Genomic DNA, 144,179 nt, shown 5'->3' with positions numbered 1-144,179 from the left:
CTACTTCTTTGATCCTTACAAACTGTGTGGTCCGCTGTTCGAATCCCCGTCCGGCAAAAGGTAAAATTAAAATAAAAAAAATCATAAAATCGAATAATTTCTTCTACAATGTTTGTATTACAGAAAAAGGTGCTAAGAACTAAAAAATCTCGTGGAAGTGAGAAAGATGTGGGAAAATATACAATTAGACAGAAACAAAATGTTGAGCATTCAGGTCGAAAACCTATGTTGTTAGCACCTATATTACCTGTTTATTTTCGTAATTCATTATGATTGTAAATATATAAATAAATAAATAAAATTTTGAGCACAATATTGTTTGAGAGAATTTTTTTAAGCATATAATATTTTTGGGTGCAAAATGCTTCCAAACATATTATATGTTCACATAATAACATATTGTTTTTTGGAAGACAACATTATTGAATTTGGATGCAAAAATACAAAATGTTTGGAACTTAGACTACCCAAACATATATTGTTTAGACCAATATGCTTTCAAACATATTATATATTGGAAGAGATCAAACATATAAATGTTTGGGCAATACCCAAAAATGTATATGCTTGAAGCAAAATATGTTTGGGAGTATATGTTACAGAAGCGATTTTTTGTGAGGGTGCAGCTGTAGGTTTACCCCAATTTTATAATCGACGCAAGGTCAAACGCCTCCATCTGATTTTGGTATGATGACCAAAGGCGACCCCCAATCGCTCCTTTCAACCTTAAATATTATGCCTGCTGATTCTAACTCATTGAGTTCTTTTTCTACCCGCTGGCGAAAGCTACTTCTCTTTCCTTTAAAAACTTTGGAACAGCGTTTTCCCGTAATTGTAATTTTACTTCGAAATTGGGAATACATCCTACCTTCTCAACGAAAAGTTCTTGAAATTCATTAATTATGCTGTTAATCGAATATGATTGATTTGTTCGAAGTGTTTTAATTGAAAAATAGTTTGGATGATCAATATCTTGAAGGTTTATTTGAAGGTTGCGTATCCAAATGCGTCCCAGTAAAGGTTCATAGTCGTCAGGTACTATATATATTTCCTCTTTCGACTTAATTTTTCTATACTCGACATCTACACCTATCTTTCCGTAAGGAATTAAAATATTCCGAGTGTAGGAACGAAATGCTATCGACGAACGCTGTAATTGTGTTTTGATGTTGAGCCGATCATATGCACTCTTGTCAATCAATGTATATTTTACTCCGAAATCAACCTCAAAATTCTGACGGAATCCAATTATGTTAACAGCTACTATGTTCTTATCATAATCATATTGTTGTGCTGATTGTGATGAATGTCAACAATCTTGTTGATATTGTATAATTTGTGAATTGATTCCTCATAATCATCATTTTGGTGCTCGTTACCTTGTGTTGCAATTAAAGTTTTAATGCATATCTGTTGCACATGACCTACTTTGCCACAAGCTCTGCATTTCAAATTCTTTGGATTTGCACGGCATTCCTTTACCTTGTGATTGTTCCTACCGCAACGTATGCATAAATGGTCCATGCCCAATTGTGTAAAGTTGATGTTTGATTTTGAGCGATGTGCTTTTCTTGAAGATGACTTGTTCCGAGTACGACTTCTACGGCGGCTTGAATGTGTTGAATGAATCTTATTCAAATCATTTGCATTTATAGGCTGTTTTAAATTTAATTTTTGACAGTCGATCTTTGAGGCTTCCAACGATAGCGCTTTCTCCATAATTTTTTTCAAAATTTGCTTCATCTGTCTGTAAAAGTTGTTCGCGAATATGTAAGTCTTTCAGTCCTCTTATAAATTGCGCTCGAAGAAACATATTTGAAATGTCTGCCTTGCAGTCACACGAGGAAATAAATTGACAATAAACCAGGTCCCGGCGTAGTGTCGCTACATACTCTGCCAATGCTTGATCTTCACTTTGATATGTGCAAAGGAACCGATTTTGTAGAACCAATATATTTTTTCTTGGACAGAGATGTGCCTCTAATTTTTGTACTAATTTATCGTAGCTTACTTCTGGAAGTTTCTTTGGGGCGACCAATGATACCATTAATTTGAAATGTATTGATCCTATTGAATTAATCAGTATTTGGTGACACATTGCTTTGTTTGTCAGGACATTTCGCAATAATATTTAATTTTCGAATCTATGAATATATAGCTTGAAATTTTCTTTTTGCGAATCGAAGTTTTCGAAGGGTGGAATAATTACTTGTAATGGTAACACATTTTGCTGTTGTGTATGTGTTTGTGCACTTCTCAAATTTTCTCCAATTTTGTTTAGCAGCTCCTGCTGGTTTTTGTTGAATATTTCTAACAATTGCTAAAATTGTCCTGGATCCATACCTATTATTTTCTCGTCGCCAATTTGTTGTGTTGTGTTGTGTAATTGAACTCATGCACGCTTACTCTTAATCTTGCTTTATTATTCAGAAGCGAAAACTACGGTAACAAAAAAAGGATAATTCAGTGTTGCCACAGTTTACAAATATAAATATATTTATGTATTCTAATAACAAGAGATTATAAAATAGGGATATAACAGTTTTCTAACTTTAAAGGTTAAAGCGGTAGATGATCCTTTCTTCCAAGGACGTATCGCATCCTGCTTAATTCTGATTCCACGATACAATTTTGATGGACTGTTACCACCTGCTAATGGAGTTGACCTAGGTTAGGTTAGGTTAAAGTGGCAGCCCGATTAAGATTCAGGCTCACTTAGACTATTCAGTCCATTGTGATACCACATTAACTAAAAGTACCTATTACATATAGGCACTTCTAGCTTTAACCGCTGAACCTTCTTGATTATTTTTCTTTGTTGAACCAACCAGATTGTTCTAAAAACATTAGCAGACTGCTTAAGTTAACGTATTCCAGATCCGCCAGTAATCTGAAGCTATATGCTCCTAAAAGTTGCTTGCGCTATACACAAAATGCATGACACTCACACAAGAGGTGTTTAATTGATTCGTTTTCCTCCGCATCACGACAGCTCATACAATAGTCATTATAATTCGCGCCAATAATCTTTGCAAAATCGCCTATCAGGCAGCGACCCGTTATAGCAGGTATCAGGAGTGATATCTGACGTCTCGAGAACACTAGCATATATAGTGTGCGGTTTAAGTTTAAATGGGGCCATATTTGCTTGGTTTCGTTACAGCACACAAAAAAATAACTGCAAATAAATATTAACAACTTTATTTGTATGTAAAATCTGCTGATGCTCAACAAATTTGTCTATTGAATATGAGGCATTTGTTGTTGAAATGTGTTTGCAGATGCTTGACAGAGGAAATAATAGAAATATTCTGAATTTTCAACAAATTGTTTTGTTGCGAAAATAGTTGACTGCTATCGATATGAAAACAAAAACAAAAATTCAAGACTGGTTACGCGCACATCGCTGAGAACATGTACGAAAGCTAAAAGAAGTATGCGAAGAATACCGTTAGAACAAAATGAGTATGAGCACATGCACGTGTATGATAGCAAGCAAAGAGCTGATTCATCAGATAATACAGAAAAGCATTTATAAATGTCTGTGAAAAATGTATATTTTTCAATTTGGTAGTTTCTTAAATGTGTTTGTTTTATGAGATAATTAATAAAACCATATTAATATCGGGATTAGAATTATTGCAATTCTAATTAACTAGAATATATATCACTGGGCAAAAAGTTGTCAAAATGCTTGCTAGACCCTGGACTACTCAAATTTAAAATCGTCATACATTTACAAAACTGAGTATAGGATTTTCGACACAAAAATGTTACATGTTCCCCGTCCAAAAATAGCATTTTGGTCATATTCCTCCTCTGTGTGTACTTAACAAAATATCTCCAAAATTGTTCCGGCAATTTTGCAATTTTGGTGCAATAATACTGTCAATTTCAATTTAATTTTTTGTCAATACACCAATAAATTTGTTACAGGTCATTGATAGACTCCAACAAACCACATACAATTTTTTTCGTTCAAATTCAAAAATATTTGTTGAGGATTAAACGTAACGTTCAACAACAAATATTTTGTACTGTTGGAAGCTCAACAAATTATGTTATTGAGAACACAAATTATTTGTTGCCTTCTGATGGTAACGATTGCTAACAACTTTTTTGTAATAATGGTTATTAAAAGTACAAATTAGTTTGTTGCAGGAAAATTAACAAATTTTGTTATTGGTTTTCCAACAAAAGTTATTGGTTCTCAAACTTATTTTTATCTGTGAGCCCTTGCAATTCTCCCATCGAACATTTGCCATCATAACAGCCTTCTCACGCAGCATGAGCTTGCAGGTAGCCAGGGGCATACCAACAGATTCTAGTCCCCCTGGAATATGTAAGGTAGTCCCTAGCCTTGTCAACTCATCCGCTTCGCAGTTCCCCGGTATGTTCCTATGGCCAGGCACCCATATTAGGTGAATATTGTACTGCTCAGCCATCTCATTGAGAGATTTGCGGCAGTCGATGGCCGTTTTCGAGTTGATGAACACAGAGTCCAAGGATTTTATTGCAGGTTGACTGTCTGAGTATATATTAATGCCCACATTTTTTGGAACATTACTTCTCAGCCAATTTGCCACTTCTCTTATTGCTAATATTTCAGCCTGAAAAACACTACAGTGATTAGGTAATCTCCTCGCTATTCGAAGTTCCAGATGATTAGAATATATTCCGAAACCCAATTGTCCATCCAATTTGGAGCCATCAGTGTAGAAATCTATATATTATTTATTCCCCGGGGTCTGTGTGCACCACGCCTCACTGTTGGGGATTAGAGTCTCAAACTTTTTGTCGAAAAGTGGACTCGCCAAAGTGTAATCCACTACGTTAGGCACATCTGGCATTATTTTGAGGACCGAACTGTGACCGTAAATTTTTTCCGACCACAGCGATAGCTCGTGCAACCGCACAGCCATTGTTGCAGCTGATTGTTTGGCCAAAATGTCTAAAGGCAATAGATGCAGCATGACATTAAGGGAATTTGTTCCTGTCTTGCTGAATGCGCCTGAGATACACAAACACGCCATACGCTGAACTTTGTCTAAACTTGTTGGCTGGTGAAGTGCCGGCCACCAGACTACAACACCATATAGCATTATAGGTTTAATCACTGCCGTGTATAGCCAATGCATAATTTTTGGTTTTAGTCCCCACTTTTTTCCTATTGCCTTTTTGCACGAGTATAAAGCTACCGTTGCTTTTCTCGCCCTTTCTTCAACTTAAGCTTAAAGTTCAGCTTCCTGTCCAAAATAACGCCAAGGTATTTTGCACACTCACCAAAGGGAATTTCAATACCCCCAAAGGAAATGGGCCTAACCGTGGGAGTTTTGCGATCTTTGCAGTACATGACTAGTTCTGTCTTTGCAGGATTTACCCCAAGACCATTGTCTGTGGATGAGAATTTTCCCCTGACTGCTAGAGCCACATCATCTGCGTATGCCACCACTTTTATCCTTTCTTTTTGTAGGGTAACCAGAAGGTTATTTGTAGCAACATTCCAAAGAAGAGGTGATAGAACTCCTCCTTGGGGAGTGCCTCTGTTCACATACCTTTGTATGTTTGCTTGTCCTAGTGTGGCTGAAATACGTCTTCTCATTAGAAGTTCGTCTAATAGCCTAAGTATACATGGATCAACATTCAGAGTTGTCAGTCTATTTAATATCGAGCTCGGATGGACATTATTGAACGCCCCTTCAATGTCTAGAAACGCCACGATTGTGTATTGTTTGACAGATAGTGAGCTTTCAATAAAGCTGACTAGTTCATGTAATGCGGTCTCAGTATACCTGCCCTTCGAGTATGCATGCTGTCGTTTCGAGAACAAACTTGAATCGATGCTAGTTCTAAGATAAATATCTATCATCCTCTCCAGAGTCTTAAGTAGGAATGAGGATAAGCTGATTGGTCGGAAATCCTTCGCCCTCGAGTGAGAGGCTTTTCCCGCTGTAGGTATGAAAACGACTTTTGTTTCCCTCCACTTTCCTGGGATATATGATAAGTTGATACATCCTTTATACATCGCCGACAACCAGGGGATAATTTTGTCAGTCACTGCTTGTAACTCCGCCGGAGTAATTCCATCAGGTCCGGGGGATTTGAATAGTCCAAAGCTATTTAACGCCCATCTAATTCTAGATTCCGATACAATTTCCTCGATAGCAAACGTCCGCTGAGCCACTGTGGCACCGCCAGAACCTGGTTCAACCGTCTGATTTCCACGAAAATGTGTGTCCAATAGTACCTCCAGCGTCTCCTCATTGGACGTTGTCCAATTGCCCTCCGATGTTTTAATAAAACCTGGAGCGGAGTTGGTGGATGCTAGAACCTTCCGTAGTCTGGAAGCCTCGGACGTATTCTCAATATTGCTGCAGTAATCATTCCAAGAGTTATGCTGAGTATTTCTCAGTTCTCGATTGTATCCTCTCAGATTCTTCTTGTAAGCGTCCCAATCCTCGGGGGCTCTAGTGGACTTTGCCTTGTTAAAGAGCTTCCTGCAAGACTTCCTCATATTACTTAATTCCGTAGACCACCATGGTGGTCGATTTTTCCCCCTTGGCTTCCCTCTAGGGCATGCAGCTTTCAGTGAGATGTTGAAGGCCTTAGTGATCCGCTCCACTGCGTGTTCGATATCTTGCACATTTCTCATATTTGTCTCTGTTATTTCCGGTATCATCATATTGAACGATTCCCTATACCTATTCAAGTCAGCTTTCCTAACATTTGGTGGAAATATGGTCTTGGTGGTATGAACATCAAATTTGAAACTGATGTAACGATGATCTGAGAAGCTGTGTTCACTTAAAACCTGCCACTCAGATATCATTTCATTCAGTTCTTGCGAGGTCACGGTGATGTCCAAAACCTCTTACCTGTTTTTAGTGACAAAGGTTGGGGCATCTCCCTTGTTGCAGACTACCAGATTAGTACGCAAAATAAACTCTATTAGCGACTCTCCTCTTACATTAGTATCACCACTTCCCCATATACCATGATCCGCATTCGCATCACATTCCATAATGAGTTTCGTCTTTATTTTCAGTGACTCCTCAACTAAGGTCTTAACGGCGCATGGAGGCATCTCCCTGTCATGTCCCATGTAGACCGAAGATACCCAATATTTGCATTTGGCTATTTCTAAATTGGCAACGACAGTGTCTGCATTGCACATTGCAGGAAGCAGAAACAAGTTAAGTTCGTTTTTAGCAATTATACAGGCTCGATTTACATCATTACCAGTATACTGCAATAGTTTGAACCCCGGAGTACTTAATTCACATATTTTGTTTCTATAAACGTATGGTTCTTGAATAAGAACTATGTCCATGTCCCCTTTCATCAGGAGAACTTTTAAGGCAGCACATTCAGCCTTACAATGATGAAGATTTATCTGGAGGATCCGTAGGACCATCGAGATTTTCAACAACCGTCACAACAGCCGCTTCAATCGAGTCATCAAGAATGTCGTCTTCAAAGATCTCGGTGACTCTCGCAATAACCATAGGTTATCACAATGGACGGAATAGTCTAAGTGAGCCTGAATCTTAATCGGGCTGCCACTTTAACATATAGGTTCAACTTTGGTGAGTTCTGAGGCAGTAGAAACCTCCTCACGCATACGGTATCTATCCATGTCTTCAACTTTGGTATCTCCCTCGACTTCGCAAGAGGATCCGCTTACTTCTGATTCAGAGGCTTGTCCATTTCTGAATCCTTTAGCTGATCGTTTTAATACACCTTCATTTGGATATAATAAAAGCCATAACATACACGGCCCTGAGACTTTGCTAGATGTGGCAAAGACTGAGTGTTCAATGTAAACACTGCATGCCGTCTTGGTCCATTCACTTCATCCAAACGGCCAACCTTCCAATCAGCTGTTGGGAGATCTGGATTGCATCGTTTCAGCCTATTTAAAATAGATTCAGGGTCAGAAGGGTTTGCAGGTATCCACGCATGTGCTCTAGGCCTAGCCGGTATGTCTTTCTTCTCGACTAACTCTAGAGCAGCTCCTTCCCAAACTTCACCAATTAGTATCAGAGCAGCTTTAAAACATTCTATAGACCTCTGGTCCTCAAATGCGACTAGCTTAAATCCTCCTTGATACCAACCAGCCTCTTGGTGTCGAGGATCTGGGCCGGGAAACTTTTCCAGCAACTGTGAGTAGACGACAGACAGAGCATTCTCAATTTCCCCCCATTTTTGCTTTGGAACCATTTCCTTTATTAATGATAGCCATCACAAGGCTGTCTTTAGCAACTGAGGCAACCGACCTTTGATCCCTTTTTTATATTATATTATTCAACCGTCGAACTGAACGGACGTGTTTTCTAATAGCGGAGTATTTCATCGTAATAAGTACTTATTACGAATTTCACGTGTGGTGGAAATAATAAACCACCATGCAGCGAAATTAAAAGTCATCCACTGGGTTGCTAACTTCAGGGCCCAGTGGGCGGGTAACGACTGAAGTTATAAATTTGGGCAGCCACCAAGAGTCAGGCCCAATTAGTCGACCTGTAGACGGGTCCACTAACGGTGACACTTTGGCAAGTCGAACCTTTTCTAAGGTGACGACATCAAAAGGAGGCAATCCCTCTCGAAAGAGATTCAAGGAACGAAGAAATGCTTTGTTTATCCTAAAGAAATTAGGATCAGTCGACCCAAGCACGTTGTCGGCTAAGCAAAGCGATTCCTTAAAATGGGCTCAAGGAATTCTTGAAGCTGGAAAAAGGGAACGATCACCGGATGAGCTGCCATCCTCTAAACGGGATCAACGATCGTTTGCCTCAGTTGCAAAAGACAGCCTTGTGATGGCTATTATTAATGAAGGAGCATTGGACGGTATAATTCCGAGGCAAAAATGGGGGGAAATTGAGAACGCGATGTCTGGTGTCTACTCAGAGGTGCGAAAAAAGTTTCCCGGACCAAGTCCTCGACGGCAAGATGCTGGATTGTATCAAGGACGATATAAGTTAATAGCTTTTGCGGACCAGAGGTCTATGGATTGCTTTAAAGCTGCATTGATGCTAATTGGTGAAGTTTGGGAAGGAGCCGCTTTGGAGTTAGTCGATAAAAAAGACATACCGGCTAAACCTAGAGCACATGCATGGATACCGGCAAACCCTCCTGATCCTGAGTCAATACTAGAGAGACTAAAAGAATGTAACCCAAATGTTCCCACCGCCGATTGGATGGTTGGTCGTTTGGATGAGGTGGATGGACCAAGACGACATGCGGTGTTTATATTAAACATAGAGTCGCTGCCACATCTAGCGCAGACCCAAGGACGTGTAAGTTATGGCTTTCATGATATTCATATGAAGGTATACAAAAGCGATCAGCCAAACGGACAAGCCTCCGGTAGAGTCAGCAGTGGAAAAATCTCCTAGCGAAGCCGAAGGAGACATAAAACCTGCAGGCTATGGCGAAAATCATATGCGGGAAGTTTCTACAGGCTCAAGCCTCACCAAAGCTGAACCGCGGATTGTTGCGAGAGTCACCGAGATCTGTGAAGAGGAAGCTCTTGATGACTCAATTGAAGCGGCTGATGTGACGGTGGTTGAAAATTTGGATGGTTCTACGGTTCCTCCAGATAAATCTTCACCATTGTAAGGCCGCTTGTGCTGCCTTAAACGTTCTCCTGATGAAAGGAGACACAGATATAGTTCTTATTCAAGAACCATACATATATAAGAACAAGATCTATGAATGAAGCACTCCGGGTTTCAAACTTTTGCATAATACCGGTAACGATATAAATCGAGCATGTATAATTGCTAAAACGAACTAAACTTGTTTCTGCTTCCTTCATTGAGCAATGCAGACACTGTCGTAGCCAGTCTAGAGATATCCACATGCAAATATTGGGTATCTTCGGTCTACATGGGACATGATAGGGAGATGCCACCCTGTGCCGTTAAGACCTTAGTTGAGAAGTCACTAAAAACAAAGACAAAACTCATTATGGGATGCGATGCAAATGCACATCATAGTATTTGGGAAGTAGTGATACTAATGCAAGGGGAGAGTCGCTAATAGAGTTTATTTTGCGTACTAACGTGGTAGTTTGCAATAAGGGAGATGCACCAAACTTCGTCACCAGGAACAGACAAGAGGTTTTGGACGTCACGTTGACCTCTCCGAAACTGAATGATAAGATATCTGAGTGGCAAGTTTTGAGGGAACATAGCTTCTCAAATCATCGCTACATCAGTTTCAGATTGGCTGTTCGTACTTCAAAGACCCTATTTCCGCCAAATGTTAGGAAAGCTGATTGGAATAGGTATAGGGAATCGTTCAATTTGATGATACCGGAAATGCCGGAGACAAATATGAGCACTGTGCAAGAGATCGAACACGCAGTGGAGCGGATTACTAAGGCCTTCAACATTTCACGGAAAGCTGCTTGCCCTAGAGAAAAGCCAAGGGGAAAAAATCGGCCGCGTGGTGGTGGACTACGGAGTTAAGTAATATGAGGAAATCCTGCAGGAAGCTCTTTAACAAAGCAAAGTCCACAAGAGCTCCGGAGGATTGGGACACTTACAAGATGAATCTGAGAGCATATAAACGAGAACTGAGAAGCTCTCAATAAAACTCTTGGGATGATTACTGTAGCAGTATTGAGAATACGTCAGAGGCTTCCAGACTACGGAAGGTACTTGCATCCACCAACACCGCTCCAGGTTTCATTAAAACATCGGAGGGAAATTGGACAACGTCCAGTGAGGAGACGTTGGAGGTACTCTTGGATACACACTTCCCTGGAAATCAGACGGTTGAACCATGTTCTGGCGGTGTAACAGAGGCTCAGCGATCATTTCCTATCGAAGAAATTGTGTCGGAATCTAGAATAAAATGGGCTTTAAATAGCTTTGGACCATTCAAATCCCCCGGACCTGATGGAACTACTCCGGCGGAGTTACAGGCAGTGGCTGAAAGAATTATCCCCTGGTTGACGGTGATATATAAACGATGTGTAAACTTTGCATATATTCCAGAAAAGTGGAGGGAAACAAAAGTCGTCTTCGTACCTAAAGCAGGAAAAGTCTCTCACTCGAGTGCGAAGGATTTCCGACCAATCAGCTTATCATCATTCCTACTTAAGACCCTGGAGAGGATGATAGACACGTATCTTAGAACTATCGTGGATTCAAGTTTGCTCTCGAAACGACAGCATGCATACTCGAAGGGCAGGTCTACTGAGACCGCATTACATGAACTAGTCAGCTTTATTGAAAGCTCACTATCTGTCCAAGAATACACAATCGTGGCGTTTCTAGACATCGAAGGGGCGTTCATAATATCCATCCGACCTCGATATTAAATGGACTGACAACTCTGAATGTTGATCCAGGTATATTTAGGCTGTTAGACGAACTTCTAATAGAGACGTATTGCAGCCACACTAGCGCAAGCAAACATACAAAGGTATGTAAACAGAGGCACTCCCCAAGGAGGAGTTCTATCACCTCTTCTTTGGAATGTTGCTATAAACAACCTTCTGATTTCCCTAGAAAAAGAAAGGATAAAAGTGGTGGCATACGCAGATGATGTGGCGCTAGCAGTCAGGGGAAAATTCCCATCCACAATCAGAGATATTATACAGAGAGCTCTCCGGATGACTGAGAAATGGGCGAAAGATAATGGTCTTGGTGTAAATCCAGCAAAGACAGAAATAGTCATGTACTGCAAAGATCGCAAAACTCCCACGGTTAGGCCCATTTCATTAGGGGGCACTGAAATTCCCTTTGGTGAGTGTGCAAAATACCTTGGGGTTATTTTGGACAGGAAGCTGAATTTTAGGCTTAATATTGAAGAGAGGGCGAGAAAAGCCACGGTAACTTTGTACTCGTGCAAAAAGGCAATAGGGGAAAAGTGGGGACTAAGACCAAAAATTGTGCATTGGCTATACACGGCAGTGGTTAGACCTATAATGCTATATGGTGTTGTAGTCTGGTGGCCGGCACTTCAGAAACCGACTTGTTTAGATAAAGTTCAGCGTATGGCGAGCTTATGTATCTCAGGCGCTTTTAGTAAGACAGGAACAGACTCCCTTAATGTCATGCTACATCTATTGCCTTTAGACATTTTGGCCAAACAGTCAGCTGCAACAACGGCTGTGCGGTTGCGCGAGCTATCGCTGTGGTCGGTCACAGTTCGGTCCTCAAAGTAATGCCAGATGTGCCTAGGTTAGGTTAGGTTAGGTTAGGTTATGTGGCAGCCCGATGTATCAGGCTCACTTAGACTATTCAGTCCATTGTGATACCACAGTGGTGAACTTCTCTCTTATCACTGAGTGCTGCCCGATTCTATGTTAAGCTCAATGACAAGGGACCTCCTTTTTATAGCCGAGTCCGAACGGCGTTCCACATTCCAGTGAAACCACTTAGAGAAGCTTTGAAACCCTCAGAAATGTCACCAGCATTGCTGAGGTGGGATAATCCACCGCTGAAAAACTTTTTGGTGTTCGGTCGTAGCAGGAATCGAACCCACGACCTTGTGTATGCAAGGCGGGCATGCTAACCATTGCACCACGGTGGCTCCTAACGTAGTGGATTACACCCTGGCAAAACCACTTTTCGACTCTAATTCCCAACAGTGAGGCGTAGTGTACACAGACCCCGGGGAATAAAAGATATATAGATTTCTATAATGATGGCTCCAAATTCAATAGACAAGTGGGGTTCGGAGTATATTCTAAATATCTGGAAATTCGAATAGCGAAAAGATTACCTAATCACTGTAGTGTTTTTCAGGCTGAAATATTGGCAATAAGAGAGGTGGTGAATTGGCTGAGAAGTAATGTTCCAACAAATATTGGCATTAATATATACTCAGACAGTCAACCTGCAATAAAATCCATGGACTCTGTGTTCCTTAACTCGAAAACGGACATAGACTGCCGCAAATCTCTCAACGAGATGGCTGAGCAGTACAATATTCTCCTAATATGAGTGCCTCGCCATAGGAACATACCGGGGAACTGCGAAGCAGATGTGTTAGCAAGGCTAGGAACTACCTTACATATTCCAGGGGAACTAGAATCTGTTGGTATGTCTCTGGCCACCTGCAAGCTCTTACTGCGTGAGAAGGCTGTTATGATGGCCAATATTCGATGGGAGAGTTGCAAGGGTTGTAACGACACCAAGCAAATATGGCCCCATTTAAACTTAAACCGCACACTAGATATGCTAGTGTTCTCAAGGCGTCAGATAGCACTCCTGATATCTGCTATAACGGGTCGCTGCCTGATAGGCGAATTTGCAAAAACTATAGGTGCGAAGTATAATGACTATTGTATAAGCTGTCATGATGTGGAGGAAAAGGAATCAATTAAACACCTCTTGTGTGAGTGTCCTGCTTTTTGTGTAAGGCGTAAGCGAATTTTAGGAGCATATAGCTTTAGATCTGGCTTAGATATAGCTTTAGAATCTGGTTGGTTCCACAAAAGTAAATAATAGAGAAGGTTCAGTGGTTAAGACTAGAAGTGCCCATATGTAATAGGAACTTTTAGTTAAATGTGGTATCACAATGGACTGAATAGTCTAAGTGAGCCTGAAATTTTATCGGGCTGCCACTTTAACCTAACCTAACCTAACCTTGATCCCTTTTGGAGGATGGCAGCTCATCCGGCGATCGTTCCCTTTTTCCAGTCTCAAGAATTCCTTGAGCCCATTTTAAGGAATCGCTTTGTTTAGCCGACAGCGTGCTTGTGTCGACTGATCCTAACTTCTTTAGGATAAACAAAGCATTTCTGCGTTCCTTGAATCTCTTTCGTGAGGGATTACCTCCTTTTGATGTCATTACCTTAGAAAAAGTTCGACTTGTCAGAGTGTCGCCACCTGTCGACCCGTCTACAGGTCGACTAATTGGGCCTAACTCTTGGTCATTGCCCAGATTTATAACTCCAGTCGATACCCGTCCACTGGGCCCTGAAGTTATCAACCCAGTGGATGACTTGCAATTTCGCTGTATGGTGGCTTAATATCCCACCACACTTGAAATTCTTAGTAGGTACCTATTACGATGAGTTTATCCGCTATTGAAAAACACGTCCGTTCCGTTCGACGGTTGAATAGAGAATGACCTATATCGAAAAACAATTTCTTGAAGTTTTTCATTAATAGATATTTTATCGTTTTCCATGGCTAAGCCATGGTTTTCCGGCTAAGCCATTTGTAGCCGGATGTCTTGGCGCAATAAAATTTTGAATAATGCCTGTTCGGGGATGAACTAGTGAAAATGCTGGAAAGTGGAATTAGTTTGCCTTTCGAAATTATAACACGGGAAGAAATTTTAGGTTTTAAATTTTAACTTCAGGAATATTCATTTATAATTATTCTAGGGTGTTATGTTAATTTTAATTCATTTTTTATTTGAAGATTTATGTTTTAAATAGCAAGGAGGTTTTAGATTTAGGTTTAAAACATATTTACAAAGAAAATTAGATATTAAGTGGATTCAAGGAAACGGTGTAAATAAGGGTTGTTTCAATTTACATTCAATTGACAATAGGGAATAGTGCAATATAGTTTTAAGTACAAATACTGAGTGCAATTTACATGGAATTTTTGTGCAATATAGTATTAAGGCAAATGTATGCATTTTGTGTTGTGATTTTGTTCTGATGATTTTTGTTGATTATGTTTGTTGTTAGTGGCCGGCACTTTTCTTTTTGGGTTTATGATTGGGGAATGGGTTGATTTGATATTGATATGTCTTTATGTGTCACTGTTCACTGATTGTCTTCACTAATTGTTTACCTGTAAATGTTCTTTGTAAATTTAAGTGTTCACAAACAATTTTATTTTATTTATTATATTTTGGTTCAAATATCGTTCAAATATTGTTCAAAAATATCGTTCACTACACTCGTAACTTATCGCGGGGGGAGATCGATTATGCGTGCGCGAATTGATGGTCGGTTCAAGACTGGTTCGTTGCCCTCTTGAGTGATGCTTAGTAGCCGATGCAAAGCTTAGCGACAAAACTACAAGCATCGATCAAAGGGCAGATTTCCAGGTAAACAAGTAGAAAAACAAAAGAACACGACGATTAAAAATTATTTGTGCCACTACGCACAGTGTTTCAAAACAGGTTCAAAGAAACTTTGAACATTCTGCACCTCCGACACTACCACTCGAATATTTTTGTCAGCGCCTTCGTCGGTTTTGACAACCCTCCCTAGTTTCCATTCATTTGAAGGTAAGTTATCATCCTTTATAATAACTAAATCATCGACTGCAAGGTTTTGTTGTGGGTATTTCCATTTGTATCTACGAAGTAATTCATTCAAATATTCCGATTTCCATCTTTGACAACAATTCTGAGAAATAACTTTTAATCGTGTCCACCGATTGCTTAATGTCAGCAGAACCCGATATTTCCCTTCAGAAATATCGGGTTCTGCTGGGGTCAATAATGGAGAACCTATCAAAAAATGTACTGGGGTCAAAGGCTCTAAGTCTGAAGGGTCATCACTGGTTGGACTAATCGTACGTGAATTAAGACAAGCCTCTATGCGAGCTAAAATAGTTGATAATTCTTCAAACGTAAAATTCATTTTGGCATTGCTTTCCTAAGGTGAGTCTTGAACGATTTAACTCCCGCCTCCCACAGACCTCCCATATGGGGAGCCCCTGGAGGAATAAACTTTCATTCTAAAGTTCCGCGGCATCTATAAAGTTTTCCCATTATCCGAGATATTTTTTCCGGACACCCTCTTCTGCCTATAAAACGATCTAAAGCGGCTATGAAGGATTGGGTCGACAAATCACTAGTAGCTTCTAAGTGGATTGTGCGAGTCGAAAAACAAACAAATATACAGACATAACCCTTTGTAATAAGACAAGCTCGAGCAGTCAAACTTTTTATCCCGAAGGGTCCAGCAAAATCTACCCCCGTATGTTGAAGGGGTCTAGATAACATAGTGTGTTCTGGTGGCAGGGATGCCATAATTTGAGTTTGGGTCCGGTGTCGATGAATAGAACATACCCGACAATTGTGAATAACCTTTTTTACTAATTGTTTCACACGAAAAATCCAAAATTCCGATCGAATGACACGAACCATTAGTTGATTGCCACCGTGCATTGTTACCTTATGAACAAATTCTACAAATAAAAGAGCAAACCGAGAGTCGTATGGAATTAAGATAGGATGGCGTTCGTTATATGTAAGAGCCGATGATTGAACTAAACGACCGTTTGATCTAAGAACACCTTTTGAGTCGATAAATGGATTAAACGATAAAATACTACTGCTTGTCGAGAGTCGCTTCTTTTGAGTCAAAGCTAAATATTCTTCAGCAAAATAATATTTTTGAGTAACGATGATTAGGCGAGCTTTTATATCATTGAGTTCAGAGGAGGATATATCCTCCGACGCAATCCGAGACCGATTTGAACCTTTATTCCGCCAAAAACGCATTACATACGATAGCACTCGATAAGCGCGTGATAAAACGAGAAACGGGTCAAAGGGTCTTTGAAAACAGTTGTCGCGAAAACTTTAACTTGTTTAGCTTCAAGATTCGTATCTGCGTTGAATTGAGTTTTGGGCCACCGATCTCTGGGCAATTTCAACCATTGCGGCCCCGTCCACCACAAATGATGTTCTTTTAACTCATCTGGTGAACAACCACGACTCGCGATATCGGCTGGGTTCGATTCAGAGTCCACATGATTCCAGTTTTCATTACCGACGCTTTCTAAAATTTCGGAAACCCGATTTCCAACAAAAGTGCTCCAAGAACACGGTGGTTTACTTAGCCACGCTAAAACTATGGTGGAGTCAGTCCAGAAATGTGTCGTAAATTGCGTTATTTGTAGATTTGGAATAATTGCGTTAGCTGACTTTGATAAAATAACCGCTCCGCATAACTCTAATCTCGGTAAATAAATTTTCTTTATTGGAGCCACACGAGTTTTGGATGCTAAAAGAAAAGTGTCTACTTGGTTTCCGATTTAGTATTATGCAGTATTAATAAACGGTCTATTTTTCACAAAATTCTCCAATTCATTGTAGTTACGGGTCTTAATGTGTCATTCCACCCTGTATTATCTAACCAGACTTGCTGCATCACTAATTTGGCAACTATAATGATCGGAGCAAGCCAGTCGCAAGGGTCGAAAAATTTAGCAATTGTCGATAAAACTTCGCGTTTAGTGAAAAGTTCTCTTTCTTCAACAGTTGGCACTTTAAATGAGAAAGTATCGGTCGCTACATTCCATCGAATGCCTAGGGTCTTAGTTGACGATCCTTCAGAAAGATCTAACCAATTGACAGGCAATAATAAATCAGGATGTAGATCATTTAATAGACGTGAGTCGTTAGAGGTCCATTTCCTCAACTCGAAACCAGCAGAGTCTAAAACAGATGTTAATTGTTTTCTAGCGGCGATGGTGTCTTCAATCGTGTGTCCACCCGCTAATACATCATCAACGTATAAATTTTCTTTGATTATTTTTGAGCCCAAAGGGTATGAGTCTTGTACATCTTCAGCTAATTGAAGCAGGGTTCTTATTGCAAAAAACGGTGCGCAATTTACGCCAAAAGTTACGGTTAACAATTCAAAATCTTCCACTGGGCCATTTTCGGATAATCGGAAAAGTATTCTTTGAAACGAAGCTTGATTTGGGTCTATTAATATCTGCCGATACATTTTTGTAACATCGGCGTTGAAAACATATTTGAAAAAACGCCATTTTAGAATTTGTAACCCCAAATCCTAAATTAAGACTCTTTTTATTTGAAGTAGGGCTTGATGCATTAAATACCACTCTAAGTTTGGTGGTCGTTCTATCTGGTTTAATAACTGCGTGGTGCGGTAAATAGTAATGAGGGGTCTTGTAAATATTTTGTGGATAAACTTTTCGAATGTGTCCCAATTGAAGATATTCCCTAATAGCAGCGTCGTATTCCGCCTTTATATCAGGGGTCCTGGCCAATTTCTTCTCCATTCTGTGAAATTGTGCAAGTGCGATGTTTCGAGATGCACCTATTTCTGCGCAACTTTTGTTGTATTTGTAGGGGCAGAGCCAACATTGCCCTTATGTAACAGACTGTGGTGTCGCTGATTACATTCCCTACAACTATAACGACTTTTGCATTCTCAAACTCCATGATCGGCCAATAAACAATTATAGCAAAGATAATTTTGTTTTGTTATTTGTATTCGGTCATTGGTTGACTTTTCCAAAAATTTGGGACAGTTTCGCAACAAATGATTTGTCCGACAAATTCGACAAACGCTATCACTTTGTTTGCGACTAGGATTATTAATTTTTTTCGAATTATGGTTGGCTTGAGAATTATTATTATTATTATTATTATTGAGTCTTGAACCCGAAGGATTATGTTTCTGAGTGACATTTGTATGAAAACTATTAACACGATTCCCCCTTCTATCGTTATCCGATCTTGATTGATTATATTTCGAATTTTGAATTTTAAAATTTCCCACCGATTCCAATGTCTTAAACTTACGTGACAAAAAATCATCCAATTTCTGCCAACTTGGAAGGGTCGAACAATCCTCTAAATTGTTCTCAAATTCTTCCAAAAATGTACAAGGTAATTTTGTTGAAACAAGGTATACTAATATCGGGTCCCATTCTCCCGTGTCTACTAGCAAAGACTCTAACGTTTGTGTACAAGTGTTAATTGTGCGTTATAATTTTTGTATCGTTGACGCGTTTTCAACTGATACTGTAGGCAAATTAAAAAGAATCCTAAGCTGTTCGTTAACTTGCATCCGTTTATTTTCATACCTACTTTCTAGATTTCTCCAATCGATATCGAAACCCTCATTAGTTAAGGGTATATTCGTGATAATTTCTCGCGCTTCTCCCGATGTCTTTTGGGTTAAATGGAATAATTTCTCGACTTTACTCAATCTTGGGTTATTTAAGTAAATTGCAGAGAACAAATCTCTGAATGTAGGCCATTCGCTATACCCGCCCTTAAAAGTGTCGGTGTCGCATGGTGGTAATCGTAAATTTGGGGTCGAATTTGGGTCTACTGCCAGATTTTGTGTCATTAATGATTCACTGCTAATTTTCCTGATTCTCCCGTTCCTGCCGCGCCAAGATCTGAGTGTTAATCGTACTTAAACCTGTCTTATAGACGTCCATACCGTTTTTATAATGACCGCGAAGCTTATCCTTGTCTATAGGAGTTTCTCCCTCGACTGGAACCCTATCTCGACAATTTACATAATCCCGCCTAACTTGGTCCCATAAAGTATTTAGCTCCACTCGAGCCGCTTCCAACGCGAGTAAATCTTCGGTGGCCGCCTTAACAGATAAAACGCTCTCAACATCCACGAGATCATTTAAACAATTGGCAAATTTTTCTTTCAAGGTTCTATCCATGATGTATTTTAAACTTTTTTGCACCGGTCAAAAAACTAATATATATTAAAATTCGCGAAAGGATCAAAAAACTAGTTTTATTCAGAAAAAGCACGAATCTTCTACAATAAACTATTTCAAAAAATATCCTTTCAAACGGGACAAAATTTGTAGTGTCGAAATTATTTTATAATCAAGAAAAATTTAAAAAGAGCCAAACTCAACAAAAAAAAATTGGGTCAGTAGACAAAATGGGCCAAAATGATGTAAAAACAAAAAAGATCCTCAAAATTGACTTTTACAACAAATGTTCCAACGAATTTCCCAAAAAAATCTCGAAAAAAAGTTTAATGAAAAAATTCCCCAAAAAATCAAAAAAAAAAACGAAAATCAATATTTTGTTTAAAGCACGATGCTCAAGAATATTTGAAATTTTGCAATGCAAGTTAAAAGAAAAAAATGAGCTGAAAATAAAATTGTTAAAAAATGTGTCAAAAATTCCAAAAACCAACTATCTCCTACCTTTTTGTGGGTCTGAGGGTCGAGTTATAGATAGATTAGTTTTGAAATAAAGGTTAATAAAAAATACAAAATATAAAAAATCAAAAAATTTTTTCCTTCAAAAAATCTTGAAATTATCTCAGGTTGACTGGAGTTTAAAGTTGTTTCCAGGGTCTCTTTTTTACAGTGTACGGGAAATATAATGATACATTTCCACTTAAATTTTTTCAAAATCCAAAAAAAAAATCGAAAATAGATTTGATAAAAAATTCCAAAATTTTACGAGTTCTTTGTTTTTTCAATTTGATAACGCAACGATATTTTTCAAGAGTGAAGAAAGCAAAATATATTAAAGTTTGGAGCAAAAATAAAAATTTTAAAATGTTTGTAATTTTTCCAACAAGAAATGATGAAAAAAAAATCTTTTAGTGTAGCCGCCTTTTTTTGCCTTCCAAAATCATTCGTTTTCCAGAAATTTCCTTTTTTGCAAATTGCGTAATAAAATATGTGTCTAGGTTAGGTTAGGTTAAAGTGGCAGCCCGATTAAGATTCAGGCTCACTTAGACTATTCAGTCCATTGTGATACCACATTAACTAAAAGTACCTATTACATATGGGCACTTCTAGTTTTAACCGCTGAACCTTCTTGATTATTTTTCTTTGTTGAACCAACCAGATTGTTCCAAAAACATTAGCAGACTGCTTAAGTTAACGTTTTCCAGATCCGCCAGTAATCTGAAGCTATATGCTCCTAAAAGTTGCTTGCGCTTTACACAAAATGCAGGACACTCACACAAGAGGTGTTTAATTGATTATTTTTCCTCCGCATCATGACAGCTCATACAATAGTCATTATACTTCGCGCCAATAGTTTTTGCAAAATCTCCTATCAGGCAGCGACCCGTTATAGCAGATATCAGGAGTGATATCTGACGTCTCGAGAACATTAGCATATCTAGTGTGCGGTTTAAGTTGAAATGGGGCCATATTTGCTTGGTGTCGTTACAACCCTTGCAATTCTCCCATCGAACATTTGCCATCATAACGCAGCATGAGCTTGCAGGTAGCCAGGGGCATACCAACAAATTCTAGTTCCCCTGGAATATGTAAGGTAGTCCCTAGCCTTGCCAACTCATCGGCTTCGCAGTTCCCCGGTATGTTCCTATGGCCAGGCACCCATATTAGGTGAATATTGTACTGCTCAGCCATCTCATTGAGAGATTTGCGGCAATCGATGGCCGTTTTCGAGTTGAGGAACACAGAGTCCAAGGATTTTATTGCAGGTTGACTGTCTGAGTATATATTAATGCCCACATTTTTTGGAACATTACTTCTCAGCCAATTCGCCACCTCTCTTATTGCTAATATTTCAGCCTGAAAAACACTACAGTGATTAGGTAATCTTTTCGCTATTTGAAGTTCCAAATCATTAGAATATACTCCGAAACCCACTTGTCCATCCAATTTGGAGCCATCAGTGTAGAAATCTATATATTCTTTATTCCCCGGGGTCTGTGTGCACCACGCCTCACTGTTGGGGATTAGAGTCTCAAACTTTTTGTCGAAAAGTGGACTCGCCAAAGTGTAATCCACTACGTTAGGCACATCTGACATTGTTTTCAGGACAGAACTGTGACCGTAACCTTTTTCCGACCACAGCGATAGTTCGCGCAACCGCACAGCCGTTGTTGCAGCTGACTGTTTGGCCAAAATGTCTAAAGGCAATAGATGCAGCATGACATTAAGGGAGTTTGTTCCTGTCTTGCTGAATGCGCCTGAAATACACAAACACGCCATACGCTGAACTTTATCTAAACCAGACGGTTTCTGAAGTGCCGGCCACCAGACTACAACACCATATAGCATTATAGGTCTAACCACTGCCGTGTATAGCCAATGCACAATTTTTGGTTTTAGTCCCCACTTTTTTGCTATTGCCTTTTTGCACGAGTACAAAGCTACAGTTGCCTTCCTCGCCCTTTCTTCAATATTAAGCTTAAAGTTCAGCTTCCTGTCCAAAATAACGCCAAGGTATTTTGCACAATCACCAAAGGGAATTTCAATACCCCCTAAGGAAATAGGCCTAACCGTGGGAGTTTTGTCTATGTGTCTAAAATTCTGTGTCATGAGCATATCACAAATTCCAAATTTTTACGGGTTATACAGGGTCTTTGCAACAACAAGCTCTTCAATATGAGCTCAGCAAAAACTGTATACCAAAATCCACAAAAAAATCAAAACATAGGTACTCACTTTGAAGGCTTTGTAAATATGTGTGTTATCAAACCAAAAACCAATGGCGTCTATTCCTTTGCGGAGCAGTGTTGTTTTTGTTGTGTTGTGTCGCTTTGTAGATTTTGTGTAGTGTCGCTAAGGACTGATTTGTGTCGTGAAAACTGTAAATTTTATTGTAGGACAAAACGTAGTTTTTTAAAAAACCGTTGTTACGGTTTTGTCCAAGTTCACCAAAAAATGTCCAAAGTTCAATGTTCAAATTTTTTTTTGTATTACACGACCGAACCGAAAACTGATTTTTTAAAAATGCACAAAAAACTTGGGTTAATTTTTTTTATATGGGTCACATTTTTTTTCACAAATAAAAAATTTTACTGATGCCAAAATATTTACTTTTTCATTATTTTTTACTGTGTAAATCAGTTTTTCCTCGATTAATGGATCAAACAATTACGAAAAACACTTTGATACATTGGGTCACTAAATTTTTAAAAATTCGAAAAAACACTTTTTTCTTCAGAATACACTATTTTTCCAAAAAAGTACATAATTTTTTATTGTCCACAATTTTTCACTAATTTTCAAACATTTTACTTAAATGTCATACCTTTTATTTTTACAGTGTAGTATTAATGTCATTACCCCTTTATTTTGCTTTCTCTCTATGCTTTATATGTTTGTATGTACGTATGTGTGTGTTTGAATATTTTTTGGCTGTCCGCTTGTTGGTCAGTCAATGCATCACTAGCTGTGTGGTTACTGTATGTTGTTGTTGTTTATTTTGTTTTGCATAGAGCTACTTACATTTGAAGGGCATGGGCAACAAAACTACAAGCATCGATCAAAGGGCAACTTTCCAGGTAAACAAATAGAAAACCAAAGGACACGACGATTAAAAATTATTTGTGCTGCTACGCACAGTGTTTGCAAAGTGCACAGACGGTTGAACCACGTTCTGGCGGTGTAACAGAGGCTCAGCGGTCATTTCCTATCGAGGAAATTGTGTCGGAATCTAGAATAAAATGGGCTTTAAATAGCTTTGGACCATTCAAATCCCCCGGACCTGATGGAATTACTCCGGCGGAATTACAAGCAGTGGCTGAAAGAATTATCGCCTGGTTGACGGTGATATATAAACGATGTGTAAACTTAGCATATATTCCAGAAAAGTGGAGGGAAACAAAAGTCGTCTTCATACCTAAAGCAGGAAAAGTCTCTCACTCGGGTGCGAAGGACTTCCGATCAATCAGCTTATCCTCATTCCTACTTAAGACCCTGGAGAGAATGATAGACATGTATCTTAGAACTAGCGTGGATTCAAGTTTGCTCTCGAAACGACAGCATGCATATTAGAAGGGCAGGTCTACTGAGACCGCATTGCATGAACTAGTCAGCTTTATTGAAAGCTCACTATCTGTCAAAGAATACACAATCGTGGCGTTTCTAGACATCGAAGGGGCGTTCAATAATGTCCATCCGAGCTCGATATTAAATGGACTGACAACTCTGAATGTTGATCCAGGTATACTTAGGCTGTTAGACGAACTTCTAATAAAGAGACGTATTTCAGCCACACTAGGGCAAGCAAACATACAAAAGTATGTGAACAGAGGCACTCCCCAAGGAGGAGTTCTATCACCTCTTCTTTGGAATGTTGCTATAAACAACCTTCTGGTTTCCCTAGAAAAAGAAAGGATAAAAGTGGTGGCATACGCAGATGATGTGGCGCTAGCAGTCAGGGGTAATTCCCATCCACAATCAAAGATATTATACAGAGAGCTCTCCGGATGACTGAGAAATGGGCGAAAGACAATGTCCTTGGTGTAAATCCAGCAAAGACAGAACTAGTCATGTACTGGCAAGATCGCAAAACTCCCACGGTTAGGCCCATTTTCTTAGGGGGTACTGAAATTCCCTTTGGTGAGTGTACAAAATACCTTGGCGTTATTTTGGACAGGAAGCTGAATTTTAGGCTTAATATTGAAGAGAGGGCGAGAAAAGCCACGGTAGCGTTGTACTCGTGCAAAAAGGCAATAGGAAAAAAGTGGGGACTAAAACCAAAAATTGTGCATTGGCTATACACGGCAGTAGTTAGACCTATAATGCTATATGGTGTTGTAGTCTGGTGGCCGGCACTTCAGAAACCGACTTGTTTAGATAAAGTTCAGCGCATGGCGAGCTTATGTATCTCAGGCGCATTTAGTAAGACAGGAACAGACTCCCTTAATGTCATGCTACATCTATTGCCTTTAGACATTTTGGCCAAACAGTCAGCTGCAACAACGGCTGTGCGGTTGCGCGACCTATCGCTGCGGTCGGAAAAAAGTTACGGTCATAGTTCGGCCCTCAAAGTAATGCCAGATGTGCATAACGTAGTGGATTACACCCCGGCAAAACCACTTTTCGACAAAAAGTTTGAAACTCTAATTCCCAACAATGAGGCGTGGTGTACACAGACCCCGGGGAATAAAGGATATATAGATTTCTATACTGATGGCTCCAAATTGAATGGACAAGTGGAGTTCGAAGTATATTCTAAAGATCTGGAAATTCGAATAGCGAAAAGATTACCTAATCACTGTAGTGTTTTTCAGGTTGAAATATTGGCAATAAGAGAGGTGGTGAATTGGCTGAGAAGTAATGTTCCAACAAATATTGGCATTAATATATACTCAGACAGTCAACCTGCAATAAAATCCTTGGACTCTGTGTTCCTTAACTCGAAAACGGCCATAGACTGCCGCAAATCTCTCAACGAGATGGCTGAGCAATACAATATTCACCTAATATGGGTGCCTGGCCATAGGAACATACCGGGGAACTGCGAAGCAGATGAGTTAGCAAGGCTAGGAACTACCTTACATATTCCAGGGGAACTAGAATCTGTTGGTATGTCTCTGGCCACCTGCAAGCTCTTACTGCGTGAGAAAGATGTTATGATGGCCAATATTCGATGGGAGAATTGCATGGGTTGTAACGACACCAAGCAAATATGGCCCCATTTAAACTTAAACCGCACACTAGATATGCTAATGTTCTCAAGGCGTCAGATAGCACTCCTGATATCTGCTATAACGGGTCGCTGCCTGATAGGCGAATTTGCAAAAACTATAGGTGCGAAGTATAATGACTATTGTACAAGCTGTCATGATGTGGAGGAAAAGGAATCAATTAAACACCTATAGTTTTTGCAAATTCGCCTATCAGACAGCGACTCGTTATAGCAGATATCAGGAGTGCTATCTGACGCCTTGAGAACACTAGCATATCTAGTGTGCGGTTTAAGTTTAAATGGGGCCATATTTGCTTGGTGTCGTTACAACACTTGCAATTCTCCCATCGAATATTGGCCATCATAACAGCCTTCTCACGCAGTAAGAGCTTGCAGGTGGCCATAGGAACATACCGGGGAACTGCGAAGCAGTTGAGTTAGCAAGGCTAGGAACTACCTTACATATTCCAGGGGAACTAGAATCTGTTGGTATGTCCCTGGCCACCTGCAAGCTCTTACTGCGTGAGAAGGCTGTTATGATGGCCAATATTCGATGGGAGAGTTGCAAGGGTTGTAACGACACCAAGCAAATATGGCCCCATTTAAACTTAAACCGCACACTAGATATGCTAGTGTTCTCAAGGCGTCAGATAGCACTCCTGATATCTGCTATAACGGGTCGCTGCCTGATAGGCGAATTTGCAAAAACTATAGGTGCGAAGTATAATGACTATTGTACAAGCTGTCATGATGTGGAGGAAAAGGAATCAATTAAACACCTCTTGTGTGAGTGTCCTGCTTTTTGTGTAAAGGTAGGTACTATGTTCGGTTTCCGCAGCGAAATCCCATACAAAACCAAAAATGCGAAAAACTACCGAAATATTTTTTCGTTTGTGGTACTTTGTTTTTTTTTTCGAGTTGAAAAACTGACATAAAGCGCATAGTCCCTAATTAGGTCGTGTTAAATCCTTCCATATGTTGAGATTAATGATTTGTGTTAAATTATAATGCAAAAGTGGTTCGCGTTGTTATTTAAAATTGTTATACGATCGATTGACGGAATAAACATGAAGTGGTATTTTCGTAATAAACTAGCAACCACCATCTAGCCGCCCCCAACTACATGATTGAATAGAAATAATGTATATAACATGAAATTTATAGAAAAATGTTAACAAATAAAGCTCTTTTAGCTCTTTAGCGAAGTTCATTTTACAATCGTTTCTTTTTACTTGGCATCGGGATAATAAACACAAATTATGCTGTCATTTCATGGTAAATATAAAAGAGGCAGTGCTATTGATGATGCAGTACTATGGTTGCAACGAATGGAATCACAAGAATAATTTGCTATGTTCCAAAAATAAAATTAGTTGTTCTGAACAAAGTTATACCAAAAATAAATGGTAAATGTTTATGCCACATAAATAAAAAGTTATACCCTATACAGGGTTTTATAATTTAGTGCATATGTTTGCAATACCCAGAAAGAGACGAGATAGACACATGGTGTCTTTGGCAAAAATGCTCAAGTGGGTTCCTGAGTCGATATAGCCATGTCCGTCTGTCTGTGAACACATTTTTGTAATCAAAGCCTAGGTCGCAATTTAAGCCCAATTGACTTCAAATTTGACACAATTATGTGTTTTGGATCAGAATAGAACCCTACTGATTTTGGAAGAAATCGGTTCAGAGTTAGATATAGCTCCCATATGTATCGTTCGCCCGATATGTACTTATATGGGGCCAGAAGCCAAAGTTTTACCCCAATTTGGTTGAAATTTTGTACTAGGAGAACAATTAGTAGTATAGTCTAGTGTGCCAAATTTTATTGAAATCGGTTCAGATTTGGATATAGCTCCCATATATATCATTCTTCCGATATGCACTTATATGGGCCCAGACGCCTGAGATTTACCCTGATTTGGTTGAAATTTTGCACTAGGATTACAATTAGCAGTAAAGTCAAGTGTGCTAAATTTTATTGAAATCGATTCAGGTTTAAGTCCCGATTTGGACCTATATGATCACAGAAGCCATAGTTTTAGCGCAATTTGCTTAAAATTTTGCACTAGAAAAACAATTAGTTCAGATTTAGATATAGCTCCTATATATATCTTTCGCCCGATTTAGACTCATATGACCAAAGAAGCCAAGTTTTTACTCGAATTTTGTTGAAATTTTGTACAGGGAGTAGAATTAGCTTTGTTGCTATGCGTGCCAAATTTGGTTGAAATCGGTTCAGATTTAGATATAGCTCCCATATATATTTTTTCTGATTTCGAGAAAAATGATCAAAATACATTGTAAAATCGTCACTGTTAGTCGAAAACTTGTAAAAATGACTCGAATTGAACTTTATTTCTAATAAATATCTATCGCCATGGGGCGTTAACCGATTTAACCGACTTAAATTTTAAGTCAAAAAATTTCTAAGAAGTCTTAAATATTTGGTCGGTTCAGATTTAAAAGTATGTATATGGGAACATAAACCTTTATATATATCACCCAACAAATTTGGAGGATTTCAGATGGTATCGAAAATGTAGATCACAAAGTGGTGCATATATAGTCGGCCCGCCCGACTTTAGACTTTTCTAACTTGTTTTTATTTAAATAGCAAAATAATTTTCATGTATTGCACTCATGCTTGCAATCATTTTGGACTGATGTTGATCAGTGCGATAGGCTGGAATGAATCGATTTAATTGTTGCTTTTAAATTTCACTCAGCGACATTCATTGTCCATATATCTTGCATTTTATCAATTCAATTTTATTACGTGACTGAGATATTCTCTGGTATAGAACTCTTAACATCCCTTTGTGACGAATTATAAGTCGGGAACAGTGACTTTGGCTTAGGAACTACCCTTGAACGTGAGTTATGGGCTTAAGTTTATTGAATTTGAATATGAACTTTACATTATACACTATACTTTCGTTTGACAAAAAATAATAAGGAAGTAACAAAAAAATATATATGTGAGAAAAAAAAACTAGATGAAAATTTATTGGGTATGGAGTGGTAGTATTAAGTATGAGAAATGGTATGGTTTGTATTTCCATGATGGCTGCACAAAAACCTTTCAAAGAGTTGTACAGACAGCCACCACATGTATGAGTTTTTGGGTAAATCAACATGACCTTTTACTTTAACATGGATTTTCGATGTATTGAAGCGGCATTGTTCTTTGCGTGCATGATAGGGAAATTCATTTCAAGTTCAAGTCCTAAACCTCCAATTTTCTCAATGGCATCATAAGCATTATCGGGCAAACCACCATTACAAGCTGAATCTGTTGTATCACAATCTAATAATTCCTGCTCGGAATATTGTTCCAATTTATCAGTCCTGACATCATGCAAATCTTCGACATTGCCGGTAACACTAAAAGCCCAGCAAGAGCCACATTGAACTTTTCTCTCCAATCGAATTCTTTGGGCAATTCAATGTCTGGAATTTCAGTTTTAGGGGTTAAAGCAGCATTACCCTCATCGCGTTGCCACATGCCGGTACGTTGTTTATATTCGGTACTGGTCAAATCAGCAAATTCAGTGATACCATATTTGGCACTACCGCTCTTTTGCATCCAAATCCTGTATGATTTTTAAATTTTGCTTGAAAATTCTCACACGCATTTGTCTTTCCATGGTGGTGTGACAACGACGATTTTAAGATATTCGACTTTATTCAAACTATGATGATTTTGTTCCTTAAGTGTCTTCTTTTCGGCATATTCCAATGAACGAGTAGCGTTTTTCACCAATTGTTTTGTTGCTGAATTAAGTTTGTTGCTGAACGGATTGTCAATTGCTTCGGATGTAAAAGTTTGCATAACAAATTGACGGAATCCATTTGGATTATTATTGTCCAGAGCTTTGTGAGATTTGGTTCAAAACAATTCAAAAACTGGTAGAAAAACACTTCAAAAAAATTATTATGAATGCGTGTATGTAAACAATCAGCTGCTGCGTATGTATACGTAAAAATATTATGGCGTTTGGCAATGTTGTCAATTAAATTGTTGAGAAATAAACGCAGAATAGTTCCAAAATAGCTGTTTTCTTCGTTCGAAACCTATTGTCAACACTCTCATTTTTCAACGCGAAAGAATGGCTAGGTGAAGTTTTTTCGTGCCGACAAACATAGTACCCACCTTAAGGCGTAAGCGAATTTTAGGAGCATATAGCTTTAGATTACTGGCGGACCTGGAAAACGTTAACTTAAGCAGTTTGTTAACGTTTTTGGAGCAATTCCACAAAAGTAAATAATAGAGAAAGTTCAGTGGTTATAGATATGCTAGTGTTCTCAAGGCGTCAGATAGCACTCCTGATATCTGCTATAACGAGTCGCTGCCTGATAGGCGAATTTGCAAAAACTATAGGTGCGAAGTATAATGACTATTGTACAAGCTGTCATGATGTGGAGGAAAAGGAATCAATTAAACACCTCCTGTGTGAGTGTCCTGCTTTTTGTGTAAGGCGTAAGCGAATTTTAGGAGCATATAGCTTTAGATTACTGGCGGACCTGGAAAACGTTAACTTAAGCAGTTTGTTAATGTTTTTGGAGCAATTCCACAAAAGTAAATAATAGAGAAAGTTCAGTGGTTAAAACTAGAAGTACCCATATGTAATAGGTACTTTTAGTTAAATGTGGTATCACAATGGACTGAATAGTCTTGTAGTGTAAACGGTATTATATGTATGAATCAGCTGTTAAGTAGTTTGAGAATAATTGTATTTTTTATCAGCTGTTTAGTTATAAGTTTAGATCATATGTTATGTTTAAGGATTGTTGTTTATTTTTAAGGATAATGTTGAAAAAAGAATTAAAAATTATAAATACCGTTATTTAAGTATAAAAGATGAACAATTTTCAATAAAGTCAATCATTCAGTTTTGAAAGCCTAAACCGGCATTTTCTATTTAAATAATTATTTTTGCTGTGACACCTGGTTGTGCCTGCAAAGGAAAACAAAAACCCCTTTTCTGCCCGTGGCGTTATTAAGCGCCGGCAAAACCACTTAGGCAGGCATTTATGAACAAAAGAAAAAAACACTATTTCACCAACTAATCCACAACAAAACAATATTAAAACGACAAACATTTCATGGCGATCCTGCCCAACACGGACCAGAAAAAAATACCAAATGAGGATATCGTTCCAGCTGCGCTGAACGTGGGTCCCAAGAAGTTGACTGTCCAAGATTATTTAAAGAGACAGCAGCGAGCTGTGGAAGAGCGACTGACCCGTATACCACCGACACAAAAACCAAAACACAGAAGAGGTGGAAGAATTGTGCGATTGCGTCGGGAGCTGGCTGCATTGAGAGAACCGGTGAATGCAGATCCACCACCACCTTGGAATCGTGCATGCGAAATTTGGCAAAGAATTGATGAGCTTGAGACACAGATGCCAAAGAAAAAACCAACAATGAAACAATAACACCGTACAAACACCATAAAACACAACACTGATATACATTTTGTATATGTATTACATATATTTATTTATTTATTGAAATACAAAAATCACAATGAATTAAAATTTTCATTATTGTTATTCTTAACACTATGAAATAATTTACAACCGGCAGAGATTTATTATAAAATTAAATGAAATATTTGTAGAACACATGCGAATGTAAAAAGGATCGTCATCAAAACACGAAAGTAGAAGTAAAACGTCAAATATTATGAATGGTAATCGATTATCGAATACTAAATAATCGATTATAACGTAAAAGAGGGTTTACACTGGATAGGGTTGTAAAATATTTGCTGTTCACACTTAAAGTTTGTCGTTCACATTGTAAAATTTTGCGTTCACACTTGTGTTTTGCATTCACACTTGAATATAAATTTGCGTTCACACATAAAATCTTGCATTCACATTTTAATGTTCACACTGGAATTAAATATATTTGAATTTCTAAGATTTTAAAGGAAGTCAAATGGTAGAAAAAGAAAAGTGTACAATATAATAGAAATAGTATGATAAGAACATTGTATAGTAACAAAAATAGTATTATAGAGAAGAAAAATTGATTTAATGGAAAAGTTAAAAGAGTATATAAAGGAATTAGAATTATTGAAATCCAATTTAAAGAAAAGTAAAAATAAATTGTTTGCTGCAAATTATAAAGAAACTAAATTAGAAAGATTAAAGACTTTGCAGGATACGGTGAATGATACTGTTTTTGATTGTAAAGAATTAGCCGAATTGAAAGTAAAGTTTTTTGATTTGAAGGACGAAGTTGAATTACTAATTGAACAAGTTAAAATAAAAGATATCAAGGATATAAGGAATTTACCAACTATGGCTCAGTTTGATATATCAATGGTGGGTAAAAACCTACAAGTATTTAAGGGCTCGTTCAGCTATTTGGAGGATTTTATTGCGCAGTCAGAATTGCTGCATGACCTACTACGAGATGAGGATAAGGAGATATTCGTTAAGTACGTCTACAATTTCAAACTTACGGCTCAAGTAAGGAGCACTTTAGGCCGATCTAATAGACCGACTATGTTCGCGGGTTTAAAAAAAGCATTGGAAGACGCTTACCCTAATCCGAGGTCCATACAACAGATTTTAACGGAGTTAGGAAATACAAAACAGGGTAATTCTAGTATGACATCCTTTAGAGAAAAAATTGCGGAACTTAGTGATGAGCTCAGCGAGTTTGAAATAGGAAATTTAACAAATCCGACTCAGGACACTAAGGATGCCATTTACAAGGCAAATGAAAATATGGCGTTAAATGTTTTTATGAAGGGTGTAAATTCGGAATTTAAACCGATATTATTGGCCAACATGCCATCTTCACTAGCTGAGGCTACTCAAAGGTGTTTGACAGCTGAGAAAAGCTTAGGTATGGAGACGAGACAAGTTTTTCCGGTTCATAGGTCTAGTGGAAGTCATACCTACCACAGGAATAGATACGAAGAAAACAATAGAACCGACACGAGATACGATAACCGAAACAACAGATACGGTAACACACATTACACTTACAATAATAGACGCAATGACACTAACGATTACCGCAGTGGTAACAGACACAATGTGAGCATACGAGGAAATCAAAGAGGAAACTCTCGCCATATTAATCGGCAAATTCATAATAATTATACCACATATTCTAATGGAAATGGCAATAACAGTAATAACAATAATGTTGGAAGTCGCAATTTTGGTGGCAGAGGCCGCACATATACGAACAGTAGTGGAAGAAACTATCGAGCTTTTCCTTGTGCGTGTGAACAGGAAAACTCCGATGGCCGGATGACGCAGGATGTCATCCAAGAGGCCCAAAATTAAAAATATTTAACATCGAATTGAAAACAAATGCTTATGTAACACTAAAATGCTCAAGTAAGGTGTTAACATTTATGATAGATACTGGCGCAGATATTTCTGTATGTAAAGTTCAACATTTTATGAGGATAAATACACGAGACACAGCAAGATTAACTGGAATAACCAGAGAGGCAATTCAATGTACTGGTACATCAAGTTTACGTTTGGAAATGGAGGACGATGCCATCGTGCACAATTTCTATGTTGTTCAAGGCGATTTTGCTATTCCTACTGATGGAATAATACGAAGAGATATTTTATCAGAATATTTATGCAGAATCGATTTTGAAACGTACACAATTGCATTCAGCGTTAATGACAGATATGTGGTGTTACCCATGAACTCCAGATCAGTGACTCACCGCTGTATAAACATACCATCAAGATCAAAAATCATTTTGCCACTAAACATTAAAGTTGAAGAAGAAAGTATTGTACTCAACAAAGAATTAGCAGAAGGAGTTTATCTAGCTAATTGCATTATACCAGCACACGGGATTGTTCATGTTAAACTACTGAACTCCACTGATAAGAATGTAACTATAAATGATATTGATTGTGAGTTGAATCCTCTAAGTGATTATCATATCTGCCACACTACTACTAGCAAATACGAAAATAACAACACTAGACTGGACACTTTATTGGAATCGTTGGATATTGGTACAAGTGATCCAGAAGCTAGAGAGTCGATAATACATGTTTTTAGAGAATTTCAAGATATTTTCCATTTACCTGGTGAGAAGCTTAGTGTAAACAATTTTTATACACAACGCATTGAAACTTCTGATTCCACTCCGGTTTACATAAAGAACTACAGACTCCCACAGACACAAATGGAAGAAATTAACGAACAAGTTGCACAACTTTTGGAAGACGACATAATTGAAGATTCTGTCAGTCCTTACAATTCACCATTATTGGTTGTACCAAAGAAATCTACAGATGGGCAAAAGAAATGGCGTTTGGTTGTTGATTTTAGGAAACTCAACGACAGAATAGTAAATGATAAGTTTCCATTAACCCGGATTGAAGACGTTTTAGACAGACTTGGAAGAGCTAAGTATTTCTCAGCACTTGATATGACAAGCTCGTTCCACCAAATAAATCTTCACAGCGAATCACGTCCACTCACAGCTTTCTCAACTGGAAATGGCCATTACCAATTCAAACGTTTACCATTTGGTTTGAAAATTTCATCAAATAGTTTTCAAAGAATGCTAACAGTTGCTTTAAGTGGTTTGGATGCATCCGCTTTTTTTAATGTGGATGACATCATCGTTTTTGGATGTAGTATCAAACATCACAACGAAAATTTGCGAGATGTATTTCGAAGATTGAGAAAATTCAACCTTAAATTAAATGCAAACAAATGCAGTTTTTTGAAGCCGGAGGTAGTCTATTTGGGACATCTCATAACGGATAAGGGAGTGAAGACTGATCCAGCCAAAGATGAAGTAATAAGACAATATCCAGTACCAACTAACGCTGATGAAGTCAGACGATTTGTAGCCTTTTGTAATTATTACAGGCGCTTTATACAGAACTTTGCCGATAAAACAAAATGCTTGAATATGCTTCTGAAAAAGAATCAGAAATTCGAATGGAATTTACAGTGCCAAAGTGCATTTGAAACTTTAAAAACAAGCTTACTTAAACCTCCTGTACTACAATACCCGGATTTTTCACAAACTTTTATATTGACGACAGACGCATCTAATTATGCTTTAGGAGCAGTTCTGTCTCAAGGAGTAATTGGCAGCGATTTACCAATTTCGTACGCCAGCGCTACTCTATCAAAACATGATTTACAGCCTATTTCTGATATCCGAACGAAAACAATTGCGAACGAACGGCAGTCACTCACTTTCGTCTAGATTTGGGTTTCTCTAACTTCCTTTCGTTCGTTCGCATGGCTTACGTTACTGTCAAATGCTAGCATTACCAGATCTGCATTATTCCAATTTCCTGAAAAAGGTCCATACATTTTAAAAATGATTTTCCATAAAATTCAATCTGGCATCGCCGTTCATTTGGCAAACATTTCCCGCTTTTGATATTTGGTTTAGCTCAATAATTTTTTTTAACAAATTAGCCCGCGTAGAGAGATAAGAATTTGTATTTCCATATTTCTACAATAATTACAGTTCAGTTGTCCTTTTAATGAGTGTTTCATTCGAAATGTATGTGTTTGCTCGTGTTAGACTTTCCCTTAAACGGTCTCTATGGCGGTTATAAAGAAAAAATTGATCGATATAATTAACTTTTATCACATATTTATAATAAAAGCTTTAATCAATTTATTAATTATTAACTTTTTCCTATTTATAAATGCCTTTTTCCACAAAACGAAAGGTCTTTACCAAGTGAGTGGTTTTGACATTTCAGTTCGTCAAAATGCGAACGAATCGAGTTAGAGAAACCCAATTTTAGAGCTTACGTTACGTCTTCGTTCGCATTGACTTTCGTTTCGATTTTCGTTTAGATACCCCTTAGAGAAACCAAAATCAGCTGTTGTTCGTTTTGTATGCGAACGAAGACTAGAATTCGGATAGCAGAAATAGGCTGTTAAATAAACCAGTATTAGAAAAGGAACTCCTTGCCATTCATTGGGGAATCAACTTTTTTAGACCCTACCTTTATGGCAGAAAATTTATAGTTGTGACTGACCACAGACCACTTGTTTCATTATTCTCACATAAAAATCCATCTTCTAAGATGACACGTATTCGAATGGATTTATGTGACTATGATTTTGAAATAGTGTACAAGAAAGGGAAGATGAACACAAATGCTGACGCTTTGTCAAGAATAAACATAAATAGCGAAACTTTAAAAGCGATGATTCCCACTTCAATCGAGCGAGACGCTCAAGTCCTAGCCATTACTAGAAGCATGCAAAAAGAATTACATGCACAAAAATATAACGATGACACCCATAGTGATGAAGTACCAATTTCGAAGCCTGATCAACTTCTAATTTGGGAATGCACATCACCCACTGATATACGAAATATGAGAAAACTCGAGTTTATACCGGATATGCAGAGAAAGAAAACAGTATTTGAGATAAATAATAGCAGTGTATCTGTCATATACAGCGATAATCCATCGAACACTAAGGTGACTTTGGAGAAACTTATATTGAAGATGCAACAGCAACGAATAAAAGAATTAGCGATGAGCAAAAATGATGCATTGTTCAAATCCATGGCCATGGAAGAATTCAAAACAATTATGAATAAATTAATACAAAAGAATAAAGTAAATTTGAAAATTATATTATATGAGGAACCAAGAAGAATAAACTGTGCGCATACACAATTGAAAATAATAGCGGAATACCACGATTCACCACACGGAGGACATTTAGGAGTCCGCAAAACATTACTGAAATTAAAGCAACGTTACATATGGAAGAATATGTCAAAAATGGTCAAGAGATATGTCTTAAGTTGCCCACAATGTAAATTGAACAAACAGACTAGACACACAAAAGAAACAATTACGATGACAGATACACCTGGAACAAGTTTTGAAACTATATCAATAGATACGGTAGGTCCATTAAGGGTTTCTAATAATAACAGATATATTTTAACTATACAATGTGAATTAACAAAGTATGTTGTAGTGTATCCAATGGAGACAAAAGACGCGAAAACCGTTGCGAAAACTCTTGTAGAACAATTTATTTTGGTTTATGGGAATTTTAAAATTCTGAAGTCAGATAAGGGTACTGAGTTTACGAATCAGCTAATGGCGGAAGTATGTCGTTTATTGGATATAAGGCAAATATTTAGTGTCCCATACCACCATGAGACATTAGGTTCAATAGAGCGAAATCATAGAGTTCTTAACGAATTTTTATTAAATTTCACCAAAGATGATGAATGGGACTCTTGGATACCATATTTTACGTTTGCCTATAATACAACACCTCATGTTGATACTAATTATTCACCATATGAGCTAGTTTTTGGTAGGTTACCTTATTTACCGAACGATGAGATAAGAAAAGCAAATACATGCTATAATATGGATGATTACGCCATTGAATTGAAACAAAGACTTAAATATTCTCTTGCTAAGTCAAAAGAGTATTTAGAGAAATCAAAAATAAAGAGAATTCATAGTAACCAAACTTCTAATCCACTTATTTTGAAAAAAGGCGATTTTGTACTTCTACGCCAGATAAATAGAAAAAAGAATCAATCACCGTATCTAGGCCCATATGAAATTGTAAATAGACAGGGCGTAAATAGTTTTATAAATGTCGATGGAAAAATAAAGAAATTCCATAATAATATGTTAAAACCATGGAATTATTTAACAATGAATTCAACCTAATTATATATTATGTATTCTTTGAAGAAATTTTTGCATTATGATGATACAACAAATGAATTTTTTCATAGCAAAGAATTGAACTGTAACTGAATTTAATATTTGTAAAAATATTTTTTTCATATGGATATTCAAAAATTATTTTTTTATAGGGTGAGGGTGTAGTGTAAACGGTATTATATGTATGAATCAGCTGTTAAGTAGTTTGAGAATAATTGTATTTTTTATCAGCTGTTTAGTTATAAGTTTAGATCATATGTTATGTTTAAGGATTGTTGTTTATTTTTAAGGATAATGTTGAAAAAAGAATTAAAAATTATAAATACCGTTATTTAAGTATAAAAGATGAACAATTTTCAATAAAGTCAATCATTCAGTTTTGAAAGCCTAAACCGGCATTTTCTATTTAAATAATTATTTTTGCTGTGGCACCTGGTTGTGCCTGCAAAGGAAAACAAAAACACTTTTTCTGCCCGTGGCGTTATTAAGCGCCGGCAAAACCACTTAGGCAGGCATTTATGAACAAAAGAAAAAAACACTATTTCACCAACTAATCCACAACAAAACAATATTAAAACGACAAACATTTCAGTCTAATTGAGCCTGAAATTTAATCGGGCTGCCACTTTAACCTAACCTTAACCTAACCTACGCACAGTGTTTCAAAACAGGTTCAAAGAAACTTTGAACAATGCCATAATTTGAGGAAAACCTTGTGTAGCAAATATATTTTGTAATAGAGTTATTATGTTTTTTTTCAGTAGTTGGAGCTTCCTTGATAACTCTCACTTCAGGCGAAATGGCCTGCATCGACCAATACGAAAAAATAGTAATTTTGAAATGGGCCTGCATAATCTATATGTACTCTCTCAAAGTTCTCACTTGGTTCTTCCCATTGGTGTTTTACTTTTGTTGGATTTTTCTGCACCATGGCACATTCAGGGCAAGATTTTACCAAATTGTCGATGTCGGAATCTATCCCTTTCCAAAAACAAAATCTTCTTGCCAGTTGCTTCATTTTAACTATTCCAACATGTGAGTGATGCAATTCCTTAAGAATGGTTGAACGTAACGTAACTGGAATGATGACTCGCTCACCACGGAAAATAACGCCATCTTGAATTGAATAAGCGGGATCAAAATTGTTACCATCCATGATATCCTTTTTGAGTTTGGCCAATTCTGGATCTCGATCTGTTTCCAACCTAATGGTAACTGCCTTAATTGATGATGTTGTTATTTGATTGATTATTTATTCTTGAATAGTTCTGACTTCTTCATCCAGAAAATGGGCGAAATGATTACTGCCTTGTATTGGGGCTCGAGATAAACAGTCGGCATTGACGTTAACTTCGCCTTTGCGATGTTCAATTTTATAATTGAAATTTTGTAAAAAAAGATGCATACCTGAGTAGCCTTGCTGATGTCATCGCTGGTGTCTTTGCTGATTGATGGAAAATTCTGGAAAGCGGTCGGTTATAGGTTATGAGGGTGAACTCCCTTCCATGCAAATATGTGTAAAATTTGTCAACTGCAAAAATTATGGCTAAAGCCTCACGGGCAAGTTGACTATAATTTTGTTCGGCGTTTGTTAAAGCTCTTGAAATTAATGATACGGGGCGCTCTACTCCGTTAATAATATGAGATAAAACAGCTGCTATTCCTGTTTCGTTGTATGGGATCAATACCCTATCAGCAACAATTTCTTTTTTAAGTTTGCTAAATGCTTCTTCGCATTGTTTATTCCAAGTAAATTTTCGACCCTCCTCCAGGAGTTGTCGAGGCGGGAACGTTATTGTTGACACATGTGGAATGAATTTTGCATAATAGATGATGATGCCAAGGAATCGACGCAAATCATTAACATTTTGAGGTGTTGGCAGCTTTACTACAGCTTCGATTTTGCTTGGACACTTTGCAATCGTGTTGCAGCTAACTACGTAGCCCAAATATTTGAACTGAGTTTTGAAATACTCACATTTGTTTTGTTAATATGTAGTTGATTGATTCACACTCAGTAATTGTCGTACCGCGAATTATTATATCGTCAAAATAAGAAATAGTTCCATCCAACCCTTGTAAAATTTGATCCAAAATTCGATTAAATTCACTATTATCCCAAAAGATAATCTGTTCATTTTATAAACACCACGAGGAGTTTGCTGTCATCGTCGACTTTGCAAAAATATCTTGAATTTTTGGGTGTATTAAAAATTTCATCTATCCTTTTGATTGGGTACGTTCCCATCTGTCTTTGGAATTACGTCCAGAGGTTATCCTCACATGCTGGTGTTTACCTTTGTTATTATGCCCTCACGCTCTAAACTGTCCAGTTCACATTCAACTTTTTCGCGCAGTGCGAATGGAACTTGTATTTCCCGAATAAAAACTGGGTTAGAATCTTAGTGCAACTTGAAGTAACATACGGCGTCGGGAATACAACCAACTTTGGGCTTGAAAATTTCGTCGAATTTAGTAATAATTTTCTCGATTTAATTGATTATGTTATTATTTTTGCCGTTGTCCATTGAACTCTCCAGGTCAATATCTGATAAATTTATTTCCAAATGGCGAACCCACACTCGTTGTAAACTCGTTTTCTGGAATTAATGTGTACCCAGCTCCTGAATCCACCTCGAATTTTTCCTGCTTGCCTTCAATGTTTACGTTGATAAAAAATTTGTGTGTGTGAATACACACTTGCTGAACATGGCCAATTTTGCCACATGATTAACACTTCAGACTTTGTTTTTGATCCTGTAATCATTTGACAAATGATTAGTACGACCACAACCAAGGCATATTAAAGAGGTAAAGTCATGCAATCAGGTGACTAATATTGACATTCATATTGTCAAAGGCTTTATTTACGTTTAGTAGGTTTGTTTACATTCTTTGTTTACATACATATTACTTTTTATATACATTGTGTTATTTGTATGGGGTTAGTTTTATAAAAGAATTCTCTTAAAAAAAACTCTTTTATTTATATATACTATGTTCACAAAACCCGAATTCAAAGTGCGCAAAATTACAATTCGGGAACAGCTCAAAAATTACAATATGGCATAAGGCAAATAAATGTTAAAGAAAGTATCGCTAAACTGAATCGAGGCATTAATGAATCTAAGAGATGCAATAGCAATAAATCATGTGGGACTTCTGGCAAGTCTTAGTGATCTCATATCAGCCGTTTATTTGGATCAGGAACGAGAGCCAAGACGAGAATCGTTTAAAACATTCAGCGCTCTACTAGGTTATCTACCCCATGAATCGCTGGCTCCATTTTCCACATTGTATCTTCCTACTTACGATGCGCAATGTCCCACATTTAACCCAACATACAAGAGGATTCATTGCTACACCCTCAAAAAAAATCGCTTCTTTAACATATGTTCCAAACATATTTTGCAGGAAGCACATATATTATTGCATACTGCCGAAACATTAATATGTTTGTTTTATGTGAACATATTATATGTTTGGAAGCATTTTGAGCCAAAAATATTATATGCTTGGAAGAATTTTTCCCAAACACGATCGTGCTCATTCCCTAACATACTCGTAATTTTCACTTCCACGAAATTTTTTAGTTATTGGCACCTTTCTCTGTAATACAAATAATGTTGAAGAAATTATTCACTTTTATAAATTTTTTAAATTTTACCTTTCGCCTGCACGGAGAATCGAACCGAGGACCATACAGTTTGTAAGCCAACACACTATCCACTGGGCTACGTAGCTGTTATAGTCACCAGTAGATAATTATCGTTTTAAGTTACATTTATATAGCATAGTTTGCAGCGCCCACGAGCCCATGCAAACATAACATTATTTAACAGAAACATACATGTGTTGGCAACGTGGAGCAGTGGTTAGCATGTCTGCCTTGCATGCAAAGGGTCATGGGTTCAATCCCTGCTCCGACCGAACATTTTTTTTTGTTTTTTTTTTTTTAATTTACACATTTATATTTATACTATATTAATTTTTTTTAAATGAAACATCGAAATGTGCATTATTAAAGATTTATAGTCAGTAACAGTGCTTGATATAAACGAAATTGAATGATTTTTGGATAAAATATTATTTTTTATTGCAAAAATAACAATCTTGTAATAAAAAACTGTTTTTGTACAAAACTTTAAAATTTGGAAGGAATTCAAAAACTAACAAAAGAAGAACGTGGAGTCGAGTATAAACATACATACATAATTTTATAATATAAACATAAATTTATTTAGGAATGAACAGTTTTTTACTAGCATTTAACACCATCGCTCTAAAATTCCTTTTATTTTTCTTTAATAATTAATTTTAAAGAAAATAAACTTTTTAAATTGTTTAAGCTGTAAAAGTCGAACTTAATGCCCGCTTTTATATTTGATGGTGTCCGTCAACTCCTCGTGGACTACTTTTTAATAAAGAGAAACTAAACTTTGTTTTTTTACATTTTACTGTGTAATTTTTCACTATTTCCTCCTTATTTCATTTTACCGTCCCAACTCTAAAAAGAGTATAGTGCCCTTTCGTTATTTTTATGAAGACCCCTGATTTCTTTTAACGAACCAAGAAAAAAATAATGCCAAAATGATAAACAAAACACATGTCCACACATACATAAAATGCTGCTCTCAAGGCGAAAACATAAGCTGTTTGTTTTTCAAATGTCTATTCTCTTGGTTCAGAATGTATATTCTCTTTATTCAAATTAAATAATATTTAGACTTAAACATATCAAATTTTTGGCCTTATCATAAAACAGTTTTCCGAAACAACATACAAGCGGTTTCACAGAAATTGTTCTCTTTTGACTCTTTTGCTGTGTTATATTGATATCTTTCGTCAACTCTCCCGGTTTCCATCTCTATTTCTCTCTATACTCTCTCTGTCGCTTTGAATAAAATATCACAACATATGTATGTTTAGTTGAAATTTGTAAATTTATATATGTTTGTATTCACACATATGATTTTTATGAAACATTCATGCCCCAAACATAATATATTCTAACATATTAACATAGATGTCCCAAACATTTAGTGTTAGTTTAGGAAAATTACATGTTCGCACTTAAATATATTGTGGTTTAAAATCGTGCCCGAAACACATTTTGTTTATATCGGAACATATGAAAAACATATTTTTCTAACAGTGTACTCTTAGATGTTTTGCTAATACATATACCCACCCAAGTGGTTACTCATAGCGCAATTTTCTAGAAATGATATATCGAGTCAGGGCCAAAGGTGATAAAGCTGGTCGAATGTTAACAAAAATATGGGTCAAAAGCAGACAAGTATAAATGTCGTTCCAAGGTATTGCAGTTTTTACAACAAATGCTTGAAACATTGGCCGTATTCAAGCTTAAGCAAGAAGATGACTTGAAATTGTTATGACCCCATATAGCACTAGGCTTGGCCCTCCGGCACACTCAACCCCTCTCAGGACGGTCCTCAACCCGCCGAAACCTAGCCCGAGGTATAACATGAAAAAAAGGAACTTACAACTGTCGATAACACACTTACAAACACAAAGGGACACATACGTTGAATGAGGCTTTTGATGGACAACCCTCCCACTCTGCCCTCCCAACCATGGTTCACAGATACCTTTTCACCAATTTTTATGAACCCCACAAAACCTTACTTCACTCCGTTTACTTTCACATATTCCCCCTCAACAAATCAAAACTTAGCACACCATTTGGTTACAAATATTCAAATCAAGATACATTTTTATTTCTCATTTTCCTAGTCAATAATTAAAACTAACAAAATAAAACTATATTTCTTATCATTTAATAAAACAGGAAAACACGGAAACTTTACCATTTACAATAACTAAACATTTTTTTATCCTTTTCAATGAATATTAATATGGAACCTACAAAGCCTTAAAATTTCATAATCCAATGGGGATTTACTTTACTCTAACTTCCTACCTAAAGGTGTGTACTATGTTCGGTTTTCGAGTTGAAAGTCACTTTATTTTCGCGATTACTTTTCCTGAAATAATCAAAATTATAAATGAAAACAGACATATTCCTGTAAAGTCTTGCCGAAATATAGAGGAACAAGAAATTGCACATCAATTGAGTTAATTTATCTGCTTCATATTGAACTGTTTTAATAAAGTAACCGCGAAAATTTCAACGCGAAAAGCGAACATAGTACTTACCTTAATTGAGCTCAGTTAAGTGGAAATGTTGAGGATTAGATATCAAAATAATAACCCACTAAAGAAAACAAATGAAATTATTTATGTGACTTTGTATAGCCCTTGACAATGAAAACTAAATCTTGGAATGGACAATAAGGCAAATATATACTTATACTAAAATATTAATAAAAATACGTAAATTCAATAATAATCGTTTAGATCAAATTTTTGTAATAGAATAAACACATATGTTCATAGATTGTGAAAAGAAGGTTTCATTTCCGGGGCAATCTCCCTCCGCCTTATAGTGTTCTTAAAACTGTTAAACTGGGATGCCCTTGGATTTTCATTTGGGCATCGCCCATAAAATTTTCTGGGATTATGGGATTTTTAAAGCAAAGTGAATTTTAATATCGGACGTTGGACGGATTGTTTCATTGGTATTTCTAGGAGTTAGTTTTCCATTTGGTCTTCACAGGTAAGTATATTTGATCGTTTTCGTGGATTTACATTAACTCATCCCACTTACTTATTGATACTCCTACCTTGATATATTCTTAAATTGTTTTCTTTCTGGTGATTCCCCGGTTCTTTTTTAGGTAGTTGATCTTACAGGAACCAGCACTATGAGGTGACTCTATCCAGGATTGTGGCAACCAAAAATACATAGGTGTTTCTTGAAACTAATCTTCACCAGTCAATTTCTCCAGTAGAAAAAAAACGATTTTTGTATAAAAAAAGTTTAGCGCCTCCTGATCACACAGGAGGCTATTCCAGACCTGACAAAAACCTTTTATTAAATTCATATTCCTTCAGTTTACCATCACTTGATCAACTTACTTTATTATTTTCAATATCACTAATTGCAACCCCAAGATTGCCAGAATTAAATTTCTCTCAATTTTCCGGTTTGAAATTTTCACTCTATAGTTTCTAAAAGAAACGACACTACTATAAACACATACTTTATTTAATTATATTTCTATTTATATTAACCGCCAAACGTTTCAAACAAACACTTCAAAATACACTTTGCTAAAATGACAACTTTTGACGTCTTTTGCTCTATTTATACCCCTGGTTTCATCAAGCCAAGCGCTTCTACGCCATATTTTATACTAATATCTGTCCCTTTCTCCTAAAACCAAGTTTAAATTCTGTGTTTATTACATTTTTACTTATTTTTGCTTTTTACCATCTTTGTGTTTCATAGTCTTCATTCCCCATGCTTCGTGGGATTTCATGAATGAATTTATGGACTACGAGCAACCCTATGGCTACGGTGTAACAACGCCCTCTTACTACTTGTTAACCTGTCATATATCTAACCAGCTGACACTCCACCACCAACCACAGAGCACGCCGCAAGCACGACTATAGAATATAATTAAAAAATATAAGTTGCAGCGAAAAATTGCCGCATAAAAACATCAAATTGTTTTCCTACGCTGCCCAGCCACACAACCCGCATAAATATCTAACTGGCTGACTCCTCATAGGCCCTGCATCAGGAAAACAATTCCTTTTGTGCCACATAACCTACATTGGCGCATACGTACAAAAAAATGCCACACATTGGCCATAATCTGGGTCTCCATACTACCACCACCATTGCCTATGGATGCTCCAGCTCCCGCTGAACGACAAAAAAATGCATCCAATAGCAAAAAAAAACAATATTTCCCCATAAGATGTGTCGTGGACCTCCATCGTCCCTCCACATACATAGGCCGAAGACCTGCGGCACATATATATGGGTCGATAACTAGGTAACGCCGTCGATAATTGAGCCGTCTAAGAAATTTATTCGAATAGGCACGGCATTCACATGTATGTGTGTAAAACCAAAAGAAAATAGGGATGCCGGTGCAAAAAAAAATAAATATCTATACAATTTTGCGGACAAAAATATACGGGGTAACGGACGGACAGAGATCTGTTGACTCAGATGGAGTCACTTCTGAATAACACAAAATTAAAAGTGCCACAGTATTTGTGCCTACGTATGACTCACGTCCGAATGTCCTAAAGTACACACAAAATTTTTTTTTTTTGGATTCAACCACGAAATTAATTGATTCAATTAAAAATTTTAATTGATGTTGATTGGAAATTAATTTATTAATTCAAAAGATAACTAATTTAAAAAAAAGGTAACTAATTTCCTAATTACCGAATCTGATTAAAAAGTTAATTGTATCATTTAGTTTATTAATTAAAAAAAATCAAATTCAATTAACTTTTTAATTGGAAATATTTTTGGTGATATTTTTTTTCTGTGTACCTTAGGCTGGGTAGATAAAACTATAAAATGCGATATGCACTCAACTTTCCGTTTTCTCCATAGGACCTTCGCAACAAAATCTGTATAAAAAAACAGCAATAGCGAATCCATAGTTATGTACAATACGAAATCCCATCATTATAGAATAAAACGTTTATTTGCTGCAGAACAGGGAATGATTTATCACATTTGTTAATCGGTCTAATAATGATGATATGAATGTGAACAAGTGCGCAACCATATGTCGATCACGTGATGCCTTTACTATTGGAATCATGACTGGAAGTAAGACTCCAAAAAGGGACTGGTTCAATGAGAGGTATAAAAACCTTACTAGCGCTTGATGAGGCAATTATATACCCACAATCAAATTACTTAATTTTATCTTTAAAACTTCAGAGGCTCATTAAAAACGTACAGAAGTTACTTTTCTCCTCATCGAGTAGTTTCGACAAAAGAATGAAATTATACGGCCCGGGAGAGTCCTGCTTGATAGCCATGAGTCAAGTGGACAAACAACAAAATATGATTATCATCAGTGCAGAATGCCCTGTACAAGGTAGAGCATTTACAAAATATTCAGGTAAAGGGCGCCCACAACGTCTTCGAGGGCAAAAAAAGAAATATAATGCATTTATTTTATTGGCTAAAACCCCCAAAAAATATAGACAATTTGGAAATGCAGAAAATTCTGAATGTTGCTAAATCGAAAATAACAGATAAAAGGTTTACAGGTTACTGCCGCTATATTTTAACATTAGGTTAATGTACTTTATTGGTATTGAAAATAAACTGAGAGTTATGTTTTTCTTTCAACCAATTTTTGTATGGTTGTTAGAGGGTGTATACTAACATCATGTAACAAATTTCAGCAGGATCGGATGAAATTTGCTTCTCTTAGAGACTCCGCAAGTCAAATCGGGGGATTGGTTTATATGGGGGCTATATATAATTATGGGCCAATATGGACCAATTTTTGCCTGGTTGTTAGAGACCATATACTAATATCATGTACCACCCAATAAACACAAACGTTTGAAAAATGCTAAATTTCAACAATTTTTCAAACATTTTTTCAAAGGATTAGGGTAATATTCAAGTTGAAAAATTGTTGAGAAAATCGCGTTCTCAACAAAAAACAGACATTACCCCCAACAGTGAAATTCAACACATTAGCAATAATATGTCAAGTGTTATCCTCAAATTGAAATGCATCGCTACTCAATAATTTGTCAAACAATTTTCGATGCGAGTCAAATTCAAAATTAACATCGTTGCAAATACTTTTCAACCTAAATTTGTATGAATGATATCCCCACTTTAAATTGAAAGTCAAAGCCAAAATTCTATGCATTTTGTATAATTTATTCATTTTTATCAAAATAAAATATATAATAATACACTACACTACATAATACACTACAATACCAATTGATAAATAATAATCTTATGAAACATATCAACAAATAAGAACAAAAAAAAAACAAACAACAAAACTTTAAATATCTTAAACATTATTAGTAAACACTTTTGCATTGATAATTCGATTTCCTTCCTTTTGGTGTCATAAAACAGCATTAAAATTTATTAACCTGCGGGCAATTTGAAATTAGGAACGTACTGGACCCCGTGTTAGAATTGATTTCCAGGAAAAGGAATTCACAAAATATCCATTTTAAACTGATAATAGCATATGAATTAAACTGACGATGTGATGCACATTTTCATCCAGAAGTTGTTGATTTCAACAATTTGTTGTTTATAACAATTTTAATTGGTTGCACTTGTAATGTTTCTGGAAACTTTTTCTTGTCGATAAGCCACTCATTTTTCATTGGTCAGCTTCTTAATGTTTGCAAGAATGTAGCATCCAAAGATTTTAGTTTTCTGCAAAGAGATTTAAATTTAGTGACTTTAAAGTGTTGATTAAATTTTTCATATTGACGTACCAATTATTATAAACTATTTGAAGCAGTTCCAGTTAATTGTCCACCATTTTTTCATCGGTCAGCTTTTTAATGTTTTCAAGAACGTAGCATCTAAAGATTTTAGTTTTCTGCAAAGAGATATACATTTAGTGACTTCCTTAAAGTTTTATTTCATTTTTTATTTTCACTTACCTATTTTTATAAACTATTTGGTTATTTGTCTAAAATTTTCCATTTTTTTAATTTCTTGCAAGACCACGAACTTCGTTGCACAAATAAGTATTGAAAACCACATGGTTTTTTCGTTGCATTTTAGGGTAGTGTTTTGTCAAAGTTTTCTCATATTATCTTCAACACCTTTTCAAAGATTTCGTCAACATTTTAGCAAATTGTAAGTAATTCGCAAACAATTTGAAGATGTATTGAAGATGAGCTATTTCAAGTCAAGTTGAATTTATGTTGAAAATTATATTTACCCTCAAACTGAAAAGTTGTTGCATTTGAAAAACGCTCATCCTGTGTTTATTGGGCATCTATTGCTGCATTAAAATTAGAAGTTACTTTAAATGCTCATTCACACAAAGACAAAAAGATACATACCTCGATATCTTTTTTGCCTCGCCGTACAGTCATCTCCAATTTCAGGCAAATGCGGTTGTAAACCCTCTGGAAATTTTAAATATTAAAAATATGGACATGCCAACCAATATACATTACTTACCATAAACTGGTTGATCATGAATTTCAATGTCTGGCACAGACAAAGGTAACTCTAATGCAGTATGGCTCTTATGGCCTACAGCCACGTCAGATTTATGCCTTTTAGATGTCGAAGGTATTTCAGTTCTATCCCCCATTTCAGACAATTCAAGACATCGCATTAGTTTTTGTTTCCTTTGCTCTGGTGTCCCTGAGCGTTTTCTTGTTGGGGGAGAACATGACCGACTTCTATGTCGTCTATTTAGCATGTGGTGACCGCGAATGACTATGCTTTGACCACACCACTTGCAATAGAAGATTGGGCTTGTGTATTCGATCGGGAATTATCTATATCATTGACTAATGTATTGTAATGATCACCATCTGTAGCATTTTCAGTAGATGGTGGGGGTGCATCATTAGGTCTTGGTGGAGTTACAATTTGCTCTTAATTAAAAGAATGTTCCGCCACATTTGGTGTCGCGGTGTCCAGCAGTTCCTTTTTGACCAGACCACTTTCCAATGAAGGTTGTTCTTGTATATTTGAATTGGTAGAATGTTAAGTCCTGACGTAGTTACAGTTTGTTCTGTTCTATCTGTGGTTCGTGCATTGATAAGTGCCATTGTATTTTCCAAATCGCCTTGAAGTTTCTGTTTAACCAAGTTGCCAACTTGGGTGGGAGCCACCGTGGTGCAATGGTTAGCATGCCCGCCTTGCATACACAAGGTCGTGGGTTCGATTCCTGCTTCGACCGAACACCAAAAAAGTTTTTCAGCGGTGGGTTATCCCACCTCAGTAATGCTGGTGACATTTCTGAGGGTTTCAAAGCTTCTCTAAGTGGTTTCACTGGAATGTGGAACGCCGTTCGACTGGGCTAAAAAAGGAGGTCCCTTGTCACTGAGCTTAACATGGAATCGGGCAGCACTCAGTGATAAGAGAGAAGTTCACCAATGTGGTATCACAATGTACTGAATAGTCTAAGTGAGCCTGATACATCGGGCTGCCACCTAACCTAACCTAACTTGGGTGGTGGTAACTTTAGAATCACCATTTGTTGGCTCTTGATTTCTTTTTGATGTTTCTCCATCACTACTACTTAGCATTTTTGGTCTGTGATGCGTGTCCTGCACTTTCTTTGTTACATGGAGAATCATTGCTAGTATCCAACAATGTTGATGTTTTCTCTTCAACTACTTGCTCCTTTATATATGCATTCAACAATATGTGTAGTGTACACATACACAAAATATCAACTTAAGTGATCTGTCATTTTAGTTTGACATTATTAATATCAAGGGGGGTACACACGCTTGCTCGTGACTTTACCTTTAATTAATATGCCTTGGACCACAACGGAGACACATACCTTGTAATCCTAATTGGTGGTAATCGATTTTTGTTGATGTTTTCGCTCTGCTCCGGCTTTGACTGTGATGCCTGCTCCTCCCTCTTCGACTGCTGTTTTCGTTTTGAATTTTATTGATCTCCACTGAAGTTGTTGACCCACATGCAACTGCCTTGCTGTCACTTTTTGTGGATAAAAAGCATCGAGTGCAAATAAGGGTTCTGTTAGTAATAGATACAAGGTAGAATAAAAAGGATTGCCATGTAAATTAAATATAAGACACTATAAACACCTAACTGTTAAAAAAAATCTTCTCTTGCCTGTTTCTTTTCTATTCTATTTCTTCTCTTGCGTTTATTTTTTGAGGGCGTATGTTATCTGTTTGGTTTATGAAATGTTTGCACTTGCAGTTACGGCTTTTAGAATTTTCCCAGCAAAAACTAGGTAACCAAATCTTATTACGATTTGCATTACCAGGAGTAAAACTGTCATTAGACATTGCGTGAGTTATAATGACTAACTTATAATGATAATAATAAGTACTTCTACACCCAAAAAATTTTGTTACTCATAATAGCAAATATGTTTGCTAAAACAGCAGTTTTTGTTTGCTGAAAAAAGGACAGCAGTAGCATGTGGTTGTTTCAGCAAACATTCGTTAGTTGAAACAGCAAAAATTTTTTACAGCTAAAACAGCAAACAAATGTTTTTAGCGATATGTTAAAATGAAACGAAATCATTTAATACTTTAACTTCTACATTTATTAAATATGTGAAATAAATTGAATTCCATCAAAGTATTGGAAGTTGAGTTGGATTGTTGTCTAGGATTTATTTTCGCTTGTTTTTCTTCTTTGGCTTTATACACGCGGATAAAACATAATGTTAAGACAATCTGTAATGAAAAGTAAAAAAAAACAATTAGTAGTTACACTAGTTTACACTAAAATTTACATTTGATGAGAGTTTGCTTTTTATGTGTCTTCATGTCCTGAATTCGAAAAAGAGGTTAAAAGTTTTTAATAAAGCAGTCTCTGAGATATCCTTATATTTTTATAAGGATATCTCAGAAACATGACATAACAAAAATTTTATTTTGTAAACTATTTTTATTTATAGGAATTATATTGAACAATGTCATCAAAGTTGACCATAAAATAGCTGCTATGGCAAAAAATCAAATTGATTCATACTAAAAGCATACATTATTCTCTTAAGGCCGTGGCATTATTTCGCTAAAATATCAACGTTTTAATGTTATCCTGGTTTTAATACTCACATTTAAGGTGAACTTTGCCATTTATGGTAGATTCGGGTACAGTTTAGGTTAGTTATAGTGGCAGCCCGTTATTTCAGGTTCCCTTTGACTATTTAGTCCATTATGATACAGCAGTTTTGAACTTCTTTCTTGTCACTGAGTGCCACCCGATTCCATGCAGGAAGCTCAAAGACAAAGAATCTACTTTTTATAGCCGAGCCTGAACATCCTTTCCCATTGCGATGAAAATTTTAGAGTAGCTTTGAAACACTCAGAAAGGTCACCAGCGTTACAGAGGGAGTAATCCACCAATCCGCCGTTGCCAAACTTTATGGTGTTTGGTCGAAACTAGGATTGAATCCAAAACCGTTTGTATGCAAAGTGGGTATGAACCATTGTACGACTGTTGCTCCTATATATCAATGTATAATAGTCATTTTCCAATCTAAAAATTATTAAAACTAATTATTAAAAACAAAAGTACTTTAAAATTATTAAAAACAAAAGTACTTTAAAAGGAATACAATAACAGGTTGGCTGATAAGTCCCCGGTCTAACAAAGAAAAACACATTTTTTTGTTAAAATTCGTTTTTATTATTCAACATAGTTCCCTTCAAGAGCGATAAAATGATTATAACGACCTTCAAATTTTTTGATACCATTTTGATAGTACTCCTTCGGTTTTGCCTCAAAATAGGCCTCAGTTTCGGCGATCACCTCTTCATTGCAGCCAAATTTTTCCCTGCGAACGTCCCTTTGAGGTCTGAGAACAAGAAAAAGTCACTGGGGGCCAGATCTGGAGAATACGGTGGGTGGGGAAGCAATTCGAAGCCCAATTCATGATTTTTTGCCATCGTTCTCAATGACTTGTGGCACGGTGCGTTCTCTTGGTGGAACAACACTTTTTTCTTCTTCATATGGGGCCGTTTTGCCGCGATTTCGACCTTCAAACGCTCCAATAACGCCATATACTAGTCACTGTTGATGGGTTTTCCCTTCTCAAGATAATCGATAAAAATTATTACATACGCATCCCAAAAAAACAGAGGCCATAACTTTGCCAGCGGACTTTTGAGTCTTTCCACGCTTCGGAGACGGTTCACCAGTCGCTGTCCACTCAGCCGACTGTCGATTGGACTCAGGGGTTCAAACTATTGCAGTATACTGGTAATGATGTAAATCGAGCCTGTATAATTGCTAAAAACGAGCTTAACTTCTTTCTGCTTCCTTCAATGTGCAATGCAGACACTGTCGTTGCTAATTTAGAAATAGCCAAATGCAAATATTGGGTCTCTTCGGTCTACATGGAACATGACAGGGAGATGCCTCCATGTGCCGTTGGAGTCACTGAAAACAAAGACGAAACTCATTATGGGATGCGATGCGAATGCGCATCATAGTATATGGGGAAGTAGTGATACTAATGCAAGGGAAGAGTCGCTAATAGAGTTTATTTTGCGTACTAATCTGGTAGTTTGCAACAAGGGAGATGCCCCAACCTTTGTCACTAAAAACAGGCAAGAGGTTTTGGACATCACCGTGACCTCGCAAGAACTGAATGAAATGATATCTGAGTGGCAGGTTTTAAGTGAACACAGCTTCTCAGATCATCGCTACATCAGTTTCAAATTTGATGTTCATACCACCAAGACCATATTTCCGCCAAATGTTAGGAAAGCTGACATGAATAGGTATAGGGAATCGTTCAATATGATGATACTGAAAATAACAGAGACAAATATGAGAAATGTGCAAGATATCGAACACGCAGTGGAGCGGATTACTAAGGCCTTCAACATCTCACTGAAAGCTGCATCCCCTAGAGGGAAGCCAAGGGGGAAAAATCGACCACCATGGTGGTCTACGGAATTAAGTAATATGAGGAAATCCTGCAGGAAGCTCTTTAACTAGGCAAAGTCCACTAGAGCTCCTGAGGATTGGCACGCTTACAAGAAGAATCTGAGAGGATACAAGCGAGAACTGAGAAATGTTCAGCATAACTCTTGGAATGATTACTGCAGCAGTATTGAGAATACGTGCCACAGTGGCTCAGCGGTCGTTTTGTATCGACGAAATATTATCGGAATCTAGAATAAGATGGGCGTTAAATAGTTTTGGACCATTTAAATCCCCCGGACCTGATGGAATTACTCCGGCGGAGTTACAAGCAGTGACTGACAAAATTATCCCCTGGTTGTCGGCGATATATAAAGGATGTATCAACTTATCATATATCCCAGGAAAGTGGAGGGAAACAAAAGTCGTTTTCATACCTAAAGCGGGAAAAGCCTCTCACTCGAGGGCGAAGGATTTCCGACCAATCAGCTTATCCTCATTCCTACTTAAGACTCTGGAGAGGATGATAGATATTTATCTTAGAGCTAGCATCGATTCAAGTTTGTTCTCGAAACGACAGCATGCATACTCGAAGGGCTGGTCTACTGAGACCGCATTACATGAACTAGTCAGCATTCAATAATGTCCATCCGAGCTCGATATTAAATGGACTGACAACTCTGAATGTTGATCCATGTATACTTAGGCTATTAGACGAACTTCTAATGAAGAGACGTATTTCAGCCACACTAGGACAAGCAAACATACAAAGGTATGTGAACAGAGGCACTCCCCAAGGAGGAGTTCTATCACCTCTTCTTTGGAATGTTGCTATAAATAACCTTCTGGTTACCCTACAAAAAGAAAGGATAAAAGTGGTGGCATACGCAGATGATGTGGCTCTAGCAGTCAGGGGAAAATTCCCATCCACAATCAGAGATATTATTCAGAGGGCCCTCCGGATGACTGAGAAATGGGCGAAAGACAATAGTCTAGGGGTAAATCCTGCAAAGACAGAACTAGTCACGTACTGCAAAGATCGCAAAACTCCCACGGTTAGGCCCATTTCCTTTGGGGGTATTGGCGTTATTTTGGACAGGAAGTTGAACTTTAAGCTTAATGTTGAAGAAAAGGCGAGAAAAGCAACGGTAGCTTTATACTCGTGCAAAAAGGCAATAGGAAAAAAAGTGGGGACTAAAACCAAAAATTATGCATTGGGTATATCATATATCCCAGGAAAGTGGAGGGAAACAAAAGTCGTTTTCATACCTAAAGCGGGAAAAGCCTCTCACTCGAGGGCGAAGGATTTCCGACCAATCAGCTTATCCTCATTCCTACTTAAGACTCTGGAGAGGATGATAGATATTTATCTTAGAACTAGCATCGATTCAAGTTTGTTCTCGAAACGACAGCATGCATACTCGAAGGGCTGGTCTACTGAGACCGCATTACATGAACTAGTCAGCTTTATTGAAAGCTCACTATCTGTCAAAGAATACACAATCGTGGCGTTTCTAGACATCGAAGGGGCATTCAATAATGTCCATCCGAGCTCGATATTAAATGGACTGACAACTCTGAATGTTGGTCCATGTATACTTAGGCTATTAGACGAACCTCTAATGAAGAGACGTATTTCAGCCACACTAGGACAAGCAAACATACAAAGGTATGTGAACAGAGGCACTCCCCAAGGAGGAGTTCTATCACCTCTTCTTTGGAATGTTGCTATAAATAACCTTCTGGTTACCCTACAAAAAGAAAGGATAAAAGTGGTGGCATACGCAGATGATGTGGCTCTAGCAGTCAGGGGAAAATTCCCATCCACAATCAGAGATATTATTCAGAGGGCCCTCCGGATGACTGAGAAATGGGCGAAAGACAATGGTCTTGGGGTAAATCCTGCAAAGACAGAACTAGTCATGTACTGCAAAGATCGCAAAACTCCCACGGTTAGGCCTATTTCCTTTGGGGGTATTGGCGTTATTTTGGACAGGAAGTTGAACTTTAAGCTTAATGTTGAAGAAAAGGCGAGAAAGGCAACGGTAGCTTTATACTCGTGCAAAAAGGCAATAGGAAAAAAAGTGGGGACTAAAACCAAAAATTATGCATTGGGTATACACTGCAGTGATTAAACCTGTAATGCTATATGGTGTTGTAGTCTGGTGGCCGGCACTTCACCAGCCAACAAGTTTAGACAAAGTTCAGCGTATGGCGTGTTTGTGTATCTCAGGCGCATTCAGCAAGACAGGAACAAATTCCCTTTGTTGGATATTCGAATGCCTTTCAATCGAAATAAAAAGTCTTTATTTCAAATTAGTCGCGTGCTTTTATTTAATGGAATTCAAAAGACAAGTTAACTCGTTGAGATGTGCACAAATACTGACTAATTAAGAGTAACAGGTAATAAACAAGTACAAAAAAGAGAACAAAAGGATAAACGACAAAATGAGAGATAAATGTCACGACAGGGTTGTCGTATTCGAAATGCTTCGCATATTCCAACACCTCCCCTCGAAGTAATGAGAATGACTTCATTGACCATCGGCTTTGGTCATACCCAAGGCTGCTATACATTTGTTGTGCTTCGTCACACTCAACCCCTTCGTAAGGACATCTGCTGGCATATCTTCTGTTGGCATATATTCAATATCGATCTCCCCATCTTGAAGTTTCTGCCTTATATAGTGATGTCTAACATCGATATGTTTGGTTCGTGAATGGAACCCAAAATTGGTAGCAAGTTTCTGAGCGCTTTGACTATCGTTATATAGCTTCACGGAATCACATTGCAATCCGATCTCGACCAAAAACTCCTTCAGGTAAGAAGCTTCCTTTGCTGCTTCCGAAAGCGCCAAGTATTCTGATTCTGTGCTGGAGAGGGATACTGTCCTCTGCTTCCGAGCTTCCCAGCATATAGCTGCACCAGACATTAGGAACGAAAAACCGGAATATGAGCGCCTATCTACCATATTCGATCCCCAGTCTGCATCAACAACGCCATAAAGTTGTTTTTCATCGAAACGGTATAACAATCCATAATCAATAGTTCCTTTGATGTACCGCAAGACACGTTTAGCAGCTTGCCAATGACTTTCGTCATAATTGTTGTTAAATTGGCTCAAAAAGTTTACCGAAAAAGCTATATCCGGTCGCGTGTTAACCGCTAGATACATCAAACCACCAATAAGATTTTGGTACGGGTATGTTCTCATTAATTCCTCATCAGGGACTTTGGGCTTTTCAAGATTACAATTCGCCACTAAAGGGGATTGTGCTGCTTTGCAATCGGACATACCATATCTCTCTAGCAATGACTTTGCATATTCACGTTGACCTAAGAATATCTTTCTGTTTGGTAGGTCTTGCTGGAACTCAATACCCAAGCATCTGCTTACTGGCCCTAGGTCTTTCATCTCAAATGTTGTTGATAAAGACTTCTTCACATTGTTGATCCAAGACTTATTATTTGAAGCGATTAACAAGTCATCGACGTAAACTGTAATTAATAGAAAATCTTCACCTTCTCTCCTTGAAAATAAACAGGGATCATGTTTCGATGGATTCAAATCGAGCTTCTTTAATTTTTCTGTCAGCTTTTCATACCATTTTAAGCCTGACTGGCGTAGACCATACAAAGCTTTAACAATTTTACAAACAGAGTACTTACACGTATTTATGCCGTCTAGCCATTTTTTAGCAATGGCCTTCACCCGTTGTGATTTCGATCTACTTGATCCTATGATTCGGCCTTTCATTACTTTTTGAAGAACTGTTGTTAATCCTTCAGGAATCTCCATGAATACGCCTTCAGTAATTTCGCCGTTCAAATAGGCAGTGACGACGTCCATCCGATGGATTTCAAGACTCATCTTCGCTGATAACGCTGCGACTAAGCGTATCGATGTCTGACTTACCACTGGTGAGTATGTTTCGAAGAAATCCTCCCCTGGACGTTGGGAGCACCCCTTGGCAACCAATCTGGCTTTCTTTTTGTTGTTGGCTTTTGTACTGAATACAAAACGATTCCCTATGATTTTGCGATCATCTGGCCTTTCGACTATCTCCCAGGTATTATTTAACAGTTGAGCCACATATTCATCTTCCACGGCCTGGAGCCATAAATTTGCATCTTCTCCATTCAGTCGCTCTTCGACTGTTGTTGTAGTGGTATCCATATTTGCCAAATTGCAGTCCTCGAAGCCTTCAAAATCAGAATCAAAGTCACCCTCGCTCAAGTTGTCTGGTAAATTCATTCCGTTTTGACTATTTTCCAGTGATACTTCCATCTCATTTGCATCATCATCGGCGTCCTCGAAAATATCCTCATATTCAGTTTTGAAATACATCCCAATAAACACAAACGTTTGAAAAATACTAAAATTCAATAATTTTTCAAACATTTTTTCAAAGGATTAGGGTAATATTCAAGTTGAGAAATTGTTGAGAAAATCGAGTTCTCAACAAAAAACAGACATTACCCTCAACAGTAAAATTCAACACAATAGCAATAATTTCTCAATTGTAATCCTCAAATTGAAATGCATCGCTACTCAATAATTTCTCAAACAGTTTTCAATATGAGAAAAATAAAAAACTAGCATTGTTGCGAATACTTTCAAACCACAATTTGTATGAAAGTCAATCCTAGTTCTAACTGAAAGTCAATACTAAATTTCTAGGGATTTTGTAAATTTTATTATTTTTTCGTTAACAAATATAAGAATCTTAAAAATAACATTAATAATATATGGAAATAATAATATTATACCAATCAAAATGTAATTATCTTATTAAACGTATTAATAAATAAAACTATGAATACAACTTTAAATATCTTAAACATTTTTACATGTATAATTCCATTTCCTCCATAATGTTGGTGTCATTAATATGCTGGCAATTTGAAATAATTACTATCGAGGAACTTGCTGGCTTGTGTGTTAGAATAGATTCCAGCAAGAGGAAATCACAAAATATCAAACTGATGATGGGATGTAAATTGATGTAATGCACATTTTCATCCAGAAGTTCTTGATATAGGAATTGTTGCACTTTGTTTTAATTGGTTGCACTTTGTAAGTTTTCTGAAAACTTTTCTTTGTTGTTTCCTTCATCGGTTTTTCATCGGCCAACATCTTCCAAGAATATACCATTCAATGATTTTAGTTTTCTGCAAAACAATCGAGTTTTGTGATTTCCATTATGTTTTCATTTCACTTTTTATTTTGACTTACCAATTTGTATTTCTTCCAACTGACCACGTACTTCGTGATTTCCTCAAGAACGTTGGTGTTACAAAATTGTTGTTATTAAAATACTGGCAATTTTCAGGAACTTGATGACCAGATAATTGGAATAAATTTCCAGCAATTTCAATTCACAAAATAACAAATTAAACCGATGATGCACATTTTCATCCAGAAGTTCTTGATATAGGAATTGTTGCACTTTGTTTTAGTTGGTTGCACTTTGTAAGTTTTCTGAAAACTTTTCTTTGTTGTTTCCTTCATCGGTTTTTCATCGGCCAACATCTTCCAAGAATATACCATTCAATGATTTTAGTTTTCTGCAAAACAATCGAGTTTTGTGATTTCCATTATGTTTTCATTTCACTTTTTATTTTGACTTACCAATTTGTATTTCTTCCAACTGACCAGGTACTTCGTGATTTCCTCAAGAACGTTGGTATTACAAAATTGTTGTTATTAAAATACTGGCAATTTTCAGGAACTTGATGGCCAGATAATTGGAATAAATTTCCAGCAATTTCAATTCACAAAATAACAAATTAAACCGATGATGCGATATAAATTAAACTATCGATGTGATGCGAATTATCATCCAGTAGTTGTTGATATGGAAAAGCATAAATACCAAGTTTTTTTGGTTGCACTTTGATTTATGGAAACTTTCTCTTCTCGATAATCCACTACCATTTTTCATCGGCCAGCCTCTTAATGTGTCCAAGAATCAGCATCCAAATATTTTAGTTGTCTGCAAAGAGATTTGAGTTTAGTGACTTCCTTAAAGTTTTCATTTCGTGTTTTAGTTTTACTTACCAATTATTATAAGCAATTTCAATTGATTATTAAAAAATTTCCACATTTTTGTATTTCTTCCACTTTGTTGTCCAAAGTAGTATTGAAAACCATGTGGTTTTTTCGTTGCATTTCAGGGTAGTGTTTTGTCAAAGTTTTCTCCAATTATCTTCAACACATTTTCAAAGTTTTCGTCAACATTTTGCCAAATTGGTTGTAATTCGCAAACAATTTGAAGATGAATTGAAGATGAGCTTTTTCAAGTCAAGTTGAATTTATGTTGAAAATGATATTTACCCTCAAACTGAAGAGGTGTTGCATTTGAAAAACGCTCATCCTGTGTTTATTGGGATTTCCTTTAAAAATCTTACATCGCGGCTTATTATGATGTGTCGCTTCTTTGGTGACCATAGCCTGTATGCTTTCGCCTCATTTGAATAGCCTATTAGTACACATAATTCAGATTTAGAATTGAATTTTCCTTTCGAATTGTCTTTCACCAAAACATATGCTTTTGTACCAAACGGTTGGATATGTTTCACAGAAGGTTTCCTTCCATTCCATAAAGTGTAGGGTATTTCCCCATCCAAAGATTTCGTTGGGCACCGGTTGCGAATATAAGAGGCGGTGTTAATTGCCTCGGCCCAAAAGGATGATGGTGCGCCTGCATGCCTCATCATGCATCTCGCCATTTCAAGAAGCGTTCTATTTTTGCGTTCAGAAACTCCATTCTGTTGTGGGGTATAAGGGGCACTCAGCCTTCTTCGAATTCCATACATCTGCAAATACTCATCAAACTCATTATTACAATACTCACGTCCATTGTCGGATTGTAATGCTTTTATCTTTTTGCCTGTAAATGTTTCAGCTGCATTTTTAAATTTCTTAAAAACTTCCAACACGTCCGACTTCTGTTTGAGTACAAATACTTCACAATATCGTGAGTAATCATCCGTGAAAGTTACAAAGTATTTCGCCGAAGAATGAGATGCCACCCTCATTGGCCCACAAACATCGCTGTGAATGATTTCCAACAAATCGTTTGCTCGTTCTGACTTTGCTTTGGGAAATGGTTTTCTTGTCTGCTTCTCCGTTATGCAAACTTCACAAGGTGACAATTTTTCCGACGAACCAAAATCCATACCTTGCACCAAATTCTCCCTCACCATGAAATGCATATCTCGTTCATTAAGGTGACCCATTTTTAGATGCCATTCATCTATTTTGCCAATTTTATCTTCACCCGAAGCTGCAGCACAAACAACTTCTTGATCTTGCAAATAATATAAACCACCAAAACGATTAGCTGTGTACAAAACTTTATTTTGTTCTCTTATTTCAGCTTTGTTTTTATAAAAACATACGATGTAGCCCTTGTCCGTTATTTTTGCGATAGATAGCAAATTCGCTCTTAATTCTGGCACATAATAAACTTCTTGAACATTTATTCGCTCTTCCTTGCCTCTCTCACTCACACACACTTTGACATTTCCTATTCCCACTATGTCTGTTGTGTCTTTACTCGCCAAATTCAACGTTTTTTGTATTCCTTTGAAATTCGTGAATTTCTCCTTTTCCGAGCTCATGTGAGCTGTACTACCACTATCAAGACACCAACGGCCACATACATCTGTGATTTTCATCGCGTTCTCTACTGTGTTGTGCATTGCTTTTTCTGCGCCTTCACTTGATTGCTTTGACTTGCATTCTTTGGCAAAGTGCCCAGGCTTTCCGCACTTAAAACAACTTCCATGCTTCTTCTTGTCTTTATTGGCATTCCTCTTTGAATCTTCATTTTTCTTACTGCGCTGCCCATATTTTGAATTTTTAACGTATAAAGCGTTATGTTCACCTCTGTCTTCTTTTGCCTTCCTTGCTTGGTCTTCTTCTAGAATTTTCACCCTTAGCACTGATGGGCTCGGTAACTCGTCTCTTGTTTCTAAGGCACATCTGAACGTCTCATAAGATTCTGGCAAGCTATACAGCAATAAAATCGTTAACAGATCGTCACCAACTGTAACATTTATTTCTTTTAATTTCGCTACAGCATCAAAGAAATCATTTAAATGTTCTCGAACATTTTCGCCGTTTTTCATTTTGGCCAATGCCACTCTCTTCAGAAGCGTTGCCTTCCGCGCTGGCCCTTTTGACTGGAAAGTTGACTTCAATTTTGTCCACATTTCCGCTGACGTCGTACACTCAGTAATCAGCCCCAACTCCGATAGCGTTACAGACAATGTTATGTCGTCGCATGCCTTTTGATCCATTTCTTTCCATTTTGGACGTTCATCCGTCTGCGTCTCAGGAGGGATCGGCTTTGTTCCACTGACGTAGCCCCATAGGTCATTCTTGATAAGAATCGCCTTCATTTGCAGCTTCCATGTGTCGTAATTCTCGGCACTCAATGGCTGTATACGCACTGTAACTCCACTCATTTTTGCAAATTCTAATTATCCTCGCCGAGTAAAACTTTCGAATTAAAATAATTCCGATTAATTGACAAACGTATTTAATGAAACCGCGATGGGCATTCTGGGCCCATAACCTGTTGGATATTCGAATGCCTTTCAATCGAAATAAAAAGTCTTTATTTCAAATTAGTCGCGTGCTTTTATTTAATGGAATTCAAAAGACAAGTTAACTCGTTGAGATGTGCACAAAGACTGACTAATTAAGAGTAACAGGTAATAAACAAGTACAAAAAAGAGAACAAAAGGATAAACGACAAAATGAGAGATAAATGTCACGACAGGGTTGTCGTATTCGAAATACTTCGCATATTCCAACACCCCTAATGTCATGCTGCACCTATTGCCTTTAGACATTTTGGCCAAACAATCAGCTGCAACAACGGCTGTGCAGTTGCACGAGCTATCGCTGCGGTCGGAAAAAATGTACGGTCATAGTTCGGTCCTCAAAATAATGCCAGATGTGCCTAACATAGTGGATTACACTTTGGCGAGTCCACTTTTCGACAAAAAGTTTGAGACTCTAATCCCCAACAGTGAGGCGTGGTGCACACAGACCCCGGGGAATAAAGAATATATAGATTTCTACACTGATGGCTCCAAATTGGATGGACAATTGGGTTTCGGAGTATATTCTAATGATCTGGAACTTCGAATAGCGAAAAGATTACCTAATCACTGTAGTGTTTTTCAGGCTGAAATATTAGCAATAAGAGAGGTGGCGAATTGGCTGAGAAGTAATGTTCCAAAAAATGTGGGCATTAATATATACTCAGACAGTCAACCTGCAATAAAATCCTTGGACTCTGTGTTCATCAACTCGAAAACGGCCATCGACTGCCGCAAATCTCTCAATGACATGGCTGAGCAGTACAATATTCACCTAATATGGGTGCCTGGCCATAGGAACATACCGGGGAAATGCGAAGCGGATGAGTTGGCAAGGCTAGGGACTACCTTACATATTCAAGGGGAACTAGAATCTGTTGATATGCCCCTGGCTACCTGCAAGCTCGTGCTGCGTGAGAAGGCTGTTATGATGGCAAATGCTCGATGGGAGAATTGCAAGGGCTGTAACGACACCAAGCAAATATGGCCCCATTTAAACTTAAACCGCACACTAGATATGCTAGTGTTCTCGAGACGTCAGATATCACTCCTGATACCTGCTATAACGGGTCGCTGCCTGATAGGCGATTTTGCAAAGATTATTGGCGCGAATTATAATGACTATTGTATGAGCTGTCATGATGCGGAGGAAAAGGAATCAATTAAACACCTCTTGTGTGAGTGTCCTGCATTTTGTGTAAAGCGGAAGCAACTTTTAGGAGCATATAGCTTCAGATTACTGGCGGATCTGGAAAACGTTAACTTAAGCAGTCTGCTAATGTTTTTGGAACAATCTGGTTGGTTCAACAAAGAAAAATAATCAAGAAGGTTCAGCGGTTAAAACTAGAAGTGCCCATATGTAATAGGTACTTTTAGTTAATGTGGTATCACAATGGACTGAATAGTCTAAGTGAGCCTGAATCTTAATCGGGCTGCCACTTTAACCTAACCTGGATTCAGGAGTGTAGTGATGGAGCCATGTTTCATCCATTGTCACATATCGACGGAAAAACTCGGGTGTATTACGAGTTAACAGTTGCAAACACCGCTCAGAATCATCAACACTTGTTGTTTTTTGGTCAAATGTGAGCTCGCGCGGCACCCATTTTGCACAGACTTTCCTCATATCCAAATATTGATGAATGATATGACCAACACGTTCCTTTGATATCTTTAAGGCCTCTGCTGTCTCGATCAACTTCATTTTACGGTCATTCAAAATCATTTTGTGGATTTTTTTGATGTTTTCGTCGGTAACCACCTCTTTCAGGCGTGAAGGAATCAGAGTGAAGGAATCGAGGAATTCGATTCTTTTTTGCCCTCATATAGTAACAACAACAACAACTTTTATATGTATTGTACGTTTGTTTAGTTGTACGTTGCCGTAAAGACGTTTGTGTTCTGCGTTTCCATGTGAAGGGTACCAATAGCACAACAAAATATTGCTCTAGTTGTTAAGAGAAACATTTTGGACAAAAATGGGTTTGATGATATTTTTGGGCAATATACTAAGAATTCTTTAGAGATGCATTTCACTCTTGAAAGTAAGTTTTTCGTATTTAATTCTGAGAAAAAATTTAAAATAAACTGGAAAATGCGTCGTCTATGTTATGCATTAATGACATTCGTATTTAAAGGCAATAAAATACTTTGTCTTGCCAAATTATTTTTTTAGGAAAAAAATAAAACAAACATTAATTTACTTTTGCTTGTTATATTCAAAATCATAAAAAAAAATTACCTTTTTAAAATCACTCATTTTATTTTCTATAAACTTAACTCTGAAATACACACTGTACTTGAAGCAACACCAAATAAATAACTTCTTTTCTCATTAAACATAATTCCATTTCTAGTCATAACATACTCGAGAACTTTACAAATATCCAAAACTACCGTCCAATGTTCGAGTATTCTCGATTATCCCGTTTAACCAAATGCATTTGAATGTTTGCTTGCGAACGAGAATTGGAACGAATGCACAACTTCAGTCAGTGACGTCACGACCAAAGATTATAGATTTGAGGAAGATAGGAAAATACCAAATGTTGCATTTACCAAATTAGTTTAATACAGGTTTGTAATCTTTTAGTTGTTTTTCGTTTTTATTATTTAAATGAAAAATGTAATTTTTCTTAATGAAACAATGTTAAATTTTAGGCAACAAAAAGAAAATTACATTTTCCCCTTTATGGAAATTTATTTCGTGCTCTTAATTTCTTTTTATTTGCATTTTAATGCTATGTCAATAATTGTCGTATACGCGTTTGGTTCGAGTATTATGCCCTGTTCCTGTATATCGAACGAAAACCCATTCGAAAGAAACGCAGTAACCCGAATTCGAATGATTTTGGGTTTTTATATTTTTGAAAGTTCATTTCGTTTGTATGAGAATACATTGATTATCACAAATGAGTATTTTCAAATACTTGGCCTGAGAATTCATTCAAATGTTAACAATGTTTTTACTTTTTTCTTGACACTTATTGTATATGTTCGTTTATTGCTCGACAACAAAATATGAAGTGACTTGTCTTTCGAAATAGAAGAACAAAAATCAATTTTCTTTCGTTTGGAATAAAAGAAAGCTTTCGTTTGATATACAGGAACAGACCATTAAACTAATGTGGTAAATCTCCCATCTTCTTTAATCTATAATCTTTGGTCACGACAACATTCGCTCGATACTGATTTATGGGGTTCGATTCAAACCATGTCTCATTCATATAATTACATTCATTCGATCCGATTCGATCAAGCGAGTGCATTCTATTCATTCGATCATCGACGATGATTCAGTCTTCTCGAACCGTTTCGAGAGTGCAATTGTGTGCGCTATGAATGAATGTTCCCATGCAATGCTCTATTATATAATGTGCACCATTTTACTATTGTCCATTTGACCGGAGTGAATTTATAATTCTATTCGTATCAGCAGAAAATTTCAGCAGTATGTTTGCTATTCCAAAATAACGGATTGTTTGCTGTTTTAGCAAAAAACTGCTAAAACAGCAGCATTTTGTTTGCTGAAAAACAGCAGACAGCGTTTGCTATTACCAACAGTCTTTTTTCTATGAGTTTAGGTAATTTTTATATTCTTATTGTCAAAATGTAACAGTTGGCTGTTAATGGCTTATCGTATCATTAAACTTGGCTCAGGCCATCGGTATATGATTCTGAGATTCTTTGTGGTCGTTACTTGGTGTTCAGGAAGGATCGTATGGGTAGGATTGGTGGTGGAGTACTAATTGGTGTCCTTGACACCATCCCATCTGAGCGAATTGTTCTGGACGATGTTGATGGTATTGAATTCCTTGCGGTAAGGGTAGATGTTCTGGGATTTATGTTATTCGTCACATACTCATATATTCCTCCGGCTTCTGAGTATTCTATCTATGAGCGTTATTTTGTGGCAATAAATAGTATTATGTCTGGAAAGAATGATTCGAACAGGATCGTGGTTTTGGGCGATTTTAATTTGCCTATGGTGTCTTGGCACGACTTGCCTGATACGGAGGCGTTGACTCCACTGACTACTTCTGGTGGATCGGAATGGGTGACGACTTTTTTGGATCTTTTTCCTGATGCTGGTTTGGGTCAGATAAATGGAGTTTTGAATTTCTTTGGGAAGATTCTTGATTTGGTTTTTGTAGGCAATCCTTATAATTTTGATTTGTCCAGATGTGATCCTGTTTCTTATCCTGAGGATAGGTATCACCCTGCTTTCTCTCTTTGCCTCTTGGATGTTGCTCATGAGTCTCAAATGGTTGCTTCTTGGGATGAGGTATTTTCACTATGTTTTGAGAAGACGAATTTCGATTTCTTGAATTCGCTTCTTTCGGGTGTTGACTGGGGCTCTGTTTGCCTGATATCGATATGGCTGTTGATAATTTCTACAAGGTTTTGGACGGTTTTGTGTCGCGGATTTCCCTAGGAATCGGCCATGGTATTCTCCTGTGTTGACGAGACTCAGGAATGATAGGAATATATGTTTTAGACGTTATAAGAGGACGGGATCTGATTTTGATTATGCTCGGTACTCTGTCGCTAGGTCTATTTATAATATGGAATCAAGAGCGTGTTATGTTCGTTACACTGATAAGGTTAGAGGTGACGTTCATTGTAACCCGAGGTCTTTTTATGATTTTGTTAGGATGAAACGTAAGTCTTCGAATAGGCCGTCGAAGATCCGGGGGGATGGTGTTGACTTTTATCCAGTCCATTGCGGACTGTTTCGCGGGCTATTTTGAATCTGTCTATAGAAAGGGTGCTTATGATACTGATGGTTCATATCCCTATTCTATTAGGTCGCTTGATAGGGTGGCAATTCCATTATTTGATAGTCTGTCTGTGTCTGGGTATTTGCGTGGGTTTGGGGCGTCCACCAGTGGTGGTATAGATGGGATTCCTGGGATAATTATGAGATTTTGCTCCGAATGTCTCTCTGCTCCATTATCGATGTTATTTAATAGTTCATTGAGGTTCGGTTATTTCCCTCTAAGATGGAGGAGCTCTTTTGTCGTACCACTTCATAAGTCGGGGAGCCCCTTTGATGTGGGTAATTATAGGGGGATAGATGGTGACTGATGTTTTGTCGCATGGCATTTCTTCGATACTGGATCCCTGCCAGCATGGTTTTCGTAAGGGTCTATCGACTACTACGAACATGGTGGAATTTACTTCACATGTTATTAATCAGTTTGTTGTTGGGAATCAGACTCATGTTATTTATATGAATTTTAGTAAGGCTTTTGACCGGGTGAATCATAAGGTCTTGTTATATAAGCTGGATAGGATTGGATTGACCAGTGCACTTTTGGCTTGGATTTCGTCGTATCTTGATTGCCGTACGCAGATTGTGGTGATTCCTATTCAAGGTGCTTTGATGTCCCATCAGGTGTGCCTCAGGGTACTGTCTTATTTTTGTTATTTATAAACGATTTACCTCCGTCCGTGGTTAACTCTAGGATTTTGATGTATGCTGATGACGTTAAGTTATTCTCCTCGTTTGATAATTCTGGTCAGGTGCATTTATTACAAGGTGATTTGGATAGCTTTGAGGATTGGTGTAGGGTAAATCTGATGGATTTGAACTTGAGGAAATGCAAGTTTATGCGATTCTTTAGGTCTAGACCTATTGATGTTCGGTATAGTATACGGGGCTCGCTATTGGAAGAGGTTGATTCTTTTGTTGATATTGGCATTGTTATGGATCGTAGGCTTAATTTTAATGGTCATATTGATTTGAGTAAGGCGTATGGGGTTCTAGGATTCATAAGCGTTGGGCGAAGGAGTTTTCGGACCCTTATGTTACAAAGAGGCTTTTTACTGTCCTTGTTAGACCCATTCAAGAGTATGGTTCTATCGTGTGGGATCCTCAGTATGAAGTTTACATTAATAGGATAGAATCGGTTCACAAGCAGTTCTTGTTGTTCGCTTTGAGACATCTTCATTGGAACATTGATTTTGTTCTTCCTTCATGCACTTCTAGACTGAGGCTGATTAATTTGTCTACTCTTAGGAGCCGACGGACGATGTTGAGCTCCATGATGATGTTTAGGTTAGTTAGTGGGGATATTCCATTCTCGGAATTGATATCTAGGATTAGGATAAATGTTCCTTTTAGGGCATCTAGGAATTACCAGTTTCTTTACATTGATTTTCAACGTTCGAATTATGCTTCTGTGGAGCCTATTCGTAGGATGTGCAATATTTTTAATTCAATTTATCATCTAGTTGACACTAACCTTAGTATTGATATGATGAAGTGTAGAATTTTAGCATATTTGGATAACTAATACGTTAGTTTTATTGAATAACCTAATATTTGATGTATTTTAATATATCCGGCTGATGAGTCCTTCTCTGTAGCTGGTCAAATCCCTCTGCCTCCACCCCGCCATGGTCCGGATCATGGTGTGTACGCTGTCTCTACCTCATGGGGACGAGGCCCTCACGGTCGGAAGGGCGGGAAAGTGGGCGATGGGACCGTTCGTATATATTCACATAATTGAACATTTACTTAAAAAAAAACTCAAAAAGAATATGTAATGTAACGGTAATTATGACAAATTTTCCGTTAACGAATATTCTTCACAAATATTTCATAATAATTGTGTTTTAAATTAATGACATTACCCTATTATGTTTTAAACAAATGTTTTATTATACCTCATTCATATTATACTTCCATAATCCACTTCAACTAGATTTCAACTGTTTGCCTTATAAAAAAGGAATCAAAGTCCACTTTCCAACCAAATGTGAATGGGTTATTAGGTATATTATAACGAATTCAATAATATCAATTATTTTTTAATTGATACTATCATTCCTGTAATTGAAGACATTTCAATTAAAAAATTAATTGGATCAATTAATTTCGTGATTGAATCATATAACTTTTTTGTGCGTACTATATCTATTTTAATAATAATGAATTATTGCGTCCATCTTATTTATATGAATATATTAACATTTTAGTTTTTTTTTTAATTTATACAATATTCGTTTCTATACAAATAGTGTCCATTTAACAGCATTACTCGACATATTTCGAACCATTGTAATCGGCGGGAGAAGTCATTATTTTCGAGATTTGGTTACATGAGACAATTGTTTTTCAAACTTTGGTATATCTACAAATAAGTGATTACATATTAGGTGATTATATGCTTTAAAAGCACTACTTATTTCATGGCCGAAGGTAAGCCTAGGGTGAAGTACTTTCTATTGGAATATATTATATATATATATTCCTTTCGGGTTAAATAATGAAACAGTGGCGTGATATTTAAATGATTTGTGAACGTTTATTACAAAATGAAAACTCAGAAGGAATGAATGAAAAATTATAATTATGTATATCTAATTTTTACAATAGATAAACCCAAGCATATGTGATTGGAAAATATTCTATTTTTACAAAGTGTTTTAATAACAAGTTTAAGGTATTATCTTAACACCCCTTTTCAATTTGTGAAATAGAATTATACCAGTCCAATCATTTGATTAAATTTGTTTAGTTTACTATATTTTAATGGTTTCGTCAGAAGATCCGCTAACATTTCCTCCGTTGGACAATATTCAAATTGGACTTGCTTTGATTGGTTAACTTCTCGTACGTAGTAGTACTTAACATCGATATGTTTGTTACGAGGATTAATTGTCTCAGCATTTAATAATTTTAGGACACTTTGATTATCTTCTTTCATCGTGATGTCTGTTATGTTTAGATTGAGATCATTGAATACCATCCGCAGCCAAGTTAGTTCTTGAATTGCTTCAGCCAATTAAACGAACTCCGCTTCAGTTGAGGACAATGTTACATTCTTTTGTTTTCTGCTTGCGTATGAAATTGTGGCTGTTCCAAGTTGAAACACGTAACCGCTTGTAGATTTTCTCCCATTAACTTCACCTGCAAAATCAGCATCAGCATATCCTATAAGTTGCATGTTTCGACAATGTATTTTAAGCTTAAAATGTTTTGTTCCATTCAGATATTTCAGGACCCTTTTCACCTCGGTCCAGTCTGCTTTCGTTGGACATGATATCTTGCGTCTGAGAAAAGAAACTGCGGCGGTGATATCTGGTCTTGTGTTATTCGCCAGATATAACAGTGATCCAATCACCCTTCTATATAATAAATTTGTTTCCAATTCATTTTCTTGTTTCCCGGATTCCTTTAGATATCCGACGTTCATTGGTACCTTTGATGGCTTTGAATTTGCCATATCATATTCCTCTAAAACTTTCTTGATATACTCTTGTTGATGTATGAAGAAATTGCTACCATCTTTTTCTACTTGTATTCCTAAGTACAATTTTAAAGAACCTAGATCATTTATCTTTAATGTTTTTGCAATTTCTTTTAGAGTGTTGTTGATCAATACTTGACTTTTTGTAAAAATAAGTATATCATCAACATAAACGAGCAAGTATACGATATTATCACCTTCATCTTTAGTATAAAGACAACAGTCAGCTTTTCCCCTTCTGAATCCTAAACTAATGAGGAAATTATTGAGTTTTTGATTCCAACATCTAGCTGCCTGTTTTAGACCATATATGGACTTATTTAACTTGCATACAATATTTGGTTTGTTTGAAAAACTGTAGCCTTCAGGTTGTTTCAAATACAATTCGTTGTCCAGGTCTCCATTTAAAAATGCCGTTTTTATGTCTACATGGTGAACTAGCAAATTTTTGTAAGATGCGACCGATAACATCAACCTAAAAGTTGACTGTTTTACCACCGGCGCAAAAACTTCATCGTAATCTTGGCCATATTTTTGTGAGAAACCTTTTGCTACGAGACGTGCTTTATATTTCAAACTTCCATCTGTCAGTGTCTTTATTTTGTAAACCCACTTACATCCGACTGCTTTTCGTCCTTTGGGTAATTCCATCAGTTCCCAGGTATTGTTTTCATGCATAGATTGTATTTCATCTTCCATGGCACCAATCCATTTTTCAGCTTCGGGACATTGAATAGCTTCCTTATATGTGGTAGGTTCTAATTTGGACACATTATTGCAATTATATCTAGCGGGTAATTTTCCTTTATTTGTTCTTGTAGATCTTCGAAGATTTTGTTCTGCAAAACTGTATTGTCACTTTCTGGGGTTTCTTTAAATGAGTTATTATTTGAAAATGACAATTCTTCTTCCGTTTCACTCGCAGCCGTTTCGTAATTTAAAACGTCACCACATAGATCTCCATTAAGAGAAGGCTCTTTTTCTAGATCTTGATCAAATGTATTTTGTACGTTTACTGAAACATTCTCCGAATCGATAGCGCTTTCTTGAAAATTGTTTATAAACGAACTTTCAATGCATTTAACGTCTCTAGAAATAATTATTTTGTTTGTATCTATATCTAAAATACGATACGCTTTTGATTCATTACAGAACCCAATCAATATTCCTTTCTTTGCTACATTATGGAACTTCTGTCGAAATTTCTTATTAATATGGTAAAACACTTCGCAACCAAATATTTTAATGTGTTCCATGTTTGGCGGTTTGGAGTACCAAAGTTCATAAGGAGTTTTACTAACGGATTTAGATGGCAATCTGTTCTGTAAGTAGTTTGCGGCATTTAATGCTTCTGCCCAATATCTTAAATGTAATCCAGATTGAATTAACATTGTACGAGCCATTTCAATAAGACTTCTATCCCTCCTTTCTGCGACACCGTTTTGCTCAGTTGTATATGGAGCCGTAAACTGTTGAATAATTCCTTTAGTTTTCATGTATTTATCCATCTCCTTGTTGTTAAATTCACCCCCTCTATCAGTTCTAAGAACTTTGATACGTTTTTCGAATAAATTCTCTGTGTATGCGACATATTCTTTTATCTTTTCCAAAGCTTGACTTTTGTTGGTTAAAAAATACACAACACAATATCTTGAACAATCATCAATCATGGTAAGAACATATTTATTTCCACTAGGAGAAATCTCCTGCATGGGTCCACAAATATCGGCATGGATTAAATCTAACACTTCGTTTGCTCTATTCTTTGTAGTCTTCGGAAATTCTTTTCGGGTCATCTTACCCTTTATACAAACTTCACAATTATTGGAACATCTGCATGGCTTCAATTCAATGTTAGAAATTAAACCCTTTTCAATAGCATCCTTTATTGCTTTTAAATCGCGATGACCAAACCGTTGATGAAATACATGAATACATTGGACTTCTTTAACCCTTACCATATTTGAAAAATTATCCTGTTGCAATACATACAAATTGTTTACCATATCAGCTACCATTAAAATTCGTTCTCCATTGGAAACTTGGCATGTTTTTTCTTTGAATTTGACTTCCAATCCATCTTGAACCATTTTCGCAACTGATAGTAAATTACCTTCTAATTCAGGGACATATAAGACATTCTTAATTGTCAATTTTAATCCATTATTATAAAGTACGCCTTCTCCTATTCCTTGAGCAGTGATTACCTTCCCGTTCGCAAGATAAATTTCACCACCAATTTCTTTATCCAAGGTTGTGAAGAATTGCCTACTATTACTCATATGGGAGCTCGCTCCAGAATCAATGTACCATTTGGTTTGGTTCAATTTGTCTCCAGAACTCAAGCAAAATTCCTTACTAACCTCTTTAATGGACTTTTCAGATGTCCTTTTCGCACTAAATTTGCTCACCTTTTTCTCCCAATTCTTTTTGTGACAATCACGCTTCATATGACCTACCTTTCCGCATCCATAACATTTTAAAGTGGGTTTCATGACCGTCTTCAATGCAAGATCTGACGACTCACTTTCTTGAACGCCGGCTTGTCTTCGCTTATATTCTTGAATGAGCTTTTCTTTTACAAGATCCAATGTCAAGTCATCGTCCGTACGAACTTCTAAAGCGGTAATAATGGAATTGTATTCATCCGGCAAGCTTCCCAATAGAAATGCAACTTGTAAATGATTTGCTAAACATTCACCCAATCCATTCAATCTATCAACAGTTTCGAGCATTTCGGAAATATGTGCTTCCATATCTTGGCCACTCTTTAACTGCATACGACACAATTTCTTCAAAAGCATTACTTTGTTTGATAAAGTTGCCTTTTCGTGAACTTTTCTTAACGCTTCCCAATACTCACGAGCAGATTTCAAATTTCGAAGATGAACCAGTTGAGAATCTTCGACCAGAAGACCGATTGTTGCGCGAGCTTTTCCGTCTTTGGAGGTCCAACTCGCATCAGGATAAGTAGGCCTTTCTTTGGAAACTATTTCCCACAAATCCTCTTTAATCAGCAAGAGTTCCAAACTATCCAAACCTGATAGTTTTCTCCATTCAGTTTCTTCACATTGGTTTTGATATCTTCCATTTTGCAGCAATCTTTTAGTTCCTTTCTCTTCACAAATTAAATCAAATTCACTGGCGGCCTGGGCCCATAACCTATTGGAATATATTATATATATATTCCTTTCGGGTTAAATAATGAAACAGTGGCGTGATATTTAAATGATTTGTGAACGTTTATTACAAAATGAAAACTCAGAAGGAATGAATGAAAAATTATAATTATGTATATCTAATTTTTACAATAGATAAACCCAAGCATATGTGATTGGAAAATATTCTATTTTTACAAAGTGTTTTAATAACAAGTTTAAGGTATTATCTTAACACTTTCCTCCTGGACATGCGTATGTAAATGTAATCCGGGGCGATGCCAATTAAGAAGTTATAAATTTTTAAATAGACTTACCTACAATATTACCGGGAAATTAAAGTTTTTGTGGCGTTGTTAATAAAATTGTCGTTTTTAGTCGTTTGACTGTAAAACTTAGCAGGTACGTGTATTTTGATGTGATGCATAGTACTCAATCAAAAAGGCGATTTTCAATTTTTTGTAACTAAAGCCTTTTTTGATTTCATATGACGATATGCTTTAAATGCACTACTTACTTCATGACCTAAGGTATGTCTGGTGAGGAGTACTTTCCTCCTAGGACATGCACATAAATATAATCCGGAGCTATGTCAATTAATAAGTGGTTATTACTTTTTAAATACGAAATTTTCTTAATTTTTATATTCAATCTTAGTTGCAAATGACTATGCGTTAGCAAATGGGGTTCCCACATGAGATCCAGCATACAGTTATGTGAAAATAATAGGGACTGTGCCTTCCCACATTTAGATAACATTAAAAACTGAACAAAAAATAGAAAATTCTTTCTTGTTTAAACGATTTATTTTTTCTTAAAAGGTAGAGATAAAGTAAGAAACAAAAATATTGTTACTATTGTACGAGTAGTTTGATTATTTTGTGATTTGTTATAAATGACATGATTTACGTGTGAAAAATTACCAACCCGTGTAAAAATTGAGAGATCTAATCATGTCTAATAATATCAAAGTATATATAATTATATCTGCTCAGATATGGTTGTAGATATAAATAGATCTACGGAGATATGTTATGTATAGTGTGATATATGATTAGATCTGATTCAAGATCTAATTATATATGTTGTTATATCTATTTATATCAGTCATATCTGGTAAGATCTAATTTTATATCTTCATATATGACATCATATCTAATTATATATACTATATATAGCTCCATATCTAATTATATATATCGCATTAAATCATGAACCAGTTCTGTAACACGGATAAAAAAATATTTGTACATGTTTGTGTTTAAAAATAATGTGTTTGTTACGAGAATATTAACGTGATATACTTGGTTACAAGCACGTATGTTTGGTCGCACATCAAAACAAGTGGTGAACATAACCAAACAATCTTTATATATTGCGACAGTTTCAAGAAACCCTTTTAAATATCATTTTGAAGTGTCTTCATAAAATGCTTGACTTTCAGACACAACTGTCTTTTTGTTTTCAAAAAAGTCACCCCATAACTATCACCATTAGCAACGCCTGTTGTTATTAAATTTGAAAAAAAAATTATCAAATATTTGATAATGCGAGTTTGATATTTTTATTTCATATAAAAATCTAATGTCTTCTCATTTTTCGAGGAAGATAAAAGAGTAAGAGAAGCTGTGATAAGGTAAGTTTATTGTTTTGTTGCAATTTTTATATATTGATGAAATGCAAATGCAAATAAAAAAAACCATAAAAAGACGTATAACTACGTCCAGTGACGAGGTAAGTTTTGTGTTTTGTTATTATCTATATACACTGAAAAAAATATTGTCGTGAGGTCAAAGATTTCATGTCTTTAAAATACGAATGCAAATTTTGCTTAGCACGGAAGACGCAATTCTCTACCATAAAGTTTTTTTCCTTGTCCAAAAGTTAATAAACTTTTCAATGAAGTCGTATTATCCTTATAATTAAGTGATTTCACTTAAAAATGGATATCATAACATGAAAGAAAAATGTTTGGGCTAAGGTCAACTTGACTTTAATAACTCAGAAAAAATCTTTACATTTAATGAAATTGTGTTTAAATTTGTTGCCTTTTTGCATCTTGACTACAAAGCAAAAAATCGTTCAAATATAGGACATATTTTTCAACACTTCATTTTAAAGACGTTTAGTACTTGAAACAGATCATAATTTCTACTGGAAGTCAAGTCTTAATTTGGAAAATAAAGTTGTCGTTAACTTGTTTTTAGAGGACTTTGATAGCATATGCAGAAAAAAGCTGAAAAAGCGAAAAATTAAAATTTGCTTCCTAAAAGCAAGTAAACAAAACCCAAATTTAAAAGAGAATAGTGTCTTAAAAGTATCCTTACTTGTATTCTCCGCTTCTTTGGCTCGGAATCAATACCAAAATTTTTAAAGTAAAGACAAAATCTTTGGAACCGGGCATGTTTTTTTTTTCAGTGTATAAATATAAAAATAAATGGTTTTTCTTTCAGGAAAATGAAATTGAGGTTCTGCAAAAGAAAATAAGGGAGACGGAGGATCAACTAGAAGCTCTAAAACAAAGCCAGGCTTTACCAGAAATTACGGTAGAGCAATCCGTCCAATGTAGTGATGATGAGGAGCAGCTTCTTTGCAGCAATTTTAATGAAAAGGTAAGCATCAAGAGCAAATCTAATAGTTGTCAAAAGTGTTTTGTTGGACCTACTTTTACTTTTTTTGAAACAATGAATTTAGACAAAATTAAATATTTTGCAATGCTCTGAATGCTTCCCATCCATAAGTTGATAAGATTTGATAGAAATATAAATGTTTTGTGGAATAATGAATAAAATGATTTCAACATAACCATGAATAATTAAGTAATTTTATTTTTGTTTCTTTACAGATGATATGTATTGGGAACAACATATATTGTCGAGTCATCATTCACAACATGGCATTGGGGACGTCCCACAAGGCTTCGCATGTGGCTCGCAAGTTGCTGGAAGGCGTATTCAAACGAAATGTACTTAAGAAAGCCACCCTCACTGGACAACCCCCAAGGGCACAGGGTTTGGAGAGACAGTTAGAACCCGTTTTTGCCCTAAATTACAGGGCCAGAGAAGCTATTGTTGGTAAGTATACCCTTATACCAAATCTATAAATTTCAAATTAACTGATAAATCTGTTTCTGTCTTTAGATTTTTCATTCCGGGTTGCGAAAGAGCGGAATTGGGAGCCACAATCGAAAAAAGACGTCGAGAGGGCAATGTCCCAACGTCTTGGCGAGATCAAACGACAAAAGTAGTAAATAGACCACTATTGTTTAACTTTTTCGTTTTTTGTTTTTAATGAATTCTAAAACTTAAGTTACTTAACATACATAAAATGTACGATATTAATAGTAATTTATATAATACAGTTTTACCATTATTAATATAGTATATTATATAATTCGTTTTATTAAATAGGGTAATATTATATGTAACGGGGAAGTGTTACAATTTGTAGATAAAATTATATATAATTAGATATATTAACATCTAATTATATCAGATTAGATATAATTAGATGTGGGCCAAATTTGAGATCTGGTCAGATCTAACTCCTTTAGAATTAGATCTGATCAGATATTACCATTTTTCGAATCTGACCACATCTGCCTAGATATACTACCGTATCTAATCAGATATGGCGGCAGATCTAATAATATCTGGTCAGATCCACCAATTTTTACACGGGAAAATTAAATAAAATTATATACATAGATATTTATACAGAATATTGTTCCATACAGTCGTAGTGTTACATTAGTACTTATTCGCGGATCCTTTGTTATCCAGAACAGTAGAACATCCTCTACCAAATTTTGGCAAAAATATAGCGGTAATTCGTCCCACGCATCTTGTATTAGATTCCAGAGGTCATCGCAAATTGATGTACACTTTCCGCTGATTGCCCTTTTAACTTCGTTGCACAAATTTTCTATTGTGTTCAATTCTGGGGACTGTACCGCTCATTACAACATTTTTTGATTTTTAGAAAACTTTAGTCCTTGTTTAATATTCTTTTTGGATAACAATGACACTTTTCATGCACTAAATCCATTTCCTATGTATGTTTTCCGAATAGATGATGCATCAACGTCAATATTCAAATCATTTCTTAGTTAGTTAGATGCGATAAATGGATGTGTTTTACACATAAATTGATACTTCTCTTTATAGTATGTGTTATTTTAGATTTTCTGCCACGGGTTTCAACCTATATATTAACATTTCGCCATTTTAGATATACAGAGCATTTTTGTAATGTTTATGTTTTATTTTATAATACAATTTTGGATAGCGCTCATATCTACCCATATTTCACAAAAAAGTTTATAGAAGTGCGATTTATTTCGCAATTAATGTGAAGCTATGTATATGTTTTATGCATTTACTTACAAAACGAAAAGGGTTTTTAATTTTTAGTATCGTTTAAAAAAGCAAAACTGTCCTTATTATTTTTCACAGCAGGAATCACTCATATTGCAAAAAAAATGTTTTGCAATGAAAACGAAAGGAAGAGAAACGCAAATTCTACTACCCGTGTAAAAATTGGTGGATCTAATTAGATATGATTAGATCTCAAAATTGGCCTCTTTAGATCTAAGTAGATTTACCCAGATATGATGAGACAGAATAAGATATAATTATATATAATTCCATATGTGACGAGATCTAACATAAGATCCAACTATATATAAGAATAGATATAATTATATCTAAGACATTAGATCTAGGCCAATATTGAGATCTGATCAGATATAATTCCATAGTAATTAGATATGATTAGATCTTACCATTTTTCGGATCTGCTTATATCTAATCGTATCAAATTAGATCTTTCAATTTTTACTCGGGTAGTATTTCTTAATGTCGTCTACAAGCATTGCACACCAAAATTCTTTTTTCAAAAATTCTGTAATTTTATATGAATTTGTAAACACAAAAGACGGTGAAAGCGACTGTCCTTATTATTTTTCACACAACTGTATATGAACCAAAAGTAATTGTTTTATTCCCTCCACTTCCCTATTGATTAATCTATTCGAATCCAAAAGGGCGAATAGAACATAAAATTTCCATTCCATAAAAATCATTTTTATTTAATACATATTTTGAATTTCCTTCCATACTTTGTTGGAATATTTTCGGTTGCTTTTTTACAATTTGCAATTGCCTATTTTGTGGTTTGTTATATGAATGTATGTGTGTATTAAAATGCAAGTACTCCAATTTTATATTCATAGATTGCTGTTCTTTTTATTGACTAAATAGATGTCTTTTATTATTTCTTTACGATATATATTGTAGTATTTATTGTTCATCCTGCGAATATAATACCTAATGTTAATATTTTCATAAAAGGGGTTTCTTAGGCATACTTGATGATTATTTTCTGAAGTTAGTGAAAAATATTTACAGCCAAATAGAAATATATAGCAATTTTCATTTAAAGAATAGTTTGTGTATACAATTTAGTTTTATTAAAACGAACAAAATTTTGTAAACATATTTTGTGTAGGGTAAAAGATAAGAACTCGAAAAAAATAAACTACAAAAATGGAATCGAAATACGATTGTTGTTTCGATTGCTAAAATATTGTAAACATGATAGAAATTAATACGCTAATAAAAATTAACAAACAAATTAAAAACAAACACTTATTATATGTATGTATTTTACGCAACTTTTAACAAGTTCTGTTTTGATTACCAAATGTTATAAGTTTTGTTCGCTCCTGGATGTATCATGGAAGTGATTGATAATTCTTTGTTGTGGGATAATGCTTCGTTTTTTTCTTTATATTTGTAAAGCTTGCTTAGTTTTGCCCTGTGACTTAATGTTTTAATCTAGCTGTTGTAATTGCAAAGAAGTGAAAAAGGATGTTTCACCCTATGTCTCCTTTTGCTGCATGAGTGTGTTCTTCATAGTATGAAATTGGTAGCGTACGTTTCATTTTGCAATAAATTGTTTTGAAAACATTAGAGTCTTAGAAGAAAATAATAAACCTAAAGCGACTACGCCAATAAACTCATTAGTCTATTTGCATATGCCATTGGTTTTACATCTGGATGAGGCTGCAAGGAAAGGTAAGAATTTTGTGAAAAATAATATATATATATATATATATATATATATATATATATATATATATATATATATATATATATATATATATATATATATATATATATATATATATATATATATATATATATATATATATATATATATATATATATATATATATATATATATATATATATATATATATATATATATATATATATATATATATATATATATATATATATATATATATATATATATATATATATATATATATATATATATATATATATATATATATATATATATATATATATATATATATATATATATATATATATATATATATATATATATATATATATATATATATATATATATATATATATATATATATATATATATATATATATATATATATATATATTAGGCATAGCTGACACGGAGTGTTACCCATTCAAACGACAATATTTTGTTTTGTGTGGAAATATTTTATTGAGTACACATATCCAAATTTTAGAATTCCTTCACAATTCCTTGGTTGTTACTCTCAGTACAACAAAAAATGAGCTGGAAGCTAAATGAATGTATATATTTATGGCCTTACCTATATATGGACCTTTTCCCACGGATTTCTTCAGTTCAAAATTTTCTGCCATTGCTTAACACAATGACCGAGTCGTTTCCTACGGCCTTGGTCTACGTCTATAATGTTTGGATGCCTGCGGCTTCAAAAACGCTGCAATATATTTCTCGATAATGCTGTCTGCTTCGATGCAAGGATTTATAAAATCATAGAGCGTTCGTGCGTCCTCTTTCGACCGTCCCAACGGCCTCGTTGTTATAATATTTCTAGTGCGTTAGTGTCAGTGGGAATTTGTATGGCTTAAAAGCGGTTTTTAGTATATACTGCGTCCTCTTCGACCGGCTCAACGCCGGGATTGAGGAAGACGCAAGTTATATTAACTATAAAAATAGAATACTTAATTACGAAATCTATACTTCTAAAACAAGCTAGGTATTATTCTACATTTAGTCAAATTTATACTATTGTGAATATCAACATGATGAGAGAATGAATCGAAATGATTTCCTTTTCCGGATAGGATCAACCGATGCGCAATTGGAGCTTTCGGCGGGTCCTTAACAATTGCAATGCAATAACAGAGTCAACGTCACGGTATCTGGTAAACTAAGATAGCTTAAGAAAAAAAGAAAACAAAAACTACTATCCTATCCGAAATAGCAACAAATAGTCAAAATCATTAAGGTCAACACTTACTTCAAGAAATTCAATACTTTCAGCACAATCCAAAACAATATGATATGAAGGAAAATAGCAAGAACAAACACCTCCACCAACCTTTCCCACACGAACATTTCTATACACTACTAACAGTCACAGAGGATCTCACATTCGTATATAGATCTCAACAAAGTCTCAGCAATACCAAACACTACATATTCGAAATTAAAGTTGTCAACATAAAATTTCGACAACTTCGTATTCAGACAGTCACATTCTGATACACTAGAGAGTATGAGGGAGGTCAGGTTGGCAAAGTATCCAAATGTCCCGGACGTTCCTTAAAACTCTATACTTTGGCCGCCCAGAAAACTCGACTATTCAAGGTGTCGAAATATTCTTGATTTACTAAAGGGTGATTTATTAGCTATTATATTTTTGGCAACACTAGTTTAAACAGCTGACGCACGTTGCGTGTTTCATTTCACTGTCAAACATTTTCAGTTTGGTCTATAATTTTACCATGAATCGGGCGCCCTTTTACGGGTGAATATATTAAATTTCCTGGAACTTTTTCCTTTCGTTTGAGGCGTAGGTGGGATGATAAACAACCATTTTGTTATCTTGTGTGTTTTCTACTTCGAAACTAACCAGCTACAATTTTCCATCCAAATATAACGCGTCCCCGCTTGAATTTCATTACGAACTACTTTCTTTTTTAAATAAACTTAGGCGTAAATGCTTTTGGCGATTAAAAATGCAAAATTCGAAGTTCGATGTTGGCCAAAATCGATTTATGTTGATGAACAAAATCGAAAAAATAAAAACTAATTTCGTATTTTTATGTTGACAACTCACTGAAAATGTACTTTCACATTTTCAGTGAGTTGTCAACATAAATCCGACATTTCATTACTTGCAAAAACCAAATTGTTGAAAACTTGAAGAAGTCAAAATTCGATTTTTTTATTCTCAATATAATCGCTATTGGTGGCGTGTTAACAATTGTCAAATGCAGTTGTCATTTCTAGTGTGAAACATATACCAGTGAAAACTTGGTAAAATTCGTGTCAGCTACCCTTCGCAAACAAACATTACAACCATACAATTCTTTTGATACTTACCACAGATTCAAATGATCGGAAATTTGGTGTTAAATCATTGCCCTTGATTGTTATAAATGCTCCCATATTACCCATGGTATCACTAAATATATAAAATAAGTATGTTAGTGTATGTGAATTATTTAATTTTAATGTTTCAAATATATACTCACCAGTAATTGGGTGCCGAAAAAACTGTTATGCATTTACCATCATGCGTTACCTCATACCCCATATTTTTTACTTCATGTGATCGCACTATGTAATCTAAGTTATTGCGTTTACAAAATGCTTCTGTTACATCAGGACCAAATTGTATACCGACACCACGTTTCGAAGGTCCTCTACCAGCCCATGGCTGAGGGTCGGACCATAAGAGTTCGCACATAAGACCATCTTCTGGTGGTTGACAATTGCGATCAATGCGCCGTAAGTCGTCCAAATAAACGTCATCACTTGAAAACAGACCACCATGCATAACCAAAATTTTCTTATTGATACAATGGCATAATGGTAACCAATTGAAGGCTTGAGTAAACATATCTGCCATAGTGCTTGTATATTTAGCTGTAACTTCCCCAGTAAAACCATACATTTGATTCATATTGATACTTTCATGATTACCTAGAAAAAAGACATAACATGTAATTATTTGAAGCTTGCATAGCTGTATATATTTACCTCTTGATAAATAAAAATGATTTGGATATAGCAACTTAAATCCAAATAGCGTAAATATACACTCTACAGAAAATGAACCTCTATCCACGAAATCACCATTAAAAAGATATGGATTTGTTGGGGAGGGTAATCCATTTATTTCGAATATATTCATAAGATCGTAAAATTGTCCGTGAATGTCACCACAGATTGTGAATTTTGCCTCATCTGACACAGTAATATCGACCATCGAATCTTGTGTACGCATGTAGGCATCAATATCACAAAGAATCTGTAATGAAAGGAAATACTTCATGCAGTCAAAAATCCAAAAATCATTACCCCCTAATTCTTACTTTGTAGGCAAATTTACGATGTAGTTTCTTTTGTTGTTTGTAGTTATCCATGAGTTCTAGCATGAATTTTAACGTTACTTTACCATCTTCTAACATAGGTCCCGTATAATCTTCTTCGATAGCTGTTATGTCAAATAGCATAATTTACATTCACTTTCTTGCATTTAAAATTAAACAGAAAATAATCTTACCAATATTTTCGAAATCTCTAAACATTTCAGTTAGAGTTTTTTCCGGCTTATCTACGGCTATAGCCCTTTCAAATGCACGCATTTTGACTATTTTGTTACATTCGGTGAACTTCAGCTTAGCGTCTTTATCATTAGGACGGCATTTCGACACCTATACAAATGTAAAGAAATCACATATTAATCTTATTTTTTATACACACCTTTCACATTTTACTACGTACGTATTCATAGTCAGATAGGGCTTGTTTAAATTTCCCCAGCGACATGTGAGCTGCTGCTCTGCGATAATAGCCTTTAAGATATGTGGGATCAGCCTTAACAGCCGCAATGCCGTCCTGCAAAGCAAATCCAAAACTTTCTTGTCTTAGATGTGCCAAGGAGCGATTTGCATAGTAAATAGCATTAGTTGGGTTTAATTCTATAGCTTTGGTGTACATTTCAATAGCTTTTGAAAAATCCTTTTCTGTAAAAAAAAAAAACAAGGGAAATAATTTCATACACTTTTTTATGGTCTGCACTTTATTTATCAAAGATTAATAAATAAATAAATAAAAATGTATTTCCAGAGTCTCCTTTCAGTACTTTTTTCGGTTGTTACTATGCTCATCAATTTTGAACGATCCTAGACCAGCCCAGTAGGAACTCACAAACTTAAAAGAAAACAACTCAGCTTTCACACAAAAAAGTTCCGCGCTCACATCTTTATATTTTCAAAAGTTGATAAAAAATGAACCCACTGTGCGTTTGCGGTTTTACGTGTTACACGCTTACAATTTAAAGTGAATTTGTGAAGTATAATTTTTTGTTTTCATGGAATAAGATTGTGGTGAAACTCATGATTTAAGTTTTTTAATGTATGTTTTAATTATACTTTATATTTTTGTTTGATTTAATGAAATAAAATATAATACTAATTGTATAAGTGTGAAACATCTTTTACACTCAAAAATATATCTTTTCATCCAAAACGAAATTTTACACCATCGAAGATATCTTTTCTAGTTAAAGTTGTCTTCTTAAAGGCAAATATATAAATATTTATTAAATTTTATTTTTGTTAAATATTATTATACTTAATTTTTATAATTTTTTATTATAATTATTATTAATATTAAAAAGTTGATTTTAGAGAAGTCGACTTCCAACTATTTCTTTTATTGAAAATTCTACTTTTGGCAGATTCGGCCTTCATACATACACCACTTTTTGGTGAATTTATATAAATCACATGGCAACGCTCGTTGAAATCATTTGTAGTCAAATAAGCGTTGTCATGTGTTTTACATAAATAACAAGTAAGGAAAGTCTAAAACGGGCGGTACCGACTATATTATACCCTGCACCACTTTGTAGATCCATATCAAATCCGTCAAATGTGTTGGGGCTATATATAAAGGTTTGTCCCAAATACATGCATTTAAAAATTTAAGTCGGGTATGTTAGTAAAAAAATATGGAAAAATTTTAAATCTGAAGCAATTTTAAGGAAACTTCGCAAAAGTTTATTTTTGATTTATCGCTCGATATATATGTACTAGAAGTTTAGGAAAAGTAGAGTCATTTTTACAACTTTTCGACTAAGCAGTGGCGATTTTACAAGAAAAATGTTGGTATTTTGACCATTTTTGTCGAAATCTGAAAAACGTATATATGGGAGCTATATCTAAATCTGAACCGATTTCAATCAAATTTGGCACGCGTAGCAACAATGCTAATTCTACTCCCTGTGAACAATTTCAACTAAATCGGAGTTAAAAATTGGCCTCTGTGGTCATATGAGAGTAAATCGGGCGAAAGCTATATATGGGAGATATATCTAAATCTGAACCGATTTCTACCAAATTTGTCACGCATAGCTACAATGCTAATTCTACTCCCTGTGCAAAATTTCAACTAAATCGGAGCAAAAAATTGGCCTCTGTGGTCATATGAGTGTAAATCGGCCGAAAGCTATATATTGGAGCAATATCTAAATCTGAACCGATTTCAACCAAAGTTGGCACGCACAGCTACAATGCTAATTCTACTCCTGTGCAAAATTTCAACCAAATTGGGGTAAAACTCTGGCTTCTGGGACCGTATTAGTCCATATCGGGCGAAAGATATATATATGGGAGGTATATGTAAATCTGAACCGATTTCAATAAAAAAAAAAAAAAAAAATATATATATATATATATATATATATATATATATATTATATATATATATATATATATATATATATATATATATATATATATATATAATATATATATATATATATATATATATATATATATATATATATATATATATATATATATATATATATATATATATATATATATATATATATATATATATATATATATATATATATATATATATATATATATATATATATATATATATATATATATATATATATATATATATATATATATATATATATATATATATATATATATATATATATATATATATATATATATATATATATATATATATCATTTTGCATTTAAAAAAACCTGAACACCCCTCATTTTGAAGGTGTGTGTGTGCGTAGAATGTTGCTCCTATTTTGATTTTGGAATTCACTCTTCAGTTGCCAAAATGCCGTCCAAGCAAGAAGTGCAGCGTATCAAAATTTTGCTCGCGCATCGCGAAAATCCGAGCTACTCGCACGCAAAGCTGGCAAAACCACTAAAAGTTGCCAAATCAACCGTTACAAATGTAATTAAAGTGTTTGGGGACGTTTGTCGACAGCCAGGAAGTCTGGATCGGGGGGAAATCAAAAACCGGAAGCCTCTGAGACAACAAAGAGAGTTGCCGGTAGTTTCAAGTGAAACCCTAACCTCTCTCTCCGAGATGCCGCAAATAAGCTGGGTGTATCGTCTTACAAGAAGGTAGTGACTCCAAATCGCGATGATAAACAAAATACGACGACCAAAGCGCGATCCCCGACGATGCTGACGAAGTTTGACTGCGTGGTAATGGACGACGAAACCTACGTCAAAGCCGACTACAAGCAGCTTCCGGGACAGGATTTTCATACGGCAAAAGGAAGGGGAAAGGTAGCAGATATTTTCAAGCACATAAAACTGTCAAAGTTCGCAAAGAAATATATGGTTTGGCAAGCCATCTGTACCTGTGGCTTGAAAAGCAGCATTTTCATAGCTTCCGGGATTGTCAACCACGAAATTTACGTGAAAGAGTGTTTGAATAAACGTCTGCTGCCTTTCCTGAAGAAACACGGTTGTTGCGTACTGTTTTGGCCGGATTTGGCATCTTGCCATTACGGTAAAAAGGCCATGGAGTGGTACGCCGCCAACAACGTGCAGGTGGTTCCCAAGGACAAGAACCCTCCCAACACGCCAGAGCTCCGCCCAATTGAGAAATACTGGGCTATTGTCAAGCGGAACCTAAAGAAGACAAAAAAAACTGCTAAGGACGAGCAGCAGTTCAAGGCAAACTGGCTTTCTGCGGCGAAGAAGGTGGACAAGGTGGCTGTACAAAATCTGATGGCAGGTGTCAAGCGTGAGGCCCGGCAATTCGGATTTGGAAAAGCGAAAGCCTAACTGAATATTTTTCCTGAATTTTATACTAATTGAACTTGAAAAAGAAATTTAATTTGATTATTTAAATAAACAATTTCACCGATTTACACGCGTTTTCCCTTGACCAAATTTTGACCGTATCACCCTTTAAGCCTTACAAAGGCCTTATACAGTTACATAAACAAAAATTATGTTTTCTCTTATTTTGTTATATTACTTTTGTTATGATAATAGTAGTAATGTTGACTTACTCATGGAGTAGTTTTATATTCATGTTGTTTTTTTCATTTTTTACTGATTTTTATTTTTATTATTGATTTTTATTATTTTTTTAATTTCAATATTTTTTGTTACTTGCTTTAATTATAGTGTATTCGTTTGTTTCAAATTCTGTTAGTCAGTTGTTAATACTATTTATGCTATTTTTTCCTGTTTTTAAGTTCTTGTACTTTTTCTTATAATTTATGATTGTTGTTATGTTTTTGTAGATTTGGAATTAATATATAGCTTCGCGGCTTGGATTCGTGAAGAATAAATAAATAAATTTTAATTGGAATGAAAATGTGACTAAGAAATTCTTTCCTAGATACCCATTGTTCGAGACACTTTTTTTGAGACTCTTATCGTATCACAACAGTCTAAATGAACATAAAATAACGGTCTCTACACCTAATTTAATCTAGCCTGCGTTAGTTTCATTCGATTGAGTTTCGAGATTCAGGAAATAATTTTACTAATTGGTCACAAATTAAAATTATTTCAATTTTCAAAAAAATACTAATTAAAAAATATGAATTTAGCAACGTAAATGCAGAATTTAATATGACGTTGTCCAATTCATATTGTAAAAATTTTAATTCTTCAAAATACAGAATCTATGAATTTATATCCTATTTGTGGTATCAATATGATTATTACTACCCGGCGTTGTTGCAGAGCAATGATATCTCAAAGTTCGGTATTACAGCTCCAATTAGTGATTTATTGTTTAATTGTAGTTTGAAGTCTAAGTATCAAGTGAGAAATGAAAAGGTAAGACCTCGAGATCCATGAAAGATGCTACTTCCTTACCTCTAGACAGTCATCCTTCGCATAATTTCATTTTTGGTCGATTGGGAAATGATAAATTTAAGTTATACTAATTCAACCATTTTATGAACAATTTAATAGCAAATTCGCTGCAACAATTATATTTAAATCGCAATGCTGGGGGCTAATCACGGCATTCGATATCGAATTCATAATCGTATCGAATAAATTGTCGATACGATTAAGAGTTTGGATCACGGCATTCGATCGATGCAATTTCTCTAGAATTGCCAACAGCAAAAAACGAAGCAGAACAAAATGAAATAACAAAATTAAGTTAGGGCTATAAATATAATGTAGAAAAAACATTTGGTTTTGAAGATTTCAAAATAAAAATTTAATTGTATTGCATTTAGAGGTGTGCGCGTGATACGAAATTCTCGTGACACGCGTGAATCACGTGAGTCGTGAACAAAATCCAAAGCAACTCTCGTGAATGTGCGTGAATGGGACTAAAATAAATATGTCGTGCGTGAGCGTGCGTGAGAAATAAAATCGGTTCGTCAATGTGCGTGAATAAAATTCCTGCAAAATCACGCTCACGAATATAATCAAGATTTAATTCACACTCGTATGTTAACTGAAATTAATTTAGCTCTCTATTTCTGAATTTTGTTACCTTTGCTGATTTCCTTTGGAAAATATCGTGAGTCTCGTGAATTTGTCGTGAATCACGTGAATTGTCGTGAATAGTGCGTGAGCGTGCGTGAGTACTGGTTTTCATTTCGTGAATGTGCGTGAGTGGGTTTGGCTACCACACGTATCGTGTGTGAGCGTGCGTGAATAAATATTTTGCTTCGTGAATGAGCGTGAGTGAAATTTCTGTCAAGCGCACATCTCTAATTGCATTATACCTTATGAACTTATGACTCCTTTACATCCTACATCCTTTATATATCGCCGACAATCAGGGGATAATTTTGCCAGTCACTGCTTGTAACTACGCCGGAGTAATTCCATCAGGTCCGGTGGATTTGTATGGTCCAAAGCTATTTAACGCCCATCTTATTCTAGATTCCGATACAATTTCCTCGATAGAAAATGACCGCTGAGCCACTGTGGCACCTCCAGAACCTGGTTCAACCGTCTGATTTCCTCCAGAACCTGGTTCAACCGTCTGATATATATATATATATATATATATATATATATATATATATATATATATATATATATATATATATATATATATGTATATATATATATATATATATATATATATATATATATATATATATATATATATATATATATATATATATATATATATATATATCAGACGGTTGAACCAGGTTCTGGAGGAAATCAGACGGTTGAACCAGGTTCTGGAGGAAATCAGACGGTTGAACCAGGTTCTGGAGGTGCCACAGTGGCTCAGCGGTCATTTTCTATCGAGGAAATTGTATCGGAATCTAGAATAAGATGGGCGTTAAATAGCTTTGGACCATACAAATCCACCGGACCTGATGGAATTACTCCGGCGTAGTTACAAGCAGTGACTGGCAAAATTATCCCCTGATTGTCGGCGATATATAAAGGATGTATCAACTTATCATATATCCCAGGAAAGTGGAGGAAAACAAAAGTCGTTTTCATACCTAAAGCGGGAAAAGCCACTCACTCGAGGGCGAAGGATTTCCGACAATCAGCTTATCCTCATTCCTACTTAAGACTCTGGAGAGGATGATAGATACTTATCTTAGAACTAGAATCGATTCGAGTTTGTTCTCGAAACGACGGCATGCATACTCAAAGGGCAGGTCTACTGAGACCGCATCACATGAACTAGTCAGCTTTATTGAAAGCTCACTATCTGTCAAAGAATACACAATCGTGGCGTTTCTAGACATCGAAGGGGCGTTCAATAATGTCCATCCGAGCTCGATATTAATTGGTCTGACAACTCTGAATGTTGATCCATGTATACTTAGGCTATTAGACGAACTTCTAATGAAGAGACTTATTTCAGCTACACTAGGACAAGCAAACATACAAAGGTATGTGAACAGAGGCACTCCCCAAGGAGGAGTTCTATCACCTCTTCTTTGGAATGTTGCTATAAATAACCTTCTGGTTACCCTACAAAAAGAAAGGATAAAAGTGGTGGCATACGCAGATGATGTGGCTCTAGCAGTCAGGGGAAAATTCCCATCCACAATCAGAGATATTATTCAGAGGGCCCTCCGGATGACTGAGAAATGGGCGAAAGACAATAGTCTTGGGGTAAATCCTGCAAAGACAGAACTAGTCATGTACTGCAAAGATCGCAAAACTCCCACGGTTAGGCCCATTTCCTTTGGGGTATTGAAATTCCTTTTGGTGAGTGTGCAAAATACCTTGGCGTTATTTTGGACAGGAAGCTGAACTTTAAGCTTAATGTTGAAGAAAGGGCGAGAAAAGCAACGGTAGCTTTATACTCGTGCAAAAAGGCAATAGGAAAAAAGTGGGGACTAAAACCAAAAATTATGCATTGGCTATACACGGCAGTGATTAAACCTGTAATGCTATATGGTGTTGTAGTCTGGTGGCCGGCACTTCACCAGCCAACAAGTTTAGACAAAGTTCAGCGTACGGCGTGTTTGTGTATCTCAGGCGCATTCCGCAAGACAGGAACAAATTCCCCTAATGTCATGCTGCACCTATTGCCTTTAGGCATTTTGGCCAAACAATCAGCTGCAACAACGGCTGTGCAGTTGCGCGAGCTATCGCTATGGTCGGAAAAATGTACGGTCATAGTTCGGTCCTCAAAATAATGCCAGATGTGCCTAACGTAGTGGATTACACTTTGGTGAGTCCACTTTTCGACAAAAAGTTTGAGACTCTAATCCCCAACAGTGAGGCGTGGTGCACACAGACCCCGGGGAATAAAGAATATATAGATTTCTACACTAATGGCTCCAAATTGGATGGACAATTGGGTTTCGGAGTATATTCTAATGATCTGGAACTTCGAATAGCGAAAATATTAGCAATAGGAGAGGTGGCGAATTGGCTGAGAAGTAATGTTCCAAAAAATGTGGGCATAATATATACTCAGACAGTCAACCTGCAATAAAATCCTTGGACTCTGTGTTCATCAACTCGAAAACGGCCATCGACTGCCGCAAATCTCTCAATGAGATGGCTGAGCAGTACAATATTCACCTAATATGGGTGCCTGGCCATAGGAACATACCGGGGAACTGCGAAGCGGATGAGTTGACAAGGCTAGGGACTACCTTACATATTCCAGGGGAACTAGAATCTGTTGGTATGCCCCTGGCTACATGCAAGCTCATGCTGCGTGAGAAGGCTGTTATGATGGCAAATGTTCGATGGGAGAATTGCAAGGGCTGTAACGACACCAAGCAAATATGGCCCCATTTAAACTTAAACCGCACACTAGATATGCTAGTGTTCTCGAGCCGTCAGATATCACTCCTGATATCTGCTATAACGGGTCGCTGCCTGATAGGCGATTTTGCAAAGATTATTGGCGCGAAGTATAATGACTATTGTATGAGCTGTCATGATGCGGAGGAAAAGGAATCAATTAAACACCTCTTGTGTGAGTGTCCTGCATTTTGTGTAAAGCGCAAGCAACTTTTAGGAGCATATAGCTTCAGATTACTGGCGGATCTGGAAAACGTTAACTTAAGCAGTCTGCTAATGTTTCTAAGATAAGTATCTATCATCCTCTCCAGAGTCTTAAGTAGGAATGAGGATAAGCTGATTGTCGGAAATCCTTCGCCCTCGAGTGAGTGGCTTTTCCCGCTTTAGGTATGAAAACGACTTTTGTTTTCCTCCACTTTCCTGGGATATATGATAAGTTGATACATCCTTTATATATCGCCGACAATCAGGGGATAATTTTGCCAGTCACTGCTTGTAACTACGCCGGAGTAATTCCATCAGGTCCGGTGGATTTGTATGGTCCAAAGCTATTTAACGCCCATCTTATTCTAGATTCCGATACAATTTCCTCGATAGAAAATGACCGCTGAGCCACTGTGGCACCTCCAGAACCTGGTTCAACCGTCTGATTTCCTCCAGAACCTGGTTCAACCGTCTGATATATATATATATATATATATATATATATATATATATATATATATATATATATATATATATATATATATATATATATATATATATATATATATATATATATATATATATATATATATATATATATATATATATATATATATATATATATATATATATATATATATATATATATATATATATATATATATATATATATATATATATATATATATATATATATATATATATATATATACGGTCAAAATTTGGTCAATATAAACTTGACGTATTTCTGTCAATTTTGCATTTAAAAAACCTGAACACCCCTCATTTTGAAGGTGTGTGTGTGTAGAATGTTGCTCCTATTTTGATTTTGGAATTCACTCTTCAGTTGCCAAAATGCCGTCCAAGCAAGAAGTGCAGCGTATCAAAATTTTGCTCGCGCATCGCGAAAATCCGAGCTACTCGCACGCAAAGCTGGCAAAGCCACTAAAAGTTGCCAAATCAACCGTTACAAATGTAATTAAAGTGTTTGGGGACGTTTGTCGACAGCCAGGAAGTCTGGATCGGGGGGAAATCAAAAACCGGAAGCCTCTGAGACAACAAAGAGAGTTGCCGGTAGTTTCAAGTGAAACCCTAACCTCTCTCTCCGAGATGCCGCAAATAAGCTGGGTGTATCGTCTTACAAGAAGGTAGTGACTCCAAATCGCGATGATAAACAAAATACGACGACCAAAGCGCGATCCCCGACGATGCTGACGAAGTTTGACTGCGTGGTAATGGACGACGAAACCTACGTCAAAGCCGACTACAAGCAGCTTCCGGGACAGGATTTTCATACGGCAAAAGGAAGGGGAAAGGTAGCAGATATTTTCAAGCACATAAAACTGTCAAAGTTCGCAAAGAAATATATGGTTTGGCAAGCCATCTGTACCTGTGGCTTGAAAAGCAGCATTTTCATAGCTTCCGGGATTGTCAACCACGAAATTTACGTGAAAGAGTGTTTGAATAAACGTCTGCTGCCTTTCCTGAAGAAACACGGTTGTTGCGTACTGTTTTGGCCGGATTTGGCATCTTGCCATTACGGTAAAAAGGCCATGGAGTGGTACGCCGCCAACAACGTGCAGGTGGTTCCCAAGGACAAGAACCCTCCCAACACGCCAGAGCTCCGCCCAATTGAGAAATACTGGGCTATTGTCAAGCGGAACCTAAAGAAGACAAAAAAACTGCTAAGGACGAGCAGCAGTTCAAGGCAAACTGGCTTTCTGCGGCGAAGAAGGTGGACAAGGTGGCTGTACAAAATCTGATGGCAGGTGTCAAGCGTGAGGCCCGGCAATTCGGATTTGGAAAAGCGAAAGCCTAACTGAATATTTTTCCTGAATTTTATACTAATTGAACTTGAAAAAGAAATTTAATTTGATTATTTAAATAAACAATTTCACCGATTTACACGCGTTTTCCCTTGACCAAATTTTGACCGTATCACCCTTTAAGCCTTACAAAGGCCTTATACAGTTACATAAACAAAAATTATGTTTTCTCTTATTTTGTTATATTACTTTTGTTATGATAATAGTAGTAATGTTGACTTACTCATGGAGTAGTTTTATATTCATGTTGTTTTTTTCATTTTTTACTGATTTTTATTTTTATTATTGATTTTTATTATTTTTTTAATTTCAATATTTTTTGTTACTTGCTTTAATTATAGTGTATTCGTTTGTTTCAAATTCTGTTAGTCAGTTGTTAATACTATTTATGCTATTTTTTCCTGTTTTTAAGTTCTTGTACTTTTTCTTATAATTTATGATTGTTGTTATGTTTTTGTAGATTTGGAATTAATATATAGCTTCGCGGCTTGGATTCGTGAAGAATAAATAAATAAATTTTAATTGGAATGAAAATGTGACTAAGAAATTCTTTCCTAGATACCCATTGTTCGAGACACTTTTTTTGAGACTCTTATCGTATCACAACAGTCTAAATGAACATAAAATAACGGTCTCTACACCTAATTTAATCTAGCCTGCGTTAGTTTCATTCGATTGAGTTTCGAGATTCAGGAAATAATTTTACTAATTGGTCACAAATTAAAATTATTTCAATTTTCAAAAAAATACTAATTAAAAAATATGAATTTAGCAACGTAAATGCAGAATTTAATATGACGTTGTCCAATTCATATTGTAAAAATTTTAATTCTTCAAAATACAGAATCTATGAATTTATATCCTATTTGTGGTATCAATATGATTATTACTACCCGGCGTTGTTGCAGAGCAATGATATCTCAAAGTTCGGTATTACAGCTCCAATTAGTGATTTATTGTTTAATTGTAGTTTGAAGTCTAAGTATCAAGTGAGAAATGAAAAGGTAAGACCTCGAGATCCATGAAAGATGCTACTTCCTTACCTCTAGACAGTCATCCTTCGCATAATTTCATTTTTGGTCGATTGGGAAATGATAAATTTAAGTTATACTAATTCAACCATTTTATGAACAATTTAATAGCAAATTCGCTGCAACAATTATATTTAAATCGCAATGCTGGGGGCTAATCACGACATTCGATATCGAATTCATAATCGTATCGAATAAATTGTCGATACGATTAAGAGTTTGGATCACGGCATTCGATCGATGCAATTTCTCTAGAATTGCCAACAGCAAAAAACGAAGCAGAACAAAATGAAATAACAAAATTAAGTTAGGGCTATAAATATAATGTAGAAAAAACATTTGGTTTTGAAGATTTCAAAATAAAAATTTAATTGTATTGCATTTAGAGGTGTGCGCGTGATACGAAATTCTCGTGACACGCGTGAATCACGTGAGTCGTGAACAAAATCCAAAGCAACTCTCGTGAATGTGCGTGAATGGGACTAAAATAAATATGTCGTGCGTGAGCGTGCGTGAGAAATAAAATCGGTTCGTCAATGTGCGTGAATAAAATTCCTGCAAAATCACGCTCACGAATATAATCAAGATTTAATTCACACTCGTATGTTAACTGAAATTAATTTAGCTCTCTATTTCTGAATTTTGTTACCTTTGCTGATTTCCTTTGGAAAATATCGTGAGTCTCGTGAATTTGTCGTGAATCACGTGAATTGTCGTGAATAGTGCGTGAGCGTGCGTGAGTACTGGTTTTCATTTCGTGAATGTGCGTGAGTGGGTTTGGCTACCACACGTATCGTGTGTGAGCGTGCGTGAATAAATATTTTGCTTCGTGAATGAGCGTGAGTGAAATTTCTGTCAAGCGCACACCTCTAATTGCATTATACCTTATGAACTTATGACTCTTTTTTACATTCCTCCGAATTTCTTCCTAATTGGAGGATAAGATGAATATAAAATAATTCGGAGAACAATTAGGAATAAGAGTGCACATAGAGATTGGTGTAAGTATATGTGCACTGTAGGTTAGGTTAAAGTGGCAGCCTGATTAAGATTCAGGCTCACTTAGACTATTCAGTCCATTGTGATACCACATTAACTAAACGTACATATTACATATGGGCACTTCTAGTTTTAACCGCTGAACCTTCTTGATTATTTTTCTTTGTTGAACCAACCAGATTGTTCCAAAAACATTAGCAGACTGCTTAAGTTAACGTTTTCCAGATCCGCCAGTAATCTGAAGCTATATGCTCCTAAAAGTTGCTTGCGCTTTACACAAAATGCAGGACACTCACACAAGAGGTGTTTAATTGATTCCTTTTCCTCCGCATCATGACAGCTCATACAATAGTCATTATACTTCGCGCCAATAATCTTTGCAAAATCGCCTATCAGGCAGCGACCCGTTATAGCAGATATCAGGAGTGATATCTGACGGCTCGAGAACACTAGCATATCTAGTGTGCGGTTTAAGTTTAAATGGGGCCATATTTGCTTGGTGTCGTTACAGCCCTTGCAATTCTCCCATCGAACATTTGCCATCATAACAGCCTTCTCACGCAGCATGAGCTTGCATGTAGCCAGGGGCATACCAACAGATTCTAGTTCCCCTGGAATATGTAAGGTAGTCCCTAGCCTTGTCAACTCATCCGCTTCGCAGTTCCCCGGTATGTTCCTATGGCCAGGCACCCATATTAGGTGAATATTGTACTGCTCAGCCATCTCATTGAGAGATTTGCGGCAGTCGATGGCCGTTTTCGAGTTGATGAACACAGAGTCCAAGGATTTTATTGCAGGTTGACTGTCTGAGTATATATTATGCCCACATTTTTTGGAACATTACTTCTCAGCCAATTCGCCACCTCTCCTATTGCTAATATTTTCGCTATTCGAAGTTCCAGATCATTAGAATATACTCCGAAACCCAATTGTCCATCCAATTTGGAGCCATTAGTGTAGAAATCTATATATTCTTTATTCCCCGGGGTCTGTGTGCACCACGCCTCACTGTTGGGGATTAGAGTCTCAAACTTTTTGTCGAAAAGTGGACTCACCAAAGTGTAATCCACTACGTTAGGCACATCTGGCATTATTTTGAGGACCGAACTATGACCGTACATTTTTCCGACCATAGCGATAGCTCGCGCAACTGCACAGCCGTTGTTGCAGCTGATTGTTTGGCCAAAATGCCTAAAGGCAATAGGTGCAGCATGACATTAGGGGAATTTGTTCCTGTCTTGCGGAATGCGCCTGAGATACACAAACACGCCGTACGCTGAACTTTGTCTAAACTTGTTGGCTGGTGAAGTGCCGGCCACCAGACTACAACACCATATAGCATTACAGGTTTAATCACTGCCGTGTATAGCCAATGCATAATTTTTGGTTTTAGTCCCCACTTTTTTCCTATTGCCTTTTTGCACGAGTATAAAGCTACCGTTGCTTTTCTCGCCCTTTCTTCAACATTAAGCTTAAAGTTCAGCTTCCTGTCCAAAATAACGCCAAGGTATTTTGCACACTCACCAAAAGGAATTTCAATACCCCAAAGGAAATGGGCCTAACCGTGGGAGTTTTGCGATCTTTGCAGTACATGACTAGTTCTGTCTTTGCAGGATTTACCCCAAGACTATTGTCTTTCGCCCATTTCTCAGTCATCCGGAGGGCCCTCTGAATAATATCTCTGATTGTGGATGGGAATTTTCCCCTGACTGCTAGAGCCACATCATCTGCGTATGCCACCACTTTTATCCTTTCTTTTTGTAGGGTAACCAGAAGGTTATTTATAGCAACATTCCAAAGAAGAGGTGATAGAACTCCTCCTTGGGGAGTGCCTCTGTTCACATACCTTTGTATGTTTGCTTGTCCTAGTGTAGCTGAAATAAGTCTCTTCATTAGAAGTTCGTCTAATAGCCTAAGTATACATGGATCAACATTCAGAGTTGTCAGACCAATTAATATCGAGCTCGGATGGACATTATTGAACGCCCCTTCGATGTCTAGAAACGCCACGATTGTGTATTCTTTGACAGATAGTGAGCTTTCAATAAAGCTGACTAGTTCATGTGATGCGGTCTCAGTAGACCTGCCCTTTGAGTATGCATGCCGTCGTTTCGAGAACAAACTCGAATCGATTCTAGTTCTAAGATAAGTATCTATCATCCTCTCCAGAGTCTTAAGTAGGAATGAGGATAAGCTGATTGTCGGAAATCCTTCGCCCTCGAGTGAGTGGCTTTTCCCGCTTTAGGTATGAAAACGACTTTTGTTTTCCTCCACTTTCCTGGGATATATGATAAGTTGATACATCCTTTATATATCGCCGACAATCAGGGGATAATTTTGCCAGTCACTGCTTGTAACTACGCCGGAGTAATTCCATCAGGTCCGGTGGATTTGTATGGTCCAAAGCTATTTAACGCCCATCTTATTCTAGATTCCGATACAATTTCCTCGATAGAAAATGACCGCTGAGCCACTGTGGCACCTCCAGAACCTGGTTCAACCGTCTGATTTCCTCCAGAACCTGGTTCAACCGTCTGATATATATATATATATATATATATATATATATATATATATATATATATATATATATATATATATATATATATATATATATATATATATATATATATATATATATATATATATATATATATATATATATATATATATATATATATATATATATATATATATATATATATATATATATATATATATATATATATATATATATATATATATATATATATATATATATATATATATATATATATATATATATATATATATATATATTTGGAATTCACTCTTCAGTTGCCAAAATGCCGTCCAAGCAAGAAGTGCAGCGTATCAAAATTTTGCTCGCGCATCGCGAAAATCCGAGCTACTCGCACGCAAAGCTGGCAAAACCACTAAAAGTTGCCAAATCAACCGTTACAAATGTAATTAAAGTGTTTGGGGACGTTTGTCGACAGCCAGGAAGTCTGGATCGGGGGGAAATCAAAAACCGGAAGCCTCTGAGACAACAAAGAGAGTTGCCGGTAGTTTCAAGTGAAACCCTAACCTCTCTCTCCGAGATGCCGCAAATAAGCTGGGTGTATCGTCTTACAAGAAGGTAGTGACTCCAAATCGCGATGATAAACAAAATACGACGACCAAAGCGCGATCCCCGACGATGCTGACGAAGTTTGACTGCGTGGTAATGGACGACGAAACCTACGTCAAAGCCGACTACAAGCAGCTTCCGGGACAGGATTTTCATACGGCAAAAGGAAGGGGAAAGGTAGCAGATATTTTCAAGCACATAAAACTGTCAAAGTTCGCAAAGAAATATATGGTTTGGCAAGCCATCTGTACCTGTGGCTTGAAAAGCAGCATTTTCATAGCTTCCGGGATTGTCAACCACGAAATTTACGTGAAAGAGTGTTTGAATAAACGTCTGCTGCCTTTCCTGAAGAAACACGGTTGTTGCGTACTGTTTTGGCCGGATTTGGCATCTTGCCATTACGGTAAAAAGGCCATGGAGTGGTACGCCGCCAACAACGTGCAGGTGGTTCCCAAGGACAAGAACCCTCCCAACACGCCAGAGCTCCGCCCAATTGAGAAATACTGGGCTATTGTCAAGCGGAACCTAAAGAAGACAAAAAAACTGCTAAGGACGAGCAGCAGTTCAAGGCAAACTGGCTTTCTGCGGCGAAGAAGGTGGACAAGGTGGCTGTACAAAATCTGATGGCAGGTGTCAAGCGTGAGGCCCGGCAATTCGGATTTGGAAAAGCGAAAGCCTAACTGAATATTTTTCCTGAATTTTATACTAATTGAACTTGAAAAAGAAATTTAATTTGATTATTTAAATAAACAATTTCACCGATTTACACGCGTTTTCCCTTGACCAAATTTTGACCGTATCACCCTTTAAGCCTTACAAAGGCCTTATACAGTTACATAAACAAAAATTATGTTTTCTCTTATTTTGTTATATTATTTTTGTTATGATAATAGTAGTAATGTTGACTTACTCATGGAGTAGTTTTATATTCATGTTGTTTTTTTCATTTTTTACTGATTTTTATTTTTATTATTGATTTTTATTATTTTTTTAATTTCAATATTTTTTGTTACTTGCTTTAATTATAGTGTATTCGTTTGTTTCAAATTCTGTTAGTCAGTTGTTAATACTATTTATACTATTTTTTCCTGTTTTTAAGTTCTTGTACTTTTTCTTATAATTTATGATTGTTGTTATGTTTTTGTAGATTTGGAATTAATATATAGCTTCGCGGCTTGGATTCGTGAAGAATAAATAAATAAATTTTAATTGGAATGAAAATGTGACTAAGAAATTCTTTCCTAGATACCCATTGTTCGAGACACTTTTTTTGAGACTCTTATCGTATCACAACAGTCTAAATGAACATAAAATAACGGTCTCTACACCTAATTTAATCTAGCCTGCGTTAGTTTCATTCGATTGAGTTTCGAGATTCAGGAAATAATTTTACTAATTGGTCACAAATTAAAATTATTTCAATTTTCAAAAAAATACTAATTAAAAAATATGAATTTAGCAACGTAAATGCAGAATTTAATATGACGTTGTCCAATTCATATTGTAAAAATTTTAATTCTTCAAAATACAGAATCTATGAATTTATATCCTATTTGTGGTATCAATATGATTATTACTACCCGGCGTTGTTGCAGAGCAATGATATCTCAAAGTTCGGTATTACAGCTCCAATTAGTGATTTATTGTTTAATTGTAGTTTGAAGTCTAAGTATCAAGTGAGAAATGAAAAGGTAAGACCTCGAGATCCATGAAAGATGCTACTTCCTTACCTCTAGACAGTCATCCTTCGCATAATTTCATTTTTGGTCGATTGGGAAATGATAAATTTAAGTTATACTAATTCAACCATTTTATGACCAATTTAATAGCAAATTCGCTGCAACAATAATATTTAAATCGCAATGCTGGGGGCTAATCACGGCATTCGATATCGAATTCATAATCGTATCGAATAAATTGTCGATACGATTAAGAGTTTGGATCACGGCATTCGATCGATGCAATTTCTCTAGAATTGCCAACAGCAAAAAACGAAGCAGAACAAAATGAAATAACAAAATTAAGTTAGGGCTATAAATATAATGTAGAAAAAACATTTGGTTTTGAAGATTTCAAAATAAAAATTTAATTGTATTGCATTTAGAGGTGTGCGCGTGACACGAAATTCTCGTGACACGCGTGAATCACGTGAGTCGTGAACAAAATCCAAAGCAACTCTCGTGAATGTGCGTGAATGGGACTAAAATAAATATGTCGTGCGTGAGCGTGCGTGAGAAATAAAATCGGTTCGTCAATGTGCGTGAATAAAATTCCTGCAAAATCACGCTCACGAATATAATCAAGATTTAATTCACACTCGTATGTTAACTGAAATTAATTTAGCTCTCTATTTCTGAATTTTGTTACCTTTGCTGATTTCCTTTGGAAAATATCGTGAGTCTCGTGAATTTGTCGTGAATCACGTGAATTGTCGTGAATAGTGCGTGAGCGTGCGTGAGTACTGGTTTTCATTTCGTGAATGTGCGTGAGTGGGTTTGGCTACCACACGTATCGTGTGTGAGCGTGCGTGAATAAATATTTTGCTTCGTGAATGAGCGTGAGTGAAATTTCTGTCAAGCGCACACCTCTAATTGCATTATACCTTATGAACTTATGACTCTTTTTTACATTCCTCCGAATTTCTTCCTAATTGGAGGATAAGATGAATATAAAATAATTCGGAGAACAATTAGGAATAAGAGTGCACATAGAGATTGGTGTAAGTATATGTGCACTGTAGGTTAGGTTAAAGTGGCAGCCTGATTAAGATTCAGGCTCACTTAGACTATTCAGTCCATTGTGATACCACATTAACTAAACGTACATATTACATATGGGCACTTCTAGTTTTAACCGCTAAACCTTCTTGATTATTTTTCTTTGTTGAACCAACCAGATTGTTCCAAAAACATTAGCAGACTGCTTAAGTTAACGTTTTCCAGATCCGCCAGTAATCTGAAGCTATATGCTCCTAAAAGTTGCTTGCGCTTTACACAAAATGCAGGACACTCACACAAGAGGTGTTTAATTGATTCCTTTTCCTCCGCATCATGACAGCTCATACAATAGTCATTATACTTCGCGCCAATAATCTTTGCAAAATCGCCTATCAGGCAGCGACCCGTTATAGCAGATATCAGGAGTGATATCTGACGTCTCGAGAACACTAGCATATCTAGTGTGCGGTTTAAGTTTAAATGGGGCCATATTTGCTTGGTGTCGTTACAGCCCTTGCAATTCTCCCATCGAACATTTGCCATCATAACAGCCTTCTCACGCAGCATGAGCTTGCATGTAGCCAGGGGCATACCAACAGATTCTAGTTCCCCTGTCAACTCATCCTAGCCTTGTCAACTCATCCGCTTCGCAGTTCCCCGGTATGTTCCTATGGCCAGGCACCCATATTAGGTGAATATTGTACTGCTCAGCCATCTCATTGAGAGATTTGCGGCAGTCGATGGCCGTTTTCGAGTTGATGAACACAGAGTCCAAGGATTTTATTGCAGGTTGACTGTCTGAGTATATATTATGCCCACATTTTTTGGAACATTACTTCTCAGCCAATTCGCCACCTCTCCTATTGCTAATATTTTCGCTATTCGAAGTTCCAGATCATTAGAATATACTCCGAAACCCAATTGTCCATCCAATTTGGAGCCATTAGTGTAGAAATCTATATATTCTTTATTCCCCGGGGTCTGTGTGCACCACGCCTCACTGTTGGGGATTAGAGTCTCAAACTTTTTGTCGAAAAGTGGACTCACCAAAGTGTAATCCACTACGTTAGGCACATCTGGCATTATTTTGAGGACCGAACTATGACCGTACATTTTTCCGACCATAGCGATAGCTCGCGCAACTGCACAGCCGTTGTTGCAGCTGATTGTTTGGCCAAAATGCCTAAAGGCAATAGGTGCAGCATGACATTAGGGGAATTTGTTCCTGTCTTGCGGAATGCACCTGAGATACACAAACACGCCGTACGCTGAACTTTGTCTAAACTTGTTGGCTGGTGAAGTGCCGGCCACCAGACTACAACACCATATAGCATTACAGGTTTAATCACTGCCGTGTATAGCCAATGCATAATTTTTGGTTTTAGTCCCCACTTTTTTCCTATTGCCTTTTTGCACGAGTATAAAGCTACCGTTGCTTTTCTCGCCCTTTCTTCAACATTAAGCTTAAAGTTCAGCTTCCTGTCCAAAATAACGCCAAGGTATTTTGCACACTCACCAAAAGGAATTTCAATACCCCAAAGGAAATGGGCCTAACCGTGGGAGTTTTGCGATCTTTGCAGTACATGACTAGTTCTGTCTTTGCAGGATTTACCCCAAGACTATTGTCTTTCGCCCATTTCTCAGTCATCCGGAGGGCCCTCTGAATAATATCTCTGATTGTGGATGGGAATTTTCCCCTGACTGCTAGAGCCACATCATCTGCGTATGCCACCACTTTTATCCTTTCTTTTTGTAGGGTAACCAGAAGGTTATTTATAGCAACATTCCAAAGAAGAGGTGATAGAACTCCTCCTTGGGGAGTGCCTCTGTTCACATACCTTTGTATGTTTGCTTGTCCTAGTGTAGCTGAAATAAGTCTCTTCATTAGAAGTTCGTCTAATAGCCTAAGTATACATGGATCAACATTCAGAGTTGTCAGACCAATTAATATCGAGCTCGGATGGACATTATTGAACGCCCCTTCGATGTCTAGAAACGCCACGATTGTGTATTCTTTGACAGATAGTGAGCTTTCAATAAAGCTGACTAGTTCATGTGATGCGGTCTCAGTAGACCTGCCCTTTGAGTATGCATGCCGTCGTTTCGAGAACAAACTCGAATCGATGCTAGTTCTAAGATAAATATCTATCATCCTCTCCAGAGTCTTAAGTAGGAATGAGGATAAGCTGATTGTCGGAAATCCTTCGCCCTCGAGTGAGTGGCTTTTCCCGCTTTAGGTATGAAAACGACTTTTGTTTTCCTCCACTTTCCTGGGATATATGATAAGTTGATACATCCTTTATATATCGCCGACAATCAGGGGATAATTTTGCCAGTCACTGCTTGTAACTACGCCGGAGTAATTCCATCAGGTCCGGTGGATTTGTATGGTCCAAAGCTATTTAACGCCCATCTTATTCTAGATTCCGATACAATTTCCTCGATAGAAAATGACCGCTGAGCCACTGTGGCACCTCCAGCACCTGGTTCAACCGTCTGATTTCCAAGAAAATGAGTGTCCAATAGTACCTCCAGCGTCTCCTCACTGGACGTTGTCCAATTGCCCTCCAATGTTTTAATGAAACCTGGAGCGGAGTTGGTGGATGCTAGAACCTTCCGTAGTCTGGAAGCCTCGGACGAATTCTCAATACTGCTGCAGTAATCATTCCAAGAGTTATGCTGAGCATTTCTAAGTTCTTGTATCCTCTCAGATTCTTCTTGTAAGCGTCCCAATCCTCAGGGGCTCTATTGGACTTTGCCTTGTTAAAGAGCCTCCTGCAGGATTTCCTCATATTACTTAATTCCGTAGACCACCATGGGGTCGATTTTTCCCCCTTGGCTTCCCTCTAGGGCATGCAGCTTTAAGTGAGATGTTGAAGGCCTTAGTAATCCGCTCCACTGCGTGTTCGATATCTTGCACATTTCTCATATTTGTGTCTGTTATTTCCGGTATCATCATATTGAACGATTCCCCATACCTATTCCAGTCAGCTTTCCTAACATTTGGCGGAAATATGGTCTTTTAGTGACAAAGGTTGGGGCATCTCCCTTATTGCAGACTACCACATTAGTACGCAAAATAAACTCTATTAGCGACTCTCCTCTTGCATTAGTATCACTACTTCCCCATATACTATGATGCGCATTCGCATCCCATAATGAGTTTCGTCTTTGTTTCAGTGACTCCTCAACTAAGGTCTTAACGGCACATGGAGGCATCTCCCTGTCATGTCCCATGTAGACCGAAGATGCCCAATATTTGCATTTGGCTATTTCTAAACTTGCAACGACAGTGTCTGTATTGCACATTGAAGGAAGCAGAAACAAGTTAAGCTCGTTTTTAGCAATTATACAGGCTCGATTTACATCATTACCAGTATACTGCAATAGTTTGAACCCCGGAGTACTTAATTTACATATTTTGTTTTTATAAACATATGGTTCTTGAATAAGAACTATATCTATGTCCCCTTTCATCAGGAGAACTTTTAAGGCAGCACATACAGCCTTACAATGATGAAGATTTATCCGGAGGATCCGTAGGACCATCGAGATTTTCAACAACCGTCACATCAGCCGCTTCAATCGAGTCATCAAGAATGTCCTCTTCAGAGATCTCGGTGACTCCCGCAATAACCATATGTTCAACTTTGGTGTGTTCTGAGGCAGTAGAAACTTCCTCACGCATACGGTATCTATCCATGTCTTCAACTTTGGTATCTCCCTCGACTTCGCAAGAGGATCCGCTTACTTCTGATTCAGACAGAGGCTTGTCCATTTATGAATACTTTAGCTGATCGTTTTTATACACCTTCATTTGGATATAATGAAAGCCATAACAGACACGGCCCTGAGACTTTGCTAGATGTGGCTGACTGAGTCTGAGTGTTCAATATAAACACTGCATGCCTTCTTGGTCCATCCACTTCATCCAAACGGCCAACCTACCAATCAGCTGTTGGAAGATCTGGATTGCATCTTTTCAGCCTATTTAAAATAGATTCAGGGTCAGAAGGGTTTGCAGGTATCCACGCATGTGCTCTAGATCTAGCCGGTATGTCTTACTTCTCGACTAACTCTAGAGCAGCTCCTTCCCAAACTTCACCAATTAGTATCAGAGCAGCTTTAAAACATTCTATAGACCTTTGGTCCTCATATGCGACTAGCTTAAATCGTCCTTTATACCAACCAGCCTCTTGGTGTTGAGGATCTGGGCCGGGAAACTTTTCCAGCACCTGTGAGTAGACGACAGACAGAGCATTCTCAATTTCCCCCCATTTTTGCTTTGGAACCATACCGTCCAATGCTCCTTTATTAATGATAGCCATCACAAGGCTCTCTTTAGCAACTGAGGCAAACGATCTTTGATCCCTTTTGGAGGATGGCAGCTCATCCGGCGATCGTTCCCTTTTTCCAGTCTCAAGAATTCCTTGAACCCATTTTAAGGAATCGCTTTGTTTAGCCGACAGCGTGGTTTGGTCGACTGATCTTAACTTCTTTAGGATAAACAAAGCATTTCTGCGTTCCTTGAATCTCTTTCGTGAGGATTAACTTCTTTTGATGTTACCTTAGAAAAAGTTCGACTTGTAAGAGTGTCGCCACCTGTCGACCCGTCTACCGGCCGACTAATTGGGCCTAACTCTTGGTCATTTCCCAGATTTATAACTCCAGTCGATACCCGTCCACTGGGCCCTGAAGTTAGCAACCCAGTGGATGACTTGGAATTTCGCTGCATGGTGGCTTAATATCCCACCACACTTGAAATTCTTAGTAGGTACCTATTACGATGAGTTTATCCGCTATTGAAAAACACGTCCGTTCCGTTCGACGGTTGAATAGAGAAAGAAAGTCGCCTTTTTGCGGGCTCAATGGACGATTTCGGGTAACGAAGGAAGGCGTTCAAATGGAATATAATTTCGGTGGGATGTCAACGTCAATTCTATCGATATTACAATTGTCTGCTATCTTAAAACTTTTGGCCAGTGGAAGCTTTCATCATTAACTATTTTTACAAGGTGGTCCAGAAGCATTATATTATAATGGAATACCGCTCTTGCCTGTGCACTTTTTATATGGTTCTTTGCCAAGCTAGGATGCTCGCTCCCAAACTCAACTATGACCAATTTCGGTTTAACTTTTATTGGAGTTCCATTGGTCCTAAATATTCAAAATAGGTTCATTATAGGTAAATTTAAAACAAATTACCAATAATTCGAGCTAAAACAATTATATTTACTAATCCTATATGACGAAAATGATGTAAAAAAACAAGTGAAAAATGTTTTATGATTGCAATTTACTAATGTAATTCACTCCCTTGATCCGAAAAATTTAGATTTCGATCAAAGTTTTCGATATTGAATAGCCCCCTGCTCTAGTACAGAATAGGGATAAGCTTCACAGCATTTTAGTATTCAAAAGCCCCACAAATGGAAAGAATACAAGCACGCACGTCAGCATGAAGAACAGATTTGTATTAATTTTAGCCTAATTCTATAGTTTAATTTTCAAATTTTTATTAGATTGGCTAAATTCATTGTTTAACCCATTCTTTGAAAAGAGATAGATACTCAAGTCGAAATTAAATAAAAATGCGCGGAGCTACATTATCCTATTATCTCCTGAGAGACTGTAATCGACAATAGTGAATTTCTAAGTTTCAAATGTGTTTCGCTTAATATAATTTCTTTATTGTACCCATCTGTATAATACGGCAACAACACTCAAAATATAAATGACAATGGACTGATTCATATATATTAAGCTTGTCAGCGTAAGGGTTAATAAAAAGAAATCCATGCTATCGAAAACAGATCATTCATTATTTGGCGAAAGAAATTACAATCTAATTAAGAGTCCACATCAGTTTCACGAAATATGGGTTATACAAAAAATCAAAATTTTTACGTTTGAAAATGATTTCAAATGAATAATTCTAGATTGCTTTTTGCATATTTAAATCTATGCTTTGCATTTTTATACTCACCCTTAAGATAATCATTTCCCTGATTTTTATAATGATCTGCTAAAGCAGTCATTTCATCCTGAGCATTATCTTTAGTACCTTCTTGTGAAGGTAAGGTTGTAGCAGGTGCACCCGGTGATGAGTTTGCCGCGTTGGGCAATGGAGAACCTGAACCACATGCTTTCTGGTCCTCGTTGTTGTTTTGTTCCTTCATAATTTGAACAGCTGACATCGGTTCCAATTTCCTCTTTTTGTGTATCAAAAACTCTATAGAAAAAATCGTTGTTAAATAAAAGAAGAACTTTTGCTCTTCGCAAATTTCTTTCGATTGCTTTTAGTTTTATTGAAGAAGTTGGTCTGGCTTGTTGGACTGTCCTACACCACCACCATCACTAACTTTTGTCTCGCGCAAGCACAAAAGTTCTTTTATTACTATTTTTATCGACGCTATTTCGCAGAGCACCATTGAAAGGGAGTTACATATGAATACTAATATTTAATAGCACCCCTTCGGAAAGATATTTTTAATAACTTAATTTACCTCTTTCTATTGTACAATTACAGGAGAATTTGACCAAAAACTGGTAAGAATTTTTTTCAAAAGAAAATGAAGAAAGCAAGTGCTCAGTTGACAGCGATTGTCAGACCCGCACAGTTTGCGTTAATGACATTTGTCGGCACAAAATTGGAATTACCTAAATGACACACGTTTTCGTTCAGAGATTCCCAATAAGAAAATAGTAGAACTACCCAACGAACTATGTTACTATGTTTGTCGCTTTTTGCATGATTTTTGTCTTTATGTTAGTTAATGCGCTTTACAGATTATCAGTTATTCCGGACACACGGTAAGATTCTTTACAAACACCGACATTCCGTCCGGAATGCTTCAATCTTAAGGTGAGTATTAAGTTCGAGTTTAGCCGCTAAAATCGCTAAAGTGAAAACTAAATCAGTAAGAAAAATGCATGAAATTATACATATTTGTTGCAAATTTTATTATAACTTGATGGGGAAAAGCCCAAAGCAAATTTTCACAAAGTTTGTATTCCTTAAAATGGATTATTAAAGAAAAGTAATCGTGAAAAAATGACGTTTTTAGCGGCTAAACTCGAACTTAATACCCACCTTTACCATAAACAAAAACACAACAGTTATGCGCTTCACAGACTATCAGTTATTCCGGACGACAGTGCTCGTGTCGAACATATCCCATATATTGTGCACATTATAAGTTAAGTCCGAAGGCATAATCGATACTGCTGCATGTTTATGGGATCAATAACACATTTACCGATTATTTAGTTATCGCCGATAAGTCGTATCGATTCGACACACTGTAAGATTCTTTACAAACACCGACATTCCGTCCGGAATAGATCATAGTCTGTAAAGCGCATTAAAAGGTGAGATTTATTTTAAAATAATAATAGGTCTGTTTTCTTATTGCACTGATAACCAGTGCAAAAAGAAAACGCAAAACGTCTAACCAGTTCAATTTTCGATTTTGATTGGCAACACTTGGTCGTCAAATGTCAAAATCAAAGTTATTGTTTACAAATAAAAATAGGGGGTATACATTTAATAATCAATTTATAGAAATAAGTGTACCAAAAACGAAAGAGTGATTATTAATTTTAAAGGATTTGCTGCTTGCCTTTCAAAAACAAATGACTGCTGGCAACAGCTACGTGCGTGGAAACAGATTCAGTGCGTCATGTTTATCAACCAAACGCGTGGAAATATGGGAATTTGCTCAAGTGGTGGATTTACAAGTGGCTAATACCACAAGCATGTGTGGTATAGAAATGGATATGCCAATTGCATCAAAATCACAAAAGCCTAGTTAACGTAGAATTACAGACCTCGGCCAGCATTGGCGGAGCTAGAAATTTTCTTGAAATTTCCGAAGCGATAAATTACCCCTATTGATAAAACTATACATCCTCAATTTTATTGCGGTGTTAAAGGCAATATACAGCAAAATCAATCGAAAACAAAAAAAACTCAATCACAAAAATTAGTTGTATCAATTAATTTTTTAATTGGCTTTGATGATTGATACTATCATTTTTTTTGATTGAATACATTTCAATTAAAAACAAGTAAGTAAAATCTAAAGTCGGGCGGAGCCGACTATATTATACCCTTCACCACTATGTAGACAAACATTTGTGTTACCATCTCAACTACTTAAAATTTGCTGGGAGCTATATAAAGGTTTGCATTTCCAGATACAAATACTTTTAATGGAAACAATTTTTTGTACTTCTACAAAAACTCTAGAACTAAAATTTAAATCGGCTAACGCCCTGGGATGATACACAATGTTAGTAAAAAATATGGGAAATATTAAGCGAGAGAATACATATGTATTCGAGATATAGGACAATTAGAGTAATATTTACAATTTTTGCTACTCAGCAGTGGCGATTTTACAAGGATATTGGTTAGATCTCGCCAAGATATGTGTAGGGCGACTTGGAGCCTTATTTAAAACTCATCCGTTCTGTGGAAATTTTGGCATTGCAGTGTGTAGGATATGGGGAAATCATCACAGAATTTTGTGTAAACTGTGAGAATTTTGGCCATATTTCTATTCTCTGTGGAAACTATCCAGTCAATTGGAGGAAAATCCCATTGAAAATGGGTCTAAAATATGAAACAGTCGACCATATTTCCCCAACTCTGGTGTACGTATATATGGGAGCTATATACAATCTGAACCGATTTTGAATAAATTTGACATGTATAGTTAGAATAATAATTCTGCTATCTATGCGAAATTTCACGTAAATGGGAGTATAACTTTGGCCCCCCTGGTCATATGAGTGCAAATCGGACGGGAGATATATATGGGAGCCATATCTAAATCTGAATCGATTTCAACCAAATTTGGCACAATTACCTATACTACTAAACGTACTCCTTGTGCGAAATTTGAAGCAAATCACGGCAAAACCCTGGATTTTGAGGCCATATAAGTTCAATCGGACGAAAGATATATATGGGAGCTATATCTAAATCTGAACCGATTTTAACAAAATTTGACACACTTAACGATACTATTAAACGTACCCCTTGTGCAAAATTTGAAGCAAATCACGGCAAATCTCTGGCTTTTGTGGCCATATAAGTTCAAATCGGACGAAAGATATATATGGGAGCTTTATCTAAATTTGAACCGATTTCAATCAAGTGTACCAAGCATTGGTAGAATGCCAATTCTACCCTCTGTGCAAAATTTCATGAAGATCGGTAGTAAATTTTGGGCTCTGTGGTCATATGAGTCTAAATCGGACGAAAGATATATATGGGAGCTATATCTAAATCTGAACCGATTTGGCTGATATTTTGCAAGATTTGCGAGATTCATTAAATATTTGGATGTACGGTATTTCAAGAAAATTGGTTGATAAACACGCTAACTATGACCACATCGTAGATAATTATATATGGCAGCTATATTTGAGAACGATCGGACTTAAATTGCGAGCTGTACTTTGTGCACAAAATTACATATACAGACACACGGACGGACAGACAGACAGACGGACAAATATTTTATTTAAAATGTGTGTTTTAAAACAGGACTAGAAATCATAAAGCAAAACATAAACTTAATATATTCATCGTGTATAAAAAATACTAAGAATAAAAATTAAATAAAAGGCAAAAAATAAATTGAATATTATAAAACGTCTATCTTCGATTAGTTTTTAAAAATTCTCTGAGAACAGAATACAACGAAGCAACTGTCGAGAGCAGCGGTGCCAACTCTGTGGATTTTTCGTGATTTTGACGATTTTAGATGGTAAATTGGGCATGTGACGATTTATGATTTTAATCAACGTAGTTATAAATTGACTATTTTTGAAAATGTGCGTCTCAAGTTTCCTTTTAGTGTTTTTATTACGTGTTTTTAGTTGTAATGTAATATCAATACTAAAAAATATGCTTAACATACTCTCTCTGCCACAATCTTAATTGGATTAAACACATCGCAGAGCTTGAATTAAAATATAAAACAACTGTAGCTTTGATTATTCTGGGGGGGGGGCTAGCCCCCCCAGCACCCCCCTAGCTACGCCAATGTCGGCCAGCCATCACAAGAGGGAGAGAATATACAGGAAATATAATTCAACTTAATACCACAAATTATTTAATTAAACACCATGTCATCGCAAAATGTAAAATAATTTACCCACGCCGAAGTTGCCAAAAATATTACAAAAGAAAAGAATTGGTTCATAATCCACAACAACGTGTATGACGTGACCCCTTTTCTCAATGAGCATCCTGGTGGTGAAGAAGTCTTGATCGAACAAGCTGGTAAAGATGCTACAGAAAATTTCGAAGAAGTTGGTCACAGTTCATATGCCCGTGAAATGATGCAACAATACAAAATCGGTTAACTAGTTGCTGAAGAGCGTACAAATGTTCCAGAAAAATCCGAACCCACATGGAATACTGAGCAAAAGAACGAGGAATCGTAATGAAGTCATGGCTGATGCCTTTTGTCTTGGGTTTAATAGCCACCTTGGTTTATAAGTTTTTCTTTGGAACGAAATACCAATAATTGTAGGCAGAGAAAAACATCACCACCACCAGCCACAAACAAATATCGCAAGTTTATTTGTATATTTAGTTGAGAAAGGGATTTCTTGCTGTTTTAGACCATAAAACAAGTCATACAAAAAACAAAAACAAAACATATACAGTGACTCACAAAAATATTCTTTTTTATATCTTGAAATCGCAAACCGCTTAACATTTATATGAAAAAGTTTTATTAAAATGTTTCCATGGATATACATAACAGCAAAACGTAAACAAAAATCGTGAAATTAATTTTATTGTATTATTTTTCATCATTAAATCAAAAAACTACAAAAAAAGCTCACAAAAGTATTCGTCGTATCAGTAATCACATTGTATGAGACATTATTTTGGTCCACTTAGTATTTGGAATAGTACCCTTTGTTAGCGCAAATGGCTTCCAGTCGTCTTGGCATCGACACGTTTCTTGAGAGATTTTGCCCCATTCTTCTTGTAACACTTTTTTTAAGGGCTGTCCAAGATGAAATTTGGTTTTGTCCGATCCACGGTTCCAAATGAGATCCTAGTTTTCAATGGGGTTGCTACCTGGGCTTTGTGGTTGCGTTTTGAGATATTTAGTGTTGTGAAGGAGCCATATTTTCACATCCCAGGCCGTGTGTTTGGGGTGTTTGCTTGTTGGAACAAGGAGTCTTTATCACGAAATCCCATTTTAGAGGCGCTGGAGTGAAGATTTTCTTTCAAAATTTTTAAATATGTTAAAAAACATTTAGGCGTTCATGGTTCCATCAATAAAAACTAAGTTTCATTACACTTGTTTTTACATTTTTTATTTTCAAGGTTTCCCTAAGCTTTCGCCGTGAAAATAAAAAATGTCGAAAAGTGTAAGACAAAAGTTTTTATTATTTTAAAATGTATTAAGAAAATGTAACCATTAAAAAAATTAGGTTTATTTTAGTTATCGGAATTATTATTTCTTCAGCAAATTAACTTAACTTTATTCATTTTTGGATTATGTTTGTATAATTAACCCTCTAATGCCCCAATTTTTTGGCCATCTGAATAAATATTTAATGTTAACGACACAACAGCAAGAAAACTAAACAAGAAAATTTTATAGGTAAAATTCAGTATATGCTGCAAAGCCTCTTAAACAGTTCCAACTGTTTTCTTTTTATTTTACCCATTTTCATTGTGTTAAGGTGTGTTTTACTAAAAGCTTCCTTATTTATTGAAGCCCGCCTAAAGGCGGGATTGGGCATTAGAGGGTTAACTAAAGAATAGAAAAATTATACACAAATGAAGCGTAAATATCTAAAAAATTCATGAAAATTTAAAATTTTACCGCAAAATCCAAACCAAAATCATACTGTCTTGGTGAATATTTTCTAAATAATGATGAAGAAGGCAATTTTATTATTATATACTATTCCAAATGCTATTTTTATACCCTCCACCATAAGATGGTGGTTTTTTAAGTTTGTCATTCCGTTTGTAACAGATCGAAAAATTGCTCTAAGACCCCATAAAGAATAGGGTGGTTAAATTTTCAAGGGCCGATGTTGATTTTGAATAAAACACAAACTATTTAGGACATTATTGTAATTTTATTTTATTATGATATATTCGTATTACTCAATTATGTATGGAACAAACTATAGGCCAAATAGACGCCGCGACCTCGGTGGCACACCTCCATCCGATGGTCCAAATTTTCGATGACGCTGGGGCATAATTGAGGTTCTATGCCGTTAATGTGCCGAATTATCTCGTCCTTTAGCTATTGAATTGTTGCTGGCTTATCGACGTACACCTTTTCTTTCAAATAACCACAAAGAAAAAAGTCCAACGGTGTCAAATCACATGATCTTGGCGGTCAATTGACATTGCCATTACGTGAGATAACACGGACATTAAATTTGTTGCGCAAAAGAGCCATTGTTTCGTTAGCTGTGGGGCAAATTCGGGCCATACAAAGTTCGTTATCATCTTACGATAGCGAACACCATTCACAGTAACTGCCTGACCGGCCTCATTTTGGAAAAAATACGACCCGATGATGGTCGGTCCGTCTGTTGAAATCACGCCAACTTCCGTTCGAAACAAGCTATCGACTTGAAACTTGGCACAAGAAGTTGTTATTGATATAGGTCGTATCTTATTGGAAAAGGGCCATATCGCATTACTTTACGTATAGCCCCCATATAAACCGACCCCCAGATTTGACCTTCGGAGACTCTTGGAGGGGCAAAATTCATCCGATCCGGTTGAAATTTGGTACGTGGTGTTAGTATGTGGTTTCTAACAACCATACAAAAATTGGTCCATATCGGTATTGGGCGGGGCCGACTATATCATACCCTAAACCACCCCATGCGAATTAGTAAACATAAGCAAGGGTATCATTGGTATAGGTTTGGGAGATGAACCGAATTTCCTTATTTATGAAAATTAAGCAGTATACACTCAAAAAAAGGCATGTCCTGTTACAAAGATTTTGTCTTTACTTTAAAAATTTACTTTTTCCCTTTCCTTTTTTTCCTCTTTTTTTAAATCCGAGCCAAATGAGCGGAGAATACTAGTAAGGATATTTTTAAGACACATTTTTTTTTTTAAATTTCGGTTTTGTGTACTTCTTTCTAGGAAGCGAATTTTAAGTTTTCATTTTTTCAGCTTTTGTTCTCCATATGCTATTAAAATCCTTTAAAACGAGTTAACAACTTTATTTTCCAAATTCAAACTCGACTTCCAGTATACTCATAGAAAAAGTCTGCTAAAAACAGCAGTAGATGTCTGCTGTTATATTTTTGTACTTCACGGCCTAATGAACAACAATTTATAAAATTTTTATACCCTGCGCCACACTGTTGAACAGGGTATTATAAGTTAGTGCATATGTTTGCAACACCCAGAAGGAGACGAGATAGACACATGGTGTCTTTGGCAAAAATGCTTAGGGTGGGCTCCTGAGTCGATATAGCCATGTCCGTCTGTCCGTGAACACATTTTTGTAATCAAAGTCTAGGTCGCAATTTAAGCCCAATCGACTTCGAATTTGGCACAAGTATGTGTTTTGGGTCAGAATAGAACCCTATTGATTTTGGAAGAAATCGGTTCAGATTTAGATATAGCTCCCATATATATCTTTCGTCCACTTATACGGTCCTAGAAGCCAGATTTTAACCCAAATTTGGTAGAAATTTTGCACTAGGAGTACAATTGGTAGTATAGTCAAATGTGCCAAATTTTATTGAAATCGGTTCAGATTTAGATATAGCTTCCATATATATCTTTCGTACGATATGCACTTATATGGATTCAGCCTGAGTTTTACCCTGATTTGGTTGAAATTTTGCTCAAACATAACGCTTGGCCATATAGTCACGAGTGCAAAATTTGATTGAAATCGGTTCAAATTTAGATATAGCACCCATATATATCTTTCGTCCGATTTAGACTCATATGACAACAGAGGCCAAAGTTTACTACCGATTTTCGTGAAGTTTTGCACAGAGAGTAGAATTAACATTCTAGCAATGCTTGGTAAATTTGATTGAAATCGATTCAGATTTAGGTGTCGTTATGTGTATTAAATTTTGTTAAAATCTTTAATATTTTAGATATTTAAGTGTGTAAAGTTTGATCTGATTTGGTTCAGATTTAGATAAAACCCCCATATATTCGTGTTTCCAGTTATTACAAATATGACGAAAATTCCCACACTTTAGACAAAACTCTGTGATGATTTCCTCATATCTTAGTCATATCCTGTAGTGCCAGAATTTCCACAGAACAGTTGATTTTTAAATAAGGCTCCAAGTCGCTCGACTTGACCAAATAATATGTTACAACCCACACTTGACCACATATCTTGGCGAGATCTACCAATATCCTTTTAAAATCGCCACTGGTGAGTAGCAAAAATTGCAAATATTACTAAAATTTTCCTATATTTGGTATACATATGTATCGCCTGATAAATCATAAATGTCCTTTTGTACACTTGCATTAAAATTTCTCTCGCTTCATATTTCCCATATTTTTTACTAACATTGTGTTTCATCCCATGGTGATAGCCGATTTTAATTCTAGTGTTTTTGTACAAATATTCTCTTCATTATAAGTATTTGTATCTGGAAATGCAAACCTTTGCATAGCTCCCAGCAAATTTGAAGTAGTTAAGGTGGTAACACAAATGTTGGTATACATAGTGGTGAAGAGTATAATATAGTCGGCCCAGCCCGACTTTAGACTTTACTTACTTGTTTTTTACTAACATTGTGTTCCACCCCAGGGCATTAGCCGACATAAATTTTAAGTCAATAGAATTTTGGTCTTAAATATATTGTCGGTTCAGATTTAAATGCATGTATATGGGAACATAAATCTTTATATATACCACTCAAAAAATTTGAAGGAATTCAGATGGTGTCGAAAATGTAGATCACAAAGTGGTGCAGGGTATAATATAGTCGGCCCTGTCCGACTATAGACTTTCCTTACTTGTTTTTCTATAGAAAAATTTGTCAAAATTTTATTTCTATAGAAAATTTTCTCAAAATTTAGCATATTTATTGAAAATGTATTTCTATAGTAAATTTTCATATAATGTTATTTCGTGCTGATTGGTCACTGATTCTTAAAAAACCTCTAATATAAATCTTTCGACCGATTATAAATTCAATTTTGCGAAATTGCCTAAAAATGTATACCCTGCGTCGCACTCTTTATAGAAGTATTACAATATACATTGTCCAAATCGAGTGAGGTAAATAGCAACATGGATCTAAATACAAAGTTGTGTATATTATAGTCTGCCCCGCCAGACTTCAGATTTTCCTATTATTATTATTATTTTTTTTTTGACTAAAATTATGTTTCGTCCCATAAAGTTAGATTCAAATATTAAGTACATAGATTTTGTTGAAGTGTATACAATTTTGTCTAAATCGGTGCAGATTCAAATTCATGCATATGGGAATATCAACCTTTATATAGCTCGCAACAAACTTGAGATGGTATCAATGAATTTGGTCCACAATGAAGTGTATAATACATTATTTTTTTATTAAACATAGGAACGACATTGGCCTGAATGTGTGAATAAGTTGTTTTAGCACACTATACGAGTGCTGGAGATCATGATCGCACTGAATAATCCATGTAGACGGTATTTCCCGTGATTGTTATGGTAATATTACATGGGACAAACTGTTTTTGAAGATTTCCAAAAGCATAGTGCCCTCTATACTCTATAAATCGGAGCCATAACATGTCCAAAAAACGACCCCCAGACCATAATATTACCCCCACCATTATTGAAGGAACTGTTTTTATTTCTTGGATTAAGACTTTTCTTTGGACCTTCGTACTAAACTTCCACCACCCGAGCCATGCAATTTAAACTTTGATTTGTAGGAAAATAAAACACATTTCACTGATTCTCATGCCATTTAAGGTGTTTTTGTAAAAATTTAAGGCGCGGTTAAATTTTTTCGAACTCCATAATTATTGTGAGTCTCACGAAATACAGAGAAGGCCTTTGACGAAATGTCCAAATGAAATCGTCACTTCCGTGAGAGTTCCTTTATTGGAAGTTGTTAGAGACGCTACATTTAAAGTTGGGCCACTAGATATTTCTACATAATTCGATACATATTCCTGTTTTTGTTGCAGTGAAACAAAACTTAAACAAATACTTCTGTTTTGTTTATTTACATTTGCTTTTGTTTCTTCTTCTTTTCAGTATGTGACATTCACTTGAGATGTGTTCCTCCCCAGTATTTTAGTTAGTTGCCAATTCATATTTTGACAACTACAAAATTCGCATATAATGGTGACTCTGGTGCGACTTGCACTGATAGTTGCACTGGATAGGACACCAGTGCAACGATTGCCATACAAAAGTTCTATCCAGTGCAAAAAGAAAACAGCCCTAATATTTAATCTAATACGGCGTTCTCACCAAGCTTTTTTTGGGGTTTGAAATGTTTCCTTTTATAAGCATTGCAAGGCATATTTAAGAGGTAAAGTCATGCAATCAGGTGACTAATATCGACATTCATCTTGTCAAAGGCTTTGTTTACGTTTAGTAGGTTTGTTTACATTCTTTGTGTACATAAATATTACAATACAACAACACTACACATACAAAAAATGTCAACTTAAGTGACCTGCCATTTTAGTTTGACTTTCTGAATATCATGGGGTGTACACACGTTTGCTCGTGACTTTACCTTTAATTAATATGCCTTGTAAGCATTTCAAAAGGAGTCGTTTTCCCGATACAAAAAATCTATTTCAAACCACAAGTTTTCCCCAAAAACACGTCAATTTTATAATGTAAACCCTAATTTCGAATATGCTCTACTGAATATTCTCTTTTCAAAATATATGTCAAATTATTGAAATAAATTTCAAAGGAAAAAAGCGAACAAAGGTTTTGAAGAAATAGCAATGTGAAAATAACTTTAAAAAAATTTACTTGGCGATCGCGGTATTTATTTGAACAAACGTTGCATATATTTGAATTTAGGGTAAAGGCCGGTACTCTGTTCGGTTTTCGCGTTGAAACTCCATACAAAACCAAAAAATGCGAAAAATTTGCGAAATTTTTTCCATTTGTGATACTTTGTTTTTTCGTGTTGAAAAACTGACGTTTATAGCACGGCGCCATTTGCAATGTGAATTAAGAAATAATTTATTTATTAAAAACTATTTGTGCGGGTTTATAAATCAAACACGGACCATATTTTTGTTCCGAAACTATACAAAGGATCAAAGGAATAGCAGATCAATTGCCCAAGGAAAAATAAAATGTTATTTTGTAAAAACAAGCAACACCATAAACTTAATCCAATATCGCTCCCTGTAAAATAGCGCTCCAAGCTACCTAAAAAACGCCGCTTTCTACCCTGCCAGCATTTCAAAGTTCCATTTCAACCTCATCGTTACCACAGACTCGTAAATGTCACTTCAACCATCATGAAAAGGTACATCAAAAAGTACATGCAAGTAATTTGCCATCCCTACTGTTAAAAAAGCCATTTTTTTTTTGTGAAACGCCAAGCGCAACCAGCTTGTTATATTTTAATTAAATAAAAACGAAAATAAAGTTCTGAAAACATAGATTATACGCTTAAAATTGTGAAAGGTATATTGGTGAACAATTTGGTGATTTTCCAAATGGAATAAAGTGATTGTTTTTCAGATATTTTACAGACACGCTGCCTCCATGGAATAAAAACACTGGTTGATAGACGCAGCAACATGTAACTCGCTACTTGTAACTCAACATCATCATTAATGCCAAAAATTATATATAAAAATTATATATATAATGTGATAGTGGTATAAATGTTATATTTTTAAGAATTTGTAAATGTTTAATCAAATTAATAAATATCTAAACAAACGTGTTTTACTCGACCACAATGATTCTTTTACAACTATCTTAAAATGCACTTTTTCTGATTGTTTGGAGGGTCCCTTATTGGCGTCGTTCTAAATTGATCTATAAAGGCACCTAATAATTGCACTCATGCGAAACATTTTTGTAGTAACTTGGCGTGGTACAACTTCTCAATAGTGACGGCGCTTTTCCGACGAGTTTTTGATGTCGTATATGATTGTTTTCGACGTAGTGGGGATTCTCAAAAGAGTCCCCAAATTCAAAAAATGTTGGCAGGGTATGTGCGAAATAATGGTTTCCATAAAAATTTTTCGCAAGAATGAACATAGTACCGGCCTTAAAGCACGAAAAACTGATATAATCCATCCAAAAAACGTTAGCGCGGAATAAATGCGAAATCTATGTTTTGAACAATTTAAAGCACATATTTATACAACTCTGGATTCGCACGAAAAAATAGGCAGGCATATGATTTCGCATAAATAAGGTAACATGCCTGGGTGTGAGACCCTATTTAAGCCTAGTATTAAGATCATGTTTTCGCACGAAAAACTGTTATACTCTATATAAAAAACGTTGGCGCGAAATAAATGCGAAATCTTTGTTTTGATAATTTTCAAACACATATTTATACAACCCTGGATTTTTCGCACGAAAAAATAGGCAAGCATATTATTTCGCATAAATATTGTTACGTTTTTATATTTAGGCGTTTTTAATTACCCGACAATTAAAACACAGTTCTTTTAAATAACGACAATCTACAATTTATTTACTATGACTTCACACTTTACAATTCGTTCACACTGGAGTTATTCGTTTGACGCTTTAATTAAGACTGACTCGTTAGCAGCATGCGAGCGCTTTTATATATGACAGTGTGGCAATACGAGAACATTCTGGTAGCACTACAATATTCTGGCAACGCCAGAACATTCTTAGACAATGCTAGAAGGATCTACGACCATTAAGTAATTCGTCTGGTTTTCGGTAAGCAAACAAAAGAACATAAAAGAAATTCAGGAAAATACTAGAAAATGAATAGATGATTCCAACAAGTGATAGCGAAATTTTATCGTTACAATTTTAAATTTTAAATTAACGGAAACTAATTTAAATAAACTTATATCTATAATTATCAAATTCGTAACACTGCCTCCCGCTTAAGCCTGTTCGTCCCGAACAGGCACAGAACCTGTTCCGTAAGGAGCCAATCGTTCCAGATGTACAACTTTCATCTTTGATCTAGGGCTGTCGTCCTTCTGAATCCGGTATACAACATCATTGATCTTCTTGATGACTTTGTATGGGCCTTCCCACTGTGTTTGCAGTTTAGGACACAATCCTTTCTTTCGTTGCGGGTTAAATAGCAGAACCAATTCTTCTTCTTGGAAGCCTTCAGTATTTACAGCACGATCGTATCTCGCCTTCATTCTGTTGCTGACCATTTTTATTTTGTTGCGCACTGATTCGTGAACTTCACCGAAAGTGTTTGGGATGTCGTTTCTGTTTTCTTCCATGGCGAGCTCATTAGGTTTAGCACCGAATATCAGATCACCAGGCAACTTCAACTCAGTTCCGAATAGAACATTGGCCGGTGTTCGAGAGGTGGAATCATGAATGGCAGATCTATACGACAGCAAAAACTTTGGTATATGCTCGTCCCAGTCCCTCTGGCCGTTGTCCACTACTTTTCGAAGATGTTCCTCCAGAATGCGATTAAACCTTTCTACCATGCCATCGGATTGTGGATGTAATGGTGTAGTCCTCGTTTTCTTGGATTCACACATCTCTTTGAATATGACCGATTCAAAATTTCTTCCCTGGTCTGAGTGAATCTCGGACGGCACACCGTAGCGACATATCCAGTTTTTGTTGACAACATCCACAATCGTTTTTGCTTCTTGGTTTGGAATTGCATACACCTCCGGCCATTTGCTGAAGTAATCCATGACCACAAGGACATAACGGTTTCCAGAATCACTTACTGGGAAAGGGCCTGCCACGTCCATTGCTATTCTTTCAAACGGGGCTCCTGGTCTATATTCTTGCATAGGACCTCGACTTTTCCTTGTTGGACCTTTCGCCTTCATGCACTTCTCGCAATTGGCTACCCATTCAGCAATTGATTTCTGGCATCCAACCCAGTAGAATCGTTGCTTCACTTTCTCGACGGTTTTGGTTATTCCCAGATGACCTCCACTGGGACCATTATGGAACTCCGCCAAAACATCTCTTATTTTGGAATCTGGAACGATGATCAAATTTCGGCTGCTCTTGCCATCTTCGCTTTCCCATTTACGTTGCAGGGATCCATTGACTAGAACTAAACTATCCCATTGAGCCCAGTATGATTTCATAAGTGGACTTTCTGCTGCGATGTCTTTCTTACTGGGCTTCTTGTTCTCTTCCTTTGCCGAAATAATTTTGATCAAAATGGGATCTTTACGCTGTTCTGTTGGCCAGTCCACTCCAGATTCGACGTGTAACAGCCGAATATCAACAATCTCCTCCTTGTGTTCAGCTTTCGAGCAGTGCTTCCATTCTATACTGCAAGGTCGACGTGACAAGGCGTCAGCGTTACCGTGTTTTCCACCTTTTCTATGCTCGATACTGAAATCATAGCTTTGGAGCCTCTCGATCCAACGTGCCAGTTGAGCTTCCGGATTCTTGGATTGGAGCAACCATCGTAGAGCTGAGTGATCAGTCCTGAGCAAGAAGTGTTGTCCATACAAGTATTTATGATAATGTTTTACACTCTCTATGACGGCTAGCAGCTCTCGTCGCGTTACACAGTAGTTCTTTTCGGGCTTGGACAACGTTCGGCTGAAATATCCGATGACCTTCTCCTTGCCGTCTATCTGTTGGGATAGCACACCTCCAATACCATGCGCGCTAGCATCTGTATCCAAAACAAATTTTTCGCCCGGAATAGGATACGCTAGAACAGGAGCTGAACATAAAAGTTCTTTTAAATGTTGGAATGAATCCTCCTGTTCGTCGCTCCACTGGAACTTCTGACCTTTTTGCGTCAATTTATGGAGACTAGCGGCGATGCTGGCGAAGTTTGGGACGAAACGTCGGTAATATGTACATAACCCAAGGAAACTTCTTAATTCGTGGAGATTTCGGGGTCGTGGCCAATCTCTGACAGCTTGGATTTTGTCTTCATCGGTGGATATGCCCTCTGCAGTCACATGATGACCCAGGTATTTAACTTCCCGCTGCAAAAGGGAGCATTTCTTTGCGTTAAGGCGTAGACCAGCGGCTGACAATTGCTGGATAACGTCTTTCAAGTTCTTAAGGTGCTCGTCAAATGTTTTGCCCATCACTATGATGTCGTCCAAGTATATCAAGCACGACTTCCAGTGCAACCCCTTCAGTACCCGCTCCATCAATCTTTCGAAGGTAGCCGGAGCGTTGCAGAGCCCGAACGGCATTACATTGAATTGCCAGAGACCGCCATTAACGCCAAAAGCCGTCTTTTCCTTGTCTTTCTCGGCGATCTCTACTTGCCAATATCCACTCTGCAAATCAAGCGTAGAAAACCATGTTGTTCCGGCTAGTGTGTCCAACGTGTCATCAATGCGTGGAAGCGGATAGCTGTCCTTTTTGGTGACATCATTCAGTTTTCTGTAGTCCACGCAGAATCGGGTACTTCCATCTTTCTTTTTGACCAGCACAACTGGGGAACACCAAGGACTTGATGATGGCTCGATCACTCCACTCTCCGCCATTTCCTTTATGAGCTTTTGAACTTCGTCTCTTTTTGCCAGGGGAACACTTCGTGGTGCCTGTTTTATGGGCTTTTCTTCTGCGGTTTTAATTTCATGTTTCACTACAGATGTTCTTCCTTGATTTCCCTTTTCAGAAGCAAAAGCACAGGCGTTTTTCCACAACAATTGCTTGGCTTTATTTCTCTCTGACGGCGATAGATGACGTGTCCATGCCTCGACATACGCTTCTAGATGTTTTCTCACTGCTCCATGTGTCTTTGATGAGTTGCCTTCCAAATTGACTATTGCCTCGGCTGGTGTACATTTGCCAATGTCAGAAAATTTTACAATTTGCTCGTGATTGTCAGACAAGTTCAAGACACGAACTGGTATTAGTCTCTCTTCGTTCGTTGTTACCAGGGCATTTGCTATCAAGATGTTGTTGCTTTTGTTTTCTGCTGGTTCAACAACCCACAATTGGCCGACTTCACAATCTCCATTCATAGGAACCCATATAATTGCTTCGGCATTCGGTGGTATAGACTCTGACTGGCTCGTTGTCAAACGTCTGACGGGTGTATTCTCACTATAGCCCACGTTTACCGTTATTTCGGCATCGCACCATGTCATTACTCGACGCTTCATATCCAGATTGATACCAAAAGCAATCATGAAATCCGCTCCAATTATAACTTCGTCTATTATATCGGCCACAATGAAATCATAAGTAACGGATTTGTTAGCAATAGTTAATTTTACGGCGACCTTTCCATATACGGTTGCGGGTTCCCCTGTAGCCGTGCGTAGCTTGACTCCAATCAGTGGTGTAACTTTTCCTTTTACTAAATCAGATCTAATGATAGACTTTGATGCACCAGTATCCAACGTCAAAGTACGCTTGTCGCCATTAATAACACCCGCAATAGTTAAATTGTTATTTTTCTGTTGAACTATTGCTATGGAGATGGTGGGGCCATCGTCTGTGGGAGCCAGCTCTTGCCCCGCTGAACTAGCTCGATTTAGTTTAAAGGTGACTCACTTGACTGTGGGGTCACCTTCTTATGGTTATTGTTTAATGGAGATGGTGATGTGGATCTTGACCGTTTGCGTCGTGCTTTGCATTCTCGAGCTAGATGTCCCGTCTTATCACAGTTATAGCATTTGATTCGGGATTTAGTTGCATCCTGTTTCAATTCTTGCATTACCTGCTTCATTGCCTCTTTCATCGAGTCAATGATAGATTTCGATTCTTCACACTCGGTCTCTACTCTGCGTACTTTGTGAATTTGAGGCCGTGCCAGCAATCTCGCAGTTTCTTGCGCAAGTGCAAATGTTACTGTTTCTGCGAATGTAGCCTTTTGTGACGCATATGTTGCACATTTTATGTCTGGGTCTCGAATGCCATTCACAAAGGTCTCAATTTTGATGCGGTCCACAAGTGGGTGACTCTCTCCTGGGTATGTCAGTAGCACCAACCGCTCAACTTCTGTTGCAAAGTCTTGTAGAGTCTCGTTTGATTTCTGGACTCTACCTCTTAATTCCATTCTAAAGATGTCTTGCTTGTGCTCTCCACCATACTTGCGTTGAAGCGCCGCTATTACTTCATTATAGTTATTTCTAGAAGCAGCGGGAATGCTTTGTATCACATCAGCAGCATTGCCCTTTAATGCCAATAGAAGTTCAATTGCTTTATCATCGTCATTCCACAAATTTCTAGAAGCAACCATTTCGAATTGGAATTTGAAGACATCAAATGACGTTGAGCCATCGAAAACAGGAGTTTTGATTTTTGAGCCCTCAATGACGCGCACTGGACCACCTTTAATTTCCAGCTCTGACATTTTTTTCTCGATGTGCAGAAACTTCTCATCATGAACCATAATTTTCTCATCCACAGAAAGAACTTTCTTATCCAATTCCACAATTTGATTTTCTATATGGTCCACACGTTTTTCCATGCCTTCAGAAATTTGTTGTAGTTTTTCATTGAGAATTATAGAATTTTCGTCGAATTTTTCTTCCAATTTTCTTGAACTTGCTTCCATTTGTAGGGCATTTTCTTTCTGCAATCTAGAATTTTCTTCCATTTTTCTAGAATTTTCGTCGAATTTTTCTTCCATTTTTCTAGAATTTGCTTCCATCATTTTGCTCAAAACATTGAGCATTGATGTGTAATCCACAACACTCGAAGCCACAGATGGAGTTTCTACACTGCTTGTATTGACGAGTATTGATTCATCAATGTCTTCCTTATAATCAAACTCATGCGTCGCAATGTCCATATTACGCCGTTCAAACTCTTCCAGTAGACGCTTTTGAAGCTGGGCCTTATTGCCTGTTGTCGGCAGCTCCAGTTTGCTCAATTCCTTTTTTAAGTCTTCCACACGAAGCTCATTAAACTTCATTGTAGATTTTTTTTTTCCGTTATTTCACTTCCGACACCAATTGTTACGTTTTTATATTTAGGCGTTTTTAATTACCCGACAAGTAAAACACAGTTCTTTTAAATAACGACAATCTACAATTTATTTACTATGACTTCACACTTTACAATTCGTTCACACTGGAGTTATTCGTTTGACGAATAACTCCAGTCTTACGAAAAGAGTAAGACGTGTTGTGCGGTGATACGAGCAAATAGTTATTTTTGCATACTGAATCTAAACAAAAACAATTGTTAATAAACCAGTATTTTTGTTACGGACTCGATCAAAACAACAAACGATCATAGTCTACAGCGACTATTTACAACTTATGTGCATCAGTTGTTTGTGCAATTGATGCCCATTGTGGATCGCACACTCTAAGCACAAACAAAACCCTATAAAAAATGTCAATGAGAGAACCCGACTTAAGTGCAAGCAGCAGCAATGAAGACGATGATGATGATGAGTGGCAGCAAGTGCCTGGTAAGAGAAAGAACTGTGGCTCCCCAAAATTATATCAACAAAAGAGAGCACATCATGATGATCAACCTGGATCGTCAAATCGATTCATTACTCTTGCTAGTAATGTAAACGATGATGACAACTCTACAACACAAGAAAGTCAGCCGAAACCCCCTCCAATATTTATACCTAATGTAGAAAATATTTCCAAACTTGTAACTAGACTAAATAAGCTAATATCTCCCACTGAATTTAGTTATAAGAGTCTTAGAGACGGTCATGTTAGAGTTTCAATTAAAACGGTTGAGAACTATCGTACAGTAGTAAAATTTTTGGAAAAATCGGGAAAAAGCTATCACACCTTTCAATTAAAACCAGAACGTGCATTCAGAGTGGTGATTAAAGGTCTCCACCACTCAACGAACACTTCAGATATAAAGGCGTTTTTATTATCTGTAGGACACGATGTGCGAAGTGTTCGTAATGTCGTGAGCCGAGTTACAAAAGTCCCACTTCCAATGTTTTTTGTAGATTTGGATCCAAAACCGAACAATAAGGAAATATTTAATTTAAAATCACTTGACAATGCCATCATTCAAGTAGAAGCACCAATAAAATACGACGACATTGTCCAATGTTTTCGTTGTCAGGAATTCGGGCATACTAAATCCTACTGCAGGAAACCATTTCGATGTGTCAAATGTGGTCTAGATCACCCTACTACTGAATGTAACAAGTCTCCAGAAGTTCCTCCGAAATGTGTTCATTGTTTGGAGAGTCACACTTCAAGTTACAAAGGTTGCAGATTCTATCAGAACTTATTAAATAAGAGAATAACACGAACATCCAGGCCAAACAATACACAGATTAACTTTGCTCCACTAAATAGGGCCGAACCTCAAAATACTATGTCATACGCTCAAGCACTTCGAGGTACAGAAATCAACGAAAATTCTCTTTTGCGTAAAATAGAATCCATGCTCGAAAAACAGATAGAAATGACGAATACCCTCATAAACATGATGTCTGTGTTAATAAGTAAAATATGAATTCCGACATCATAATTGTAGAGTGGAATGCTAATGGCATTTCTAATCATATCAATGAAATAGAAGTATTTTTAAGTATATATAATGTAGATATACTACTCATTTCTGAATCGCATCTCACAAGCAAATCGTATATTCATGTCAAAGGATTTGATCTGATAACTGCCAATCACCCTGATGATCGAGCCCATGGTGGAGCAGCCATACTTATTAAATCAAGAATAAAATATGAAATACTAGAAGAAATCTCTGAGATCCATATTCAAGCTGCGGGGGTTAAAATATATTGTGAGTACGGCGGCTTCGTTTCCATATATTCGGCTTACTTTCCTCCTCGATTCAATATTAGCAGTTCAACCTACGAAAACTTTTTCAAGAAGCTTGGAAATAAGTTCATTGTTGGAGGTGATTTCAATGCAAAGAATATCTGGTGGGGATCTAGGCTAAACAATCCTAAAGGCAAACAATTATTCGAATGTATTAGTAAAAATGATTTTAAAGTAATATCCACAGGAAGACCAACATACTGGCCTACTAATCCGGCAAAGATACCAGATCTGTTAGATTTCTTTGTTTTCCTTGGCATACCTCAAAATCTTCTTGACATCAGGTTCTGTGATGACCTTAGCTCCGATCATACGCCCATTATTTTAAACTTCAAGACCACCTCATCTTTAAAAGCCATAAGCAGAAATACGTTTTCTTCCAAAACAAATATCGAAATCTTTCAAACTTGGATTGAATCTCATCTTAACCTTAATATTTCCCTTAAAACGGGTGCTGATATCGATGATGCAGTTGAATGTCTCGTGAAACTTATTCACGAAGCCACATTTCAATCCTCTCCGGGAGAAATAACAAAACAAAAATCTAACTTTTATTTAACACAAGAGATAAGACATCTTGTAAAGGAGAAAAGAAGGCTAAGAAAAAGATGGCAAAGGACGCGGCTCCCTATTGATAAAACCAACTTTAACCGAGCAGTTCAATACCTTAGAAAAAGGATGAAACAAACCAAAAATGATGGCATTGGACAATACTTACAAAATTTGAGCCCTTCGAAATCCAATGAACATAGCTTATACAAAGCAACCAAATATTTAAAAAGACCTCGAAAACGTATAACGCCAATAAAAAATGCCGATGGAACTTGGTGCAGATCTGACAAAACAGTGGCTGAGGCCTACAAAGTCTATCTAGAAGATATTTTCACACCATTCACTACCTGTGCCAATGCCGATATGAATAAGATTCTAGACTTCATTGATAGTCCTTGTCAAATGGATTTACCAATTAAAGCGTTTTCAGTCCAAGAAGTTCGAGAAGAAATAAAGAAGTTAAATAACAAAAAATCACCTGGGTATGACAATATATCTGCCAAAGCGTTAAAAAGTTTGCCCAAAAAAGGACACATTTTTCTTACAACGTTGTTTAATTCAATAATAAGATTATCATATTTCCCTTCACAGTGGAAGCATGCCAATATTATTATGGTTCTAAAGCCAAGGAAACCTGAAAATCTGTTAAGTTCTTACCGACCTATAAGCTTGTTATCCATTCTCTCAAAAATATTCGAGAAGCTTTTTCTAAAGAGACTGATCCCAATACTTGACAAGAGAAATATAATTCCCGAACATCAGTTTGGATTTAGGAACAAACATAGTACTCCGGAGCAATGTCACAGAATTGTTAATGTTATACGTGATTCTCTCGAAAGAAAACTGTTCTGTTCAGCTGTGTTTTTAGATATCAAACAAGCATTTGATCGGGTCTGGCACGAAGGGTTATTATTTAAAGTAAAAAATATTGTTCCAACGCCATATTACTTACTTATTAAATCATACTTAAGTAATAGATCGTTTTATGTATCTGTAAATGATGATCAATCAGAGATAGGAAGAATTGGATCAGGTGTACCCCAGGGTAGTGTAATGGCTCCTATTCTGTATAATATTTTCACTTCTGATATGCCCGTAAATAAGGATATTACTTTGGCCACCTATGCGGATGACACCGCTGTATTGTCATCAAGTTCTAATGAATTCGTAGCAGCTAGAGCAGTTCAGCGACAGTTAAACAATCTGCAGAATTGGTTTGCAAAGTGGAACATAAAAGTGAATCCAGAAAAATCTACCAATGTAACATTTACCCTAAGACATGAATTGCATAAGCCAATAACACTTAATGGAGTCCCTATTCCTAAGTCGAATAGTGTAAAATATCTCGGTCTTCATATGGACAAAAAACTTAATTGGAAAGAACATATTTTAAAGAAGAGAAAAGAAGTTGACATACAGACTAAAAGGATGTTTTGGCTACTTGGACCAAACTCACAATTAAGCTTATATAATAAAGTCCTATTATATAAAACTGTTCTAAAACCTGTTTGGTCTTATGGGATAGAGCTGTGGGGAACTTCTAGTAACTCAAACATAGAAATTTTACAACGATATCAGTCAAAAACCTTAAGATTGTTGTCAAACGCTCCTTGGTTTGTAAAAAATAACTGTATACATAAAGATCTCAATATACCAAAAATAAAGGATGAAATTGTAAAGATTAGTACAAAATATCTCAATCGATTAAGTCACCACTCTAACGTACTGGCCATTACTCTTTTAGACGATACCAATGAAGTTAAGAGATTAAAACGAAAGCATATTTTAGACCTTCCCTACTTAAGATAAAATAATCACATAATCACATGAATAAATAAGTCCAAAATGAAATTTATTTACTTTGTTAAGTTCACTGGATCTTAACTTCTCTGTTAACTATTTTTAAGATACTCATTATTTATTACATTTGCTAATTATTTCTGTATGTAAATAGATTGCAAATAAAGGCAATAATAAAAAAAAAAAAAAAAAAAAATAAACTTATATCTATAATTATCAAATTCGTAACAATATGTTAACATACCTGGGTTCGATACCCTATTTACGGAGATAGATGAAGATATTCGTTTTTCGCAGAAACGAACTTAGTACTAAGCATAAATGGGAATTACTAGTTTAGGCCGGTACTCTGTTCGGTTTTCGCGTTGAAACTCCATACAAAACTTTCCATTTCCATTTGTGGTACTTTGTTTTCCTCGAGTTGAAAAACTGACGTTTATAGTATGGCGCCATTTGCAATGTGAATTAAGAAATAATTTATTTATTAAAACTATTTGTGTGGCAAGGCATATTAATCCAGGTAAAGTCATGCAATCAGGTGACTAATATCGGCATTCGTCTTGTCAAAGGCTTTGTTTACGTTTAGTAGATTTGTTTATATTCTTTGTTTACATATATATTGCTTTTATTAACATTGTGTTATTAGTATGGGGTTAGTTTTACGAAACTTTTGCCTACTTGTTAGAAACTGGGGAGAAAATAAAAGAATTTTCTTAAAAAACTCTTTTATTTATATATACTATGTTCACACAAACGTAAAACCGAATTCAAAGTGCGCAAAATTACAATTCGGGAACAGCTCAAAGAAACACAATATGACGGAGGCATAAGGCAAATAAATGTTGAAGAATGTATTGCTAAACTGAAACACTATGGTTCGAGTGTACGAATTGAGACATTAAAGAGTCTAAGAGATGCAATAGCAATAAATCATGGGATCCCTATGAAGTTCAAAGAGCTTATATGGAAAACGTGATCATATTTCTACGAGATGGATCAAATGGTTTTCTGGAATCGCCAACGGGTATAAAATAATGTATAACAATGTAACCACCAATAAAACAAAAGCTTTCTCATAGGAACCGGTAAAACCTTATGTTCACCTTTGGAATGGCTGCAATCCCGAAAAGAGGAAATGAAGATGCAAATACAACAAACAGCACCGCCAACAATTATTTTAAAAACAATCCTATTTAGGCGGAGCACCTGTAAATGATTGCTCGTGCAAAGCCCAAGGGTGGTAGCTGGGGTCTTCCTAAAATAATATATATATATATATATATATATATATATATATATATATATATATATATATATATATATATATATATATATATATATATATATATATATATATATATATATATATATGTATATATATATATATATATATATATATATATATATATATATATATATATATATATATATATATATATATATATATATATATATATATATATATAATGGGTACTTGAGGTACCCATTCACAACTAACGCAAGCTATGTAAGAATTAAAGCGGACATCTTACTCATTTACGAGAGCGGTGATTTTGGGATCCAGAGATCAATTGTGTATATATCCCGAGGTATTGCGAGAACAGGGCAATTCAAATAAAACACAGATCGATTTGTCGATTGCGAGTCCAAAAAAGAACTTGTGCCTTTCATCATCGTGTGTAATCGCGCAAAGATAATCTGGATTTAATGGACATTGAAGACTTGGTTAAAGTAGGTAAAAACTCAAAATGTGTCCATATTATGGAGCCAAAGAATTGATTGAAGATGCAGACAATGTATTTATGTCCTATAACTATTCATTGGACACATCTGCACGGAAAGCAAATAGAATTGAATTGAGCAATACCTCATAATATCGGAAAGATAAATAATAAATAATTTTTATGATTTTTTATAATTTTTAATGGATTCTAACGCTTGTCTGAAACGTTTGACCTCAAATATTTTCAAAAATTCATAATTTTTTCAGATTGAATTTAGCATTTTTTCGACAAACTTTAAATAAATTGTACCATTTTATGAATTCTTAAACAGTTTTTAACCAATTTGAAACAACAAATTTAACATTCCCTATTAAAAATATGAATAAAACATGTTATAAAAAATTGAATGAAAAGTACTTCCTGTGTAGTTAAAATGAAGAACATCATTGGGAGTACATCTTCTGGAAGTTCTTTTAAAATTGTGCCTTTGGAAGAACTTCCAAATTTTTTGATGGGTAACTCTGCACTTCTGCCACATAGGATCAGCAATATTTTTTTTATGAAATAGCGCAATACCTCATGCAAACGATCCATAAATTCTGTTCCTGGTGTAATACAATTGCTACCGAATCGTTCGTGTTCTCTCACTTCACCTAGGCTCTGTGCTAATCGTTCCAAAGTTCAGCTTCCTTGGCTGAACGAAAACGTCTACTACGCTGTTGATTCATTTTTGCACGAGGGGCCACACCGTCAATGGCCATAAAGAATAATTTCTGTGGTTTAATTAGAAAAAACAACTTGTCAATATAGTTGAATATGTCCTTCAACATATCCTCCTGTTATGTTGAGATGGATGTTTGTATCATCGAAATGGGAGCAATTGTGAATAATGCCATTCATATCCAAATAAAGATTATCAAAATCGGGAACCTAAATAAAGGGTGATTTGTTAAGAGCTTGATAACTTTTTTTTAAAAAAAAACGCATAAAATTTGCAAAATCTCATCGGTTCTTTATTTGAAACGTTAGATTGGTCCATGACATTTACTTTTTGAAGATAATTTCATTTAAATGTTGACCGCGGCTGCGTCTTAGGTGGTCCATTCGGAAAGTCCAATTTTGGGCAACTTTTTCGAGCATTTCGGCCGGAATAGCCCGAATTTCTTCGGAAATGTTGTCTTCCAAAGCTGGAATAGTTGCTGGCTTATTTCTGTAGACTTTAGACTTGACGTAGCCCCACAAAAAATAGTCTAAAGGCGTCAAATCGCATGATCTTGGTGGCCAACTTACCGGTCCATTTCTTGAGATGAATTGTTCTCCGAAGTTTTCCCTCAAAATGGCCATAGAATCGCGAGCTGTGTGGCATGTAGCGCCATCTTGTTGAAACCACATGTCAACCAAGTTCAGTTCTTCCATTTTTGGCAACAAAAAGTTTGTTAGCATCGAACGATAGCGATCGCCATTCACCGTAACGTTGCGTCCAACAGCATCTTTGAAAAAATACGGTCCAATGATTCCACCAGCGTACAAACCACACCAAACAGTGCATTTTTCGGGATGCATGGGCAGTTCTTGAACGGCTTCTGGTTGCTCTTCACTCCAAATGCGGCAATTTTGCTTATTTACGTAGCCATTCAACCAGAAATGAGCCTCATCGCTGAACAAAATTTGTCGATAAAAAAGCGGATTTTCTGCCAACTTTTCTAGGGCCCATTCACTGAAAATTCGACGTTGTGGCAGATCGTTCGGCTATTCATGATGAAATGTCAAAGCATACTGAGCATCTTTCTCTTTGACACCATGTCTGAAATCCCACGTGATCTGTCAAATACTAATGCATGAAAATCCTAACCTCAAAAGAATCACCCTTTAGAATACACAAGAAGCTCATAATTATTTCCTCCAACTTGTTACATGTCACTCCACACTTACGCATTGTTCCCAGGCCAATTCACTGAGACAAGGATACCGTTCGCTTATGTAGCGGAAAAATTTCGCCCCATTTTTTGTTGTTGTTTTGTATTGATGTCTGCCTTAAGGCCGGTATGCACCTCTAGCGAAAAATTTCATTCCCATAAAAAATGCATTGCTATTTATGCTAACGAAATTTTCGGTAGCGTTCAATTTTGTAAGCTGGTACGCACCTCTAATGAAAATAACAGGGTTGTCAAAAGCATATTTTGGCAGCAAACATTTAATTTATTACAATCATTGTGTGCGTAAAAGTTTTAAAAGGTCTGTAAATACTAAACAATTTATTTGAGGAATATTTGGAACATATATTAACAATTTTTAAAAGCGATTAGCTGGTTTAAAATTTGTGTACACAGCCCTGTTTTTTTGTTGTAGACTTAAATAAATTTTTGTACCGAAAATTTCGCTAGAGGTGCATACCGGCCTTTAGGCATATTAATGGTCTTTGATATTTAACTTCAAATGACTTTTTGTTCTTTGTAATAAAAATTGTTGGCTGAAAACAACACTACACATACACAAAATGTCAACTTAAGTCATCTGCCATTTTAGTTTGACATTATAATTATCATGGGGGGTACACACGTTTGCTCGTGACTTTACCTTTAATTAATATGCCTTGTTTGTGTGGGTTTATACGCAAACACGGATCATATTTTTGTTCCGAAAATATACAAAGGAGTAGCAGATCAATTGGCCAAGGAAGTAAGTATTTTTGAGTCTTCTTCTTATCGATAACAGGGTATGTTTTTATCGCTAAATGGTAATAAGAGAAATATAGAACTATATTTGTCTTATTCTAATACAGTGTAGATGAATGCTACTTGCGATTTTATTTCAAGTGGGAAACATATTAGTTAACATAAAGGGAGAGAGTAGAGAGGTTTGCTCCCGGCCACTAGTGTGCCTTGACATGTATGGGTAATGTCAAATAAATAAATAAATAACAAAACAACTTAAAAACTACATAAGTATAAATTGCACGTAATAAAAGGTAATTTGAATATATATGGTTATGAGTTATATGTTTTTTTTTTAGCCTCTGTGAGTTCCAGGTACATGTTTTCTGTAAAATTGTGGTGTAGAGTATTGGACTGGATGATTGTCATTTACTGCATTTATAATTCCTATCGGTGAGAAGTATGCTGAGTCAGTCCATGTTTCATGTATTTCGTTCATTAGAACGTTTTCGTGGAATTCGATGTTAAGGCCCGTACTCTGTTCGGTTTTCGCGTTGAAACTCTATACACAACCAAAAAATACGAAAAACTAGCGAAACGTTTTCCATTTGTGATACTTTGTTTTTTTTTTTTGATTAGAAAACTGACGTAAGTCGATCAGTCAGTATTTTCATAACATGGCGCCATTTATAATAATAAAAATAATTTATTTATTAAACTGATTTTTGTGAATTTATAATGCAAAATTGTATCGGATTATTATTTTAAAATGTAATCTGATCGATTGATAAAACAAAGTATAACATGGAGTTGTATTTCCGTAATAAACAAGCAACCAAACATGAAATTTAAATACAAATGTTAACAAAATAAAAGCTTTATTTGGTGAATTATATTTTACAATTGTTTTATTTGTTTTATTTATTCGGGATAATAAACACAAAACAAAATGTTAACAATTTGATGTTGCAAAAGAAGCATTAGCATTTCAACCAACATGTATAGGTGAGTACTATGTTCGGTTTTTTCACCAAAACACTACATTAAAAGTACAAAAATATTTATGAAGACAATTATATTTTTATCAAGTCTTATCAAATAATGGATGGAAAAGATCTTACAATGTAGCCGAACGTGGCCAAGAATTGTCGGACTTAAGTAAAATATCTATAAATGTGTTATCGATCCCATAAACTCGTAGCAATATCGATTATGTCTTCGAGCATAACTTCCCAATAAACACAAAGAGCGTTTTTCGAATTCAACAATTTTTCAGTTTGAGGGTAAATATAATTTTTAACATAAATTCAACTTGACTTGAAACAGCTGATCTTCAATACATCTTCAAATTGTTTGCGAATTACTTCCAATTTTCCAAAATGCTGACGAAATCTTTGAAAATTTGTCCCTGCCAACATTTTTTGTTAATTTGGCGACAATTCTGAGAATCCCCACCACGTCGAAAACAATCGTATACGACATCCAAAACTCGTCGGAAAAGCGCCGTCACTATTGAGAAGTTGTACCACACCAAGTTACTAAAAAAATAACGCATGAGTTCAATTATTAGGTGACTTTTTTAATAAATTTAGAACGACGCCAACAAGAGCCCCTTCAAACAATCCGAAAAAGCTCTTGTAACAATAGTGATGGCAAAATGTACACTTCATACGCTTCCCCCATCACTGTTGGTGATTGTTGCAGTGTCACTTACGAGTCTGTGGTAGCGATGAGGATGAAATGGAACTTTGAAATGTTGGCAGGGGTTGAAGATTGGAAGAAATAAAAAAAATTGGAAACTTTTAGACAACCCAATAAACACAGGATGAGCGTTTTTCAAATTCAAAAATTTGTCATTTTTAGGGGTAAATATAATTTTCAACATAAATTCAACTTGACTTGAAACAGCTCATCTTCAATACATCTTCAAATTGTTTGCGAATTACTTCAAATTTGCCGAAATGTATACAAAATCTTTGAAAAGTTGTTGAATATAATATGAGAAAACTTTGACAAAACACTACCCTAAAATGTAACGACAAAAACCATGTAGTTTTCAATACTTCTTTGTGCAACGATGTTCGTGGTCACCCTGCCAGCATTTCAATGTTCCATTTCCTCCTCATCGCTACCACAGACTCGTAAGTGACACTACAACAATCGCCAACTGTGATGGGGCAAGCGTATCAAAAAGTACAAAATATACACGAAAGTATTTTGCCATCACTATTGTTACAAAAGCCATTTTATATTTTGTGAAATGCTAATCGCAACTAACTTATAATATTTTATTTAAATAGAAACGAAAATGAAGTGCTGAAAACAAAGTTACTACGCCTAAAATTGAGAAAGGTATATTGGTGAACAAATTTCGAATTTCCAAATGGAATAAAGTGATAGTTTTTCAGATATTTTTTCAGACACGCTGCCTCCATCGAGAATAAACAAACGGCTGATAGACTCTGAAACAGTAACTTGCTACACGTCAACATCATTCTTTTAGTAATGAAAAAAAAATATGTTAAATGTGATGAGATAAATGATGCTTTACTTGACCAAAATGATTCTTTTACAACTACCTTAAAATGCACTTTTTCTGATTGTTTGAAGGGGCTCTTATTGGCGTCGTTCTAAATTGATCTACAAAGGCACCTAATAATTGCACCGATGAGAAACTTTTTTATAGTAACTTGGCGTGGTACAACTTCTCAATAGTGACGGCGCTTTTCCGACGAGTTTTTGATGTCGTATACGATTGTTTTCGTCGTGGTGGGGATTCTCAGTACTGCCGTCAAATTCAAAAAATGTTGACGATTTTAAATACCAATGCTTGTGGAAAGTTCGTAATTTGTAAAAATCTGACCTGAAGAAAAACGCGGCCATTAAAGTCCACAAGAAAAATGTTGGTAGTGGTAATAATGAGCAATGATGTTGCAACGTTCGAAATCCGAATAAAAATGTCATATTATTGAACATTTGGTCCCTTTATTGACGGATATAATCCCTGACTATTAATTTTAAAGAAATTGAATTCAATATAAAATATTTGTTATTTTCTTGCCAAATCTGTTTGAATTTAGTACCGTAAGGCCGGTATGCACCTCTAGCGAAATTTTCGGTAGCAAAAATTTATTTAAGTCTACAACAAAAAAAACAGGGCTGTGTACACAAATTTTAAACCAGCTAATCGCTTTTAAAAATTGTTAGTATATGTTCCAAATATTCCTCAAATAAATTGTTTATTATTTACAGACCTTTTAAAACTTTTACGCACACAATGATTGTAATAAATTAAATGTTTGCTGCCAAAATATGCTTTTGACAACCCTGTTATTTTCATTAGAGGTGCGTACCAGCTTACGAAATTGAACGCTACCGAAAATTTCGTTAGCATATATAGCAATGCATTTCTTATGGGAATGAAATTTTTCGCTAGAGGTGCATACCGGCCTGTAGGGAAAAAAATTTTGGGCATAGGGAAAAAAGGGAATTTTTAGGAGCCACGTAGGGAATTTTCAAAAAACTTCCTGGCATAATCAGTTAGCAAAGCTGTCGTGAATGCACAAGGGATAGAGTAAAGTAAGAATTAATTTTTACACTTTTTAAGTTCTTTATTGTAAGCTATTATACTTTGTAGATAATAAAGGGTGGTTAAAATTTCAAGGGCCGATGTTGATTTTGAATAAAACACAAACTATTTAGGAAATTATTGTAATTTTATTTTCTTATGATATATTGGTATTACTCAATTATGTATGGAACAAAATATCGGCCAAATGGGCGCCGCGACCTCGGTGGCACACCTTCATCCATTGGTCCAAATTTTCGATGACGCTGAAGCATAATGGAGGTTCTATGCCATTAATGTGCCGAATTATCTCATCCTTTAGCTTTGAATGAAGAAAAAAGTCCAACGGTGTCAAATCACATGATCTTGGCGGCCAATTGACATCGCCATTATTTGAGATAACACGGCCACTGAATTTGTTGCGCAAAAGAGCCATTGTTTCGTTAGCTGTGTGGCAAGTGGCACCGTTCTGCTGAAACCACATATCGTCCACATCCATATCTTCCAATTCGGGCCATAAAAAGATCGTTATCATCTCACGATTCACAGTAACTGCCTGACCGGCCTCATTTTGGAAAAAATACGGCCCGATGATGCCGCCAGCCCATAAAACGCCTCAAACAGCCACTCTTTGTGGGTGAATTGGTTTTTCGACAATCACTCTTGGATTCTCATTCGCCCAAATGCGGCAATTCTGTTTATTGACGAATCCACTGAGGTGAAAATGTGACTCATCACTGAAGATGATTTTCTTCGAAAATTTATCATCCACTGTTGCCATTTCTTGGAACCATTTAACACGTTGTTGGATTGTGTATCTCTCCATGGTTTAAATTGAGTAAGTCTGAAATAGAGAAATGTCAAATAAAATTCGGAAAAAACTTGGCGTTTAGGTGTGGTTCACATTCAACATCGGACCTTACAATTTAACCACCCTTTAAAACCATTAAATACACTATATAATTTACAATACTGAATTCACCCATTATTTATTGCGGTTTGGTGTTCTTCGGCGAATGCAGCTGTTCCACCTTATGTACTTTATGGTGTGAAAGTTTTATTATTACTCCCCGTGGAAACTCGCCGATTTAATTGGCAACAGTACCACTTTGTATCAAATAATTTACATCCGGTATTATTGTGGTATTAACTATCACAACGCCGTAACACATGATATGTAGACATTGCGACCAATTGTAATTGGTCGCCTTGGTAGTTTAGTTTTTTTTTCATGTGGCTTGTAAATAACAATAGTTTGGGATAAGATGACGAAAATTAAATGAATTCAGTGAATAATGCGAAGTATAGGTAAGTATAATATTTTTAGCAATATTTATGTTTTCTAATTCGATCATCCTATAATAAGATACGCAACTGACATACAAAAACCTTCCAAAAAGAACAACAGACGACTTGAGGGATGCAGTGCCTGAATTGCGACATGGAGCCGAATTGGGAGAAATGAAATTTTGTATGGAGAAATGATTAGGTTTTTGTATGTATGTTATGTATTAAATGAAGTACATAACAAAGACATTTTATGCGCTTTACAGACTATCAGTTATTCCGGACGACAGTGCTCGTGTCGAACATATCCCATATATTGTGCATATTATAAGTTAAGTCCGAAGGCATAATCGATACTGCTGCATGTTTATGGGATCGATAACACATTTACCGATTATTTAGTCATCGCTGACAAGTCGTGTCGATCCGACACACTGTAAGATTCTTTACAAACACCGACATTCCGTCCGGAATAACCAGCGTTGCCAGAATTGTTTCACCAGAAATCATTAGATTTGCCCAAAAAAATAGCTAAAAAATGCTAAAAAATAGCTAGAAAAAAAGCTAAATTTTTTTGTATCAAAAGTCACATTTTTGATTGATATTTAACAAACTTAAAGGCTTTATTTCACTTACAATGCATATTATTTTCATTTTAATTCCACTTCTGTGAGACTGTAACAATATCTAAGGCATATTAGCTCTGTTTGCGTATTCGATACATTTTGATTACTATCACAAATTTTTTACTGGAAGTCCTTCGTTTTGTGGGAGCTACCTTCCCTACACCTCTATTTTATTTACTTGTTATTTTAAAATATTAAATGATCTAAGCATGTTTTGGATTTGGTAAAAAAAAATGATTTGTCATTTTTTTAAATAAAATTTTAGTTTGGATTTGAAATTGTGAAAAATTCGAAATACATTACTTTTATTTAAATTGTAGAAAATACCTATAGTTTACATTTCCCAGTAAAAACATTTTCCTTTTCTCCGTGAGCTATCAAAGTGCTTTAAAAACGTGCTAACGCCAACTTAAATTTCCAAATTCAGACTCGACTTCAAGTAGAAATTATTGTATATATACGTTTTTAAAATAAAGTGTTTAAAAACATCTTCTATTTTTGAACGCTATTTTGGTTTGTGGTTAAGATGCAAAAACTCCTCACATTTAAAGACTATTTCATTAATTCTTCCTTCTTTCATGAAAACATACCCATTTTTAAGTTGAATCACTTAATTATGAGGAAAACGACTTTATCGTCTTTTGGACAAGGAAAACAGTTTATATAAAAGAAATTCACAAATGCTATTATAACCAAAATTCACGTTCGTATTTTAAGGAGACGACAATATTTTTTCAGTGCACAAAGCTATTCACATCTACTATTTTAATTTAGTAATATCGTAATAACTTTAGAATATTATAATAACATAAAAAGGATAAACGAGTCAAATGATAATATTCCCAATAATTTACTGACAGTTTATCTAACAAATTTGTATGGTAATAGTAGATTTAAAGTTTACGATAACTTTTATGTATATAATGAAAAAACTTTACAACAAGGTGTATTTGCTACAAAAATGCCCGCATAATGGCTGGAATCATTATTAATGTTTCAACTGAGTTTTGAAATATGTGGAAACCCTTATACTTGCATCAAGGCTTAAGGCCGGTACTATGTTCATTCTTGCGAAAAATTTTTATGGAAACCATTATTTCGCACATAGAAAGCGGCGTTTTTTTAGGTAGCTTGGAGCGCTATTTTACAGGGAGCGATATTGGATTAAGTTGGTGGTTGTTGCTTGTTTTTACAAAATAACATTTTATTTTTCCTTGGGCAATTGATCTGCTATTCCTTTGATCCTTTGTATAGTTTCGGAACAAAAATATGGTCCGTGTTTGATTTATAAACCCGCGCAAATAGTTTTTAATAAATAAATTATTTCTTAATTCACATTGCAAATGGCGCCGTGCTATAAACGTCAGTTTTTCAACACGAAAAAACAAAGTATCACAAATGGAAAAAATTTCGCAAATTTTTCGCATTTTTTGGTTTTGTATGGAGTTTCAACGCGAAAACCGAACAGAGTACCGGCCTTTAGATAAAAACGCCGATTTATCCATATTTCAATAGAAACATGTCGAAAATAAAAAAAGCCAAAAATAGCTAAAAGGGTCATGAAAAAAAGCCAGAAAAAAAGCTAAAAGCTAAAAGCATTTTTTTCCCGCTAAACGTCTTCAAAAAAAGCCAAATCTAGCGGGAAAAAAGCTAAATTGGCAACGCTGGGAATAACTGATAGTCTGTAAAGCACATTACGTGTGTTTTATTAAACTAAATATTGTTACGAATTTGATATTTCTAGATATAAGTTTATTTAAATTAGTTTCCGTTAATTTAAATTTCGAATTGTAACGATAAAATTACGTCATAACTTGTTAGAGTCATTTCTTTATTTTCTAGTACTTTTCTAGACATCTTTTGTGTTCTTAGTTTTCCAATCGTTCATTGTAAAAGTAACACCTTTTGTTTTACTGTTATAATTATCGGTAATATGAATGCACTAGCCAAGATAAGAATAAGCCTAAAAGTATGTGTGCCATATCACCTGTAAAATAACGCCCCATAGAAAGTTCTAGATAGCCGAGACAATGAACATAAGTCGATAAATATGTGCAATGTCGCCGTGCGACATATACAAGGTAGCAGCTTAATCTCGAAGGTTGTAGGCCAATAGCGAGAACATTCGAAATCGTCATATCTCGGTATATAAACCCCTAGCGAAGAGAGCAGTCAAGTCAGTCGTAAGCTAAAGTTTATACAGTACACATCGTAGAGCAAATAAGTGAAACCAATCAATTAAACAAATAAATTGTAGATTGTCGTTATTTGAAAAGAACTGTGTTTTAATTATCGGGTAATTAAATACGCCTCAATATAAAAAACGTAACAATTGGTGTCGGAAGTGAAATAACGAAAAAAAATCTACAATGAAGTTTAATCAGCTTCGAGTGGAAGACTTGAAGAAGGAATTGAGCAAAATGGAACAGCCGACTACAGGAAACATGGCTCAATTACAATAGCGACTACTGGAAGAGTTCGAGCGGCGCAGTATTGATATCGAAACACATAAGTTCGATTATAAGGAAGATGTTGACGAATCAGTAGTAGCCAGCGCCTTGGAAACTCCATCTGTAGCTTCTGTTGTTGATTACACATCGATGGTCAATATTTTGAGCAAAATGATGGAAGAAAATTCTCTAAAAATGCAAGAGAATTCTAGAAAAATGATGGAAGAAAATACTCTAAAAATGCAAGAGAATTCTAGAAAAATGATGGAAGCTAATTCTAGAAAATTGGAAGAAAAATGCGACGAAAACTCAAAAAAGATGGACGAAAATTCTAGAATTATAAATGAGAATATTCAACAAATTGCTGAAGGCATAGAAAAACGTGTGGACCATATCGAAAGCCAAATTGGGGAGCTGGATAAGAAGATTATTTCTGTGGATGAGAAAATTATGGTTCATGATGAGAAGTTTCTACACATTGAAAGAAAAATGTCAGAGCTGGAAATTAAAGGTGGACCAGTGCGCGTTATCGAGGGCTCGAAAACCAAACCTCCTGTTTTCGATGGCTCAACTTCATTTGATGTCTTCAAATTCCAATTCGAAATGGTTGCTTGTAGAAATTTGTGGAACGACAATGACAAAGCAATTGAACTTCTATTGGCATTAAAGAGCAATGCCGCTGATGTGATACAAAGCATTCCCGCTGCCTCTAGAAATAATTATAATGAAGTAATAGCGGCACTCCAACGTAAGTACGGCGGAGAACATAAGCAAGACATCTTCACAATGGAATTAAGAGGAAGAGTCCAGAAGTCAAATGAGACTCTACAAGACTTTGCAACAGAGGTTGAGGGTTGATGCTTTTGACATATCCAGGAGAAAGTCATCCACTTGTGGACCGCATCAAGATCGAAACCTTTGTGAATGTAATTAGAGGCCCTGATATAAAATGTGCAACAAATGCGTCACAAAAGGCTACATTCGCAGAAACAGTAACATTTGCACTTGCACAAGAAACTGCGAGATTTTTGGCACGACCTCAAATTCACAAGGTACGCAGAGTGGAGACCGAGCAAGATGAATCAAATTCCGTGATTGACTCAGTGAAAGAAGCAGTTAAGCAGGCAATGCAAGAAATGATCCAGAATAAAGTGGTATAACTGTGATAAGCCTGGACATGTTGCTCGTGAATGTAAAGCACGCCGTAAGCGATCAAGATCGAAATCGCCTTCACCACCAAACAATAGCCATATGTGGGTGAACCCACAGTCCAGTGATTCACATATAAACTAAATCGAGCTAGTTCTGCGGGGCAAGAGCTGGCTCCCACATGTGATGGCCCCACAATCTCTATAGCAATAGTTCAACAGAAAAATAACAATTTAACTATTGTGGGTGGTATTAATGGATACAAGCGAACTTTGACGTTGGATACTGGTGCATCGAAATCTATTATTAGATGCGATTTAGTAAGAGGAAAAGTTACACCATTGATTTCCCATATACTGTTGCAGGGGAACCCGCAACAGTATATGGGAAAGTCGCCATGAAGTTAACTATTGCTAACATATCCGTTAAGTATGAGTTCATTGTGGCCGATAAAGTAGATGAAGTTATAATTGGTGCGGATTTCATGATTGCCTTCGGTCTAAACCTGGATATGAAACGTCGTGTCATGACCTGGTCCAATACCGAAATACCGGTTAATGTGGGGTACGACAAGAATACCCCTATCAGACAATTGACTATGAGCAAGCCAGAGTTAATACCATCTGAAGCGATATTATGGGTTTCTATGAATGGAGATTGTGAAGTCGGCAAATTGTGGGTTGTTGAACCAGCAGAAAATAAAAACAACAACATCTTGATAGCAAATGTCCTGGTAACAACAAATGAAGAGGGACTTATACCAGTTCGAGTTTTGAATTTATCTGACCATCAAGAGCAAATTGGAAAATTTTCGGACATTGGCAAATGTACTCCTGCCGAAGCAATAGTGAACTTGGAAAGCAAATCGCCAAAGAAACATAATGAAGTGATGAAACATCTGGAAGGCTATGTCGAAACTTGGACACGTCATCTATCGCCGTCCGAGAAAAATAAAGCCAAGAAATTGTTATGGAAAAATGCCTCCGCCTTTGCCATTGAGAAGAAAAATCAAGGGAGAACATCTGTGGTGAAGCATGAAATAAATACCACAGAGGAAAGACCCATAAAACAGGCACCACGAAGTGTCCCTCTTGCAGAGTGGATATTGGCAAGTAGAGATCGCCGAGAAAGACAAAGAGAAGACAGCTTTTGGCGTTAATGGCGGTCTTTGGCAATTCAATGTAATGCCACTCGGTCTCTGCAATGCTCCTGCTACGTTCGCGCGATTGATGGAGCGGGTGCTAAATGCAACATTGGAAGTCCTGCTTGATATACCTAGACGATATCATAGTTATGGGCAAGACATTTGACGAGCACCTTAAGAACTTGAAGGATGTTATCCAGCAACTGTCAGCCGCTGGTCTACGACTTAACGCTAAGAAGTGCTCGCTTTTCCAGCGAGAAGTTAAGTACCTGGATCATCATGTTACAGCAGAGGGCATATCCACGGATGAAGACAAAATTCAAGCAGTAAAAGATTGGCCACGTCCACGGAATCTCCACGAGTTGCGCAGCTTCCTTGGCTTATGCACATACTACAGGCGTTTCGTACCAGACTTTGCCAGCATCGCCGCAAGCCTCCATAAATTAACGCAAAAAGGTACGAAGTTCCAGTGGAACAAGGAACAGGAGGAGTCATTCCATCATCTAAAAGAACTTTTATGTTCAACTCCTGTTCTGGCGTATCCTATTCCTGGCGAAAAATTTGTTTTGGATACAGATGCTAGTGCGTACGAAATTGGTGGTGTACTATCTCAACAGATTGACGGTAAAGAAAAGGTCATCGGATATTTTAGCCGAACGTTATCCAAGCCCGAAAAGAACTATTGCGTAACGAGAAGGGAGTTGCTTGCTGTCATAGAAAGCGTAAAGCATTACCACAAATACTTGTATGGACAGAATTTCTTGCTAAGAACTGATCATTCAGCTCTACGATGGTTGCTTCAATTCAAGAATCCGGAAGCTCAGCTGGCACGTTGGATAGAAAGACTCCAAAGCTATGATTTAAGTATCGAGCATAGAAAAGGTGGCAAACACGGCAACGCGGACGCCTTGTAATGTCGAGTGCAAACACTGCTCGAAAGCTGAACATAAGGAAGAAATCGTGGATATCAGGCTGTTGCACGTCGAAATTGGAGTGGACTGGCCAGCAGAACAGCGTAAAGATCCCATTTTGAGCAAAATCATTAACATTAAGAATTAACTCAGTCAACTTACTTACCGGACAGACGTGCCCCTTGTTCCTGCGTACAGATCTTGCAAACATACTGTTCCTGTGCGTTTTGTAATTGGTGTATGGTGTGTATTGGAACTGGATTCCCCTTTCGCATCCTTGCGCTGAATTGAAAACGTTGTGAACCGTGAGTTTTTTCTGAATTTTCCTTTTTTATTTGCCAAAAACTCAACAAAAGCAAATAAAAAAATTGTAAACAACTCGAAAAGAGACAAATAGCACTACAACCAGCTGAATACATCACTTAATAAATTGATCGTATCAGCTGGTCGTTTCTGTCAAAATACTGGTCCACCAGTTGTATTTTACTGGTACTGGACAATACAGAGTTGCATTATAATAGTATATGTGATTTGAGCGGGGTCGATAATGCTGTTCATTTGT

The 144,179-nt window shown here is 36.3% G+C and overlaps 6 protein-coding genes, 2 long non-coding RNA genes and 2 pseudogenes across 9 annotated transcripts; 4 read left to right on the top strand and 6 right to left on the bottom strand.

The window, feature by feature from the left end:
* Nucleotides 1–15,660: 15,660 nt before the first annotated feature.
* Nucleotides 15,661–16,434, bottom strand: LOC142230570 (uncharacterized). The gene has a single exon (XM_075301214.1). The coding sequence runs from the start codon at nt 16,432–16,434 to the stop codon at nt 15,661–15,663; it is 774 nt and encodes a 257-aa protein (XP_075157329.1).
* LOC142230561 (uncharacterized) lies at nt 16,434–17,966 on the bottom strand. The gene is made up of 3 exons (XM_075301205.1): nt 17,727–17,966; nt 17,036–17,656; nt 16,434–16,910 (listed from the first exon to the last, which is right to left on the bottom strand). Exons 1-3 carry the CDS (start codon nt 17,964–17,966, stop codon nt 16,434–16,436), a joined length of 1,338 nt encoding a protein of 445 aa, XP_075157320.1.
* Nucleotides 17,967–27,940: 9,974 nt separating this feature from the next.
* Nucleotides 27,941–29,367, bottom strand: LOC142221597 (cathepsin F-like; annotated as a pseudogene).
* A 17,218-nt stretch (nt 29,368–46,585) lies between these two features.
* LOC142221596 (uncharacterized) lies at nt 46,586–49,505 on the bottom strand. Its single transcript, XM_075291345.1, has 4 exons — nt 47,891–49,505; nt 47,362–47,835; nt 47,191–47,297; nt 46,586–47,128 (listed from the first exon to the last, which is right to left on the bottom strand). The coding sequence occupies exons 1-2, from the start codon at nt 48,135–48,137 to the stop codon at nt 47,744–47,746; spliced, it is 339 nt and encodes a 112-aa protein (XP_075147460.1). The 5' UTR covers nt 48,138–49,505; the 3' UTR covers nt 46,586–47,128; nt 47,191–47,297; nt 47,362–47,743.
* Nucleotides 49,506–56,984: 7,479 nt separating this feature from the next.
* Nucleotides 56,985–58,696, bottom strand: LOC142240963 (uncharacterized). Its single transcript, XR_012723441.1, has 4 exons — nt 58,372–58,696; nt 57,943–58,306; nt 57,547–57,878; nt 56,985–57,482 (listed from the first exon to the last, which is right to left on the bottom strand). It is a non-coding gene; the product is annotated as an uncharacterized LOC142240963 (long non-coding RNA).
* Nucleotides 58,697–66,003: 7,307 nt separating this feature from the next.
* LOC142230520 (uncharacterized) lies at nt 66,004–68,330 on the top strand. Its single transcript, XM_075301168.1, has 3 exons — nt 66,004–66,336; nt 66,453–66,675; nt 68,311–68,330. The coding sequence occupies exons 1-3, from the start codon at nt 66,004–66,006 to the stop codon at nt 68,328–68,330; spliced, it is 576 nt and encodes a 191-aa protein (XP_075157283.1).
* A 6,414-nt stretch (nt 68,331–74,744) lies between these two features.
* LOC142230505 (uncharacterized) lies at nt 74,745–75,725 on the top strand. Its single transcript, XM_075301148.1, has 3 exons — nt 74,745–74,954; nt 75,188–75,416; nt 75,483–75,725. Exons 1-3 carry the CDS (start codon nt 74,745–74,747, stop codon nt 75,587–75,589), a joined length of 546 nt encoding a protein of 181 aa, XP_075157263.1. The 3' UTR covers nt 75,590–75,725.
* A 2,064-nt stretch (nt 75,726–77,789) lies between these two features.
* PpD3 (protein phosphatase D3) lies at nt 77,790–106,477 on the bottom strand. 2 transcript variants are annotated; one of them, XM_075291342.1, is made up of 9 exons: nt 106,347–106,477; nt 105,827–106,072; nt 82,177–82,418; nt 81,956–82,106; nt 81,765–81,886; nt 81,430–81,700; nt 80,922–81,372; nt 80,770–80,851; nt 77,790–78,407 (listed from the first exon to the last, which is right to left on the bottom strand). In XM_075291342.1, the coding sequence occupies exons 2-9, from the start codon at nt 106,035–106,037 to the stop codon at nt 78,348–78,350; spliced, it is 1,590 nt and encodes a 529-aa protein (XP_075147457.1). In that variant the 5' UTR covers nt 106,038–106,072; nt 106,347–106,477; the 3' UTR covers nt 77,790–78,347. The 2 variants fall into 2 exon arrangements, with proteins under 2 accessions (XP_075147457.1, XP_075147458.1); XM_075291343.1 differs by having other exon boundaries at nt 105,827–106,294; nt 106,347–106,473.
* Nucleotides 106,478–109,886: 3,409 nt separating this feature from the next.
* LOC142221594 (cytochrome b5-like) lies at nt 109,887–110,656 on the top strand (annotated as a pseudogene).
* Nucleotides 110,657–116,923: 6,267 nt separating this feature from the next.
* On the top strand, nt 116,924–117,796 carry LOC142240956 (uncharacterized). Its single transcript, XR_012723438.1, has 2 exons — nt 116,924–117,515; nt 117,573–117,796. It is a non-coding gene; the product is annotated as an uncharacterized LOC142240956 (long non-coding RNA).
* The last annotated feature ends 26,383 nt before the right edge of the window (nt 117,797–144,179 follow it).

This window comes from Haematobia irritans, chromosome 1, assembly GCF_050003625.1.
Source record: "Haematobia irritans isolate KBUSLIRL chromosome 1, ASM5000362v1, whole genome shotgun sequence".
NCBI lineage: Eukaryota > Metazoa > Arthropoda > Insecta > Diptera > Muscidae > Haematobia > Haematobia irritans.
The sequence above is the reverse complement of the archived record's forward strand: the minus strand, read 5'-3'. Positions and strand labels throughout refer to the sequence as shown.

What these genes read in the sequence shown, in the direction of transcription:
- LOC142230570 (XM_075301214.1), bottom strand. Translation starts at nt 16,434, where the DNA reads ATGCGTTTTTGGCGGAATAAAGGTTCAAATCGGTCTCGGATTGCGTCG.
- LOC142230561 (XM_075301205.1), bottom strand. Translation starts at nt 17,966, where the DNA reads ATGGAGAAGAAATTGGCCAGGACCCCTGATATAAAGGCGGAATACGAC. An exon ending in GTCTTAATTTAGGATTTGGG is followed by an intron (nt 17,657 to 17,726) that starts GTTACAAATTCT and finishes ATGTATCGGCAG; the next exon opens with ATATTAATAGACCCAAATCA. An exon ending in GGAATGACACATTAAGACCC is followed by an intron (nt 16,911 to 17,035) that starts GTAACTACAATG and finishes GCTCCAATAAAG; the next exon opens with AAAATTTATTTACCGAGATT.
- LOC142221596 (XM_075291345.1), bottom strand. Translation starts at nt 48,137, where the DNA reads ATGCTAAATAGACGACATAGAAGTCGGTCATGTTCTCCCCCAACAAGA. An exon ending in TCATGATCAACCAGTTTATG is followed by an intron (nt 47,836 to 47,890) that starts GTAAGTAATGTA and finishes TAAAATTTCCAG; the next exon opens with AGGGTTTACAACCGCATTTG.
- LOC142230520 (XM_075301168.1), top strand. Translation starts at nt 66,004, where the DNA reads ATGGTGACTGATGTTTTGTCGCATGGCATTTCTTCGATACTGGATCCC. An exon ending in CCCATCAGGTGTGCCTCAGG is followed by an intron (nt 66,337 to 66,452) that starts GTACTGTCTTAT and finishes AATTCTGGTCAG; the next exon opens with GTGCATTTATTACAAGGTGA. An exon ending in TAATGGTCATATTGATTTGA is followed by an intron (nt 66,676 to 68,310) that starts GTAAGGCGTATG and finishes TTTTTACAATAG; the next exon opens with ATAAACCCAAGCATATGTGA.
- LOC142230505 (XM_075301148.1), top strand. Translation starts at nt 74,745, where the DNA reads ATGTTTTTTTTTTCAGTGTATAAATATAAAAATAAATGGTTTTTCTTT. An exon ending in GCAGCAATTTTAATGAAAAG is followed by an intron (nt 74,955 to 75,187) that starts GTAAGCATCAAG and finishes GTTTCTTTACAG; the next exon opens with ATGATATGTATTGGGAACAA. An exon ending in GGCCAGAGAAGCTATTGTTG is followed by an intron (nt 75,417 to 75,482) that starts GTAAGTATACCC and finishes TTCTGTCTTTAG; the next exon opens with ATTTTTCATTCCGGGTTGCG.
- PpD3 (XM_075291342.1), bottom strand. Translation starts at nt 106,037, where the DNA reads ATGTCAGCTGTTCAAATTATGAAGGAACAAAACAACAACGAGGACCAG. An exon ending in TAGAGATTTCGAAAATATTG is followed by an intron (nt 81,887 to 81,955) that starts GTAAGATTATTT and finishes TTGACATAACAG; the next exon opens with CTATCGAAGAAGATTATACG. An exon ending in TTTTCGGCACCCAATTACTG is followed by an intron (nt 80,852 to 80,921) that starts GTGAGTATATAT and finishes TTATATATTTAG; the next exon opens with TGATACCATGGGTAATATGG.